At 53.8% G+C, this 138874-nt stretch overlaps 5 protein-coding genes and 1 long non-coding RNA gene across 12 annotated transcripts; 5 read left to right on the top strand and 1 right to left on the bottom strand.

Annotated features, from left to right (window-relative positions):
* Positions 1–535: 535 nt before the first annotated feature.
* GNA11 (G protein subunit alpha 11) lies at positions 536–18317 on the top strand. The gene is made up of 7 exons (XM_069591470.1): positions 536–950; positions 10124–10308; positions 12461–12615; positions 13171–13299; positions 14999–15128; positions 15209–15362; positions 16092–18317. The coding sequence occupies exons 1-7, from the start codon at positions 815–817 to the stop codon at positions 16280–16282; spliced, it is 1080 nt and encodes a 359-aa protein (XP_069447571.1). The 5' UTR covers positions 536–814; the 3' UTR covers positions 16283–18317.
* Positions 18318–21187: 2870 nt separating this feature from the next.
* Positions 21188–27724, bottom strand: LOC138441069 (uncharacterized). Its single transcript, XR_011257235.1, has 2 exons — positions 27090–27724; positions 21188–23695 (listed from the first exon to the last, which is right to left on the bottom strand). It is a non-coding gene; the product is annotated as an uncharacterized lncRNA (long non-coding RNA).
* Positions 26619–46801, top strand: GNA15 (G protein subunit alpha 15). Of its 3 annotated transcripts, XM_069591467.1 has the most exons (8): positions 26619–27217; positions 35671–35855; positions 37735–37889; positions 38606–38734; positions 41313–41442; positions 43107–43260; positions 45856–46118; positions 46657–46801. In XM_069591467.1, exons 1-7 carry the CDS (start codon positions 27073–27075, stop codon positions 46080–46082), a joined length of 1125 nt encoding a protein of 374 aa, XP_069447568.1. In that variant the 5' UTR covers positions 26619–27072; the 3' UTR covers positions 46083–46118; positions 46657–46801. The 3 variants fall into 3 exon arrangements, with proteins under 3 accessions (XP_069447568.1, XP_069447570.1, XP_069447569.1); XM_069591469.1 differs by lacking the exon at positions 43107–43260 and having other exon boundaries at positions 26678–27217; XM_069591468.1 differs by lacking the exon at positions 43107–43260 and having other exon boundaries at positions 26678–27217; positions 45856–46801.
* Positions 46802–56865: 10064 nt separating this feature from the next.
* On the top strand, positions 56866–64097 carry S1PR4 (sphingosine-1-phosphate receptor 4). Its single transcript, XM_069591466.1, has one exon. The coding sequence runs from the start codon at positions 58616–58618 to the stop codon at positions 59771–59773; it is 1158 nt and encodes a 385-aa protein (XP_069447567.1). The 5' UTR covers positions 56866–58615; the 3' UTR covers positions 59774–64097.
* Positions 64098–66033: 1936 nt separating this feature from the next.
* On the top strand, positions 66034–80241 carry NCLN (nicalin). 4 transcript variants are annotated; one of them, XM_069589477.1, is made up of 16 exons: positions 66034–66133; positions 66236–66669; positions 71934–72124; positions 72216–72360; positions 73186–73280; positions 74102–74182; positions 74475–74578; positions 75454–75542; positions 75627–75766; positions 75994–76172; positions 77070–77157; positions 77248–77286; positions 77374–77534; positions 78394–78447; positions 78539–78617; positions 78711–80241. In XM_069589477.1, the coding sequence occupies exons 2-16, from the start codon at positions 66486–66488 to the stop codon at positions 78765–78767; spliced, it is 1686 nt and encodes a 561-aa protein (XP_069445578.1). In that variant the 5' UTR covers positions 66034–66133; positions 66236–66485; the 3' UTR covers positions 78768–80241. The 4 variants fall into 4 exon arrangements, with proteins under 4 accessions (XP_069445578.1, XP_069445576.1, XP_069445577.1 ...); XM_069589475.1 differs by having other exon boundaries at positions 77371–77534; XM_069589476.1 differs by having other exon boundaries at positions 66039–66669.
* A 10395-nt stretch (positions 80242–90636) lies between these two features.
* CELF5 (CUGBP Elav-like family member 5) lies at positions 90637–138284 on the top strand. Of its 2 annotated transcripts, none has more exons than XM_069592819.1 (12): positions 90637–90975; positions 109170–109252; positions 119696–119747; positions 121531–121659; positions 123165–123244; positions 124909–125055; positions 125934–126075; positions 126179–126325; positions 128103–128165; positions 128924–129007; positions 131673–131775; positions 137566–138284. In XM_069592819.1, the coding sequence occupies exons 1-12, from the start codon at positions 90717–90719 to the stop codon at positions 137579–137581; spliced, it is 1305 nt and encodes a 434-aa protein (XP_069448920.1). In that variant the 5' UTR covers positions 90637–90716; the 3' UTR covers positions 137582–138284. The 2 variants fall into 2 exon arrangements, with proteins under 2 accessions (XP_069448920.1, XP_069448922.1); XM_069592821.1 differs by having other exon boundaries at positions 90717–90975; positions 131632–131775; positions 137566–137751.
* The last annotated feature ends 590 nt before the right edge of the window (positions 138285–138874 follow it).

Genomic DNA, 138874 nt, shown 5'->3' with positions numbered 1-138874 from the left:
CCATACCTGGCATATTAGCAGGTTCTGTATTAATACTAAGCCCAAGCCTGGTATACATGTGGCGTTCCATTAATGCTTGTTCCAAGAACGGATGAGAGGAAGTTTTGTTTCCGGTCAGGCAATGCCAGGGCGCCCCGGGAGGCCCTGAGGGTTAGTATCCGCGTGTCTCACGTGGGGCCTGGCTCGCTCAGCCCTGCGACCGCAGCGACCGGTCGAAGCCCCATGCTCCTGGGCCAAGCGGGCCGCCGGTCGGAGCGGAGCCGAGCGGAGCCGAGCGCAGCCGAGCCCGCCACCCGGGTCGGCCCAGCCGAGTCCGCCACATTCCCAGAATCCCGGGCGGCCCCGCCCAGCTCCCGGCTGCGCGTCCCCCTTCCCACGTCGGCGCAACCTAACCCGCGGGCGCACCCGCCTCGCCCCGCCCCTCCCCGCCCGCGCAACGCCCCGCCCAGCCCGACCGCTAGTCCCACCCCCGCGGCGGGCGCGCGGGCCACCGCCCACTCCCATTGGCCGCACTGGCCGCCCGTCGGCGCTGTCCGCTCGCGGGTTAGGTTGTGAGGCGCTGTCGCTCGGTCGCGGCGGCTGCGGTTGGCGGCGGCGGCGGCGGCGGTAGTGGCGGTGGCGGCGCGGGTGGAGGGCGCCCGGGCGGGACCAGCGGCCGAAGGGGATCGGCGCTCGGAGGCGGCCGAGGCGGACCGCCGGCCCGGGGGCCGAGCGCCGAGGGCCGGGCGGGCGCGGCCGGGGCGGCTCGGGACCAGGGCCGGGCCGGCCGGGGGGCGACGGCGGGGGCGGCCGGCGAGCGGCCGGGGCCGGGACGATGACTCTGGAGTCCATGATGGCGTGTTGCCTGAGCGATGAGGTGAAGGAGTCTAAGCGGATCAACGCCGAGATCGAGAAGCAGCTGCGGCGGGACAAGCGCGACGCCCGGCGCGAGCTCAAGCTGCTGCTGCTCGGTGAGTGGGGCCGGGGCCTGCGGGGTCCCGGCCGGCGATGCGCGTGCTGGCGGGCAGGCGGGCGGGCGGGGCGGCCCTGCGTGCTGTCTAGGGCGGGGTCGACCCCCGCGGGGTCAGCGCCTACCCACCTGTGCAGTCCTCTGCAGGGCCCGGGTCTGGGGTCAGCCCCTACCTACCTGTGCTGTCCGCTGCTATCCCGGATCTGGGGTCAGCGCCTACTCACCTGTGCTGTCTGCTATGGGCCGGGTCTGGGGTCAGCGCCTACCCACCTGTGCAGGGCCCGAGTCTGGGGTCAGACCCTCCTTACCTGTGCTGTCCGTCTCTGGGCCACCCCATCCCTTCCACATGTGTCTGGTTGAGCCCCTGACGTCAGAGGGGCCTGCTTCTGCCTCTCCTGTCCACATCAACGCCCTGGACCCTCGGGGTGTGCCTGTGCCAGTGCTGCCCATGGCAGGTCCCAGTCCCTGCAAGGCCAGCCCCTGCCTCAACTACCCAGCTGGGGTCCCTTGGACCCTTTGGGATCAGTTTTGTCTTGGCTGTCCACCCCCGATCCCTGCAGGGACAGCTTCTACTTCCAGGCCTGGCCCCCAGAACCCTCGAGGGTCTGCCCCTTCTCATGAGACCAGCCCCCTCCCTGCACTGGGCTGGCCCCTGTCTCTACCCCGCCAGGTGTGCCCCCTTGCTGACCCTAGCATCTGTTTGGGACCAGACCTTTGGGCTGTAATCCATCAGACGCACCCTTGCTTCCCGGGATCCCTTCTCGACTCTTCCCACCAGGTGGAGCCCTGTTCCCTGCACACAGGGCCTGTCCTCCTCCACACACACACACACACACACACACACACACACACACACACACACACACACACACACACACACACACACACACACACACACACACACACACACACACACACACACACACACACACACACACACACACACACACACACACACACACACACACACACACACACACACACACACACACACACACACACACACATATCACCATCCCCCCCGACCCCCCTTTCCCTCAGGTGGGTCTCCACCTCCCTTCCCTCCGCCAGGAAGACCTGTGTCCCTTCCTTTCCCAGTGGAGTATAGCCCGAAGGGGAAAAGACAGCCTTTCCTCTCTTCTTGGGGGTGGGGTGGGTGGAGCCCCTGAAGGAACCTGGGCAGCTTTTCAGAACTGGCTGACTCCTTGACCCTCTCCTTAGTCCTAGTGGGAGCCTTGGTCCTCCTCCCCGTCCTGAGGGAGACCCATCTCCCAGTCTCCGTCTCCCCATGGCACGCCTGTTGCAGGGACCTGGTCGGTCTGGTGGTTGACACAGTGTTGTCACCCCAAATAAGGGCTGTTGGAGGACTTACCTCTGCAGTCAAAAGTAAGAAGTGGCACCTGCGAGGACAGCATGGTGCAGGCTGGCTTTTGCCAGTAGAGCTAGACTTTATTCAGAGGTGTGTTTGGAAGTTATGGCACGTTACCATTACCAGGCCGAGGACCTTACTTGGGGGCTGCGTGAGCTTCCGCCTGCCCTGTGTGCACCCAGGCTCTGAACTGACTTGGGGTTCCAGGATGTGGGTTGGCGGCCTATACTCCTGCACCCTCGCTGGGCCTGGGCCGAGGAGCCTTGAAGCGGATCGGAGTGTGTCCAGGGTCAGGAAGGGGTATCTGCACCCGCCCAGGAAGCTGTTAAGTCCTAGGCACGGGGCAGATAGGAAGATGAGTGCCTGCAGGTCCAAGGTGAAGGTTAATGACCCCAGGAGGGTGGCTGTAAATGTGGGGCAGAAGTCCAGGGAACCTGCTGCGAGGGGTGGGGTGGGGGGTGGTGATGCTGAACAGCAGCCCCCGCCCACTCAACAGCAGAAGCACCCCAGGTCCTGACAACCACAGACGTCCGTGGACGTTGGCCCTGTGTCGCCTGAGAGCAGGGTCACCCCTGTTTGTGTTATGGAATCATCTCTGCGCTGTGTCAGTACACAGAGTACAGCGTGTGTGACAGAGCCGGTGGTGGTCGGTGGAGGTTGTTTTGTCATGTGTCTGGATGCTTAAAAAGTGACTGTTCTTGTTTGTATGGTCCAAAGCCACATATGTGCTTGCACTCAACACTCAGTATGTCTGCAAATGTGGGTGATGATTCAGTTTGGTTGGTCTTGTTACTCCTGGCTGTGTCCTTGTGGACAGTTGTCTGTGGTGGGGAACAGGCGACCCCCAGGTGTGGGGGGGCACTGCAGAGGGTAGACTGAGGTCCCCGTGGCTCAGCGTTGCTCTCCTGCTTTGCAAGAGAGACCCGAGGCCCAGGTAGAGGCTCCTGGCGGGGGTCCCAGGCAGGCTGGCCGGCTTTCACTTCCTGGGACCCCTCTTGGGGCAAATGCGGAGACCCATGGAGGAGACCCCTTAGGCCAGGTTTCTGCTCCTCAGAGCAGGTTTCCCTAGAGAGCTGAGGCCTGCTGCGGGAAGCGCTGCTCTGGGAGCTGAGCAACAGAGCGGCTCGGGGATTTCTAAATAAAGCAGGGCGGTCAGTTCCACAGGCTTCCTGTCCGGCCCGCGGCGGTGGAAAGGCCCGGAATCCGGCCTGGGGTGTGGTGGCCCCAGCGGGAAGGGTGTGCCTGCCCCGCTTTGAGGCACGAGTGGAACGTGGCCGTGGCTCTTGGTGGTGGCCTTGTGTGTCCTCCATGGACCCCGAGAGCTGGACGCCTCTGGGCCACTCCTTGCAGCCACCCCTCGCAACCCACCTGAGTGTGTCTTAGGGGCTTAAGAGCTAGGTAGGCGCCGTCCCTGGAGGTGCAGGAGCCTGGACCCACTTTCAGGACGCCTCTCTGTGCCCTGTGTGCTGCGTGGGAGGGCAGGACTCTCCCTTCCCAGGGCCCCCAAGCTGCCTCCAGGCTTGTCCCTGGGCCCCGACTCCTGTACACAGATGCGTCCCAGCCTCCAGAAGCCTCGGCTGAGCTTCTGAGAGCCCCAAGGAAGTGCTCCGCTCGGATGTTTAACCACAGGAGGTTTCACTTTCTGATTTTTGTGGTGGCCCCTGCTCCCTGCTGCTCCCCGTGGTCACTGCTGCTCCAGAGCTGGGGGCTGGACATTGGAAGTGGCTGCAATAGGGACCCTTGGCAGGAGGGAGGGGAGCCCACTTATCCCTCCTCTGCCCCACACTGTCTTGGGGGCAAAGTCCAGCCCTAGGTGGGCGGGTCTGGTCTGGGCTGAGCCTGGACACGTGTGGAGCCCAGGGCAGTCGCGTCTTTGGTCCCCGCAGGGCTCCTCTCCTATCAGGACAGGGAGCCATGGGCCTGTTGGCTCATGGGTGGTGGGACACCATGGTGTCCAGGGCGTCCCTTGGGCTTTGGGGGTGCCCACGTGCAGGGGTATTTTTTTGGTGGAACTCCAGCTTCTCTCAGCACTGGGACCCCGGCCTCAGGCTTGCCGGCTGCAGGAATTTGTGCTCCCATGCCCCAGCCCCTTGTCTCCCAGGTGGCCGCTGTCTCTCCTCTGCAGGGCACCTGGCCAGTTGCTGCCAAGGTGTCCCCATTGTTCCCCTCACGACGTGCCCCCTCTAGGAGCTGCTACCCCTCAGCCAGCACAGAGCCCTGCAGGCCTCTGAGACGTTTGCTGGGTGCTCTGCTCAACTGAACACAGTTCCTCCAGGCAGGTGGAATGGGGATGCCTGGGTGCCCCCGGCTTGGGCGTCCTCACATCTCTCCTGTATGTGAGGCTTCCTGCTCAGAGGCCCGTTGCCACTGCTGGTGGCGCTCTGCTCCAGGGCATGGACAGACGGTGACTCAGGACAGCTCACAGTTCCTACCTGCCTGAGGCCTCCTGCGAGCGGGCGTGGAGGGCCTCCTGCCACGCCCGTCTGTTGGGGGCTAAGGCTGTGATGCCTGCGAGGTGCTTGGTGCACAGTGGTGCTAAGCCAGTGCTAGGCGCTGTCTCCTCCTTACCTGATGCTTTGCCCAAGTGCCCCTGGGAGGGGGTTTGGTCCCCGGTGCCTCCTGAGCCTCGGTTTCTCTTCTGTGAAAGGCAGTGTCCCACTGACTGCAGGGCTATGGGGCATTCAGGTGGAGCGATACGTCGGATGGGAAGCACCCTCTGCGTGCATTTCCATCCACAGTGTTGCACTGGCCGGTGTCCCACTGCTGCTGTGCAGGCCTCGCTGCCCCTCAGGGAGGTCTCTGGAGCTTGGCCCTCAGAGCCAGGCCCTGTTCTGATCCCAGCCCCCACCATGGAGGTTTGCTTCATGGACCTTGATCAGGCCCAGAGCTGGAAGGTCAGAGCCCTCACAAGGCCCGAGGAGGGGGAAGTTTGAATGGGAGGTGGGTCGCCCCGTCGCTCCTGAGCCTCAGTGGGTATGCGGGGTGGGGGAACTCACAGCAGTTCTCCTGACTTCTGAGAGTCAGACTTCAGGGAGGGCTGTACTGGGAGCCAGCATGTGGGGACGAGTAGGGCTGGCCTGGAGGGGTCTGGTGTCCTGCATCTGGAGCCACCTGGGCAGGACAAGGCCCTGCCGGCTTAGCAGCCGCTGTGTGGAGGTCAGATTAAAGGGGTGAGTCCCAAGGCCCATCCCATGTCCTCCCTCTGGCCCTTGTCTGCCTCAGAACCACTGCTGTGGTGTCTTCAAGGCCCTTTGACTGTCCTCCTGGTGCTCCTGCATTCTCTCACTTCCCTGGGTGGCCAACACACCACGGGGAGACAGACTGACATGAAGCCGGAAGCTCTGAGCCTGTTGAGGTCTGACAGTTACCAGCTGTGTGACCTCAGTGAAGCTGCGTGACCTCTCTGTGCCTGGGAGGTGGGGTGATAGACCTACCAGTGAATGAATGAATGAATAGGCCAGTAGGGACAAGGGGAGCACGCAGGTGCTGTCCTTGAATACATATACGAGGAGTCTGCGCTTTTTTGTCCATGAGGTTGGAGTCCTTCTTTGATCTTAGACCTGTTGACACAGGATTTCTGGCTGTGTCTTCAGGAGCGCAGATATCCGGCAGTGTTCTCGCCAGGGCTCCTGGGCTTCCTGGCTTCACTGCCCATGTCCAGGGGTTAGGAACGGGCAGGCGGCAGCCCTGAACCCCAGCTTCTGACGCTGATGTTCTCTTGCTGGATAGTGGCCACCTGCTGCACACAAGAGGCCCCGGGGATGAGGTCAGCCCAGCGCCTCCCTTCTGCCCTCCAAGCCCTGGCCCAGCCCCCAGCTTTCCCATCTCAGAGTGGCGGCTGCGGGCTCAGACCCACTTCCTCCTAATCCGAGGTCTTAGATCTCGGCTGACCTGGCAGGCAGGCCGTAGCTTTCTCCCTCCCTCGTAGAACAGGCTGCTCTTCTTCCTCTTCTCCAGGCACTCTTGACTGGGCGGCTGATGATGCCGCTGAGCGCCCAGAGGGCGTCCTGCAGGCTCTGGGCCCGCTGCATCAGGCTGACCCTGCCAGGCCCCGCAGCCAGGACCTCCCTCGCCTGGGCTGACGTGTTCTTGGGGTAGCCATGGGGGATACAGAGGGCCCGGGGCGGGGGCGAGGGGGTGAGGGGTGTGTGACAGAGCCGAGACCGCGGGTGGGGCCAAGTTCTTTTGGTTCATTCAGGGAAAATTTGTGTGGTGCCTTCTGTGGGCCAGGCCTAGGCTGGGGCGTGGGGTGCGGGGCTACAGGCAGACCCCCGCCTTCAGGGAGCCGGCTCCAGCTGGTGGGATGTTGGGGGTGCTGGAGTGCTTCTTGGAAAACATGAATTGGAGTTTCTGTGCAGAGATTTGGGGCGGTGTTTGGGCGGGGGAGGGCCCAGTGGGTGGTCAAGTCCTCATGTAACGTTGGGCCTGTCCTGTTGGCGGGGCCAGGGATGCACAGATGCAAGCCTGGGGTCTGAGCATGGCCAGGAGGGGGGTGCTGTGGCTGTGGGTGCCCTGTGCGTCCCCTGTGCAGGTGTAGGGCTGGAACAAGGCCAGCACAGGTTCTCCACGGTCTTGCTGTGAGGCCTCGCTCTTCCCCCTGCAGGCAGCCGTTGAAGGGATTTTAGCTGAAGGGCACAAGTGACCAGATCTTCTGGAGGGACTGACAAAGAGCTGGGGTGAGCTGGAGCTGCCTGGGACACCTGGGCATCAGCCCCAGCAGACGGGTGCAGCTGTGAGGGCCAGGCGGGCCTTGTGCCCAGAGACTTCTCTGCGCAGATAGACGTTGGGTTGGGTGCACTGGGGCCTGGCTGTTGGCAGCACGTGGGCTGAGTTGGCCCAGGAGACGGGTGTCTGGAGGGGACGCCCAGACCCTTTCCTCCCTCCCCTTCCCGGGCACAGTTGTGGCCAAGCTCAGGCCTGTGGGCTCCTGCCCCTCACGCTGCTGCCCTGCTGCGGAGGCTCCCGCAGGGGCTGGCACTGAGCATGGCTGACACAACCATTAACTGGTGGGGCTGTCCCTGGGGGCCTCTGTGGCCACCACCGCCCCCCCCCCCCTTGCTTTTCTCTGTTCTTCCTGGCAAAGTGACGCTGCCACGTCCCACTCTGGTCCCGCGGTGTCCCTTTTGCTGTGTTCTACCTGGTTTAATTGAGATGCGCCCTGAGCTGTGTTGGACTCGGCACAGGCACTGTGACGTGATTGCCAGTCAAGGCCATCTCGCCCTGTCACCTCACCAGTGCCTTTTGCTCCTGGCCTGGATCACGGCTCTGTCTTCACAGCGGCTTCTCTGCGCTGGCAGGATTTGGGCCACATGCCCTATCCAGGCCCCCCGTGTCTCCAGGGTTGATCGTGTTTCCAGCTTCCTTGGGGTCCATCTTCCGTTTCTCGGTTGGGGCGTGTCCCACTGGCGGTGTCTGTGTCGGCCCCTTGGCCGTCCCTGCTGTCCTCGGCCGCTCTCTGGCCTGCATTCAGGGCTCCTTAGTGGTCACTCCCTGCCCGCGGTCCCTGGCTGTGGGTGCAGGCCATGTGCTGGTGTGTGTGAGCCTTGGTGCTTGGCACTGCCCTTGGGGGGCAGTGTGGGGCTGCTCACTCCTCTGGTGCCGGTTCTGAAGATGCTGGCTATGTCTGCCTCAGAGGCAGCGCGCTCTGGTCTCCTGGCACCCTCGCACTCACGTGGTTCACTTGCCTGTCCTGCAGTTGAGGGGCCTCAACACAAGAGGCTGCCCTCTCTACCTTGACTGACCTGCGGCCTGCAGGGGCTTGGGCTTGAGTGGCCACCGTCTGGTGTTTCCAGTGAGAAACCCGTCCAGACAACCAGCAGGGCATGTATCTTTTTACAGTAGAATTTTATCAAAACCAGTGATTCTTACCCTGGCGATCCTGCCCCCAGAGGACCTTGGGCCCTGTTGGGGAACATCCATGGTTGTTTCACTGAGGGTAGGGGCATCAAGAGGGTGGGGGCAAGGAGACTGCTCCACAGCTCATAGAACCTGTGATGAGCCCAATGGCAGCGGTGCTGGGAGGACCTTGGTCCAGAGGAGACCGCACTGGACATGGTACTCCTGTGTGCCACCACCTCCTGCCCACCCCCACCCTACCCCGTGCAATGATGGTTCGTGGATCTCTCGGGAAGGTGTGGGGTCATCCTCTCCTGCTCCAGAACTGGGGGGCCTTCGTGAGAGTGGGCAACTGGCCCTGGTTGGTATTGTGCAGAGATAGGAAGGCGAAGGGTGGCATAGGGGTAGTCACCACTTGGAGACAGAACCAGACAAGGACCGAGGGCCTTGATGGATATCCTAGAAGGGGCGGCTGCATGAGGCTCCCGCTTTGTCCAGCTTGAGTCTCGGGTCTCCCCAGGGGGCCTCCTGCAGTCAGTTATTCAGACGCAGGTGGAGGGCCTCCTGCTGCAGGACAATGTGGTCACTCAGACCACAATGTGGGGCACTCAGAACCTGTCTCTTCCCCAGGAACCCGCCTGAGCAAGGAGGCGGGCAACAGATACCTGAGAGAGACCCCCGCAAGCATGGTGATCAGTCCCAGCGCAGGGGGGCTCCTGTCCCCTGCCCATGGCACAGGTGGCTGTGAGCCCCACAGTATGTGGAGAGCATGCAGCCCAGGCCCCCGAGTCAGGGTGAGGGGCACAGGCCACTCAGGGTGAGGAGGATGAGCCTGGGCAGGTGGGCTGGGGTGAGTCTGGGGGATTCTGAGTCCCCAGAAGGGGGCCCTGGGCCTTCGGTCCATGGGTGAGTGGGACCTGCATTTGTCATCAAGTAGGGATTGAGGCAGTGCGTCCTTAGGGTGTAGCGTTCTCTCCTGCTGTGCAGTAAAATCACCCTGTAGCTTAGTAGCCGAAAACCATAGGCAGGTTCTGAGGAGAGGGTTCCGGCATGGCCCCTCACACGGCTCCTGTCTATGTGGGCCCCTGCGGAGCTACCCCCCAGCCCCTGAGAGAGTCCCAGAGAGACCAGGGAGCCCAGTGCCCTCTGGGACTGTCTCGCAGTGCCAGGCTGTCCTTGGTCTGGTTCTGTGGGTTGGAAAGGGGGATCAGGCTCCGGCTCTGCGAGGGAGGTGTCACAGAGATTCCTGGACACATTGAAATGTAAAATTGCTGTGGCTGTACTTGGGGGTGAATGAAAGTGGGGAGATGGGTTTGCTGCTTAGAGGTGACAGGGCAGTGAGGGGCTGAAGCAGGAGAGGCCTGGGGAGCGCTGGCGCCCGTGGGGCCGGGTGGGGCTGGCGCCCGCACGCTGTGCACTGAGTGAGAAAGGGGAGGACGAAGAGGCCCCCGGGGTCCCTCTCGGGGGGTTGCAGCTGACTCTGGTCCCCAGCTCTCAGGAGGTAGAGCCTCTGAGCGCCCCTCCCTGAGGTGCACAAGATGCCAAACTCATGCCCCGAAGGAAAGCTGTTCTGGTTGGAAGCTATGGAGGAGGAGCAGCTAGGGATTGGTGGGACGCTGCCATACAGGGGTGCTTGGGACCTGGGAGTGAACCTGCAGCCACCCGCAGTTAAGCAGGTGGCGTCCGGGAGAGGCCAACTTCACTGTTGCAGCCTTGGGTTCCTTGGCTGTGGCCGGAGTTGATTCAGACCCCAGTTGCTGCAGGTGCAGCTGCCGCTCCCCTCCTGTCCCTGCCCACATCATCGTCCTGACCTCCTAAGAGGCTCGGTTCCCTGGCTCCCCGTGTAGATGTGGGTGTGCAGGGGAGGACACCTGATTCTAGGGGCAGCAGCGGGCCAGGCCAGGCGTGTCCCCGCCTTGCCCCCTCATGGGTGGGGCTCCAGGGCTGGGGTCTCACTGGGCCGTTTGCAGGCACGGGCGAGAGCGGGAAGAGCACGTTCATCAAGCAGATGCGCATCATCCACGGGGCGGGCTACTCAGAGGAGGACAAGCGTGGCTTCACCAAACTGGTGTACCAGAACATCTTCACCGCCATGCAGGCCATGATCCGCGCCATGGAAACCCTGAAGATCCTCTACAAGTACGAGCAGAACAAGGTGAGGCCCAGTGCTGCTGTGCATCCTGCAGCCGTTCACAGCCTGTCCAGCAGGCCTTCCGCGTGCGGAATCGGACCTTTGGGACCCTTCCTCTTTCTTTTGTAATAGCTTTACTGAGAACATTTACATATGAAGTCATCCACTTACAGTGTGCATTTCACTCATTTTTAACATATGCATGGCATTGTGCAACCATTATCTCTAATTCCAGGACACTCTTATCATACCAGAAAGAAACCATGTTCCCATCAGCAGTCACCCCTCCGCACCAACCGCCCCCCCCCGCCACCCCTGTATCCTCCTGCCCCAGCCCCTGACAACCAGGAACCCACCTCCGTGTCTGTGTGGATCGTGTCTGTGTGGATCGGCCTGTTCTGGACATTTCCCGTCGGTGGAGTCACCCTGTGTGTTGTGTGTCTGCTTTTCTCGCTGAGCGTCATGTTCTCAGGGTCCGTCCACATGGTAGCGAGTGCCAAGGCTTCTCTTTGTGGCTGAGTCATGCTCTGTGTGTGCATGGACCACAGCTGTTTATTCATCATCCGTTGAGGGACACGAGGTTGTCTCTACTTTCTGGCTCTTTCGGACATGTCACTGGGATGTTCATGTGCAAGTTTCTGTTGTGTGCGCATCCTCGTTCTCCTGGGTGTGTCCCCAGCAGTGGAGTGTGGAGTCCAGGGTCCCTGTTGGTCTGCCCTCTGGAGCTGCTGCCCCCCAGCTGGCCGAGCGGTGTTCTCCTAGTTGGGCATCACAGTGGTCTCTTGCTGGCCGCCTCCCTTGGCTTTCCTTTTGTGGGTCTATTTTCAGGGACTCCTCATTCAACCCCAGGAGTTGCCCAGGCTGACAGTGGCACCAGCCTCCACATATGTCCCATAGGGTTTATTTACATTAATCCCTTCACTTTGAGGCTTCAGACAGCCAGTTCACTGGATGTTGGCATCTTCCTGCCTTGATGCCTGCTGTTGTCAGGGACCGTAGAAGCCCAGTGATGGGTTGGGGGCCTGGCCAGCCTGGCTGTGGGGCCCAGTGTGGGGGCCTGCTGGAGCCTCTCACCCTCTGATTTCTAAGATCACTTCCACTCGAGGCCCCTCCAGGTCTACCTTTGGTCATGAAGTCCAGCAGAGTCTGGAACAGGGATCAGCGGATAGAGGCCTGTCTCTAAATGGCAGCTTTCTCGGCACAGGCCATGCCTGCTCACTTACCTGTCATCCATGGCAGGGACAGTGTGGCTGCAGGAACAGACGTCTGGTCCCTGATCCCCGTGCATCCACAGTCAGGCAGGTTTTCTGGGGCTGGAGTTGCTTCTCCAGGCTTAGGCTGAGAAGTGGGAGGCGCTGAAGGACATGGCTGTAGGGGAAACTGGAGGCTGGGCACCGTGACTGGGAGGGCAAGGGTTTGGGTTCCAGAGCCCAGGCTGGGGCCCCTCACTCCCTGTCTGGGATCCATCCCACTGTGTCTCCTCCGCAGTCACTCAGCTGAGTGTGACTGGACCGCCCTGAGCACAGGGCTGAAGGGGAAGGGGGTCTCCTGAGAGCCTTCTGCCCCACGTTGTGTGTGTGCACACCAGTGTGTACATGTGTGTATGGTGCACACATGTGTGATTCTCTGGGCAGCAGTTCTTGAGGAGGGGGTCTCCAGGCCCTGTACTCCAGGGTCTGTGTGGAGGCTCCATCCTGGAGGGGTGAGTCAGCGGGCGCTTCGATGAACCCAGCCTCCGCTCCTTGGTAGGTGGCTCTGGCCCCCAGCCCCGTCCCAGCTGTGCACCGAGTACGGAGACCCTGAGGGTTTCCAGAGCCGTATGCCCGGAAACGGGGCAGATTCTTCCCGGGTCAGAGCAGCAGCTCTCCGCCTTGGTTTCCTCTCCTGTGACCAGGGAACCTGGGAGCTCTGCGGTGTTTGTTCTGCTCTGCGGTGTTTGTTCCTCCATCCTGTTCAGAGCCTACTGTCCCCTCCTTGGCATCTGGGCACTGAGGCATGTGGCATTCCTGCTCCTGGGAGCCGCTCCTGTCCTGAGTTTGGCTTTGGGGATCTGGCCCTGGGGAACGGTCACTGTCTGTCACTGTGCTCTGATTTGTGTTCATGGGAAATGGAAGTCGATGGTTCCGAGTCGGTCACTGGCACTGTGTGTCCCCCCTGCCTACCCCTCCCCCTGCAGGCCAACGCACTCCTGATCCGGGAGGTGGATGTGGAAAAGGTGACGACCTTCGAGCACCGGTACGTGAGCGCCATCAAGACCCTGTGGAACGACCCCGGCATCCAGGAGTGCTATGACCGCCGGCGCGAGTACCAGCTCTCGGACTCCGCCAAGTAGTGAGTGGGGCTGGGGTGTGCTGAAGGCTGGGAAAGGGGATGTGGGCGTGTGGACGGGGTGGGGAGTGTGAGCACCAGCTCTTGGACCTCACCAAGTAGTGAGTGGGGCTAGGGCAGTGCCTGGGGACAGCGGAGGGGAGTGGACAAGATGTTGGGTGATGCTGTCTGCATGCTGCTCTTCAGCTGAGACAGATGTGGACGATTCACCCAGGGAGGCGGCATCTGCGGGGGCTTCTGTTGTCTCTGCCCCTTTTCTGTGTAGCTAAAACTGTTCCAAAGGAGTAGGCCTGGTTTTGAAAAGCTACCCCTCCAGCCCACAGTCTCTCTTGGAACTCCTACTCCATCCCCAGCCCTGATAGCTGACTCCCAGAGCCGACGGGGCTCTATCCCACACCTTCCCTGCGGCCTCATTTCGTCCCTGTCCATTCTGTCCCAAGTACTTGGGCTGCTTCGGCCCCTCCCAGCCACTCAGGGGCCCAGGGCAGTGGAGGGAGACCACAGGGGTGGCGGGAGGCCCCTCCAGCCTGCCTGAGCCCACCCCCTGCTGTGTTGCAGCTACCTGACGGACGTGGACCGCATTGCCACCTCAGGCTACCTGCCCACCCAGCAGGACGTGCTGCGGGTGCGCGTGCCCACCACGGGCATCATCGAGTACCCCTTCGACCTGGAGAACATCATCTTCAGGTGCCCGGGTCCCGGGGGGGCCGCCAGCGAGGGGTTGTCATCTGGAGCTGTCCCCAGGTTTCCCAGGGAGCCAGGGCCTTATGGCGTTCAGGGGCTGAACGGAGGCGGCCTGGGGAGCATGGCTTCAGACGGAGGAGGATGCGGGTGCCTGCAGGTGGGTGGGGGGCTCTGGAGTCCGGGCCAGAGCAGGGGTGCTCTGGGCAGTGGAATGACCTGAAGGCCCCTCAGCAACCCTGTTCTGCAGGCTGTGTGGCCAGAGTGGACTCAGGGCTGTCGCCAAGGACAGGCCCTGCCACTCCATGAGATCATAGCTTGTCCATAGCTGCCAAGCGGCAAAGCCAAGCGTGTCTCGTGGGACAGCCATAACAGATGACCACAGATGGGCAACTTACACCATAGAAATGTGTCCTCTCCCAGCTCTGCAGACCAGCTGTCTGCGGTCAAGGTGGCAGCAGGGCTGGGACCCCCGAGGGCGTGGGAGTCACCTGCCCCACCCCTCCTGGCTCTGGCGGTGCTGGCTGCCTGCGGCATTCCCTGGCTCGTAGCCACATCGCCCTGTCTCCCTGCCGTTATCATGTGGCTCCTTCCCGTGTCTGCCCACATTTCCCTCTTACGGTGACACCACCAGTCCCTGGGTTCAGGGTCCTGCTCTGGGGTGACTGTGTCCTAACCGGTGATGCCTGCAGAGGACCCCACTCCCAGATGAGGCTGTACAACTGTAACCAGGGCCCAGGCTCCGGGGGGAGGCGGCGGGGGGAGTCTGCCGTGGCTGCGAGCCCTCCCTCCCTGCCACCACCTCACAGGGTCCCCTCTGCTGGGTGAGCCCACCCCAGGTCGGGGCCCAGAGACAACACTGCTGGCAGATGCTGCCCTGCACCTGGAAGTGCCAGCCAACTCTGTCAGGTTAACCTTGAGGTGCCCTCTGGCTGGAGACCCAGCTCTGCCCCCTGGGACCCTACTGTTCAGGCGAAGGCTCCTGGGACAGGGAGAGAACCTCGGGTCCCCCTGCCTGCCCCCTTCACCCTTTTTCACCATCAGAGCCCCTGATGGCCCTCAGAAGTTGTAGGCATCACCCTACCCATGCCTGAGGGTACATCTTCTGGTGAGAGTTCAGCATTTTGGTCTCTTTCAGATTCTTGATAGAGTCTGGGATGGCAGAGCCCCACAGGGCACAGATGGGGCCTGTGGCACGCCTCCTCCCAAACCCCACATCCCGGGTATTCATCACACTGCCTCATTTTGGCCCCCACCCTGCACCTGCTATGGCCTTTGTCTGGAGCTGCCCCCTGGCCCTTCCCCACCTTCTCAGGCCGCTGTCCTCACTGTCTGCTTTAAAAGTAGTGTTTCCTTGTCATAGAAAACTTAGGAAACTCACAAGTAGGAAGAGAGACCTGTCACCGGTCACAGCATGTCCCCAACCCCCTCACCCCACCCCAACCCTTGCCTTCAGCCTGCCGGTATCAGCATCAGTGTCCCTGAGCCTCTGCAGAGAAGCAGCGGGCTAGCTCTTGCTGTGGCTGGGAATTCCAGTGTTTGATGGTCTCTGCTGCCTGTGACAGATGACTGAGGGACGGGCTCCGATGCCATCAGGGGGTCCTCGTGGCTCTGGCCAATGCAGCCGTCCTGGGGGAGACAGGGTTTGCTGTGGGGGCAGTGTCTTCTGTAACCTAGTACTGAGCCTGTGTGCCCCGCTGTGCAGGATGGTGGATGTGGGGGGCCAGAGGTCTGAGCGGAGGAAGTGGATTCACTGCTTTGAGAACGTGACGTCCATCATGTTCCTTGTGGCCCTTAGTGAGTACGACCAAGTGCTGGTGGAGTCAGACAACGAGGTGAGGCCCGCGCTGAGCCTGGGGATGTGGGCCACAGGCCCTTTTGGGGGCCTGATGCCAACCTACCACCCTCCCCGCAGAACCGCATGGAGGAGAGCAAGGCGCTGTTCAGGACCATCGTCACCTACCCCTGGTTCCAGAACTCATCTGTCATCCTCTTCCTCAACAAGAAAGACCTGCTGGAGGACAAGATCCTCCACTCCCACCTGGTGGACTACTTCCCGGAGTTCGACGGTGAGGCGCCCCGCCAGCCATCCCTTACCCTCTCTGGGCCTTGGTGTCCTGGTCTGTGGTGCAGGGCGAGTGCTTCCAGAGGCCGTAGGGAGGCCACAGCACAGTTAGTGTGGCTAAGCTTCACGGGTGCCTCGTGGGACCCTGGAGGGTGGGAGACCTTGGTGTCCCCCAGGGGAGTGTCCGCGGGAGGGGGTGCCCTGTGGTCACCACTCACTGGTGTGTCCCCTGCCTCCCCAGGCTTGGGCACTGGGAGGTGGGGGGCACTGGAGATGCAGGTGAACCCAGGACCATCCCCACCTCCCACCTGGAGACCCCTGGAGGTCTGGGGAGTGGTCAGAGCTCCACCACTCCCACCTTGGCTGGTGGCAGGGAAGGAAGGAGTGTCACAGATGTTCCAGGACATGTCCCCCTGCCTGTGGAGCCAGGAGGCTGGGTGGGGCCGGAAGTGTGGGCTCCGGGCTGGGGTGGGCGGTGGGTGAGCACAGGAGGCTCTGGAGTGTGGGGGCCAGGGATGTAGTTGGAGGTGCGTTATTGACACGTGCCCTAGCGTGGGGTGTGCTGTGGGCCGAATCCACAGAGGTGAGGCAGGAGTGAGGGAGGTGGGAAGAGGAGGCGGGTGGAGATGAGTGAGGGGTTAGGTGAGGGGGGGCCGACCCCAGGCCAGGACGGGGACCTCTTCCCAGAGCCTCCCCCACCCGGGCTTACCCCACCCTGCCCCGCCCCTACCAGGCCCCCAGCGGGATGCACAGGCCGCCCGGGAGTTCATCCTGAAGATGTTCGTGGACCTGAACCCAGACAGTGACAAGATCATCTACTCGCACTTCACCTGCGCCACCGACACTGAGAATATCCGTTTCGTCTTCGCCGCTGTCAAGGACACCATCCTGCAGCTCAACCTGAAGGAGTACAACCTGGTGTGACCGGGACTCCTGCCAGCCGCCTGCCGGTCGCCAGCCGCCCCACGAGTCGGGGTTTCATATTTTTAAACAAATGGTTTTTATTTCACAGTTATCAGGGGACGTACACCTCTCTTCCTACACACCTCGTGCACCTTCTCGTCTTTGTCAGTGGCAGAGGCCGCCTTTTTCTGGCCTTGACTTGTGGCTTGCTTTTTTCTAAAAAAAAAAAAAAAAAAGGAAAAAAAAAAGAGAACCCACAGCAGACAGGCAGAGAGGAGACCCGGCACCAGCAGCGGCGCCGGGTCGCAGGACATGGCCGGTTTCCCCTTGATCTCGGAGCCGCGGAGACGCAGTGGCTGGGCTTCTCTTTCCTCCCGTGTTAAGTTATTGACACCCTCACCACAGTCGCCCTGTTTCTGCGCCGGACTCCAAGAAGTGGGGGTGGGTGGCGCCCCCCGCTGCCCGCCCTGGGAAGTGCCTAACCATTTTTTTTTCTTTTTTTTTTTGAGGAAACAAAACTGCAGCCCAGGGCCTCTGGCAGTCCTGCCTTTGGTGGGAGCCCCGGGGTGGGAGCCCAGGTGCGTCGGGTTCTCTGGTCAGGGTTGCAGGGAGGGGGGCTTACAGCCCCCCTTGGAGCGCTTCTGGGCTCCAGAGCCAACCCCAACACTGAGGGGCCCACAGGGACCCAGAGTCGCTCTTTATTTTGTTGTATTTTGTGGCCGTTTTGGAAGCAGTGGGGGTGCGGTGGGGACTTTTTCAGAATCTTCTCAGGTCTGTCCCCGGGAGGCAGAGAGAGAGGGAGGGTCGCCTGGCAGGTCCATGGCCGTCAGGGCTGTGCCCACTGCCCTGCACCTTGCCCAGAACCAAGACCTTGGGCTCGTGGCAGCCGGAGGTGGGTCCTCGGCCTGCTCACAGCCACGGCCATGGCCAGGCACAGAGGTACCTCCCAGAGGGCCTGAGGGTGGGTTTCTGGGAGAAGGCATGGACCAAAGGCTGCGGTGGTTGGTTTTGTGTGCTTGGCTTCTTGCACCAAGGTGCAGAGAGTGGCCCACTGGTGGGGCTCGCACCTGCCCAGCGCACCTGGGCCCTACACCTGAGCACTCGGGCGGCCCTAGATCCCTGCAGAGGAATGATGGGAGAAGGCAAACCAGCTCCGCCTAGCCGGGTCCCGGCTCCACCCCCACCGTGGCAGCCCACCCCACCCCTGCATTCCTGATAGGCGGGGCCTGGGGTGGGATGGGGGCACACTTCCTGGCCTGTTCTCCCCTGGTGTCATCGCCGGAAGGGCCCTCTTTTGTGCCATGTGCCCATGTGTGGGGTTTGTACTAGCCCTGATGTGTACTGGGGGGGACAGGTGGTGCCGCTGGCGGTGGGCTCCCGCAGTCCCACATCACACAGGGAACTGGATCGGGTTCTTGAGGGGAAGGCGGGGTGGGCGACGTGCACCCAGAGTATTAACTTCCCGAGAGGTCAGTGTGCCAATATCCCAGGGCAGGCCTGGCCCCGCAGTGCCAAACCTCCCCGTCTGGCCCACTGGGACCCCACCACCTTGGCCCCACCTCCGTGCCGGGAGAATGGGGTGGCAGGTTTTAGGCCCTCCTCGCCCCCAGTATGAACTTCACCTCTGCGGTGCATCCCTGAGTGCCAGCCCCTACCCCCATGTCACGTCACCCAGCAGAACTGCCCTCCGAGTGCCAACGCCCCAGTGGCGTGAGGAGCCCTGCGGCCGGCGGGGGCAACCTCGCCTGCTTGTATATTAAACAATACTGATTTCAGACAATTTAAACCTTAATCTATTTAAAAAAGAATATTATATAAAGATGCTGTTTTTAAACCTTTTGTCATTTGAGATGCATGTATCTTCCGTGCGGGCTGAGGGGCGGGTGGTCAGCTCAGTGCCGGCCTCCCGGGGCTGCTGGAGCCGACCATGTCCAGGCAGCGCGTCCGCATTGGGGCCCACACCCCTTAATCAAGAGAGAGCTGGTGGAAATTGACTTTTCATACCTTTCTCCTGAAATGAATTCTGTTTTAAATTGGAATAAATTTTGTTCCTAAACACGTGGCCCCCCTCTGGCTTATTTCCTGTTGGTGGCTGAGGAGGGGTGCGCAGCAGAGGAGCCCTGAGGCCCCCAGGGTGTCACCGGATTCCCATGCGGCTGGGAGGGGTCTTGTCACCTTTAGGTTGGGGTCTCAGCTCTGGAACCACAGCCTGGCTGTCTGAGGTGTGCCTCCTTCCCTGGGCCCAGCTGGCCATTCATGGATGCTCTTGGAAATACGTGCCCCTCCTCTAACCCAGTTGTGTAAACCAAGATGTTGGGCCAGTAATCTCCTTCCCATCTCTCAGTATTTTTTGGTTTAAAAATTTAAAAAATACATATATTGTGGTAAATACACATATAACTTACCATCTTTACAATTTTTAAAATCAGATTTTATCTGTGTTCCAATGGGTCATTAGCAATAGGTCTTGTTACACGATCAGGTCGTGCATGCATGCCTAGTGTGTTTGACTCTGCAACCCTATGGACCGTAGCCCACCAGGCTCCTCTGTCCATGGGATTTTCCAGGCAAGAATACTGGAGTGGGTTGCCATTTCCTCTAGGGGATCTTCCTGACACAGGGATTGAACCTGCATCTCCTGTTTTGGCTGGTAGATTCTTTACTACCAAGCTATCTGGGAAGCCCCTCTTCACCATTTTTAAATGTACAATTCACTGACATTAATTTCATTCGCAATGTTGTTCAACCAGCAGCACTAACGGTCTCCAAAACCTTTTCATCACTTCAAGCAGAAACTCCTTCCCTGTTAAGCAATAACTCCCCACCTCTTCCCCAGCCCCCAGCCCCCACCACCGTATTTTCTATGGAGTCTATCTGTAGGGATCTCCCCTGAGTGGAATCAGAGTTTGTCTTTCTGTGTGTAGCTTCTCTCCCTGCACATCATGTCCTCCAGTTTCATCCATGGTGTAGCAGGTGTCAGAACCTTCCTTTTTAAGGCTGAATCATTCCAGTGGTGTGGTTGGGCCACACCGTGTTATCCATTATCTGCCTGTCAGTGGACGCTAGGCATGTTCCGCCTCTGACTGCCGTGAATCATGCCTCTGAGAACACCGGTGTGCAGGTGCCTCTTCGAGACGGCTTTCCGTCTTACTGGGTGTAAAAAGAAGTGGAACTGCTGGGTCACACCGTGATGCGACAGTCAACCGTTTGAGGAACCACCAGACTGCTTCCACAGCAGCTACCTTATTTTCATGTTCCCACCAGCCGTTCACCCGATTCCCACTTCTCCACATCATCCTCCAGTTTTATTTACTCACTCATCAGTGGAATGGAAATGCCTTGAAGACTGTGTGCCAGGCACTGTCCTAGGCACTGCGTATACAGGGAGGAGAACAGCGTTTATCACTACAACTCAATCTGTGAACAAACAGCCAGGAAAAGAGGCATGGGAAGAAACAGTGGCCATTTCAGACAGGGTGTTCAGCAAAGGCCTTGCTGAGAAGGTGGCATGTGAATAATATGTTGGAAGATGTGAAGGGATCTGTGCTTGTGCTTAGCTGCTCAGTGTGTCCAACTCTTTGTGAGTCCATGGACTGTAACCCGCCAGTCTCCTCTGTCCATGGGAATTCTCCAGGCAAGAATACTGGAGTGGGATGCATGTTCTTCTCCAGGGGAACTTCCTGACCCAGGAATGGAACCGGGGTCTCCTGTATTGCAGGCGGGTTCTTTACCAGCGGAGCTACCTGGGAAGTCCCAGTGAAGGGCTTTCCAGGCAAAGAGCACAGCCCAGTACAAAGGCCCTGGGGCAGGACTGTGCCTGGCTGCTGGAAGAACAGCGAGGAGGCCTGCTTGCAGCAGAGTAAGGAGGGAAAGAGAAGGAGGAAGGGAAGGCAGGGAGGGCACGGGCAGGTCGTGCAGGGGCTCGTGGGCCAAGGGAGGAACTGGGCTCTTACCCCGAGGGAGGTGGGACCCTGGAGGGCTGCGGGCAGAGGAGGGGCGGAGCCTGACTCAGTGCTCAGGCGCGCCTTCTGGTCGCTATTGCACGGAGGAGAGACTGAGCGGATGAGGGCGGAACCCGGAACTTGGATGGAGGGGACCGCTCTAGACCAGGCAGGACTTGATGGAGGCAGAGGAAAGGAGAGGGATTTAGGAGGTGGGGGCGGGAAGGGGGCCCGCAGACGCTGCTGGAGCACCAGGCTGTCATGCCTTCCTCCGCCGGCAGGTGCCGCTCGCCGGCTTTCCGCGCCCAGCAGCCTGCCACCTGCGGGCTCCAACGCGCACCTGCCGGGAATGTCCTCTCCGCGTTCCGGTTCCAACAGGGAAACTGAGCAGCTGGGCCCTTGCCCTGACGGCAGGCGGTGCCCCCGGGCCAGGGCACTAGACACGACCCGGTGCAAAGTAAAAACGCAGGATCCTTACAAAACCAGGAGGCTTTCAAGACGGAAAACCTTTGGACAACCCACCAGGTGGCCAGGGAGGGGTTCCCGGTGCTTTCTTCTTTTGGCTGGGGTGGACTTGGGTAAGAAGGACCTGGTGCAGACCCTGCTTTGGGTATATCGCAGAAGTGGAATCAAATCTGTGATTCATCAGCTAATAAAGGGAGAAGGTGGGCCTTTGTAGCCCAGGCTTGGGATAACCCTGGTGGGGGGGGCGGGGTGTGTGGCCAACGCAATGGCCAGGGAGGGACCCCGCTGTGGTCTCCCATCATCTGAAGAGCGCCAGGTACTTTGAAGCTATGTAAACATCCTCATTAAACAGAAAGGACTTATTTTTAAGATTTTCTTAATAAAGAATCTTTATAGAATTTGTTACAATATTGCTTCTGTTTTCTGTTTTTTGGCCAGGAGGCATGTGGAATCTTAGCTCCCCTGCCAAGGATCAAACCCGCACTCTCTCCAGCGGAATGCAAAGTCTTGACCACTGGACTTCTAGAGAAGGACATTTTTAATATTGAATGAACAGCACTTGAAGGGAGTGGCTCATTTGTAAAGAAAGGAGAGACTATGCATTTATAGCATTCAGTTCAGTTCAGTTCAGTTCAGTCACTCAGTCATGTCCGACTCTTTGTGACCCCTCTCATTACAGCCCCAAATGCCCCAAATGCCCATCGACACTAGAATAGATGACTAGCCCAGCATGGTGATGACAGTTAATAATGCTGTATTGGGACTCCCCTGGGGGTGCAGTGGTTAAGACTCTGAGCTCCCAAAGCAGGGAGCATATGTTCAATCCCTAGCCTGGGAACTAGATCCCACGTGCCACACTGCAGGGTGGACAAAAACCCACACAAAACTGTATTGTACTTTGAAAGTGTCTGAGAGTCTGTCTTAAAGGTTCTCATCACAAGAAAAATAACTACTCCATGTGCCGATGGATGCTAACTAGAGTTACTGTGGTGACCATTTCACAGTATATACAAATGCAGAATAATTATGTTGTACAGCTGAAGCGCATATGTTATGTATCAATTATAGCTCACTTTAAAATATATATATAGAAAACGCTGACTAAAAGGATATATACATGGATGATGGGATGTTCACCCAACGGTATAGTCTATAGAAGTGAGAATTAATGAATTTCAACCACAGGTAATCATGATTCATGACACAAACAAAATGTTGAGTGATAGATAATTTGCAAAACGTTCAAAAATGAGAGAAAAAGAACACAATTTTTAGAGTCACTTAATACGATTGTAAATAAAGAAAGCAAAGAAGTATAGAGGGACATTACAAAAGGGAATCACAAGACAATCAGCTCAGCAAGAGGACATAATAATCCTAAATGTGTCTGCATGAAATAGATGAAGCAAAATATGATATGGCTGAAAGGAAAAGCAGAGAAAGTCACAATTACGCTTCAAAACTTCTACAGTCATCTCTTGGTGCTCGGCAAAATAAGCAGACAGGATATTAGCAAGAATAGAGATCTAAACAATAGCATCAACCAAACAGAAACAAAAAATATGGTGAAATGATTTGGAGCAAAGATACAAAGGCAGTTCAACAGAGAAAGGACTGTCTTTTCAGCAAATGGTGCTGGAAAAACAGGATATCCTATGCAGAAACAAACAAAACAAATAAACAAAAATAACCCTCTACCTAAACAAAAAGGAACACAAGATGGGATCATAGGTCTAAATGTGACATGTAAAACAATAAAACTCTTCAACAGAGAACTGCTTGGGACTCCCCTGGTGGTCCACTGGCTAAGACTGCGTTCCCAATGCAGGGTGCCCAGGTTCAAGCCCTAGTCAGGGAATTTGATTCCACATGCTACAACTAAGAGTTCACATACCACAACTGAAAACAGATTCAGTGTGTGCAACTAAGGCCCACCACAGCCAAATACATACATACATAAATAATAGGGCCTCCAAGTTTCGGACACGACTGAGCGACTGAACACACACACACGAAAGAGAACTTCTTTGTGGCCTTGGGTCTGGCAAAGGGTTCTTCATGACAGCAGTGAAAGCATGACCTATGAAGAGGGGAAAAGCTGATAAACTGAGCATCATCAAAATGAAGCCCCAAGGACACAGCTAAGCGAATGAAAAGCCAAACCACAAGCTGAAAAAAAATTTCAAACCCCAGACCCCATAAAATGACTTGTATCCAGAATATATAAAGAATTCTCAAGACATAATAATAGGAAAACAAGCCCACTAAAAGAAATGGCAAAATATTTGAACAGACGCTTCACCGAAAAAAATTCATGGATGGCACATAAATACATGCAAAGATGTTCAACACTGTTAGCTGATCAGGGAGACACAGATTAAAATCCACAGTGAGGTACCATTACATGCATCTTTGCTGTTGTTCAGTAGCTCAGTCGTGTCCGACTCTTTGTGACCCTATGGACTTCAGCGTGCCAGGCGTCCCTGTTCTTCACCATCTCCCGGAGCTTCCTCAAACTCATGTCCATTGAGTTGGTGATGCCATTCAACCATCTCATCCTCTGTCGTCCCCTTCTCCTCCTGCCTTCAATCTTTCCCAGCATCAAGGTCTTTTCTAATGAATCAGCTCTTTGCATCAGGTGGCCAAAATATTGGAGCTTCAGTTTCAGCATCAATACTTCTCATGAATATTCAGGATTGATTTCCTTTAGGATTGACTGGTTTGATCTCCTTGCAGTCCAAGGGAGTCTCAAGAGTCTTCTCCAACACCACACACAGCTCAAAAGCATAAATTCTTCGGTATTCAGCCTTCTTTATGGTCCAACTCTCACATCCATACGTGACTAGTGGAAAAACCATAGCTTTGACTATATGGACCTTTGTTGGCAAAGTAATGTCTCTGCTTTTTAATATGCTGTTGAGGTTGATCATAGCTTTTCTTCCAAGAAGGAAGGGTCTTTTAATTTTGTGGCTGCAGTCACTATCTGCAGTGATTTTGGAGTCCAAGAAAATAAAGCATCTTAGGATGCCTAAAATAAAAAATAAAAAAACAGGACAATACCCAGTGCTGATGAAGATGTGGAAAAATAGGAACTCTCAGGTATTGGCGGCGGGGATGAAAAACAGCACAGCCACATTGGAAAACCAGCCATTTCTTACAAAGTTACACCTACAATTACCTTATAACTCAAGCAGCCTGCTTCTAAGAATTTATCCTGGAGAAATGAACACTGGTGATATTTATATAATATGTTTATAGCAGCACTGTTCATGATCGCCCTAAACTGGGAGCAACTCAGATGGCCCTCTACAGGTGAACGGATAAAAGGTGATGAGCCACACAAAGGGAAAATACTGGACAGTCCAAAAGAAAGGGCTCCTGACACACCTAACTGCATGGACAGGTCTCAGATGCTAAGTGAGAGAAGCCAATCTCAAAAGCTACACAATGTATGCTTCTGTTTATATGATGTTCTCAAAAAGATTTTTACAAAAATGGGGACTTCCCTGGTGGTCCAGTGGCTAAGACGCGCTCCCAATGCAGGGGACCTGAGTTTGATCCCTGGTCAAGGAAATAGATCCTACATTCTGCAACTATGACCCTGGTACAGCCAAATAAATAAAAATAAATAAAAAGTTTCAAAAAACCATAGCAACAACAAAAAAAGCAGATCCACGGTGTCCAGGGGTGAGGGCTTGGGTGAGGATCTGCCTTCGAAGCAGTATCTGGAGGAGGTTCTTCAGGTAGCAGAACCATGTTCTGTCAACTGTACATTTGTTAAAACTTAGAACCCTGCACCAAAGAAAGTGCCTTCCAAGCCACATAAATTAAAAAAAATGAAAAACAAAATAAATCTTGTAACCAAAATGTACCCCCCAAACACAGAAGTACCATAGAAATCGCTGTAGTGCTGATTACCTGGCCAGAGGAGGAGGTGGGAGGTTGTTCATGTTTGAAAGATCATGTGGGGGACCTCAGGGGGCTGATGACACCCTGAATCTTGGCCAGGGTGGGGATCACGTGTGTGTTGGTTTCACAGGAAATAATTAAATTAATATATGTTGATGTTTTCTGTGTTTTCCATGTGTGTTTGCATTTAAAGAATTATTATTATTTATATTAGTATTATTTGGCAGCCCCGTGGTATCTTAGTTCCCTAACCAGGGACCAAAACCCGCCATCCTCTGCTTTGGAAATGTGTAGTCTTAACCACTGAACCGCCAGGGAAGCCCATGTTTGTGTGTATGCACAGAGCTCACCCTGTTTTTCCTGCATCAAGTAATAGGTGACAGGCGTCCCGCCTGGAAGGGAGGAAGCAACACTTTCCTGTTTGGGGAACTGAGAAGATATGCTGTGAGGCTAGAGAAATTCACAGAGTCTGGGCCCTGGAGGAAAAGGAACAAGGCACTGCTTGTTTTTTCTCAGGAGGTCAGCGGGAGCCAAGGAAAGTATTAGACCAGTGCCTACCTCCCTGGCCCCATGTCACATGCTAAAGGCCTGGTATCCTTTGGGAAATAGTCAGCAGGGTGGCCCCAGGGACTCCCCGCCTCACCCCACCATCTGCTCTCCATCCCGTGACTCAGCCTGGCTTCTCAATTTTGCCAAGCTGGTCATCTCTGTTCTCTTTGCCCAGCTTTGCACGGCCCAGACTTATTTCTGTTTTTCTTCACCTGCCTGGGAGCGGGAAGTTACCCAGACCTCGAGGCCCCAGGGAACATCCCCTCCCCACAGCCATCCGGTCAGGGGGCGGGGATGGGGGTGGGCAGGGCAGCGCCTGCCGGGCCCCAGTGACCCAAGGGGGCCCCTATCGAACTTCCCATCTGCCAGTCGTTATGAATCAACAGCAAGAAAACCACACCGGTCGTGGCTAGGGCGTGGTGGAGGGAGACGGTTGCGGCTGTGTGTCCCAAGTGCAACACGTACCCTATCTGGGCCTCACCAGCACCTTTGGGAGGGGCCCGGAGGCTGCAGGATTCTGTGTATCTCTGGGGAGAGGGGTGTTTGGGAACTTTCTAGAAGTTTCTAGAACCTCTCCAAGAGCGTTCTGCTCCCAAACACGGCAAAGTTCTTACCAGATTGGAGGCAGTCAGTGGGGGACCAGCCACAATTCACCCTCTGGTCCCCCTCTACTTCTGGAGACCTGGCATGGTGACTTCTTGGCTTTTTGGGGAGCAGCTTCCACTCCTGAGATTCTCACTATGTCCAGGCTCCCTGTCCAGCTTCTCGTCCTGGTCCCAAAGGTCCTCTTGTCAGAGTGACCTTCTTTGGCTCCCTCTGCCCCACGTTTCAGGACACAAATGAGCCCCACTACATCTCCCATCCTCTCCCTGGGCTTTATTTTCCTCTCACATACACTTTATCACCATCTGATAGGCTTGGATATACATATATTTAAGGTATTTCTTTGTCTGTCAAGGGTATCACACAGGGAGGTAGGGTGGCGTTTGACATTTCAGTCCCATCTTTGCGTAGACTGCCTGCCACATAGGAGGCGCCACATACAAGTTTGCAGGGACAATGAATGGCCCTGGCTCTAAAGCTGCCTGCTCTGCATTGAAACCCTGGGGCCCCACGGGTGGGAGAGCCTCCCCCGGGAGTCAGGCCTGGTTGTGTCTCCATGTGCCCATCTGTGCAGGGGGCTGAAATGAACTTGGGGCGCTGTCTGCGTGAAACCCGCTTCCCCTAATACACGAAAGTGCTTAAAGTAGTATGTGCCCCTGGGCCTTGGATGTTCTTTTAAAAAAATATCAGGATGGGGGACTTCCCTTGGCGGTCCAGTGGTTAAGACGCCAGGCTTCCAGTGCAGGGGGCGCTGGTTTGATCCTTGGTGGGGGAACTAAAATTCCACATGTTTCTCAGGATGGCCAAAAAGCTATTAAAAAAAATAAATAATAAAGATGGTGATAGGTATTCTGAGGATTGCGTCTAATTGGCCTAGAGGAAGGGAAGAGGGGCGTGGGCCAGGGCGGGCTTCAGAGGCCCAGGGAGGACGGAGAACCAGGTCCACCCCTTCTCCAGAATGAGGAAGGAGGCCCAGCGTACACCCAGACGGCTGGCCTTTCCTCCCTGGCCCGCCCTTCCCCGAGGCGCCCACCTCATCTCTGAGCTCTTCTGCCGTCAACCTGTCAGGCCGGGCCAGGCAGGTCTGGGGATGGGCGGGGAGCCCTGAGCCAGCATCTTTTCTCTTCCTCCACCACGGAGCTGGAGCTGGCGCACAGGCCTAGAGAAGCTGGGCCAGCCGGTAACCCAGGCCAGGAAGCCAGGGGGTCCCTGGGGGGGGGACCCCCACGACGAGGGAGGCCCTTCCTGCCCGCTGCCTGGAGCCCTCCCCAGAGTGGCCGGGCTGGGGTTCCTCCCTGGGCGAGGGCGGGGGCGATGCCGCCTCGTGGCCGCTGAGGCCCTGCCATGGCTCGCTCACTCACCTGGCGCTGCTGCCCCTGGTGTCTGACGGAGGATGAGAAGTCGGCAGCCCGGATCGACCAGGAAATCAACAAGATCCTCCTGGAGCAGAAGAAGCGCGACCGAGGGGAGCTGAAACTGCTGCTTCTGGGTGAGTCGGAGGCCACCCAGGGCGGGGCAGCCTGGGAGCCCACTTTCAGGATGAATTGACTGAGGCTCGATTCCTCCTCCCAGGGGGTGAGCTGTGGGCCCGTTCCCTTGGCCCAGCCACCTCCTGGGAATCTGCAGGGGTGGAGGTGGCTCAGTTGGGTGGCCCAATTCTGGCCTGGCTGGCCCAGCCCACCCTACGGGCTCCCGAGTCATGATAAGGGAATGAGCTGCCCAGTGCTGGGACCTCCAGCCTAGCCCTGCGACCGTGGAGAGTCCAGGACCCTTCCGTCCCTCTGAGGGCTTGACCTGGGTTTGTTCTGGTGGTTTATCAGGACAAGTCCCATGGGGAAAGCATGGCCAAGCACCTTTGATGGATTGATTAATTGATGGATCAGTTCATTCATTCAAGATGTACTGCATAATTCCTGGAGGTGGGGTACAATAGCAGGGGAGATGGAGCATTGTGTGTCCCTGACTTTAGGGACCTCAGCTTCTGGTGACGGAGCCAGACCATAAGCCTGTAAACTAACAAGTAGATAAAATAATTTCCGGCAGCAAGAAGAGGAGGTAAACAAAACCGTGTGGGAGGTGGGGTGATTCGGGTGTGACGGATTGGAAGGCTCTGAAGTTGTGACCTCTGAGACCTGACGTCTTATGGTCCACATGTGTCCACTCCGGAGAAGGCAATGGCACCCCACTCCAGTACTCTTGCCTGGAAAACCCCATGGACAGAGGAGCCTGGTAGGCTGCAGTCCATGGGGTCGCTAAGAGTCAGACACGACTGAACAGCTTCACTTTCACTTTTCACTTTTATGCATTGGAGAAGGAAATGGCAACCCACTCCAGTGTTCTTGCCTGGAGAATCCCAGGGATGGGGGAGCCTGGTGGACTGTCGTCTATGGGGTCACACAGAGTCAGACACAACTGAAGTGACTTAGCAGCAGCAGCAGCGTCCACTCCCCCAGCCACTTTGCCCTGTGTGTAGCCCCTCAGGCCTAAGCCCAGGGACCCCAACCTCGGAGGGTCTCCTGGGAATGCCTGAGCCCTGGATGAGGGCTGGGGAAGGCCCTGAGGTCCCCAAATCCCACCTGCCTGCCCTGGGACAAAGGGCAGGGCTTGGTCATCTGGATAGCCGCCCTGTCTCTTCTCTTGCTCAGTGGGAAGGGGCAGCCCTCAGGGGTGGAAAGAGAGGAGAAAGTGGGGCACAGCACCCCAGTGAAGCCGTCTGAGCCTGGAAGAGGTTTTTATTTTGTTTTGGTTTTTTGACCTCACCATATATGGCGTGTGGGCTCTTAGTTCTCTGGCCAGGGATCGAACCCATGGTCCCTGCTGTGAGTCTTCCTTTGGAAGTCGCAGGAAAGTTTTAATTAAGACTTTAATAACTATCTCTATTCACTTTCTAAAATAACTAGGCTTTTATACATGATATGGTATTTACTATTTTTTTTTACTTTCTTTTCTTCATTTTCATTTTTTAAGGTATTTATTATTTTTTAATAAATAGAGCTACGTAGGCTATTCTTTTGTGAGCTCTGGTTATTGGTAGCTTCCAAAGAATTTGTCTGTTTCCTTGAAGTTTTCAAGTACAGAGGCGTACTATTGTTTCTAACATTCCCTTGTCATCCTTTCATGTCTGTAGGATTTGTAGTGATGTCTCTTTTTTCGTTCTTTGTCTTCTCTTCCTTTTGGGGAAGCTAGGAGCTCAGCTGGGCTAGGGGTTTGTCAGTGTTACGATCCTTCCTTGAACGTCTCAGGTTTCTCTAACCATACCTCAGGACCTCTGCATTTGCCATTCTCCCTGCCAAGGGTTCTCAGTATCCCCACAAGCCTTTGCCTGGCCGGTGGGTCTCAGCTCAAGTGCTGCCTCCTCAGAGACATCTTCCCTGATTTCCCTGGCTTCAAGGTCAGACCCGTCCTTCTTCCTCTGCCCAGTTTTTCTTCATAGCACTCACTTCGTGACACACTGTCTGGTATTTTCCTGTTTCCTTGTTCACCGTCTGTCTCTCCAGTCACACAGCAAGCAACACAGAGGTAGAGACCATGTCCATCGTATTCACTCCTGCGTCCTCAGCATTTTTCAGGAGTACAGAGGCCTGGTCATGAAGGCATGCTTTATAAATGAGCGAATGAATGAATGAATCCAGTTTCTGGAGTGATTTTCCCCCGAGTTATACTGTATCTTCCTAGAGCTGGTAGAGTCCTTTGCTCCACTGACTCCTGGACAGCCAGCCCCAAATCAGGAAGCCGTTTCTGCTCGTGGTGGGTGGGGGGAGGGGAGAAGGGAGGTTGTTCACATGTCCAAGCACTGATGTGGCCCTGTGGACAGCCTGCTGAACTGTGGTTTCAACCACCCCCATTCAAGCCCCAAGGGCTGCCTCCACACCCGCCTTCCTTAAAAACAGGAATTGAATTTAAAAGTTTTTTTTTTTTTCCTGGGAGGTGGTTGATCCTTTTGAGGAAGAAGCCCAAGGGACCAGGGGTCTGTCCCTGGCAGGTAGTAGTCACCATGTTGAGAAGGGGGAAGAATCTGAAGCAAACAATTAAAGGAGCCATCTCTGGGACTTCCCTGGTTGTCCAGTGGTTAACACTCCAAGCTTCCACAGCAGGGGGTACAGGTTTGATCCCTTTTTGTGGAACTAAGATCTTGCATGCCATGCAGTGTGCCCCTCTCCAATAATAATAATAATAATAATAATAATAATAATAAAGAAGCCAGCTCTGTCTGTCCTATGTGAGGTGGGAACCATTTCTATCCCCAGATGGGGAAACCAAGGCCCAGAGAGGTGAAGCAACTTGCCCAAAGTCACAGAGCCAGGACTGGAGCCTAGAATTGCAGTTCCACACTGTTGACTGCCCTGCGAATGTGCCCCCACAGAACCCCAGTGACAGATGGGGAAACTGAGGCCCAGGGAGGTGGCAGGATTGGGTCTGGGGTCTGCAGCTGGTTTGGAGGCAGAGCTGGGCATGGAAGCTGGTCTGTATGGTCTCCAGCTGCCCGGGCCTGACCCCCTTGGCCCCAGGAGCCCCGTCTTCCAGGAGTGGACGGTGGCGTGGGGGCTGTGGTTCCCCATGGAAGGAGCTGCCTGGTGTCTTGTGATGCCTGGGACTTGGCGCAGCTCCTGGCCTCTGCATTTCCACTTCCTCTCCAGTGCCCAGGAGGAAGCGGCCACTTCCCGTCTGTGCTGCGAGGCTGTGCCAGGTGGAGACAGCTCTCCTACATCTTTCAGCGTCATTTGGGGAGCTTCCTGAACCATAACATGAGAGGCTCCTGAATCCTCAGTGGTTCTAGGAGTCATGGCTGGAAATGTGAATGTGTTTCAGACTTCAGGTTGGGACTCACACGTGTGTCATGAAACCCAAGTTGCAGGTGGCTACCAGGCTTTTTTTTTTTCTTTAATGAAACAGTGCATCCCAACAAAATTAACTGTTGCTTGATGAGATCTCTGTTTGTGCTCCCAGAGGAGCAGCTCACAGGAAGGTCAAAGAATGTAGTCCCCTGCTGTAGGTCTCACTGCCATTTTGGCAGCACCCAGAGGAGCCAATGAGCTTCCGAGTGTGTGGAGAAAAATCCTATTAACTGATATTTTGATGATGCCTGACTCAGCCTACCGGCCACATCCTATTTTGTTGGTGAAGGATCCACAAGGGTTTGTTTTTACTCCTCTGCTTCTCCATTAGCTGTGTGACCTTGGGAAAGTCACTGCACCTCTCTGAGCCCCCACATCTTCACTGTGAATGGGAACACAGCGGGAATGTTTGTGAGGATCCACCAAGGTCAGTCAGAGAGGACTTGGGCTCAGGGTCTGGCAGATACTAAGACTTAAATCATTGTCGCTGGGAAGACACGGGTGATGACAATGATTCAAAGCACCTGGGGAACTTCCCAGAACGATCATGAAAGAGCCCAAGAACTCTGGACTCAAAACTGGGTTTTAGTCCCAATCTGGCCACTCACCAACTGCAGGACCCAACCAATCTGGGACTCAGTTTTTCCACCTGAAAAGTGGAGCCAAGGGCCATTCCTCTTGTGGACTTGGGGGAGCTGGTGCATGGGCCCCCCACCACACTGGGAGAGGGAGGTAAGGGGGGCAGAACTCACAGCCATCTCTACCATCTCCAAATTGCAGAAGCATCAGAGACCAGCCTATCTCAAACTTTCCAGGAAGTATAGTGATTAGGACTCCTCGCTTCCATTGCAGGAGATGTAGGGTCAATCCCTGGTTGGAGAACTAAGATCCCACGTGCCATGTGATATGCCAAATAAATAAATAAATAGAGCTGTTAAAAAGCAGAGACCAGTCCATCTCCCTAGGTTTCCCAGTGGGAGGTGAGGTTGTGGGTTTATCTCACTGACTGTGATAGTCAGATGTCCCATTGCAGGAATATTTAGTGAGTTTGATGTATCTCTGTCCTGAAACCCAAGGAATTTCAGAATCTAAGCCAGATGGCTCCATATGGATGGTGTCTGTTATTAATTTGTTTATAGTACACATTTTATTTATTTAATTGTTGGCCATGCTGCATGGCATGCAGGATCTTAGTTCTTCATCCAGGGATCAAACCCATGCCGCCTGCATTGGAAGCATGGAATCTTAACCACTGGACCACCAGGAAAGTCCTGGAAACTTTTTATTTTGGAATCACTTTCAATGGACAAAAACATGGCAAAGACTGCACAAAGAATTCCCAACGTCTGAACAGCTTCCTCTATGATGGCTTCTTACATAAGTGCCGTGGGCTGTCATAGCTGAGATATTAACGTGGGAACTGTGCCCTTAAGTTTCTGTGAACTCATATCCAAAGTTTAGATTTCACTGGTTTTTCCACAAATACCCTTTTCTCATTTCAGCCTCCAACGCAGTATCTCACCTGGTATTTGAGGGGTTTTCCCCCCCACTTTTTTTTTTTTAAATTTTGGGCCCAGGGAGCTCAGGTCTCCACCTGCGAGAAGCCATCACCATGCCTCAGCAGCAGAATTCACCCCTCAACTTTCTTAACTTTACATTTTGAAATGCTTTCAGAGTTCTAGAAAAGTTATACTGGATTCTTCTGAAAATGTTAATATTTTATCTCATGCCTTTTATTCCCTCTCCATATGCATACACATATACACTATATATATCTGTGTGTATATATTTGTAATTTACGTAATGTATGTCTATAGCTTACTTGCTATATATTTATTTTTAAAAATGTAGTTGCATTTAAAAATATTTATTTATTTGGTTGCTCTGGGTCTTAGTTTCAGCATACAGAATCTTTAGTTGCAGCATCAGATCATTTAGTTTTGGCATGTGGGATCTAGTTCCCTGACCAGGGATTGAACCCAGGACCCCTGTATTGTGAGTGCAGAGTCTTAGCCACTGGACCTTTGCTATACATTTATGTATTTAGTGGCAATGGCAACCCACTCCAGTACTCTTGCCTGGAAAATCCCATGGATGGAGGAACCTGGGTGGCTGCAGTCCATGGGGTCGCACAGAGTCAGACACGACTGAAGCGACTTAGCAGCAGCAGTACATATTTTTTAAATTTTATTTATTTTTAATTGGAGGATAATTACTTTCACCTTTTTATCCCCCAAATACTTCTGTGGGTTTGGGTCCCACTAAAAAGGAAAGACCCCCAGGATGATGATGAGCGGCTGATGCACGTGCTGCAGTCTTGTCTCTGTCACGTCCCACCAGTGTTTCCAGTTTCCCCATGAATGTCTTTTCAGGTAACAGAAAAGTGATTATTTTTCTTGGATCTCAAGTGCAGTAGTGCCGCCAGCCTACCGCTCACTGCCCTCAAATGTGCTGGGAGTAGGGAGGGCCTGGAGCCCCGCCATGAGTGATACGAGAGAGCACGCTCTCTTCTGCCACTTCCCGCACTCCCTGCCTCCTCCCCACTATGTTCCCGTTGCTCCTGGTTCCTCTTTCTGGCTCCAGACAGGGTGCCCCTTCCCTTTCTGCGGCAGGTCTCAGTTCCTCCTGCATGAGTGCCCCCGCCCTTGGAGGGACCCCACGCCAGGGTCCCCCAGGGGCTGGCAGGGTGATGGAGGTGTGGGAAGAGGCCTCCTGGCCGTGTACCTCTCACCTGGCTGTCAAGCCCATTTCACAGATGAGAAAACAGAGGCTCCAAGAGGGAGATATTGGGGCTCAGACAGCAGCAAGCCAGGCCTTTCTCTTTGAGCTCCTGGTCCTGGGCTCTGGAAGATTCTAGTGTTAATATCACAGACTCACTCCTGGCTTTTGGGCCATGCAACCCTGCACTCAGAAGGGCCCTGAAGGTTCATCCTGCACTTGGCCCTGGAAATTCTGTAGGTGAGCCTGCAAGGAGCCTCATCCCACTCTGTTCCACTGTGAGGTTGTGTGGGTTCTGTCTCACTCCACTTGGCCACCTGGGTCAGCCTGAACCATCTGGCTAGTGGGAAGTCCTCCCTGCAGTAACCAGAGGGCACCTGTGAGCACCTGAGTCAGGTCCCGCCCCTCCTCTGCCCACAGCCTTCGAGGCTTCCACCTCCCTGAGGGTAAAAGCCCAAGTTCTCCTGTAGCCCACAAGCCTCTGCATGACCAGCCCCATCCCCTCCCTGCCCTTCCCTCCTCCCTCCCCCTTGCTCACTCTGCTCCAGTCACATGGGTCTCCCATCTGTTTGTCAAACACATCAGGTACAGTCCTGCCCCAGGGTCTTTGCACATGCTGTGTCCGCTGCCTGGTGCTCCCTTTCCCCACACCTTGACACGGGAGCAACCTTCTCAGCCTTCAGATCTCAACCCCAGTGTCACCTCCACTGAGAAGCGTTCCATGCACTTAGCAGTAGTCACTTACTTACTCTACTTGTCCTATTGTGTTTCCTTCATAAAACTTCCTCTACCTGAAATAATTAGAGCAAATAATGATAACAGTAATTATAACTATGGTAAAGACTACTACTGCTAATGGTAGTGAACACGAATGTAACTCTTACTATATCAAAGCACATTCTAAGCCAGGGGTCTACAGACTTTTTCTGTAAAGGGCCAGATATAAAATCGTTTTGAGCTTCCCAGGTGGCTCAGTGGTAAAGAATCTTCCTGCCATGTGGGAGACTTGAGGTCATTCCCTGGGTCTGGAGGATCCTCTAGAGAAGGAAATGGCAACCGACTCCAGTATTCTTGCCGGGAGAATCCCATGGACAGAGGAGCCTGGAAAGCCACAGTCCATGGGGTCTCTAAAGAGACAAGACTTAGCGACTAAAGAGCACGCACAGTAAATCTCAGCTTTGCAAGCTGGAGGGTCTCTGACTGCTCAACTGTGCTGCTATCCCCAGAAACCAGCTCTAGATAATTTATATACAACCAGGTGTGGCCGTGTGCCAATTAAAACTTTATTTGCTGTGCTGTGCTTAGTCATGTCCAACTTTTTGAGACCCCATGGACCGTAATGTGCCAGGCTTCTCTGTCCATGGGGATTCTCCAGGCAAGAATACTGGAGTGGGTTGCCATGCCCTTCTCCAGGGGAATCTTCCTGACCCAGGGATCAAACCCAGGTCTCCCGCATTGCAGGAGGATTCTTTACCATCTGAGCCACCAGGAAAGCTCATGAATACTGGAATGGGTAGCCTATCCCTTCTCCAGGGGATCTTCCCTACCCAGAAGTCAAACCGGGGTCTCTTGCATTTCAGGTGAATTCTTTACCAGCTGAGCTACCAGGGAAGCCCAGAACTTTATTTACTGACTCTGAAACCTGAATTTCATGTAATTTTCAGGTGTCATCAAACAGTGTCTAGATTCCTCTCAGCCATGTAAAAAATGCAAAAACTAACCATTTAAAAACTGTAAAAATTGTAATCGTGAAAATAATTAGAAATGTAAAAACCATGCACACTGTAAAAATTTGCTGGCATGCAAAAACAGGTGGCTGTCAGGAATTCCTTGGAGGTCCAGCGGTTAGGACTCCACACTTTGACTGCCGAGGGCCTGGTTCAGTCCTTGGTTGGGGAACTGAGATCCCACAAGCCATGCGGCTCAGCCAAAAACAAAATGCAAACAAAACAAAAAACAGGGGCTTCCCCAGGGAAGTCTAGTGGGTAAAACATCAAGCTCCCAATGTGGGGGACCTGGGTTTGACTCCTGGTCAGGGAACTAGATCCGTCATGCTGCCAAGAAGACCCAGTGTAGCCAAATAAGTGGTAATGATGAAACAGAAAATCAAATCAAACAAACAAAAATGAAACAAAAACAGGCACTGACAAGCTTTGTCCGAGGACCAGTGGTTTGTCAACCCTCCAGAACTACATTTTCATGAACCAGTTTAACCCTCATGCCCTCCAGCAAAACCATGTTTTACAGGTGGAGACATAAAGGCTCAGAGCCGTGAAGGCATGCCCAGGGTCACGGAGCCAGGATTGGAGCCCCATTGCCTGCGGGTGGCGGGTGCTAGGTGGCGGGAGCCCCCCGAGGGCTGAGCTGACCACAGTGGCCATCTCTCCAGGTCCCGGCGAGAGTGGAAAGAGCACGTTTATCAAGCAGATGCGTATCATCCATGGGGCGGGCTACTCGGAGGAGGACCGCAAGAACTTCCGGCCCCTAGTCTACCAGAACATCTTCATATCCATGAGGACCATGATCGAAGCTATGGAACGACTACAGATCCCCTTCAGCTGGCCCGAGAGCAAGGTGAGCCCCATGCGGAGTGGGCACCCTTAGGGCTTCCAGGTGGGAACGCATTCCCTCAGATCGCCTCAGTTCTTAAGAACCGCCCCCTCCAAGGTTTCTTGGGATCCTGGTGTGCACGTAAGGCAGCTTAGCACCAGCTGGTGGCTCAGTAGGTAAAGAATCCGCCTGCAATGCGGGAGACTTGGGTTCGATCCCTTGGTCATGAAGATTCCCTCAGAGAAGGGCATAGCAACCCATTCCAGTATTCTTGCCTGGGAAATCCCACAGACAGAGGAGTCTGGTGAGTTACAGTCCATGGGCTCGCAAAGAGCTGGACAGGGCTGTGAGACTGAGCAGTTTCACTTTCAGCACCAGCATGTGCCCCCACCTCAAGGGTTCCCCCGTGGACCCCCAAGGCTCAGTCATCTCTCCCTTGGACCTTATGATGCCTGGTAGGAGTCCTGAGTGGGCATGTGTTTTGTTCTAGAAGTATTATTATGGTGCACTGGTTCCTGAACCCTGCCCCACCCTGCTGAGGGAACAGTGCTATGCAGACCATGTGTCACCTCACCCTTCTTTTTATATTTCTTTATTTTATTTTTGGCTGCACCAGACCACATGCGGGATCCTAGTTCCCTGACCAGGGATCAAACTTGCACCTCCTCCACTGGAAGCAGGGAGTCTTAGCCACTGGAACACCAGGGAGTCACCACCCTTCTTTTTAAATATTTTATTGTATGAAGAACATTCCACATGAAATCTACTCTCTTAGCAAAGTTTAAATGCACAATACAGTATCAGTAACTGCAGATACAATGTCATAAAGAAAGAATTCTAGAAGGTGTTCCCCTTGACTAAGGGAAACTTTATTCATATCAACCCCCAACCAGTCCCCTCAGCTCATTCTATTCCCTGTATCCTTGCACTTGCTGCTTTCAGATTCTTTGTGTAAGTAGAATCATGCAGGATCTGTCCTATGACTGGCTTACCTCACTTAAAATTATGTACTCAAGGTTTATCTGCCTTGTCCCCTATTGCAGAATTTATTTCTTTTTAAAGGCTGCATAGTGGTCCCTATATCTACATCCTTATTCATTCATCCACTGATGGACATTTAGGTTCTTTCCACATCTTGGCTACTGTAAATAATGCTGGGATAAACCTGAAAGTTCAGATATCTTTTCGAGATCCTGATTTCATACTCAGGAGTGGAACTGCTGGATCATATGGTAGCTCCATGTTTAAAAAACAAATTATTTGCTTATTTATTTTTTTGGTCGTTGCACACAGCCTGTGAGATCTTAGTTCCCTGATCAGAAATTGAGTCTGGACCCTCAGCAGTAAAAGTGTGGAATACTAACCACTGGGCTGCCAGGGAATTCCTGGTGGCTCTATTTTTAATTTGAGGGGAACTTCCAAACTGTTTTCCACAGTGGCTGTACCAGTTTACATTCTCCCCAGCAGTGTATACGGGTTCTGACCCCTAAGACCTCAGGGTTGGTTCACTATGAGTCTTCTCTCCTTAGCCTGCAGACGGCTGTCCTCTCTGTATCCTCACACGGCCATCCTTCCGTTGCGTTTGTGCTCCAATCTCTTCTTATAGGGCACTCTGGACTAGGGCCACCTTCATGACCTCATGGTAGCTTAATTACTTCTATAAAAAGATAATTCAAACATAAACAAGAGCGCCTGCTTCCTGTGCAAAGCAAAGCGGACAGATGGAGCAGAGGTTGCTGCCCGGCGCAGGGTCACCCGAAGTGATGCTCCTCGCGCGCGCGCCCCTGCCGCCCCTGCGGCCTGCAGACACGCGCGCCAAGGGGGCGGAGACGGCAGGAGGGCAGCCCCGCCCCCCGCCCGCCCGGTCCTGCTGCTCTGACCCACCCCGTCCGTCCCTTCCCAGCACCACGCCAGCGTGATCATGAGCCAGGACCCCTACAAGGTGACCAAATTTGAGAAGCGCCACGCCGTGGCCATGAAGTGGCTGTGGGAGGACAGCGGCATCCGCGCCTGCTATGAGCGCCGGCGAGAGTTCCACCTGCTTGACTCGGCTGTGTAGTGAGTCTGGGGTCCGCGGGCCGGGTAAGGGACGGGGGTCTGGGGCGGGAGGCCGTGCCTGGACACAGTCCAAAGAGACCCATTCCCAGGGATCCAAGCGGGCAGAGGGGCCCCAAGGCTGGTCAGCTTCCACTGCGGGAGTGCTGTGGGTGGTCTTGACTCCCAGATGAGGGTGTTTCTGGGGTGACATTGCTCACAGGTGACTCAGTTTCTGGGGTGCACTGTTACCAGGGTTTCACAGCTCCTGGGATGACAGAGCTCCTGGGATGTCATAGCTCTTGGGGTGATGTTTCTGGGGTGACACAGCTCCTAGGATGACACCGTTTCTGGAGTGATGGCACCTCGAAGGTGACTATTCTAGGATGACATTGCCCTGGGGTCACACCGTTTCTGGCATGAGATCCTTCCTGGGGTGATGGTGTCCTGGGCTCAATGCTGGCTTCTAGTTCTCAAGAGTATCACTGCTCCTGTGGTAGTGACTCACCTGGGTGACACCTCCCCAGAGAGACACACTGCCCTGAGGATGAAGCTGCTTCTCCCTGAGGCTCCCGTGGCCTCAGGCTGTGCTCCTCAGCCACGTGGGACCCACAGAAATGCTGGCCCCTCTCTGGGGGCTCTCCTCCCCCAGCAGGGTTCTCATGGGGCCCTGGGTCAGGGGAAATCTGAGAAGCAAAGGGAGGTTGCAAGGCCAGCGCTCAGGGCTTCCGTCTCCACAGCTACTTGTCGAATCTGGACCGTATCACGGAAGAGGGCTACATCCCTACCGCACAGGACGTGCTCCGCAGCCGCATGCCCACCACCGGGATCAACGAGTACTGCTTCTCCGTGCAGAAAACCAACCTGAGGTGAACACAGAGCTTGGAAGATCTTGTAGGAGGGGCAAAGGAGCTGCAGCGGTGACGGCTGAGTAGGAGTTGTCTGTCCCAGCCCACAAAGGGCCTGTCAGGCTGGAGGAGGCAAAGCTGGGTATAGACATCTCCATCCCCCCATGGAGTCATGACTGGGACCTGGAAGGGCCCACCCATAGCCCCCAGAGTTCTGGGACGGGAAGTCTTTCTAGAGAAGGAGGCATTGGTCTTAGGGCATTGAAGAATGATTAGGAGTTCACTAGAGCTATGGGCTGATGGGAAGGAGGAGGCAGACTGTGGGGTCAGGGCTAGATCAGAGGGATTGATTTGGGGCTGGGAAAGCTCAGACGGTGATCTCTCTAGTGATCAATGAGGGGTTCAGGCTGGGCGTCAGGAGACCCAGGAGGAGATGGGAGTCATGATTCAGGCAGACAGGGTTGGGAAGGGTCTGGGCAGTGGCCATGAGGATGGAAATGATGGAATTGTGCAATAAATGTTTCTGGTATAGAATGGGTGAGTGTGGGAATTAGAGCAGGCAGTCAAAAATGACTTGCTGTGAGTTTCCCATCAAGATGATGGTATAGATGGTAAAAACCACTGTGGTGGTGGTAGAGAGGGAGGTGTTAGAAAAGCCGATGGAGTTATTTGGGGGCAGGTTGGGTCTGAGGAGTCTGGGACATCTGGGAGATGGCTGGGTGCAAACAGGCCTGAGCTGGAAAACAGAGAGGTGTGGGGATCCAGTGCAGCCAAGAATGGTCCATGCAGAGCCATGGCCAGTGTCAAAGACCGAGGAAAGTTCAGAGAGACAAGCAACTTCTGGGATCGGCCCTTAGAGAATCTTCAGTGGCAAGATGGTGGCAGAGAGCTGTGCAGGTGTGCCTGAAAACCTCGTGTTCAACCCACTCATGTTGATCTCTAGTTTCCTTGAATGGCCCTCCCTCTTGGCTCCATGCTTTTGAAACAAGAAGGTTCATAATTTACTGTTTGCATTTGGGTCTCCTCCACTAGATGGAGAGCCCCTTGAAGTTACAGCTTGAGACTGATTCTGCTGCTTCTCTGACTGATATATTTATTATGTGATATTGAGTGAGTTGTGTGTGATCAGTCGCTTCAGCTGTGTCCAGCTCTTTGCGACTCCCTGAACTGCAGCCCGGCAGGCTCCTCTGTCCATGGGATTTTTCTGGCAAGAATACAGGAGTGTGTTGCCATGCCCTCCTCTAGGTGATCTTTCCAATCCAGGGATTCAATCCACGTCTCCTTCGTCTCCTGCATTGCAGGTGTATTCTTGACTATTGAGCCATCGGGGAAGCATTGCTTCTCTAGTGATAATCAACTAAATGTCAGAGTGGAAGTTTGTAAATACGAGTGTATGGCTGAGAAGATAGAAGACTGGATGGACGGATGGGTGGGTAGATAGATGGGTGGATAGATGGATGGAAGGCTGGATGGATGAAGGGATGAGTGGATTGTTGGGTGGATGAATGGATAGATGGATAGGTAGGTGGATGGATGCATGAATGGTTGGGTGAGTATGTGGGCAGATGGGTGACTAGATGGGTGGGTGGAAAGGTGGATAAATGAGTGGGTGGGGGGATGGATGCACAGGTGGATGGGTGAGTTGGTGAAAGTTTAGGAGTAGAAGTAGTGGTTGGGGAAGTTCAGAGGAAAGACTAGGCGGAGGAGGGGAATTTTCAGAAGGGGAAACTTGAGTCCATTCTCAAGGGAAAGGTGAGAGCAAAGAGGACAGGGAGACTCTGAGCTGGGAGGCTGGAAAGTAAGTGAACCCCACAGCTGTCTCAGCCTCTGGAGCCCCACTCTAAGCCACTGCCTCCCCCATATGACTCTGGACACAGGGTCTGAGGGAATCTTGGGATCACCAGAAAGGCCGGTTTGGGGACTCAGGAGCCTCAGGCACCAGCCTGGATTTTCCTCCTGTACATCAGGGCAAGTCTTTTCTTGCTCTGAGGCTTCTGGCATTTCCTGCCTGCTGCCTGAGTAATGGTCGCATCCCCGGGTAAATGACGCAGGGTTTGTTATCAGCGACCCATATTTCTTAGAACAGACAACAGGAAGGCGGGAGGGCTCAGGTTTTTGTTGTGGTGTGTCTTGGGGTGGAGGTGAACACTCGTCCTGGGACGCAAACAAAGGGGATGGCTCTTGCCCATCTGTGTGGCTGCTGGACGCTCCTGTGGTCACCCAGAGCACAGCCAATGGAAAACTGAGTTCTGGAGACATTTTGCTACTTCCCCTGGGTCATCAATCAAAACAGGGCAAGCTGAGTGAGGATGTGTCCAATCAGCTGTCCTCTACTGTGGGGTAGAAGGCAGCCCAGTGCAACAGAAGTTCAGGATAGTCCCCTCTCCTCTCTGTACTTAGTTTTCTCATCTGTAAAATGGGTATAATAGTGATGCCTACCCCATGGGGTGAAAGGCAGTCACACACAGGTGGCTAGCATCTATTCTTGCTGCTATTAATGTTGATTGTGGCATGTCCCAGCCATGACTGGGGTCTGGGGTGCCGTGTCTCAGGGCCCCTGATTGGGCCTGAGCTCTGACAGGAGATGGTTTCCCCACAGGATCGTGGATGTCGGGGGCCAAAAGTCAGAACGGAAGAAGTGGATCCACTGCTTTGAGAACGTGATTGCCCTCATCTACCTGGCCTCGCTGAGTGAATATGACCAGTGTTTGGAGGAAAACAACCAAGAGGTGAGGTGCCACTGGGGATGTGGGGGTGCCGTCTCCCCTGCCCTTCTTACTCCTTGGCCCTCCACTGAGCAGGAAAGCCTACTGCCACTCTTGAGGGAGTCTTTGTGTGTCTGGCGTGGCTTTGAGCTTCACTGTCCACTCTTTTGTGGCCAGACCATTGAACCCCAACACACAGATCCACAAGTATTTGTGAGACAAGGACCCTGGGGGCACACACACACACAGTTGGATACTCAAGCTTCAAGACACACCACCCTATTCCCACACCCTGAAGCACAGTGTGTGCTGTCCTGGGAGTGTGTGCTGGGAGTGTGTGCTGGGAGTGTGTGCTGTCCTGGGAGTGTGTGTGCTGGGAGTGTGTGCTGGGAGTGTGTGCTGTCCTGGGAGTAGGGGTCAGGCTGTGGGAATGGGGCTGTGTCCTGTTTTTATTCAGGATTCTTCTCCTTTTCATGAATTCTTCTCCTAATTCAGCTTCCCTAGTGGCTCAGCGGCAAAGAATCCACCTGCAATGCTAGAGATGCAGGAGATGCAGGTTGAATTCCTGGGTGAGGAAGATCCCCTGGAGGAGGAAACGGCAACCCACTCCAGTATCCTTGCCTGGGAGATCCCATGGACAGAGGAGCCTGGCGGGCTACAGTCCATCGGGTCACAAAGAGTCAGACACGACCAAAGCACGGTGGAGGTTGGGCACACCACTATTATCTCTGACATGTGCACTTTTCAGGGTTAAAGTTTCACATAGACAGTTTCAGATCCAAGGGTCAGGTGTTATAATTTGTACTTTCGGGCTGAGTCAGACAGAATCAAACTGAGTCAGATAGAATCAATTTGAGGTCATTCTGACACAGATCTTGCTTGAATCGAGTCACACACAACGTCCCACTTTGCTGGGGCTGCAGTGATGAAGTCCCACAAACTGGGAGGTGGGGCTGGTCGTGGGGAGTGGGTGGTGGAGCTGAAACCACAGAAATTTATTGTCTCATGGTCCTGGAGGCCAGAAATCCAAGGTCAAGGTGTCAGTGGGGCTGTTTCTTTCTGACCCTGTGAGAGAGAATCTGTTCCAGGCTCTCCCAGCCTCTGGTGTGCTGACACTCTTTGGGGTCCCTTGACTGGAGAAGACACCACACCATTTATGCCTCCATCTTCACATGGCCATCTCCCTGTGTCCTATTTTAAAAAATAATTTTAAAACTTTTTTGGCCATGCTGCGTGGCATGTGAGATCTTAGTTCCCCAACCAGGGATCGAACCCTTGCCCCCTGCATTGTAAACACAGAGTCTTAACCACTGGGCCACCAAGGAAGTCCTTTGATTTCCCCTTTTTATAAGGACATTGGAGTCAGAACCCACCCTACTCCAGTGTGACTGATTCTTAACTAATTACATCTTCAAAGACCCTATTTCCAAATCAGGTCTCATTCTGAATTTCCAGGTGGACATGAATTTGGGGGTGGGGTACACTAGCCCAACCAGTTCAGGCACAAAACAATCTTGGGCACACACAGGCAGCTGGCCCCACTGCCCTGAGTCCCAGCCTGGCGGGAACTGGGGAGCCTCCAGGCTGCTGGATGGTGGGCTGCCACCCCATCTCCGCCTGCGGGGAGGGCTCCTGTTCAGGCCAAGCATCCATCTGGATCCATGACCAGCCTGTGCCTCCCAACCCAGAACCGAATGAAGGAGAGTCTGGCCCTGTTTGGGACCATCCTGGAACTGCCCTGGTTCAAAAGCACTTCCGTCATCCTCTTCCTCAACAAAACCGACATCCTGGAGGAGAAGATCCCCACCTCCCACCTGGCTACCTATTTCCCCAGTTTCCGGGGTGAGTGGTTCTAGAACTTTCTATATCCTTCACTTCCCAAAAGCAGCTCCCAAGAGAGACGCTGGTTCAGGCCACACCTCAGCCTGGAGTCACTGGGGTTCCAAGTGCAGTCGGACAGACCTGAGCTCCAGACCCATCTCTCATCTCTGCCAGAGACCTCTGAGTCTCAGCTTCCCCCTCCGTCGAATGGGGAGAAGGTAACAGAAGCCTTAATACTGGGTGCCGAAAGCAGCAGGAATCTCCCCCTCATAGTTTAGGAGGCCGGAAGCCTGAAGCAGGCCCCTCCTGGTTTCCGGTGGTCACCGTAATCCGCAGCATTCCTTCACTTGTAGCTGCGTGTCTGCAGTCTCTGCCTCTGTTGCCACATGACTCTGTCTGTCTCGTCTCTTCTTTCTTTCTTTGTTTTGGGCTGTGCTGGGTCTTGTTGCTGCATCTGGGCTTTCTCTAGTTGTGGGGAGTGCGGGATATTCTTCGTTGTGGTGCACAGGCTTCTTGTTGCGGTGGCTTCTCTTGTTGTGGATCACAGGCCATAGGTGCATGGGCTTCAGTAATTACGGCTTAGGGGCCCTAGAGCTCAGGCTTAGATGCCCTGTGGCACGGGGAATCTTCCCAGACCAGGGATGGAACCCGTATCCCTCTGCATTGGCAGGCAGATTCTTATCCACTGTGCCACCAAGGAAGTCCCACTTCTCTTCTTACAAGGACACCAGTCATTGGGTTTAGGACATGACCTAACCTAGTGTGATCTCATTTCAGCTTAACCAATTACACGTGCAAAACCCACTATTTGTAAATAAGGTCATATTCTGAGATTCTGAGTGAACATGGATTTGGTGTATTCACCAAATTGTGAGTTTTGTGTATTCATCCTAATACACAATCAGCCACAGTAAGTGAAACCCTTAGCATGAGCTTGGTGTGTAAGTCTTGATGATGTCACCACAGGTGTGCGGAGAAAGCAATGGCACCCCACTACAGTTCTCTTGCCTAGAAAATCCCATGGATGGAGGAGCCTGGTAGGCTGCAGTCCATGGGGTTGCTAAGAGTCGAACACGACTGAGCGACTTCACTTTCACTTTTCACTTTTATGCATTGGAGAAGGAAATGGCAACCCACTCCAGTGTTCTTGCCTGGAGAATCCCAGGGACGGGGGAGCCTGGTGGGCTGCCATCTATGGGGTCGCACAGAGTCAGACACAACTGAAGCGACTTAGCTGCAGCAGCAGTAGCAGCCACAGGTGTGACCGCTGGTCTGTCAGAGCCTGTGTGGCCAGTCTCACCCAATCTTACCCACAAGACTTGAGGTCTGGGTGACAGATGTCAGCTTGTTCCAGGAAGGTGGCCTGGACACTCTTCTCCCTCTTCCTCGAGCATCCCCTGGGCAGGTCTGGAAGTGGGACCATGGCTTGGAGAGTTTGGAAACAGGGATAAAGTAGATCGTTTTGAGGATGGTTTGTTTTCCTTCATGTCGCAGGGAACCCCCATAACTCATCCTTTTCTCCCAGCCACAGAGGCTGGAGCACCCTTTGCTAACTTCTGACTCATGGTCTTCTCTCCTCTCTACTATATAATATTCATGACAATAATAATAAGCCAATAACAGCTAATACATCTAACACTGATGGAAGCACCCTCGTGTACTGACTTGTTAAAAATGGTCATTAAAAAATCGCTGTTCAGTAGCACTCATGTTTCTCACCACTGTAGAGATGAGGAAACTGAAACACAGAGAGGTACAGTTATTTGCCAAAAGTCACACAGCAAGTGACTGGCAGAGGCAGGATTCCCACCCAGGTTTCCTGGATCCAAAGCTGGCAGGTGGTAACCACTATGGGAACCTGCCTTTCTGACAGAATGATGATAGTATAGACTCCTGAAAGCTTCTCTTATTGAACACGGAGCCCTCGACCTGATTGTATTGAGTCTTAACACTTCAGGGAGGCCTAGGACTGTTATGATCCCGTTTTAAACAAATGAGGAAACAGACTCTCAGAGGTTAGGTGGATTAATAGATAAGGTAATCCAACTTGTAAGTAGTGGAGGCGGGTCTTGGGGGGTTCCAGAAGCCCTTGACTCACTCTCTCTCTTTATATATATATTTCATATATATGTGTGTCCGTGTGTATATGTATATATGTATACATATGTACGTATATATGTATACACACACACACACACACACACATACGTATATGAATGAGAGATGGGTGGGCTGGAAATCCCATGTGTGCCTCACCAGGGCAGCCATCCCTTCCCTTCTCTTTCATCTCCCCAGGATTTCTTTCTCTGGACCTCCAGGCTCCAAGCCCAGCTAAGAGAGAGGGTCTTTAACACGGTTCTGTGCAGTCTCAGAGACCAGCCTCATTGGTCCATTCCAGGCCATGTGACCCAAATGAGCCTACCCCTGAGACTCCTACCGGCTGGGCCTCAGTCTTGTGAATGGCTAGAAACACAAAAGATGGAGGAGGCTGGCAGGCACCCTGCCGGATGGTTCCTGCAGCCCCGATGTTGTCCAGAGTCTACTTTGGTCCCAGGGGGGAGGGGCTCTCACCTGCCACACGAGCCGCGTGCTCTGACTGCCCACCCCTATCCCCAGGCCCCAAGCAGGACGCGGAGGCAGCCAAGAAGTTCATTCTGGACATGTACACCCGCATGTACGCCGGCTGCGTGGACAGTGCCGACGGGGGAAGGAAGGGCTCGCGCTCCCGCCGTCTCTTCAGCCACTACACGTGCGCCACGGACACACAGAACATCCGCAAGGTTTTCAAGGACGTACGGGACTCGGTCCTGGCCCGCTACCTGGACGAGATCAACCTGCTGTGACCCAGGCCTGCCGCTCCGAACTCGGACCCGCCAGGGGCAAGTGGAACCTGCGGGCAGTGGGCGCGGGGTGGGCCGGCTCTCAGCTAGTCCAGATGCCCCATGTTGCTCCAGCCCCAGAGCCAGATGGAGGAAGGACCACGAGTGAGCCGGCGTGGAAAGCCGGTCGCTAACCCCTTCCTTCTCCGCTCCTCGTTAGGACAGCCTCTGGATCCCCCTTCCCTCGACTCGGTTTACCTCCTCGGAGAGAAAATACAGTGGCCGTTTAGGAGGCCAAGGTGCAGGAAAGGGTGAAAAGAGTAAGGGATCCAGAACTTGGCTGGGTGGGGCTCTCTCAGGACCCCCACCTATAGGCATGTCCTCTCTTAGGCAGAGGCCCTTTGGGGCTTCTGTGCCAGCCCCGGGATAGGGGGAGTGGTCCTTCATGCCGGGGACGCGGGATCTGGCGCCCCCTAGCGGACAGGAGCCGACATCCCAGCCTGAGGTCTGAGGAGCTCAGGGACTTCCGTTTTCTTAGGAGAAAGAGATGCCCTTTCAGAGCCTCTTGGCTCAAAGCGTGTCTTACCTCGGTTTGCAGATGAAGGAAACCGAGGTCCACAGGCATCCGCCTTCATTCCCAGGCTGGAAGCCAGGAGCACTGCATCTTACAACCTTCTGTATTTATTCCCTCACCTTCTGCATGGCCCCTTGCAGGGTGGACATTAAAGAAATGACATTCTGGAGACCTTTGGTTTCTTAGGGGCGTCCTGTTTAACACCCCACCCCCTAGCCCTGGCCCCCGCTGTCCTGTCGCAAGTCTCCTGTCCCAGACAGGGTAGCAACATGGCAAAGGAAGGAAGAAGTTCTACTTGTCCATCCGCTGTGCAGGGCACGGAACACAGAGCTCTGCGGGACTGTGTGCACTTTAAGCCAGGAAGTGAAGTCCAGCCTCTCTCTGTGACCATGGGGTCGTATTAGCGGGCCCTCTGTTGCTGCTCACCCAAAATTCCAGCAGCAGCCACCAGCCATCTCTGATGGAGACAATGATGACTCTATTCACCATATCCTGGTCTCAGGCCAGTCCTATGTGGCACAAATCCCATTGCCCCCATTTTACAGATGAGGAAACTGAGGCACATGAGAAACTGAATAATTTGACTGAGGCTACACACCTGAAGATGGCTGAGCCAAGACTCTATTATTCATTCAACAGTTTTTTGGTTTCTTTTAAAAAAATTTTTTCCTGCATTGCGCAGTGTGGGTGATCTTAGGTCCCCAACCAGGGATTGAACCCGTGCTCCCTGCAGTGGATGCCCAGAATCTTAACCAATGGACCACCAAGGAAGTCTGTTGTTTTTAAATTTTTAAAAAATTAACTATTTTCAGAATAGTCTTAGGTTTATAGAAAAATTGTGAATACAGAGTTGCCTTATAAAACCATATCTGATTTCCCATATTATTAATATATTAATATGGTATGGTGGCTCAGACCGTAAAGATTCTACCTGCAATGCCAGAGACATGGGTTCAATCTCCCGATCAGGAAGATCCCCTGGAGAAGAGAATGGCAAGCCACTCCAGTATTCTTACCTGGAGAATCCCATGGACAGAGGAGCCTGGCGGGCTACAGTCCATGGGGTCACATGAGTGATTAACACACACAAACACTGAAACATTATTAACTGAAGTCTACTCTATATTCCGATTTCCTGTGTTCCCCTAATGCCCTTTCTCTGTCCTGGGACACCACCCAGGATCCCTCATGACATTTTGTCATCGCATCTCTTTAAGGTCCTCTGTGCTGGGATGGTTTCTCAGACTCTCCTTGTCTTTGATGACCTTGACCATTTTGAAGAGTGCTGGTCAGCTCTGTGGCTTGTCCAGAGCTCCAGTAATGAAGTACCCCAGACAGAGGGACTTAAAACCACAGAAATGAAATCTCTCAGAGTTCTGGAGGCAGCGTCTGAGACTAAAGTGTCAGCAGGGCTGAGCTCCCTCCAGAGGCTCCAGGGGAAGGTCCTTCCTGTCTCTTCCCGCTCCTGGTGGCTCTGTGTGTCCCTTGGCTTGTAGCGGCATCCCTCCAGTCTCTGCCTCTGTCCTCACATGGCCATTTCCTCTTGTGTGTGTCTGTGTCCAATTTTGCTCTTCTTACAGAGACACCTGGAGGAGGAAATGCTAACCCACTACAGTATTCTTACCTGGAGATTTCCATGGACAGAGCAGCCTGGTGGGCTACTGTCCATGGGGTCACAGTCAGACACAACTGAATGACTGACAACAACAGAGATACCAGTCATACTGAATTAGATGAACATGACCTCATTCTAACTTGATTGTATCTGCAATGATCCTGTTTCCAAAGGTCATATTCCCGGATACCATACCTGGGTTAGGACCTCAGCCATCTCCCAGCAGGTGTTTTGTCAGACGTCCTTTAGTTGTTTTGTCCAATGTTTTTTCTCGTGATTAGACTGAGGTTTAATTTTTTGATCAGGAGAGCAGAGAGGAGAAGATTTCGGCCCATTATAGCAAGAGTGCAGGCATGTGTGCTAAGTCACTTCTGTTGGGTCTGACTCTTTGTGTCTGACTCTTTGTGACCGCAGGCTTCTCTGTCCATGAGATTTTCCAGGCAAGAATACTGGAGTGGGCTGCCATGCCCTCCTCCAGGGGATCTTCCTGACCCAGGGACTGAACCCTCATCTCTTACATCTCCTGCATTGGCAGGCAGGTTCTTTACCACTAACGTCACCTGGGAAGCCGCTTTAGTGAAAGTACATGCTGTCAACATGACCTTGGTTCCCTGTCTGAGTCAGGCACGCAACTCTTTAGAACCTTTTTAAGATGGAGGGACTTCTCAGTGGTTGACTCTGCATTCCAGTGCATGGGGCCTGGGTTCAATCCCTGGTCAGGGAACTAAATCCCACATGCCACAACTTGGTCCAGCCAAATAAGTGAACAAGTAAGTAAATAAATTAAAAAAAAATAAAACCTTTGTAAGACAGAAACTATGAAACCTCCCAAAGCAGGGAGACTAGCCATTAAGACTCTCACGAGTCTGAAGCACTTTTGCTTTCATGGGCTTCTTCCTTGATAAAACTATATTTATAATTATTTTTTACAGCCCTGTTGGTAGAAAGAAGAATGAAATCCAGACTGGGTTTGTTGTTATGTATTCATGATTAGCTTATTCATTTTCCTCTTTGGATCTTAAAAGGGAATGAAAATTAACACATTTCATGGACCCCTGAAAGTGCTGTGAGCCCTAAGCCTGAAGACTAAGTTGACCTTGAACCTAGTACACAAACCCCGTCATCCCACGAGTGATGGTTCTTCACGCCTGTTCCATGCATATCTCTCCATCCTCCCTCCCTGCCCCTTCTGCCTCTTGGAAGTGAAAGTCAGGGTGGGTTGCCATTCCCTTCTCCAGGGGATCTTCCTGACCCAGGGATCGAACCCTCATGTCCTGCATCTCCTGCATTGCAGGCGAATTCTTTACTGTCTGAGTCACCAGAGAAATCTGCCTCTTGGTTACTTTGATTTTCCCTGATATAGTACCATTTCATTCACATCTTTCTAGAATATAAAGACTTTTCTAGGGACTCCGAGCTTCTGGTGCAGAAGACTCGGGTTCCACCCACTGCGGGGGAGGTAAGATGGCACATACCTCCCATGGCACTGCCAAAAACAAGCAAAAAGACAATACTAATAAAGCTTAAAAGCACATCAGAATTGTAAAAAGCAAAAGACAAAACTCACTTCTAAAAAGAAAAAGTATAATGCAACGTGAACACCTATAAAAAAAAAGTTAGAAATGATCCCCGTGTATTTAATATCCACGGCTGCTGCTAAGTCGCTTTAGTCGTGTCCGACTCTGTGCGGCCCCATAGACGGCAGCCCACCAGGCTCCCCCGTCCCTGGGATTCTCCAGGCAAGAACACTGGAGTGGGTTGCCATTTCCTTCTCCACCAGGTACTCACATTTCCCTATGTGTCTTGTAATGTCTTTTCTAAAGGTTTTTTTTTTTTTTTTTTTTTAAATCTTTTGGCCCCACTGTATGGCTTGTGGGATCTTAGTTTCCCCACCAGGGATTGAATGAGGGCCCTTGGTAGTGAAAGCTCGGAGTTCTAACCACCAGACCACCAAGGGATTCCCTGAAGCTTTTCATTTTGTAATCATTTTAGATTTACAGAAAAGTTGCAGCAATAGTGCAGAGTTCCAGAACACCCTTCACCCAGCTTCCTCTGATGTGAACCTCTTAGGTAACATGCTACAAACCAGGTTATAGAAGCCGAGGAATTCACATCAACCATCTAGACCTCTAGACTTGCTAGAATTTGGCCAGTTTTTCCCTCTTCTGCCCTCCGTCTGGGCCAGGATTCCGCACTGCACCTCCTGATCTTCGTTTCCTTCCTGGCTGATGGCTCCTTAGCCTTTGTCATGACCTGTTTAAAGAATGCTACCTGGTTATTTTGTAGAACAGTCCCACAATTTGGGTTTGTCTGAGGTTTGCTCACAATGTGATTAACGCCATGTATTTTGGGCAAGAGTCCCGCAGGGTCCCTCTCAGACGGGTGGGTCCCTGGTGGGGAAATGCCTCATCACAGATGAGGAAATGCTACCTGTGTTTTTTTTCACAGTTGGTTCATTTGAGTCACGACCCAAACAAAGCCCACATGTGGCATCTGGTTGCTGTTCAGTTAAGTCGCTCAGTCGTGTACGACTCATTGGGACCCCACGGACTGTAGCCTGCCAGGCTCCTCTGTCCTGGAAATTTTCTAGGCAAGAACACTGGAGTGGGTTGCCATTTCCTTCTTCAGGGGATCTTCCTGACTCAGGGATCGAGCCCATGTCTCTTGTATCTCCTGCCCTGGAAGGTGGATTCCCCACCTGGGAAGCCCTTGGTTTTTCTATCTCTTAAGAAGCTTTTCACCTATAACTATCACCCAGCCTTTTTTGTGTGCCATTTATTTGTTGAATAAATGAGATCATTTGTCTGGTAGAGTTTCTCAGCTTCCTAACTGGTGGATTGCTTTCCAGGTGTGGATCAATGGGCTCCTCTATGCCCCGTAATCCCTGTGAATGATCTGCCTAGATACCTGGACAGACTTTCTAGGTGGCGTGAGCTCCAGCAGATGACACATAACATCTAGTTGGTTCTCTCTCTGTGTTTCTGGGTGTCTCTCTCCATGAGACATGTAACAACACAACAGCCAGTTGCTTCTCTGTATGTGTGTGTTTCTCTCTCTTCTCATTAAAATTGACCAGTGGGTTCAGGGGGCATCGGTCTGACTCATGCATTGTGAACTTCCCGATGAGAAATTTCTCTCTCCTAACAATCTTAGTGGCCACTGATGATCATCACTTACATACATCATCTGGGGTTGCAAAAATGGTGACTTTGAATACTTGCATTTCTTCTGCATTTGTTGCCTGGAATTTTTCTATTCAACAACCCAGCTCACCCAAAAGAACTGAAAGCAGGGTCTTGAAGAGATATTTGTATACCCATGTTCACAGCAGCATTATTTCTAATAGCCAAGAGGAGGAAGCAATTCAAATGTCCCTTGAGAGATGGATGGTTAAACAAATATGGTCCATCCATACAATGAAATGTCATCCAGCCCCAATGAGGAAGGAGACCCTGACACACACTACAACATGCATGAACCGTGGGGACCTTATGCTCAGTGAAGTAATCCAGACACAGAAGGACACACATTGTCTGATTCCACTCACAGGAGGTCCCTGGAGGAGTCAGATCCACAGGGACAGGAAGGAGATGGTGGGGCCAGAGACTAGGGGAGGAGGAGGGGGAATCACTATTTCATGGGGACAGAGTTCTGTTTGGGAAGATGAGAAAGCTCTGGAGGTGATGGTGGTGGTGACTGCAATACAATGTGAAGGTGCTTAAAGCCACTTTGGGCACTTAAAGATGGTTAGTGATAATTAATGCCACATGTGTTTTACCACAATTAAAAAAATTTTTTTAATGTAGTATGATCAAAATGTCTTCCCCCTATCAAGTAATTGGTTACCCAGAAATAAAAACTGTGCAGGAGAGAAAAGCTTAATGCCTGATTCTTGATTTTCTTTAGCAGTTTTCATAATAATGAGTTAGTTCCTAAATAGCCACAAAAGATCACCAAAGGGTTTTATTTTCTCCTTCGTGTCCCTATGAACTCATGGATGTAACATTAGATGTGTTTCTACACACTGTACATCTTATTCTTCCCTTTGTTGTTCAGTTGCTCAGTCATGTCTGACTCTTTGCGACCCCATGGACTGCAGCACACCAGGCTTCCCTGTCCTTCACTATCTCCCAGAGTTTGCTCAAACTCATGTCCATTGAGTGAGTGATGCCATCCAACCATCTCATCCTCTGTTGCCCTCTTCTCCTCCTGCCCTCAATCTTTTCCAATATCAGGGTCTTTTCCAGTGAGTTGGCTCCTCGCATTGGGTGGCTAAAGGATTGTAGCTTTAGCTTCAGCATCAGTCCTTCCAAAGAATATTCAGGGTTGATTTCCCTTTAGGATTAACTGGTTTGATTTCCTTGCTGTCCAAGATGCTCAAGAATCTTCTCAAGCACCACAGTTCTAAAGCATCAATTCTTCGGTGCTCAGCCTTCTTTATGGTCCAGCTCTCAGATCCATACATGACTACTGGAAAATCTATAGCTTTGACAATATGGACATTTTTCTGCAAGGTGATGTCTCTGCTATTTTCCTTCTCTGGCCAATGGAAGCCTCTTCAAGTTGGCCCCTAAGTCCTTGTGATATGATGCAGTGGTCTTAAGAGCTCATAGTTCTGGCATTGTGAGACGCTTTCTGATCATCTCATACTTCACAGCCCCAGCCTTGGATCTGGGTGTTTCCCCAAGGAGCACTGTTTCCTCTTTTTTTTTTTCCCTAAATTAACGTATTAATTTTGTTCATTTGGCTACACTGGGTCTTAGTTCGTTGCAGCATGTGGGATCCAGTTCCCTGACCATGGATTGAGCCTGGGCTCCCTGAGATAAGCACGGAGTCTTATCCACTGGACCACCAGGGAAGTCCCCCTGCTTCCTCTTGATATTTAGAGACCATCACCTGACCACAAAGTTAGGAAATCCACATTTTCTTCACTTATCTTTTGACTTTGAAAATATTTCAGGCCTACAGAAGTTGCAACATGATGATAATGAACCCCCATAAAGGCTTCCTCTAGGTCAGCAGGGCTCACTACCTGCTCTAAGGCTGCTTTGTAAAGTTTTATTGGCACATGACCACACCTATTCATTTACACATCGCAGGGGGCAGCTTTCTCCATGACAGCAGAGGCACTGTGACAGAGACTGTCTGGCCCTCAACACCAAAGATAGTTACTGTTTGGCTCTTTGCAGAAAAAATCTGCCCACCCCTGAGCTAGAGCTTCCCACAGTTAACCTTTTGCTTTACATTTCTCTATAATCATAATTTAAAAGTATATAATCTATTCCCTAAAGAATATGCACAAAATAATTTTGTTCTTTTTCTTAATCTTTTCTAAATAATTTGACAGTGAGCTCGCAACATCATGCACTTTGACTCAAAAACAAAACAAATAAAAAACAAAAACCCATGTATTTCCTGCAAACAAAAAAAACACCTCTTGTTAAGTAACCAAGATGGTCAAATTCAGGAAATCTAGCACTGAGACAATAATAGTAGCTAATACACAGCCTGTTTGAAAGTGTCACAAGTTGTTTTAATATTGTCTTATATCGCAAGGCTCCCCTCCCCACCCCCTCATTCTCCGCCGGTGGTGTATTCAGGCAGGGATCACTCATTGCACACAATTTCATGTATCTGTGATCGCCTTTCTTCTGAGTCAGCTTCAGGCTTTTTGTTGTTGCTGTTGTTGTCTCTTAATACCTTTCAGGCTTCCCAGGTGGCTCAGTGGTAAAGAATCTACCTCCAATGCAGGAGATGCAGGAGATGTGAGTTTGATTCCTGGGTGGGGAAAATCCCCTGGAGGAGGAAATGGCAACCCACTCCAGTATTCTTGCCTGAGAAATCCCAGGGAGAGAGGAGCCTGGTGGGGTATGATCCGTGGGGTATGATCCATGGGGTCGCAAAAGAGTCAGACAGGACTGAAGTGACATAGCACGCCCGCACACACACACACATACACACTTAATAACTGTTATGACCTTGTCCCTCAGTGTGGGTTTGTCTGATGGCTCCCATGATCAAATGCAGGTGGCCTGTGTTTGGCAGGAATATCCCAGAAGCAATGTGTCCTCCTCGGTGCCTCCTATCAGGAGGCCCACAAAGACCATTTTGTCCTCACTCCCAGTGTGTTTCCCTGGATGGCTTGGTTAAGAAGCTATTCACTAGGGTTCTAAGTAAGGCATTTGTAATTGCTAAGTCATCTGTAGCAACACACTTTGAGATTACTCCTCCCCTTCAAACTTCCACCCAATCATCTTAACATCCACTGATGAATTTATTTTTGGCTGTGCTGGGTCTCTGTTGCTGAGCACAGGCTTTCTCTAGTTGCGGCGAGCGGGGGCTGCTCTCTCCTTGCAGTGCCTGGCTTCTCATTGCAGTGAATTCTCTTATCATGGAGCACAGCATCTGGGGCACTTGGGCTTCGACAGCTGTGGTTCCCTGGCTCTGGAGCCCAAATTCAGTAGTAGTGGCGCACGGGCTTAGCTGCTCCTCAGCACATGGGATCCTCCCGGACCAGGGATCAAACTGGAGTCTCCTGTGCTAGCAGGCAGAGTCTTCACCACTGAGCCACCAGGGAAGCCCTCCACTGATCAATCTTGTTTGGGTCCATTATTGCTGGGATAATTATCAAATGGTGATTTTTTTTCCTAACTCGTTCTGAGGAAATGCCTGGGAGTGGAATTACTGGATCATATGGAAAGTTCATTCATTTTTTTCTAATTTTTTAAAAAAGATTTATTTATTTGGCTGCACTGGGTCTTAGTTGTGGCATGTGGGAATCTAGTTCGGGCCCTCTGCATTGGGAGCGTGGGGTCCTAGCTACTAGACCACCAGGGAAGTCCCTTCAAAATTGCTTCTTATTGTGGTAAAATGAACGTAACATAAATGAACCTGAGCATCCATTTCAGAGATAGGGCTGAATGAATACATTCTTCATGTTTGCAAATGTCACCACCACATTCTATCTGCAGAACTCTTGCTTTTCACCTTATAAAACTGAAACTCTCTTCTCATTAAACACTAAATCTGAATTCTCCCTCCCCTGCCCCTGCATCTACCATCCTATGATTTTAAGATCATTCACTGATGCTTTCCAACTGTGATGCTGGAAAAGACTCTTGAATGTCCCTTGGACTGCACAGAGGACAAACCAGTCCATCTGAAAGGAAATCAACCCTGAATATTTGTGGGAAGGACTGATGCTGAAGCTGAAGCTCCAATATTTTGCCCACCTGATGCAAAGAGCTGGCTCATTGGCAAAAGCCCTAATGCTGGCAAAGATTGAAGGCAGGAGGAGAAGGGGGCAACAGAGGATAAGAATCGATAGCATCACTGACTCCATTGACATGAATTTGAGCAAATTCTGGGAGATAGCGAAGGACAGGGAAGATTGGTATGCTTCAGTTCATGGTGACACGATTTAGTGACTGAACTACATTTGTTCACAATCAAATTGTCCCAGATTTGTTCAGCCTGTATCTCTCTGATGGGTCCCATCCTTCTGGGAGCCCTTCGTTACTCTTTGATGCACCAGGACATTCCAGCCTCACCTTGTATACACCTTGTATCCTGGATTCTGCCATTTCTCCCAAGAGTCCTGCATTCCCCTCCCCACCTTTTGGGGGATGATATTTAGAAGCCAAGATCTAGGTGCTAGGTGCACTCATTCTTATTGGGTTGTCTCAGTGGACAGAGTTAGGAAGTAGATTTTTGTTTAACTATCAAGTCCACGCGGATACTTTAATTTCATTCTGTTCCCATGGGGTTCTTCCATTTCATCTTTGCACTTTCTTTGCCCCCCAGGAAAGACCTGATTCTTAATAATATCAACACACTTGCTAGTTTGTTCAGTCCCATAATACACATGAGAGTTTCAGAATCACTATACCTATGTCACTCCAGAACACACAAATGTACTAAACCAAGTTAAAAAATTTTTTTGCAGCTCCTGTCTTTAGAGTCAGTACCGTGTCCACAAGTTGCACAAGTTGGTTCTTTTCTATTTCTGGGGGCTTATGTTTTTCATTTGAAATATCATTCAGTTCATTTGTTTTCTACTTATATCCCACCTTTCTTTCCTTTTTTGGCTGCACTGCATGCATGTGGGATCTTTGTTCTCCAGCAAGGGATCAAACCCATGCTCCCTGCAGTGGAAGTGCAGAGTCTTAACCACTGGACCACCAGGGATGTCTCTGTATTCCATCTTAAAGCTTTTGTCCTCCACTGTTGTTGATTTAAATTTTTATTAAATATAGAAAGCAATAACAGTTTAAAAATTATGCAAAAAGGAAAATACAAAGGATGTTATCCCCTCCTTTCTTAAATTTAAATCCCAGCCACTCTTGTAGGTAACCAATTTGATTGCTCTTTGCTTTACCTTTCATTTTGCAAAAACAAGCAGATATGTGGATTTTTTATTCCCTCCTTCTTTATTATACAAAAGGTAACATATTACCTATACTCTTGTACTTCCCCCTCAACTTAACAATATGTCCTGGAAATTACCCCATTCTATCACAGAAATAGACCTTATTCTTTCTCATGGCTGTGTAGCACTCCACTCTGAAGTGCAGTGTAATACATTAGTCTCTCTCCTGTATACAGACATGTGGGTTGCTTCCAATATTTTGCATTTACAAATGACAATTAATAGCTTTCTCCATACTCACTTGGGTATTGTTAGAGCTGTGTCTTCAGGATTAATTTCTGAAGGGGGACTGCTCTTCTGTAACATGAGGATAATTGTAAGGTTAAATAAGTTACAATGCACATATGGCTTTTCACCTAAGCAGCGGGTAATCCATGGCATAAGGTCACCACAGTAGGACAGCTTGGCCTCAATCTAGTCAAACCCTGCTCTCTCATAACATTTCAGTCTAGTTCTCAATTTGCTCTTCTAGGCTGGCTCAGGTGCTCACCTGGGGATAGGGTTTAGTCAGGGTTGGGGTTCAATAGGATCAGGGCTTAGCTTGCAATCAGGGCTCAGTTCAGGGTCAAGTCTCAGCAAGGGTCAGGGTTGGAGTCAGCCTATGGTAGTGGGCTCAACCAAGGTCAGGATTCAGCCTGGGGTCAAGGTTCAGTCCAGGGTCCAGGCTCAGACTATGCATGTGTCTCTCTCTGAGTGTGCCTAGGTCAGGGGTCCCTTGTAAGGCTGGGACTGGGGCTCGGTGGCCCTACTGCTCGTGCCCTCCTCGCTCTCCCCACCCGCCTGCACAGCCCCTCCTCACACCCCCTTCCCACCTCAGATCTGTTTCTGCTTGGTCACCTCCAGTGAGTCTATGTGGCTGCCTCTCGTGCAGCCCCCTCCCCTCCCTGTAACTGTCCTGCTCCAGGCTGAACAATGAACTCAGGGGAGGGCTGCAGGGCTGCCCTCCAGCCCCACGTCCTGCCCATCCTCCACTTAGGGGGGCTAGGGAGCCACGCAGATACCGGTGCCACTCTCCTCAGACCCTGGCCAGGGCTGTGCCTCCCCCCTCAGACTCCCCCAGCATCACTCCAAGTGTCACCCCCCACTTCCTCTCCCTGCCACACACCTCGGTCCTCAACCTTCTCAGGCTGAGTCGGTCTGAGGGAGGTCGAGTGAGGCCCTCCTCCCTCCAGAGGTGAGGTGCCGCCCTGGGCGGAGGTCCCCTGCGGCTTTGCTGCTAGCAAGGTCAGCTCAGGGGCTGGAAAGCAACAGAAGACCCGGGTAAGGAGGGTCCCCCCATCCAGACCCGTGTGGGTGTGTGCGTGCCTGGGGTTCACCTCCCCACTGTGCTGTCTTCAGCAGGGTTCCCCAGGGACTGCCCCTCTCCACGCCTGTTTCCCCTCTGAGAACTGTTTGCTCCTGGCCCTGTTGTGAGGATAAGATGAGGGTACAACTGCACCATCGATGAGGGAGCTGGCAGTGCTTCTTTGTGTGCAGCCACTCGGCACACACTTATTAAGTACCTACTGTGTGCCAGGCGGGCCTAGAGAGGTTGAGGAGCAGGTGATGGAACAGTGGGGCCAGCCTGCAAGGAGTTGTTGGTGGGGGCGGGAGAGTCGTCCAGCCTGGGTGCCACAAAGAACCGGTTACCCACCCTTTAGAGGGAGTGAAGGGGTGGGGGTGGGGGCGGGGACCCCACCCTCAATGGGCTTTCGAGGACCCGCAGGGGGCGGCACGGAGTGACCGCAGCGCCCTGCCCTCTGGGAGTAAGGATGGGAGCCCACCGTTGGATGCCCCTCCCCGTTTCAGCCTCACCCCCACCCAGGGGGTACCTTGAAATAACAGGAAATTTCAAATAACAGGAAACCAAGGGCGGGCAAAACTCTCGGCTCCACCCTGCCTGGGGCAAACGAAACACCCCACCCCGGGGCCCCAGTCTGCCCTCGGGGAGGGGGACCGCAATGAACGCCACGGGGACCCCGACGGGGGACCCCGAGTCCTGCCAGCTGCTGGCAGCCGGCGGGCACAGCCGGCTCGTCCTCCTGCACTACAACCACTCGGGGCGGCTGGCGGGGCGCGCTGGGGCGGAGGAGGTCGGTCTGGGGGTGCTGCGAGGGCTGTTCGTGGCCATGAGCTGCCTGGTGGTGCTGGAGAACCTTCTGGTGCTGGTGGCCATCGCCAGCCGCATGCGCTCCCGGCGCTGGGTCTACTACTGCCTGGTGAACATCACGCTCAGCGACCTGCTCACCGGCGCCGCGTACCTGGCCAACGTGCTGCTGTCAGGGGCGCACACCTTCCGCCTGGCGCCGGCCCAGTGGTTCCTGCGCGAGGGCCTGCTCTTCATGGCGCTGGCCGCCTCCACTTTCAGCCTGCTCTTCACGGCCGGCGAGCGTTTCGTCACCATGGTGCGGCCGGTGGCCGAGAGTGGGGCCACCAAGCGGGGCCGCGTGTGCAGCTTCATCGGGCTGTGCTGGCTGCTGGCGGCGCTCCTCGGCCTGCTGCCCCTGCTCGGCTGGAACTGCGTGTGCGCCTTCCAACGCTGCTCCAGCCTCCTCCCGCTCTACTCCAAGGACTACATCCTCTTCTGCGTAGTGGTCTTCGCTTTCATCCTGGCCACCATCATGGTGCTCTACGGAGCCATCTTCCGAGTAGTGCGCGCCAACGGGCAGAAGGCGCCTAGCACCCCGGCGCGCCGCAAGGCCCGCCGGCTGCTCAAGACGGTACTCATGATCCTGGTGGCCTTCGTGGTGTGCTGGGGCCCGCTTTTCGGCCTGCTGCTGGCCGACATCTTCGGCTCCAACGTCTGGGCGCAGGAGTACCTGCGGGGCATGGACTGGATCCTGGCGCTGGCCGTGCTCAACTCGGCGGTCAACCCCATCATCTACTCCTTCCGCAGCCGGGAGGTGTGCCGGGCCGTGGTGGGCTTCCTGTGCGGCGCGTGTCTCCGGCTAGGGCTTCGAGGGCCTGGGGACTGCCTGGCTCAGGCCGTCGAGGCCCACTCTGCAGCCTCCAACACCGACAGCTCACTGAGGCCGAGGGACAGCTTTCGGGGTTCTCGATCGCACAGCTTCCGGATGCGGGAGCCCCTGACCAGTGTCTCCAGCGTGCGGAGTGTCTGAAGCCACGGTCGGGGTGGTGGTTCAGCAGCCTTGATCCCCGTGCAGGGATGCTGCAGTCGGGCCTGAAGAAGAGGAAGGAACCGGTTAGCCACCAGGGGCCTGCATCCCAAGGCCCCGCGGTGCTGGGGGGCATCCCGGAAGCCTCAAGGGGCTGCTGGCACCAAGTGGGTTTCCTATGGTTGTTGTGGAGCAGGAGGCAACGGCTGGTTGCAACCGAGAGCGCGCTGGACTGGAGATCAATGGGTTTGCTGTGTGCGCCCCCCTCCTGTGTGACTCGGAGGAAGTCCCAGCCCCTCTCTGGGCCTCGGTGGGGGTGGACTGGCGGGGAGTGGGTGGATGCCCTGGGAACACAGAAGTTCAGTGGTGGGATGAGATGGTGTCAGGGTGAAAGCATGAGGGTTGTGGGTCTGCTGGAGCTGGGCCAGTGGCCAGGGAGCAACATGGGTCTGTGTGCTGGGGGGTGTGGCTGTGACAGCAAGGGCTTTGGTGTGGATGAGACTGTATGTGTCTGTTAGAGAGGGATAGAGAGGTTGAGGGCAGAGCAAGTTGTGTCGGTGAGCAGCGTGTGCTGGTGTGCAGATATCCTTGCGTGTAGCAGGCCTCTTGTCTGAGGGCGTGTGCTTGTGCACACATGTGTGTGACCGATCCACTCTGTTGAACGTGTGTGTAAACTTAGGGAGGCTACCAGAAGGGGGTGGGGGCGGGGGCGGTGACGCTGACACCCACCCCTTCCCGGTCACTTCCCCTTTGCCTGCCCTATCTCTCATCTTGGGTTCTGGGCAGCCTCCTCCCCCCACCTCTGGCTTCTGCATCTTTTGAGACTCAGTCTGGAGTCCAACAGAGAGGGAGATGCTTTAGCACTAACTGCCTCTCCCTTTCCCATCTGTAAAATGGGCTGATGGCAGATGGAACTCACCGCAGGAGGCTGTTGGTGCTCGGAACTCACCGCAGGAGGCTGTTGGTGCTCGCTCAGTGCTTTTGCTGTGGCGAGCAGGCATCAGTGTGTCAAAGAAACATCCGGCGATAGTGGAAATGTTCTGTATCTGTGTTTCCCAGTGTGGGACCCCTCCCCCACACATGGCTACTGAGCCCTCAATAAGAGGTCAATGGGACTGAAGAAATCAACTTAGAATGCGTGCGAATTTAAGCACTCCACAGGACTTGCAGCAATGGTACCAGACAGTGCTACAGGGGGACACCTTCTGAATGTAGCCACTTTTGGCTAGTGGGAAGTTCTCTGTCTCCATCCGCCCAGCCGAGACAGTGCCCACAGGTCTTTTTGCCTCTATATTGCCAAGTCGTTGGGGCAGCGTCCTGTCTGCCACTCCAGAAGGGACAGCTCTGTTCTGAGCCTCCATTTCTCCCCTGCAGGATAGGGGATGGCATGATGGATGTGTTGACTGTGCAGTCCAATAAAGCAGCCATTAGCCACATGTGGCTACTTAAAATTAAAATGAATTTTAAAAATTCAGTTTCTCGGTGCATTTCTCAGAGCTTCAGTGGCCAAGTATCACAGACTGGGGAGGGGGTGCTTGAATAACATAAATGTATTTGCTCACAACTCTGGAGGCTGCAAGTCTGAGGTCAAGGTGCCAGCAGGCTTGGTTCCCCTGAGTCCTCTCTCCTGGATCCTGGGGGTTTGCTGGCAGTCTTGCATCCCTTGGCTTGTAGACACATCAGCCGCATCTCTGCCTCCATCTTCACATGGGTTGTGTTTGCCTGCACGTCTGTGTCCAAATTCTCAAGTCTTTTTTTTTTTCTCCCTTGGCTGCTCTGGGTCTTCATTGTGGCATGAGGGCTGTCTCTAGTTTTGGTGTTCTGACTTAGTTGTCCTGCAACATGTGAGATCTTAGTTCTCTGACCAGGGATCACATACAGGTCCCCTGCATTGGATGGTGTATTCTTTCAACTTTTTATTTTGTATTGGGGTACAACCAAATAACAAGCAACTTTGCAATAGTTTCAGGTGAACAGGGAGGAGACTCAGCCATACATATATGTATCCATCCATTACATGTATCCATTCTCTCCCAAACTCCCCTCCCATCCAGCCTGCCACATAACATTGAACAGGATTCCATGTGCTATACAGTAGGTCCTTGTTGGTTATCCATTTTAAGTGTAGCGGTGAGTACATGTCAATCCCAGACTCCCTAACTATCCCTCCCCCCTATTCTTCTCAACCAGCAGCCATAAGTTTGTCCTTTATGAGTCTCTTTCTGTTTTGTAAGTTCATTTGTATCATTTCTCTTTAAGGTCCACATGTAAGGGATGACATACAATATCTCTCTGGAAGGAGGATTCTTAACCACTGGGCCATCAGGGCAGTCCCTCCCTGTTTCATAAGGACACCAGTCCTATTGGCTTAGGGCCACCCTATACAGTGTGACTCAGATTAACTAATTATACCTATAAAAATCCTATTTCCAAATAAGGGCCTCTTCTGAGGTGTTGGGAATTAGGATTTCGAGTCGTCAATTTTGGAGGAGACACAATTCGGCCCATGGCATTTGGTCACACTAACCCCATTTTGAGTGCTTGATGGGACATGTGGCTCGTGGCTACTGTTCTGGAAAATGCAGACACAGAATCTATCCATCATCACAGAAGGTGCTATGAGACAGGGAGGGGAAAGTTCTAAGCATGTATAAGCTAGGATTGCGTGCTCAGTCACGCAGTCATGTCCGACTCTTTGTGACCCCATGGACTGTAGCTCACCAGGTTCCTCTGTCCAGGGCATTCTCCAGCCAAAAATACTGGAGCGGGTTGCCGTTCCCTTCTCCAGGGAAACTTCCTGACCCAGGGAATGAACCCGTGTCTCCTGTGTCTCCTGCATTGGGCATTGGCAGGTGGGTTCTCCCTTCCCAGAGCACCCCCTGGATAACTCATAACCTGAGGTACTTACGTTTTCCAGATTGCTGACCACGTGTGTTGATCTGGAACAGTGACAGGGTGGGTGGGGTCTTGGCAGAATTTGGGGCGAGTGAAGCCCGGGCTGCCTTAAAGCTCTTGACTTGCAACCCTGGGCCTGTGTGAGTTGGGCCACCCTGTGAGTGTCACGCTTTGCTTTGACTGAACTGGACTATTTGCTGCCCCTTCCTACCTGGGACCTTTGCATGTCTTTGTTGACCCCACTAGCGTGGCCTGTGCATCCTTCAAGTCTCAGCTTCAGCATCACCTCCTCCAGGAAGTCTCCCTGATTTCTCTTCTTCCTTAGCCCTCTTCCAGGCTCACACATCTGTGTGTACATCACTATCACAGCTTCAATCACACCTGGCCGCACATCCACCTGCTCCCCTGGACTTTGAGCTCCATGAGAATGGAGTTAGTGACAGTGTTTGGGTCATTGCTGTGTCCCAAACACAGCACAGGGCCCAGCAGATAGGAGGTGCTCCATGAACTAGAGCTCTGGTATAACTGGTCCCAGCAGCATGCCTTCCACTGAAACCTCTTCACCTCCTTGTTCCCCACCTCCCTGACTGAGGTGGAGCCGTCCTCAAGAATGCGGTCCTCTGCTCTTAGGTGGCTCAGGTGTCTGTAACATTGCTGTTCCCCAGCTCTGCCATGCACCACGGGCTTCAGTTTCCTCATCTGTAAACTGGAGATATCGATGTCTCCTGCCCTCCTGGGATGTTGATAAGGCAAGGAATATAAAGGCTCTCCAACTACTTATGTTTGTGTAATGTGCTGTGCTCAGTTGCTCAGTCCTGTTGGACTCCTTGTGATCCCATGGACTGCAGCCCGTCAGGCTCCTCTATCCATGGAATTTTCCAGGGAAGAATACTAGAGTGGGTTGTCATTTCCTCCTCCAGGGGATCTTCCAGACCCCAGGATTGAACCCGTGTCTTCTATGTCTCTTGCATTTGGCAGGCAGATTCTTTACCACTGCACCACTTGGGAAGCGTGTTTTTGTAACAGGGAAGAACAAATCTGACTCCCTATTAGATCTGTTCCTTTTGCTTTCACTTTTGTGCCCTGTTGCCTGTCATACTGATTCTGCACCTTTTGTACAAGAATGTTGCATTATAGCCTGAAATATACAGGAGAGCCTGTCCTCAGGGCTCTGACACTTGAATCTATTCATACAGAGGTAAAAAGTTGCAGAACAGAGAATAACATTTGTCTCATTGGAGGTTTACAGGAACATCCTGTCCTTTGTGGCCAGCTGCAAGAACAAAGGATTCCAACACTAAGAAGTCTGCAACAATCAACCACGTCCCTCTCTTACCTTGCTTTGCTGAAACCCTTTGGGGAGTATGAGTTTATGAGACATGAGCCACTGGTTTACTTGCATGGCCCTGCAATAAACCTTTCTCTGCTCCAACTCCCATAGTTTTGGTTTGTTTGTCCTTGCTTTTAGTAACGTAGTTAAATGAATAATAACAACGAAGGCCACTCTGTGCTGTTCTAACCACCTGTGTGTTAATTTATTAAATCCTTGCAAAACCTCCAGGAGGCAGATACTGTCATTAACGTCATGTTACAGATGGAGAAACTGAGACCCAGAGAGTTTAGGTAACACACAAGTTCACACAGCTGGGAAGAGGCAGGATTGGGATTCAAACTTGACAGGTGACTTCTTGATCCTTGTTCCTTACTGCCTCTTTAATGAATGAATGAATGAATGAATACCAGTTCCTTCCCTCTTTGGAAAACTAAGAATGAATGCTCCAAGTTATTCTTTGGGCTGCCCCAAGGTTTCACCTCCACAAAGCAGGATTAGTTGAAGCCCCCCATTTTACAGACAGAAAAACTAAGGCTCAGGGGAGGAGGTGGCACGGGCAGCCCTAAGATCCAAGCCTTGTTATCTGAGCCAGGTTCAGGCCCCTTTCTTGCTCTATCTCTGGATGAGTGTAAGTGTGTATGTGTATGTGTGTTGCCTGTTCATAACCTGGCTGGAAGGAGCAAGGGTAGATGGAGAAGCAGATAATAAATATTTGCTGATCAAGATCACATTGGCCAGAATGAGTTCTTACCCCTCTCCCTGCCCTGCCAAGCCACCCCTGACTCCTCCAGCCTGGGACCCCCCACCCTCTGAGAGACCTGGGGATGGCCAGAAGCAGGTGACATAGCTGGGAGGGATGGGGTGGTGTCTTAGGGTTTCCATGACTCATTTATTCACTCACTCATTCACTTAACCACTGTGTGTCAGGCTCTATTCTGGGCACTGGGGTGGCAGCTATGAACAATCTGGCACCTGCTTGCACAAAGGTCACAGTTTGGCGCAGGTGACAAACACCAAACTAAGAGTCCAGCGTCATTTTCAGTAAGGAACTACCCATGCAGAAAGCAGGAGGGGTCCGTGAGGGTTCTACAGGAAGAGCAGGTGCAGCAGCTCCAAGGCTGCATGAGCTTGGCACATTCTCGTAATACCCGCATTTATTGAGTGCTTCATGTATGCCTCATCCTTTCAAAGTGCATTCACGTGAATTATCTTACTGAATCCTCACACAACCCTGAGGACCCTGGGAAGAGTGTTTGATTATTTATCATCGTATTCGGCAGGCAGTTGAGGAAATAGAGGCTCAGAGAGGTGAAAGGACTTGCCCAAGGTCACACAGCTGGGAATTGGAGGAGCTGGGACTTGAACTCATGTTATTAATCAACACAACTGCCTCCTCTCACTTGGGGCAGGAGGGAGGCTCAACTCCTTAGGCAACAGTACCGGAGCCTAGGGGCCAGGGCCATTGTGTTCTGCACACTGTGGCCTCAGCCTTCTCATCCGTACAGAGGATATGAGTTACTGATGACCCTTAAGGCCTCTGACCCAGGGACAGTTGGGTTCTTAGGGTGGGCAGATTAGAAAATATTAATTTAAGACACTCAGTAGAATTTGAATTTCTGGTTATCAACGAGTAACTCTTTTACTATGAGTATGCCCCAAATATAATTAAGCCTAAGTATAAATAATATATCATCAACCGCAGCACAACACCAGGTTGCAGACTACAAGTCCCATAATCCATTGCGACACTCCCTTTTAGGAACCTGTCATGATTTTTTGATTCTTCTTTCATTCATTTATCCAAAAATTATATAACCCACCCGTTGTGTGCCCGGCCTTGGGTCAAGTTCTGAGGAATACATCAGTGCACAAAGAAAACACAAGTCTTTGCCCTCAGGCAATTTAACATCTATATTCTTTGGGACTTTTAAGTGATTTTTTTCAGACGAGGGAAGACTTCAGCTCCCATGATCCCTTATGCTTGCTCGAGACCACAATTCCCAGGAGCCCTAGCGCAACAGGTCCGCCCCTCTCTTCCTTATTTCTAACTTTCTTCCGGGTCGCAAGGTCACCTCCTGTACAACCTCTCTTCCTCCCGTCCTTCGCCTTTCTCCCACAGCAAAGGCATGGTTTCAGTAAGTTACACTTCTAATAGTATGTTTTAAAGTCTCCGTATTTTCTGACTTGGAGTTTAAGTGAAACTTTAGCCAGACAGCCACCACAGCTTTCTCTATTAGGGGGAGTAACAGAATGGGCCCACAACTCCCATGTGGCTCCACGCGCCGGGAAGACTACAACTCCCAGTAGCCAGCGCGGCGGACAGGTGGCCCTCGGCGGTGCCGGCAGGACCCCGGGGCGGGCGCGGGCTGCCCCGAGCGTCGCCCGCAGGACCCCGGCGCCTACCCATGCCGAGGTGAGTCCGCGGGAGCCACCGCCACCGCCGTCCCGACCCCGCCGCCGCCCCGCGCGGCCCCGCTGCTGGCCAGGATGCTGGAGGAAGCGGGCGAGGTGCTGGAGAATATGCTGAAGGCGTCGTGTCTGCCTCTCGGCTTCATCGTCTTCCTGCCCGCGGTGCTGCTGCTCGTCGCACCGCCGCTGCCCGCCGCCGATGCGGCGCACGAGTTCACCGTGTACCGCATGCAGCAGTACGACCTACAGGGGCAACCCTACGGTGCGTGGACCCGGGCCCCTGGCCTCCCCCGTGGGCCCAGCTCTTCTCCTGGGCTCTTGGTCTCCCCCAGCACAGCCTCCGCGCTGGGGCCCTGACCTCCCGCCCAGCCTCCCGCCTCCCTAGGGCCCCGGCCTATGCCGGCCGGGGTGCACCTTCCTGCGGTTCGGTCTCTGCTCCCTGGGCCTCAGGACCTGCCTCTCCCACACGTCCAGCAGGAGTCCAGCTTGCAGACTTCACTTGGGCTGCCAGACCCTTTACCGGAGCTCCAGGCAAGTCCGAGCCTGGATACCTGGACCGCTGCTGGGCCCCTAGCTCTCTGTCCAGTGTCCCAGGGACCCACCGCACTGGCTCCCACAGCCCTCTGGCCCCGTCCCCAACAAGGGGTACCTGCTCCAGAACGCAGAACTCCCTCCCAGCCTCAGGCCACACTGTCGCTGCTCCTGACCTCCTGGGTCCCCTCTCTCTCCCCAGTCCCCAGCTGGAACAGAACGCCCGCCTTGGGCCTCCTTGATTTGGAGTGGAGCCTCTCAGCGCCGTTCTTCCAGGCTAAGCTGGCCAACTCTACACAGCCGTTCAGCACCCGGGTGCGCTCTATCTAGTGCTCACATTCTGCTCTGCTTTAGGGCTCAGAGCTCTGATCGCTCACCCCAGCCTATCTATGTCGAGGAGGCCCTCCCTACTCCCTGGACCCAGCTCATGGATTCGGTTCCTCAGAAATTCTCCTGCCTTTGGGCTCCTGAAATCCGTTGGACCCCATGTCCTGCTCCCTGCTCCTTGGGAGCGCACCCACCCCTCAGCTTCCTGGAAGCCCCCTTGCTGCTCCTTCTCCCCAGGGTTGCAGGCCTCCAGGCCTGGATCCTGCCTAGCTTCTGTTCCTCAGCCCTGCCCCCTCATCTGTTAAAGTCTTTCGAAAGTGTCCTCTCTTTTCCGGGCCTTGCTGTATCTGGTGTTCCAGAACCTTCTGGCCTCTGGTTTCTCTCCCAACTTGGTGTCTTAGGCCCCCGGCAAGCAAGGCCTGTCCACGCCATGAGGGCTTCCCCTCCCCAGTGCCCCTGTCCCCTCATCTCTGAGTCCTGGTTCTCTTGGACTGGCCTCTCTCGTTGGAACATCAGGCCCAACCTGAGTCCCCTGGACCCCTCGCCACTGCCAGGTCCTTGGGGAGCCCCGGTGTCTGGAGACATCCCCCTCAGACCCCTTCTCACCCCAGTTACATCGTTTCTGTTTAGTGCAGTGGTTGTCTATCCACGGGTCCCTGAGTGATGACTTTGGGCCGTCATGATTGACAGGCTCCTGGAATTTAGTGGAGCCGGGCCAGGGGTGCTGCCCCACACCTCACCGTGCCCAGGACAACCTCACTTAGAAAATTATCTTGGCCAGATTGTCAGCAGTGCCAAGGGGGAGAACTCAGGGTTACAGTGTTGGCTGCAGACCCCAGGCTCCTCTCCAGTGGGGTGGTAGGCCAGGAGCCGCTAAGGAGTGGGAAGTTTATATGTGTTGTTGGCATCCCCCTGGGAAGAGGGTCTATGCCAGTGGTGTCACAGGTGGCCCTTTGGGATGACTTTTGGCGTTTCACCATCATAATTTTGAATAGCCACGTGTGACTGGCGGCTCTGTCCTGGTCTGGAGAATTCCGCCATCCCATTGGCAGGATCCTAGCTCTCTCCAGATCAGCTCGCAGGTCCTTCCCTCACCGTGTCACTCCCCTGTCCTGTCTCACACTGGGAGCCTTGCTGCGAGCTCTCCTAGCACACCCAGCTCTGCCCCGGCCCCTTGGGCAGCTGTAATCTGCCGCCTGGATGCCCCGTGTCTCCTGCTGCCTGCCCAGTGCTGGCCTGCTTGCTGATATGGCCTCCTGTCCTTGCCCAGACGGGCGCTTCCTGACACTCCAACCCTGATCACAGAGCCATGTCTGCCTCGTCCTCCACGTGGGCCCTCAGAACCTTCAATACTCTCTCCCTTTCCTCCTCCCCTCCTCTCTCTGAGTCCTTTGCCCCCAGTCCTTCCTTCCTATTCTTTTTTCTGACCCCGTGACTCCCTCACCCCACATGCCCTCCTTCCTGGCCCCCATCTTTGCCAGACACTGAGTGGGCTCAGGGATGAGCAGAGGGGCCTGGCAGGGCACCCACCCATCTTGGCTCACACATCTATACCCTCACCCTGGTCCCACCTGGCAGTGTCCCCATTGGTAGGGATGTAGGGTGCCTGCCACTGCCTGGGGAGATGCTGTGGGATAGTCCGGTGGAGCAGGGAACCCCACCTCCCTCCCAGTGGTGGAGCATTTAAGAGCTGCTCTGCTGGGTCATTGCTGATTGCAGTAACCCCAGCATCGCACATGCCCTTGCTCTGAGCCTCGTTTCCCAACTTCCTGTCCTCCACACCTCTTGAGAAACCGGCAGGAGAGGCTATGTGCTCTTTGAGCTGGGGTGTGAGCTGGGCCCTGGGTGTGGCCTGCCTCCCCACCCTCCCACAACGGACTATAGCCTCCCTGGTCTGGGCCGCTCATGCCCATCCCACTTGGCCCTAGGGGGCTCTGGTAGGCGGGGACATGGGCACTCACGCCGGGCACCAGGATGGGCTCTCCGCCCCTGTTTGTAAATAAAGTTTTATTGGCACTCCGCCATGCCTATAGTCAGTGGCTTTGCACAGCGTAAGACTAGTGCCACTGCAGGGAGAGAGGATTGGCCTTCGATTGAAGTCTGCGACCTCCGTTCAGATCTGGTCCCATCGTGGGGACCTGCAACTTCCCATCCAGGTGTCCAGAGCCCGTCGTGACGCAGGGGCAACAGGCCTCGCAGACTCCAGCCTCGCGCCAACCAAGGCGGTCTCTGCTCTTGGGGTGCTTGGCCTCTGAGGGGGCACTTGGGCATCTGGCGTCAGCCTGACTCTGCTCTCACCCCCTCCTTCCCCTCTCTGGCCGTCGTCCTCCTTCTGGAAAGCGGGTCACAGTAGGCTCCACAAGCGGCCGTGTGTGTCCCCACCCGAGGTGACATCTGAGCCACCCCCGGGAGGCTGCGGCTGGGACAGGTGGGGCAAGTTTCAAGGGCTCCTGAAGGTCTCTACTGCCCTCCCCTACTAGGCCCTTGGGGGCTCCCCTGTCACCCTAAAGCAGAAGCGGGGCCCCGGAGGGGTGGGGAGAGGCATGGAGGCCCCTGGCTGGTCCCCTTGGTCACTGGCCCCTGCCCAGAGACGGCCCTGCCCTTTCCCACCTGGGACACCGTCCCTTCTGTGTCCTGCTGGTCCCCTCCCCTGGACGGGCCCTTAGGATGGGCTGTAAGAAGCGACCCTTCTCCTGCTGGCCAGTGCATTCCTGCAGAGCAGCGGGCGAGGGGGGGGACTCTGAGCCTGAGGCTCCGTGGGGCTTGGTATGTCCCCAAGGATGCCAGTGTCCCGTCACCTGGCACCTCGTCCTCCAGGCAGCGCGGTCCAGCTCCCGTGGGGAAACAGACCTGTTTGTCTGCATTGTTTTCTTGACACTTGCTGTGAGGGGCTCAGGGTGGAGGCCCTGAGGCCACACCTGCCCCCAGTGTAGGAGGATTAGCGTGCTCGCTTTGTGCATCCCAGCTCAGCCAGGGCCTGTGAGACATTTTGGGCACTGTGTGTCTTTGTCATCTGGGAGGTCTGACCGAAGAATCTGGAGTTTCAGCAGCATCCTGCTGAGTGCTAGTGGCCCCAGCAGTTGAGGGGGCTGCCTGAGCCCCCCCCACCCGCCCCCGTCCAGGGAGGACAGGGGGCCCCGAGGGCCGGCCGCCGGGGCCTGTGCACCTAGGCAGTGCAACCATGGGAGTCCATGTGCTGCATCAAACATCTGCACTGCTTCTTGCCCCTTCAGCTCTCAGGGCAGCGGTGCTCTGTGTGGGAGGGGCCGCACCAGCCTTAGAACAGTGGGCTTCCCTGGTGGCTCAGACAGTAAAGAGTCTGCCTGTGATGCAGGAGACCTGGGTTCCATCCCTGGTTTGGGAAGATCCCCTGGAAGAGAAAATGGCAACCCACTCCAGTATTCTTGCCTGGGAAATCCCATCAACAGAGGAGCCTGGTGGGCTACAGTCCATGGGGTCACAAAGAGTCAAATACAACTGAGCGACTTTCACTTTGGCCACACAATCCTGGTTACAACCTGCCCCTTCCACTCGGGTGGGAAGGAGTCAATTGCCTGGAATAAGCTTGTGAGCAAGGCAGGGTCCACTCCAGGAGGCAGCTTCTCACTTCCTACCTGATTCTCTGGATCTTTCTTGAGAAAAATCCGGGTGGCCCTGCTTCCAGGGGACATGGGGCCATGTCTGGGGTCGTCTGTGGTTACCACATCTAAGGGGGTCCTGGCAACAAGGGTCTGGGGGCCAGGGAGGCTGCCCTGTGCCCTACAGCGTCCAGGATGGCCCACAGGCTACAGAGTGGCCCTGACTGTGGAAGAAGGTGGACAAGCCCCGGCGCTTGCCCTCCTGAGGGGCCTTGGGGAGACCAAGCGTTTGTTCATTCCGTGTTCTGAGGGCACTAGGCTGGTAGTTGCTAGGTGATGCTGGGTTTGCACTGCAATGAACAAGGTTTGTGCCCCTGGAACCCCAGGCTAGTTGCCTGGGGGCTGGGGGCGGGTTGGCCTGGAGAGGGCAGGGTTTGGGTTTTCCCTAGGACATTGGGAACCTGGGGTGGGGAGGTGCAGCCTCTTAGCTTGGGGGCTCCCTCTGCTGGTGTCTGGACCCTGGAGTGGCGTGGGTGCTGGGAAGACTCCTGGGCATCTCAGGACAGTCTGGGCAGGGCAGGAGGCTGGGGATTGGGTTTGCTCAGCAGGCACCTGTCAGCCCTGCGGGTCCTGGAACCATGGCGAAGCCACTGGTGAAGGACTGGGGGAGCAACACCAGCTGAGTTCCAGTCCGAGTGCTCTTGCTGAGGGGCTGGCCTGGGGGTGGGGGCGGGTGGATGCCTCTGTCGGGTGGGTTGAGGCCACCAGCCCCCTGAGCTGCTTCAGGGACATGGGGTGGAGACTCGTTGCCCGGCCCAGCGGGCAACCTGCACGTGGTTGCAGGGTGGCTGAGTGGACAGGGACATCACTTTCTGGGGGATGACTGCAGCAGGGGTGTAGTGCGGAGAAGCGAGAGCGAGAGCAGGGACGGGCTGTAGGGCCGTGGTCTAGGAATGTGGGTGTGGAGGGGAGGTTGGCCCAGGGAGAAGGTTCTCGGAAGGCCCCGCGAGTCCCCGGGGTTGGGGTGGGTGTGCGGCGGGCTGGCGGCCGGCGGGGGTCCAGCACCCCTCTCAGGGTCCCGTCCCCACAGGCACGCGGAACGCGGTGCTCAACACAGAGGCGCGCACCATCGACGCGGATGTGCTGAGCCGGCGCTGCGTGCTCGTGCGGCTGCTGGACTTCTCGTACGAGCGCTACCAGCGCGCCCTGCACCAGTCTGCCGGCGCTGTGGTCATCATCCTACCGCGGACCATGGCCGCTGTGCCGCAGGACGTCGTCCGGGTGAGCCCTGCCTCGCCCTGGGGTCCCCTCTCTCCCTCTGGGCCCCCTTCCCCCACACACACCGCAGAGCGAACGCGTGCCTCTCTCTCAGCAATTCATGGAGATTGAGCCTGAGATGCTGGCCATGGAGACCATCGTCCCCGTGTACTTTGCCGTGGAGGACGATGCCTTGCTGTCCATCTATGAGCAGACGCAGGCTGCCTCCGCCTCCCAGGGCTCCGCCTCCGCCGCCGAAGGTGGGCTGGTGGGGGGTTGCTGCAGGGCGGAGGGTGCGTGGATGGGCTGCGCTGTGCTGTTTCTGGGGCTCCCCTTTTCAAGCCAACACACGCTTAACCGAGGGGGCACCGGGCATCACGGATCGCATCTTGCAGCCGCCACCCGCAGGGAGGAATCTTCCCGGACCAGGGATTGAATTCTCGTCCTTTGCACTGGCGGGTGTGATCATTATCAGTGAGCCACCAGGGAATCCCTACAGTTGTGTTTTTAAATGTTTAAATGTGTAAAGAACAGAAGGACTCGAGGCAGGGTGAGCTCCTGGGCATTTTAAGGGAGCCCCTGCCCCCAGGTGAAGTGGACCATTAGCTCACACCGTGGAAGGTGGGCACACTCTCTCCCGATTCTGGAGAGAACAAAACTTTATGAATCTCTGGGTTCTCACACCATCTCCACTTTTGGGGCTGGGCTGGAGGGTCGTGAGCTGTCTGATGGGAAACATGTTTTGGCATCCCTGCTCAAGTGACCCTTAGGAAGCTGGGTCAGAGGCAGTGTGCACCCCTCTGTGATTTAGGAAGGGGCCCTGCAGAGCAGAGCAAGGGCACACATGGGCTGCCATGTGGGAAGCAGGAGATTGTTTCACCAGCCCTTGTCCTGGATGCCCAGATTCGCTCCCATGTCCAGTTATCACATTGTGTTCTGTCCATGTGATCAGTCCCGCTTTTGCTCAGACCAAACGCCTAGAGTCTGGGGTGACGAGGACCCAGATTCTGGTCTGGGACCTCCCCCCCCAGCTGCTGCAGGGCAGTCACGGGGCTCAGGCTGACCCTCCCTGGCCCTGTATCCAGTGCTGCTCCACACCGCCACCGCCAACGGCTTCCAGATGGTCACCAGTGGGGTCCAGAGCAAGGCCGTGAGTGACTGGCTCATCACCAGCGTGGAGGTAAGTACCTCGCGCCTAACTTCCTGTCCCCACTGGAGGGGCTGCTGCTTGGGTGACGGGATCAAGTCACCGCCTCTGGGTAGGCGGGGCTCCTCCACCTCCTCCTGTTTCCCTGACCCCTGCCTGCTGGAGTGGCCACCCCCTTCCCTTCATGGAACATTCTCTAAGCTGGTAGAGAGGAGAGCTCAGGGCAGCAATTAAAGCAGAATGCAGAAAAATCCAGACGCCCGTCTCCCATCAGGAGGGGTCCAGGCCAGAGCAAGCTCCCAAGTCCTCCCCCACTTCCATTCTCTCCACGGGCAAATGTGGGGTTTTATCACTGCTCCCCCCAGCAAAAAGCTCCGAGCAGTTTTGTTCCCACTCCCCGCACCAGGAGGCCTCTGCTGTCTCCTTGCAGGGCAGCCCTCCATCCAGAGAGTAAAGGCCGCAGGGCCTTAGCACCTGATGCCCGTAGGCAGTGCTCTGGACAGGCCGTCTCCCCAGCCGCTCCTCGTTGTGTTTGACGGAGGGCCGGTTACACAAGAGGGCTCTTCCCGTGCTGTCCTTACGGCCAGGGTCTTGCGGACGGGCAGGGTCTCCATCAGTGGAGCTCAGCCTATGAAGGGTAGGCCTGGTTTCCAGGTGGAGAAACAGCTGGCACCTTGGCCCCCAGCAGAGCCTGGCCCGCCTGTTTCTGTAAATAACGTTTTACTGGAAAGTGACCGTGCCCACTGGTCCACTGGTACCCGCAGTGTAGCCGGCAGAGCCTAGAACGCTGCCCCCCAAGGTGAGGGTGGCTGTTGCTTCCTATGGGCAGGCCCTTCACACCCGTGTCTCTACAGGGGCGGCTGACTGGGCTGGGTGGAGAGGACCTGCCCACCATCGTCATCGTGGCCCACTACGATGCCTTTGGGGTGGCCCCGGTATGTCCGTGCCCTTCCTGCCCAGCTGGGGAGTCTAGCTTCAGGCTGCAGGGTAGCAGGGTTGGGGGAGTTTCCCACGTGTGCAGGGGTTGGGCCACACCAAGGGTGCATCAGTCAGGTTTGGGCAGAGCTGGGGGTTAGTGGGGAGAGGAAGCAATCCCAGCTGGACTGGAAAAGAGGACTGAAGGTAAGATTGTGGGGGTGGGGTTCAGAGCGGGCCACAGGCCGGGGTGGAGGTGGGTGGTGGTGCACGTGGAGGTGGGGTGAGTGTGCCCTTTGTCCTTGCCTGCAGTGGCTGTCTCACGGCGCGGACTCCAACGGGAGTGGTATCTCGGTGCTGCTGGAGCTTGCCCGCCTCTTCTCCAGGCTGTACACCTACAAGCGCACCCACGCGGCGTGAGTGACAGGGCCCAGGGCTGGGGGCGGGTTGACCCGGGATCTCAGAGTTGGTTCAGTCAGGCCCCGCCCCTCCAGGTCCATCCACCTACCCTCTTCCTGGGGATCCCACCAGGGGCTGGGCTGCTTCCAGATGCAAGAGTCAGAAACCCCTGCAAAATTGTCATTATCACTTAGAAAAGCGTCTCCCCATCTTGGTGCCGGACACTGCGGTCCTTCACAGGGGCACTTGTCCACACAGCACGGTGCCCTGGGAGAGCAGGGCCCTAGTAGCCAGCGGGTCTCCCCAAACTTCACGCTCCAGGCCCCACGCCTGCTCTCAGGCAGCTGGCTTGAGAAGCACTGTGCTCACAGTCCATTGGGGGTGGGGGGGCGGGGTGGGTGTTGAGATCAAGGTGTTGTCAGGGTCACACTTGTGTGTTTCTTTTATAAGGACTGCCGTGGTTGTGGTGAGGTGGGTGCAGCTGGGGTGGGGGCCCGGTTATATGGTCCTTCACCACCCCACTGGCTTCACTCCTGCTCAGGGAGGTGGTGCTGAGTTCCCATCACTTCCTGTTTCCTGATTGGTCCGCCCAGTCTGAGTGTGTGGACCACTCTGAGTGGTCCACCTCTCCACTCAGAGGTCTCTGGAGCCTCCCTTCTCACCCTGGAGACACTGGGTGAAGTTGGGATGTCTGTGATTGTCTGGACTAGGGGGCTCCTGGCGCTCATTTGTGGGGGCCAGGGATGTGTCCAGCGCCCGCAGCGCTCAGGATGCCCCGATGTCAGCAGTGCCAGGACAGGGTGGGACTGGGTACTCAGCAAGGAGACCACCCCCTCCTCATTGGGAGCCTGGACTCCCACCTGTCAACTCTGGCCCCACTCCTCCCTGCCAGGTACAACCTCCTGTTCTTTGCTTCCGGAGGAGGAAAGTTTAACTACCAGGGCACCAAGCGCTGGCTGGAAGACAACCTGGACCACACAGGTGAGCAGCCCCCACTGCCAGGGTGAGCTCTGGGCCGCCGGTGCTCCCCCACACCCCCAGCCCACCAGCCCTCACTGTCTGCAGATTCCAGCCTGCTCCAGGACAACGTGGCCTTCGTCCTCTGCCTGGACACCGTGGGCCGGGGGGACAGCCTCCACCTGCACGTGTCCAAGCCGCCCAGGGAGGGGACGCTGCAGCACGCCTTCCTGCGGGAACTCGAGACGGTGGGCGCCCCGTGGGGGCTGGGCGGGGACATGGGAGCTGCCCGTGTGAACCCTGGGGCCTCGGTTGGGTTTCCGGTGGGCAGGTGGGCTTCTCCTCAGGCTCCAGAAGCAGGAGGTTGGGGAGGGACTGGGGATCCATCGGGCGGCACGGACCACCTCTACAGAGGCCGGTGAAGCCAGGGCGTGGTGCATGGGCACAGGGCAGAGGCTTATGGCTCTGCTCGCAGGTGGCCGCCCACCAGTTCCCCGAGGTGCGGTTCTCCATGGTGCACAAGAAGATCAACCTGGCCGAGGACATGCTGGCCTGGGAACACGAGCGCTTCGCCGTCCGCCGGCTGCCCGCCTTCACCCTGTCCCACCTGCAAAGCCACCGCGACGGCCAGCGCAGCAGCATCATGGACGTGAGGTGAGAGCCCCCCTGCCCCCATCAGACCGAGCAGCGGGGCCCATCAGGCTTCCTGGAGGAGGGGGCACCAGAACCGAGGGCATGAGCCAGGAGAAGAGAGGGAAGAATTTTGATTGGGTAGGGCACTGGGAGAGCCAGCGGCCGCCACCTCACCCTGCCCCCGGGCCGCCTGCACCCCACGCCCACTCGGGTCAGGATGTGTTTGTCGTCTCTGAAGCTCCCCGCTTCTGGTCCTGTGTGGCCTCAGCCCTCGCTGCCCTGGGCTCGCGGCTGTGCCGCCGCCCTTGGCTCCGTTGTTGTGGCTCCCCTCCTTATGAGGACAGAGCCATGGACTGCGGGACCTCCTGCTCCACTGTGACCGCATATTAACCAGTCACATCTGCAGACACCCTGCTGCCAGCTTAGGTCCCATCCCGGGGTTTGGGCGGCCGTGGGTGTGGGGGGCACTGTAGCCCCTCCACAGGGCGTTTCCTCAGCTCTGCCCTCAGCAGCCGGCCGAGGCAGGTGTCCTGACCGCCCCCCATACCCCCAGGTTCTGGAGGAGCACACGGGCCCAGAGCCATCTGGTCACTGAGGCCCATGGCATCCTCAGGGCTCAGCTGGGCACCCGGGCAGCCCTGTGGGGGGTGGGGGACCATCCGCTGGGAAGGCTGTTGTTTTTCTTGTCTTTTCATCATCAGATACATATGTGATCATTCTTGGTTTTGGGTGATTGATGCCACTTCCAAATAAGTACGTTTGTAAAATCTGCCCTCTAAAGCAGATGGGAGGGGAGTTCAGGATGAGGTGGGGGACACATGTACAGCTGTGGCTGATTCATGTCATTGTATTGTAAAGTAATTAGCCTTGAATTAAATAAATAAAGTAAAAATAAATAAATAAAATCCGTCCTTGAAGGTCCCGGGTTGACTCGAAAACCCTAACCCGAAACACGAGGCTCATCGCTGAGGCCCTGACCCGCGTCATCTACAACCTGACAGAGAAGGTGAGCCCCGGCCACCCACGAGCCGCCCTCTCTGCCCCCCCAAGCGCTGAAGGGGGTCTGGACTCAGCCCCGCCCCGCCTCTCTCTGCAGGGAACGCCCCCGGACATGCCGGTCTTCACAGAGCAGATGGTAATGGCCTGGCCGGCGGGTGGGTGGGCTCGGGGGCGTGGTGGGAGTGTGGGGGGTCCTTTGACCACCGCCGCGTCCCCGCAGCAGATCCAGCAGGAGCAGCTGGACTCGGTGATGGACTGGCTGACCACCCAGCCACGGGCCGCCCAGCTAGTGGACAAGGACGGCACGTTTCTCAGCACGCTGGAGCACTACCTCAGTCGCTACCTGAAGGAGGTCAAGCCGCACCACGTCAAGGCCGACAAGCGGTGAGACCAGGCGCAGCCCCTGCCCCCAGCTGGCAGAGGGCCCTTCCAGAGTCTCCCTGCCACACCCTGGAACCAGATGGAGCAAATGGAAACTCAGGGCGAAATGTCACAGGATGAGTGAGCAGTGTAGGCGCCCTATTAAATCTGAGCTCCAGGTGGACGAACTATTCCAGCATAAGTACCCCTCACGCGGTGTCTGGGACACACACTGAAAGCCTGTGTAGTCTTTATCTTCAGTTGTCACAGAACTGAAGCCCCATGTTTTATCTGGCAGCTCTGTACCCCTGCCGACCCTCTGTGATCCTTCTGTGCCCTGGCCCCCTCCTGCCCTCGGAATGCTCCTGCCCACTGCAGGCCTCCTGGGTTTTGTCTTCTTTCTGTTTGATGCTCCCACGTCCCCTGGTTGGGATGAATTAGGACTGAGGAAGGGTGTGGGTGACCCTCAGGCAGGAGACACCCCTCTTCCTCCACAGACAGCTCAGTGCCACTCACTGGCTCTCCATCTTCCCCCCAATTTGTGGCACTCCAGGGAGACAGAGCTCTTGAACTGAAGAAGAAACTGAGGGACCCACAGCCGTGCAGCTGGGGCTTCAGAGTCCTCAGCTGTGATCATTCTCCCTCTATAGAAACGAGACCAGAGAATTTCCACAGTCACCACACTGTTAAGAGAGTTGTTGGCCCAGAAAGCCATAGAAAAGATGTTAGTTCAGAATAAAGGACACCCTCCCCTAGGACAGACAGTGGCAACCCCCATAGACACATACCCAGCATCCTCCACCGTGCTGTGTTCCTGGGCTAGTGGGGCTTCAGGTGGCTCCGAGGTCAGGGTGAGCCTGCTGAGCAAGTGCTCTCTTGCCAGGGACCCCGAGTTTGTCTTCTACGACCAGCTGAAGCAGGTGATGAACGCCTACAGGTGAGCGCCCTGTCACTGCCCAGGGGCCTGGGTCCTCGGGACAGCTGGGAGCAGCTGGCTGACCGCCTCCACCGCCCCCTCCCATCCCCAGGGTCAAGCCAGCCATCTTCGACCTGCTTCTAGCCGTCTGCATTGGTGCCTACCTCGGGATGGCTTACACAGCAGTCCAGGTAAGCAGGGGGCGGCGGGAGGCGGGTCCTTGTGGGAGCCCAACAGGTGGCCCTTTTCCCCTGGTCTCACTGGAGTCCTCCCACTGCCCCCAGCACTTCGACCTCTTATACAAAACAGTTCAGAGACTGCTGAAGGCCAAGACGCAGTGACCGGGCTGCCATCCCCGCCTCACCTGGAGGGCAGGGCCTCCCCCTCGGTGGCCGAAACCCTTCATTACAGAGCTTTTCTGTGTTGCTCTTGAGGACTTGGGGGCTTCTTTCTCTTTTTTGTCCTTTGCGCTCCCCTGGAGGAGCGTCGGTGGAGGTCTGGGGCCAGGCCACAGACTCGGGGACAAATGTGTGGATGAGCCCCCCACCCTGGAGTTGGCCCCATGGCCCTGGGGCATAAGCCATGGCCAGGAAAGAGGAAAGGCGCCCAGCGTGGCCTTGGGCATCACCCCCGCCTAAGACGCTGACCCTGGACCTGGCAGTCGCAGGCCAAGGAAGTCGGGCCAGGCCACCCCCCAAACCTCCAGCCCTCCACCACGCTGGCTCTGTTCTGACCTCGAGGCTGCCCTCCGCATTCCCCGACCACCCCCCCCCCCAACCCCCACCCCCGCGTGCTCCAGTAACCCGGGCTCTCCCTTCTTTCCTGTCTGGAGAGTGCGCCACAGGGCCTCTGAGTCTCTGGGTTCCGGCCCCTCCCTCGTAGCCTTGTGCACCGCCTCCACACCCCCCAGCCCGGCTGAGGGGAGCCAGCTCAGGGGGTGGCCTCCAGACTCTCTGAAGCCCCTGGGCAGCTGGCGCCCTGGACACCCGGCACCCTCCCTGTCGGCCCTCTCACCCTGCCTCTGGGTTCCTCTGCCCCTCCCCCTGCCCGGGAGCCCCGCCCACCGCTCCTAGTCCTTGGGGCTCCTGCTCAGCCTGTTCTCCTGAGGAGCCCTGGGGGTGGAGGCAGCCCCTCTGCCCCTGTCCCAGGGCCTCGGTTTCCTCATCTGCAAGGAGGAGGTCACCTTCAGGGGGAGCGTGTTCCCCCATATCGCCAGAGGGGACGTGACCACAGGGGAGCTCATCCTGGGACCTGGAGGGGCAGGTCCAGGCCTGAGCCCCTGGGAAGGGGTGAGGCGGGGGAGGCAAGCAGGGCTGGGAGTGACCTCAGGGAGACCCAGGTGTACCCATTCATTAGCAATATAATCAGTGACTTGTTGAGTGCTGGGGACTCAGAGTCCAGGAGGAGGGACTCCAGGGGCCTACTGGCCACCAGGGAACGCTCGCCAGCCTTCCGATTCGGAGGGACTGGAGACTGGCTCCCTCCTGAAGCTACCTACCGCCCACTGGAGGGAACAGGTGACTATCTGGCAAGCCTGGGAGGGGCAGGCATGGGGGCTGCAGGTTCCTTGCCCCTCCCTGTCTAGTGGCCCATCTGCCCCAGACGTTTACCCAGAGCCCGGCCCCCTCTAGGGCGATGCGGTGCTGGTGGCCCGCCCTTCCCCGGGTGTGAATGTGTGAGCCAGGGGCCGGCTGGGGATGCCGAGTGAGTGTCCTTCCTCCCCGGGGGGCGTGGTCAGGGCCACTGATTGGGTGGAGCTCAGGCTGCTTGTGGGATGCGGCCAGACGATGAGAAATAAAGCCATAACAAACCACAGCATCGCGTGTCCTGTTGGGGCTGGGGCCTCAGGGTCTGGACAGAACCCCTGAGGGTCGTATGCATTTCTTGGGGGGTGGGGGGGGAGCATCATGTCTGTATAAAGAGCAGAGTCGGTGTCCTTCCTGCCCCTGGCTGGGACCATCACTCGCCCCATGGCAACACGAAGGTGACAGCCAGCTCAGGGCTGATAGATCATGGTGAGGGGTGGGGGTGGCGTACCACAATACAGCTGGAGTCCGTTACCCCCCAGCCCTGGAGGCAGTGTGTGTCCCGTGTGTCCCCCGGCTCCCGGCCTCAGGGTCGCGTGGCCATCTCTTCTGACGTCTCATAAGCACGCATCCGTCTTTGGGCTTAGGGCGCATCCTGCTTCAGCCAGCATGCCGTTTCCACGTGAGGACACATTCCGAAGTTCTGCATGGCTGTGAATTTGGAAGGACACCATTCAACCTGATATGGGGGGAAGGGTGATGGCTGTATGAAGGTCAAGACCACTGGCCAGCCCCAGCCCAGGCTTTGGGGAGGCCCTGGCCAGTCATTGGGGTGCCTGGTGCAGCTCCACACTGGGGTTCCAGCAGTGGGCTCCCTGCTCTGGGCCTGGGAGCTCCCGAGGGGTCCGCCTGCTTCCTGGGCTCCACTGGAGGAGACTCCTGATCCGGGGCCTGTCCCTGTTGGCTTCTGCCTGTCCACACTGTTCTCAGTGCCTTTGTGTCAGGGTCCCTGCATTGGGGGCTTTGGTTTTGGGGAGCAGAGAACAAAGTACAGAGACGTGTGCAGCTGGGAGAGGAAGCCTGGGGGAGGCAGGCAGTACAGGGGGTGTGGCTTGAACTCCACGGCTTCAGCCAAAAAAGAGGGCTGTGAGATCCTTGACCCCAGGGAGGTGGGAGCCTCTGGGGAGCTGTGGGCAGAGGAGGGGTTGGACTCAGGTGCTCACAGGCGCCCTCTGGTGGCAGCTTTGGGGAAGGCAGACTGGGAGTGGGTACACCCAGCAGGTCAGGGGGGGCTATGCTTGTCCAGGTGGGGGACACATGAGGGGAGAAGGAGGCTGGGTTCCCTGGACCCAGAGGAGAGGCTCAAAGGCTGTTTCTGGACCATGTGTGGGCCTGACCACAGAGCTGCTCAAGTCTCCATAGTGACTCCCATCTTCAAGGTCAATGTCACTACCGCCTCTTCTCAGACCCTCATATCCCCCACACTGCCCTGAGGCTGGAGGGTGGCTCTGGCCCCAGCTCGGACTCAGGTAAAAAGGGGGAAAAGCCAGCCCCTCTCCTTATTTCAACACAGGCTGTTAACTTCCTCTTCCTTTTCTACGAAACTGTGCCCATTATAACCAAAAACATGAAAACCACAACACCGGCAGGCAGACACAGCTGCCCTTATGTATGTGCCGGTGTCTCTCCGTCATGTCCACCCTGGGTATGTGGCGTGTGTACATGGGTGTACACCAGGTCACATTCTGGAAATGAGATCCACGTGTGAAAAACAGTATTTCTGTCCATAGGCATGTTAGGCGGTGAGAGGTGCCGTGTTCCACCCACGGAACCATTGCCACATGGAAGGCGTGGTGTATGTTTTGTCCTCAGAGCTCCTCCTGGCTTCCATCCGTGACCCCTCCCTGTGGCCTCCTTGTTCCCAGGTGCCCTCTGGTCCCGCCACTGCAGATCAGTCTCATTCAACTGTGGAGTCAGCCAGTATTTTCCCACATGTGCCAGGTGCCCTGCTGGGCATACAGACGCGGCTGCCAAGCAGAGACCCTGGGCCCTGTGGTCCACTGGAGTAAAAATAAACCTCCCAGGTGGACATGAGTGGGCTTTTGAGTGAAATCAGGATGACAGGAGGGACTGAGCCATATGGAAATCCAGGACAGTGGTCCAAGCAGCGTGCACAGCCTGTGCAAAGGCCCTGGGGCAGGACCAGGCCTGGCGAGTTGCAGGAGCAGTGAGGAGGGGGCCTGTGTGGGTGGGGCAGTGATGGAGGGGGAGAGAGGAAGGAGGTGAGGCACAAGAGGCCCCTGGGGAATTGGTGGGCGTTTGCTTCCTGCTGTCAAGAGTGATGGGAAGCTGTGGGGAGGGAAGGGCAGAGGAGAGGAGGGCTGCAGCAAGGCCACTGACTCCCAGGAGACAGTTGTGCAGATGACCCTGTTCTGTGGGCTCCCTCAGAACCAGTGAGCATGATCCCAGGTCTCCATCAACCCTGGGCAGCAGCAAACAATTTGGGCAAAGGTGCAATCCCATATTAGGACCCCAGTAGCATCGATCTCTTTCCAGGGTCTGTGTTTTAAGGCTATAAAACAGGAAGAGCATCTGATGAGACCACCTTGGTCTCTCCTCTTTCTGCACAGAGCCGTCTCCCGCTGTCTGTAATTCTCACTCTTAAAAACGTCTGTGTGTGTTTATGGTTATGTTGTTGTTCAGTTGCTCAGTCACGTCCAAGTCTGCAACCCCATGGACTGCAGCACACCAGCCTCCTCTGTCTTCCACTATCTCCCAGAGTTTCCTCAAATTCATGTCCATTGAATTGAATCAATGATGCTATCAAACCATCTCATCCTCTGTTGTCCCCTTCTCCTTCTGCCTTTAACCTTTCCCAGTATCAGAGGCTTTTCCAATGAGTTGGCCCTTCGTATCAGGTGGCTAAACTATTGGAGCTTCAGCATCAATCCTTCCAATGAATATTCAGGGTTGATTTCCTTTTGGATTGGCTGGTTTGATCTCCTTGCAGTCCAAATAACTCTCAAAAGTCTTCTCTAGCACCACAGTTCGAAGCATCAATTCTTCAGCATTCAGCCTTCTTTATGGTCCAGCTCTCACACCTGTACATGACTACTGGAAAAACCATAGCTTTGACCAGATAGACCTTTATTGGCAAAGTGATGCCTCTGCTTTTTAATACGCTGTCTAGGTTTGTCATAGCTTTCCTTACAAGGAGCAAGGGTCTTGTTTATGGATATATACACAATATTCAGCTTCGCTTGCGTGTGGCCTACACATCTGTGGGTCCCATTGTACTGTCCTCTTGCATTAACTCTTGCTTTGGTATCTCTCACACTCCATGCTCTTTTCCCCTGCTGTGTAGTATTCTGAACTCAGAAGGTACAACGGCTTATCTACTGGCGCCCTGCTGATGTTCATACCGTCACAAGCCTTCATAGGTGCCTCTCAGGAGGGAGTGTATTTAACCAAATGCCAGAGAACTGTGGCCCTTGACTGTGTATGGCCCACTGCCTGTCTTTGTAAATAAAGCTTTGTTGGCACACGGCCACAACCAGACGCACCTGGCTGTGAATCACCCTCAGCTGTTTTCTCGCTGCACGGGCCACAAACCCTCAAGTGCTTACCGTTCCGGCTCTTTCTGGGAAAAGTCCGCAGCCTCCCAAAGTCTGCCCTCTGGTTTCTCCCCTTTCTTACCATGGGACTCATTTGGCAGCTACCAGAGCAGGCTGGCAGTGCAGTCCTTTTGCAAGGGACACACGTCGTGGGCTTCTTTGGACATTTCAGCCTCAGTTCAGGAGCTTCCCGAGTGGCTCAGACAATAAAGAGTCTGACTGCAATGTAGGAGACCCGGGTTCGATCCCTGGTTCGGGAAGATCCCCTGTAGAATGGAATGGCTACCCACTCCAGTAGTCTTGCTTGGAGAATTCCATGGATAGAGAAGCCTGGCGGGCTGCAGTCCATGGGGCTGCAAAGAGCTGGACACGACTGAGTGACTAACACACACACACCCTTGGCTTCTTTTGACATTTCAGCCCCAGTTCTAAGAGTTATTGATAATTTTAATCAGTATTTGACCTATAGAAGGTCCAGAAAAAAATTAAGGGAGAGGGGGAGCGGGGGTGTAGGGGGGGCTGGTACAGGAACCAGGAATGAAGTGGGGGGTGTCATTGCCGAGCTCAGGGCGATGTGTCTGCTGGGTGTCTCACAAGAGAGTCGCTGTTCCCCCTTTGTGATTGATTAATGAGCAAGTTGTGGGTTGATCCTTTAGTCCCATGGTCAGCGACCACTGACAGTTCCTGCTTGAAACCACTGGGACCTGGTGCCCAGCGGGGACCCTCCTGCCATTCCTCTCCTAAAGGCACGGGTCAGGATCACATACCTGCTTCTATGTCCAGTTTGCAGGGGACAAAAGGGTATCTGGGCAGGAGAAGTATCTTGCCTTAAGGTCCCTTGGCAACAGGACGCTGCTGGCAGTCTCTTTTAAATATATATATATTTTTATTATTTGGCCGCGTCCTGCAGCATGTGGGGTCCTAGTTCCCCAGCTGGGGATTGAACCCATGCCCCCACAGTGGGAATGCAGAATCTTAACCCCTGGACCACCAGGGAAGTCTCCCACCTTTTTTATTTTTATTTTTTTAAGTCTTATTGATATACATTCACACACCATAACATTTGCCATTTCAATGTGTATAGTTCAGTGGGTTTTAGTCCATTCACAGAGCTGTGTATCTGTCAGCTCTATCTAATTCCAGAACGTCCTATCCCACTCCCGAAGGGAAACCCTGCTCTCGTGAGCAGTCACCCCCCTCAGCCTCTATCCCAGCCCCTGGCAACCACAAACCCACTGTATGTCTCTGTGGATTCTGCCTGTTCTGAACATTTCACAGAAATGGAATCCTGCAATATAGACTCTCATGCCGTTTCGATGGCGAGTTACAGAAACACAGTGAGTCTAGCTCAGTTCAGAAAAGAGCATTTATTCATCTCTTTCTCATTCTAACTTGGGGAGGGGGAAGATCCTCTGACAAACTCTCTAGTTCAACACCCAGGCCCTCTTGTTCCCAGGCTCAGACTCCCACAGGAAGAAGCCCTGAGGGGCAGGTGTCCACTCCTAGGGTCAAAGGGGCGGGGCCACAGCAGAGGAGGGATGGGGGATGGGACCGTGACCACTGAGGGGTGCGTGGCCGGGTCCCCACTCCTATCTCCAGCCCCTCCTTTCCTCCCCCCACCTCCCCACGGGGGAGAGATTTGCTCAGGGGGTGACGGAGTTCTTTCAGATTCCCCTCCCCCTGGCTGTGTCCAGGGAGTGCGGTTTGCTGAGAGAGGGGGCAGCGAGGTGTTGGCTCAGTGAAAAATCTTTTCCCATCCCTGAAGCCAAATGGCGAGGGTCAGGGAGGATCCGGGGGTCCCTGCAGGAAGGCGGATGGGCAGTTCCCTCCCAGCAGAGGGAGGGCAGTGGGGCTGGGGGCTCTGAGTGCTGGACAGCCCCAGGTGCCTTGTGTCCTTAGGTGCATGAAGGCAGGAGGCATCTGGGGCAGGTGGGGACTGCGGTACAGTGTTTCTGGGGGACACATCCTGAGCCCCTAAGCCCTGTCGGATGGGGACATTTCAATCTCTGGTGATGTGCCAGAGGAGGTGTACACATCCCTGAAGGGATGAGGCTGAAGGACACAGGGTCCAAGGGGACGGGGCACAGCTGACCTTCACCCAGGAGGACACTTGGGCTGGCAGTGCAGAGACCACCGGCACTGGTGCTCCAGGCTGGGCCCCCAGTCCCACTGGCTGACCCTCCCACCACCACCGGAGGAACCCCCAAACTAAGGACTGCAAGACCAGGCCCCAGAAGGGACGTTTCCCTTCATGGGCCCAGTCCTCGTCACACCCACGCCCTGCAAAATGAACCCACGCCCTATGAGAATGAGAATCTTGCCTGTGGACGTCAAGACGGGGACACAACGGATGTCTCCTCACACCTTTGCTGCCCCTCACTTGGAGACTGGTTTGAAATAGAGTCCCATGCCCCTTATCAGACCCAGGGGTTGAGGGTGGTTCTGGGGGTGGTTTTCAAGAGAATGCCCGCCCAGGTGGTCTGCACACCTGAGGGGCGGTGCAGCCTGGACATTGCCCCCCTGATCCCAGTCTGGCCCCTCTGCCGAGGTAAGCCAAGGTAAGCACCTTACCTGTTCACATCAGCAGTTCTCACCTTGGACCCTGGGCCACGTCTAGGGACAACTGTCACAACTGGGGGGTGCTCTTGGCACCAAGAGGGTGGGGCAGGGAAGCTGCTCAACACCCCACCCCCGCCCCTGCACAGAGAATGACCTGATCCCAATTGTAGGGAGTTTTCCTTTAAGATAAATTAAGTCTGTGTAATTATTTTGAGAAACTCTATTGTGGGAGACTGTGCAAAGGTCCTGGGGCAGATTTTTGACAGAAGATCCTGAGAGCCAGTCAACCGGCTGGGAAGTATCTCAGCCCCAGATTCCCCATCAGGCTCTGTTCCCATCCTCACTATCTTTTAAGTCACAGCCCAGACCAAGGACCTCCTGCCACGAAGCTGATGTGACCAGCTTTCCTCTGCTGATGATAAAATCAAAGTCAGCCTCAAGTGTCCCAGGTGCCCTCAGGCACACAGTCTTGGTTTTCTCTGCCATGACCTGTTCCCTGATATGGCTGATGTGTGTCAGGGAATAAACGCCAGGGGTGAAGATTGCTTAGGAGGTGGGAGGCTAGTGGTAAAGAATTCTGCCAGTGCGGGAGATGCAATAGATGAGGGTTTGATCCCTGGATCAGGAAGATTCCCCTGGAGAAGGAAATGGCAACCTACTCCACTAGTCTTGCCTGGAGAATTCCATGGACAGAGGAACATGGTGGGCTACAGTCCATGGGGGTCACTAAGAGTTGGACACGACTGATCACACACACGGTTACTGAATTTTAGGTCGTGGAGGTCAGACTCAAGTTAGACTGGGCTCTTCCCCACTCTGTCTCCAGTGGGAGAAAGAGGCTGAGGAAAATGCCTCTTTGACTCGCAAGAGAGCTGGTGGGGTTTTATTTTTATTCTTTTAAATGACTCTCCCAGCACATCAGAGGGCCACAGGGCTTCAGCATCCTGTCTCCATGGAGACAGAGCCTGTCTCCAGCCCAGCTCCACCAGCTCAGCCTGGGGCTGAGCCAAGAACCAGGGGCTGTGCAGGGCCAAGGGGTGGGATGTTCTAGGAGGACACTGGATCCGTGACCCGGGTTCTGCTCCTCCTTCAATCCTATCTTGGGGTGGCTGCTGTTATCAGGCAGGGTTACAGCCATTTATTGAATGCTAAAGGTGCTCCCGGTTTTATGCTGAGCCTCACCTATTAGCATCACTGAATCCATGCCAGGGGCTTCCCCCCTCTTTAGTCCTAACTTGGCAAATAAGGAAACTGGAGCTTGACTGTCTAAAGTGTGAGGAAGACGCTGTGGGATTGTGGGAAGCATGTGGGTTCATATCCCAGCAGTCTCAGTGAGTGACCTTGCCCAAGTGACTCGACCTCTCTGGGCCTCAGTTTCCTCCTCTGTAAAGTGGGTATAGTAACAGTACCCACCTCTAATGCTTGCTATGAGGGTGACCTTTCCTGAGGAGCAAACTTTAAGGATAGAGAAAAATAGAGAATATTTTAATACACTAGTTTTCAAAAACTAAAAATAATGCTGAAAAAAATCCATGATGAACAAAAAGGTCAACATTTTAAATACAATCAGAATTACTGATTTTTCCTTTGGCTCATCACAGCACTATGACTGGTCCTTTTTGTTTCAAAATAAAGAAAAAGAAATAGGGACTTCGCTGGTGGTCCAGTGGTTAAGACTCCATGCTTCCACTGCAGGGGCATGAGTTTGATCCTGGATCAGGGGACTAAGATCCCGCATGCTATGTGACCAAAAAATAAATTGTTAAAAAAAGAGAGAGAGAGAGAAAAGAATGCTTCTGTATTAAGAAAAAACAAAACAACAACAACAACAACAAAAAAAAAACACAAAGGAAATACATTTAAAATAAAGTCAGGGTCAGTAGACTGACCCCTAGTGGCTGTGTGGTGCTTTTTATCTTACAACCTCTGACCCCAGTTCCTCCAACCCTGCCTCAGGGCCTTTGCACCTGCCTTTTCTTTCTTAAAGGCCATCCTCTCTAAGCCTTCCGTGAATTTGCCTCCTAAAGCCATCTCTCCACTTCTGTTGCCTTCATTGCATTGAACACAGTCTAAAGTATCTGGTTTAGGGGCTTCCCTGGTGGTCCAGTGGTTAAGACTCTGCAGAGGGCTATCCCTGGTTGGGAAACTAAGAGCCCACATGCCTTGTAGCATGGCTAATAATAATAAAGTATCTGGTTTATTTGTCTGTACTCATCCCAGGCATTGTGCTGTGGATTGAGTCAAGCACTTAGCACAGAGCCTGGTGTTGGAGAGAGAGCAAAGTGACTTATCAATCAATCAATAAATATGTAATGATATGAAGAACTGACTCATTTGAAAAGACCCTGATGCTGGGAAAGATTGAAGGCAGGAGGAGAAGCGGATGACAGAGGATGAGATGGTTGGATGGCATCCCCAACTCAATGGACGTGAGTCTGAGCAAGCTCCAGGAGTTGGTGATGGACAGGGAAGCCTGGCGTGCTGCAGTCCATGTTGTCACAAAGAGTCAGACATGAGTGAGTGACTGAACTGAACCGAACATAACATATTAGAATTAATTAAATTATCATGAGTATAAATGCTATGGAAGAAAAAGGAAGCCTGAGAAATGAAGTAATGGTGGCTAAATGATCTTAGATCAGGTAGACACAGAAAGTGATGGGAGGTTGAAGGAGCGGACCATGTACCATTTGGGTGAAGGGCATTCCAGGCACAGTTGTGCAAAGGCCCTGAGGCAGCACCACACCTCATGTGTTGGAGGAACAGTGAAGTGGTACGTGTGTCTGGAGCAGACTGAGGAAGGGAGAGAGAAGGTGGAGGGGAGGGCAGGGAGGTGGTGCAGGAAAGACTCAGGCTTTAATTTGGAGACATCTTTGGATATTTTAAAAAACTGAATTGTAGTTGATTTACAATGCTGTGTTAGTTCCAGGTGTACAGCAAGGTGGCTGTGTACATATGTATATGTATATATTCTTTTTCACATTCTCTTCCATTATAAATTATTACAAAATATTGAATATATATAGTTCCCTGTACTATAGAGTAGGTTCTTGTTATCTATTTTATATATCTACTAATTATATATAAATACATTATATATCTATATAGATATAATATAGATATATAGCTACGAATATAAATAATATAATACTAATATCTACTAATATAGATAATATAATTTATTGTATCTACTAATCCCAAACTCCTAACTTATACCCTCCTTCCCATTTGGTAACCATAAATTTGTTTCCTATATCTGTGAGTCTATTTGTTTTGTAAATAAGTTCATTTGCCTCATTTTGTTTTTGATTCCACATTTAAGTGATATCATATGATATTTATCTTTCTCTGCCTGACTTACTTCACTTAGTATGATAATCTCTACATCCATCCATGTTGCTGCAAATGTCATTATTTCATTCTTTTTTTATGGCTGAGTAGTATTCTGGGGTGTGTGTGTGTGTGTGTGTGTGTATACACAGACATGCATACCACATCTTTATCCATTCATCTGTTGATGGACATCTAGCTTGCTTCCATTTCTTGGCTATTGTAAATAGTGCTGCTATGTATCTTTGGAATGCGTGTATCTTTTCAAATTCAAGTTTTCTCCAAATATATGCCCAAGAATGGGATTGCTGGATCATATGATAGATCTATTTTCAGTTTCTTGAGGAACCTCCATACTGTTCTCCATAGTGACTGCTCCAATTTACATTCCCACCAACAGTGTAGGAGGGGTCCCTTCTTTCCACACCCTCTCTAGCATTTATTACTTGTAGGCTCTTTGATGGCCAGTGTGAGGTGACAACCTCCTTGTGGTTTTGATGGAGAGTTTTAGCAGGGGTGGCGTGATGCCCATAGAGAACTTGGCCCAAATACATCATTTCTTTCTAAATATTTTGAACAGTATGTGCCCGTGGCAAGTGTGACCAAAAGTGTTGCTGAGGATAGAACACAAAGATCGCTGTTTCTGTTCCGTAAGTTACAAGCTTAAAAGTGCTGAGCACAGTATTATAAAAATGCTCTTCCTTGTTGCTGTTATTTTTGTTATTATTAATGTTATTATTCTGTCTGCTTAAACATTCCATGGACAGTCCTGTAAAAGCCAAGTGAGCGCCCTATAGAACTGTGTGCTACTTTTTGTGTTTTTCTGGTGTTATCAATGGGAAGACTTCGAGCCACCTCGAAGCCCGGTCGGTCCTGCCTAAAGATTTGCCGTCACGCACCCAGAAGGCAAGGGTTACGAGCCCGCTGGCCTCAGTTTACCGGCCCGGACTGGGCGGCCAGGCAGGATGCCGGTTGTCTGGGATGCAGGATGTTCCAAGTGCGATTCGGGATAGACGATGCGCGCGGGGGCGCCGCCGCGGCGAGGCGCGCTCTGGCCGCCAGGGGCCGCTGCGGAGCCGCCCTTTTGTGGTCCTGATGCTGGCGCGAGCGGGCGCGCGGAGGAGGGAGGAGGGCGCGGGGACCGGGCGGGAGGGAGGCGGGAGGCGGTGTCCGTCGCTCCAGCTGCGAGTCCGTCCGCCGCCCGCCGCCGCCGCCGCCGCCGCCGGCTCGGTCCCGCGCCCGCCGCCCGCCTTCGCCCGCCATGGCCCGCCTGACGGAGAGCGAGGCGCGCCGGCAGCAGCAGCAGCTCCTGCAGCCGCGGCCCTCGCCCGTGGGCAGCAGCGGGCCCGAGCCCCCCGGGGGGCAGCCCGACGGCACGAAGGACCTGGACGCCATCAAGCTGTTCGTGGGCCAGATCCCGCGCAACCTGGACGAGAAGGATCTCAAGCCGCTCTTCGAGCAGTTCGGCCGCATCTATGAGCTCACGGTGCTCAAAGACCCCTACACGGGCATGCACAAAGGTGGGCGCCCGGCTCGCTCCCCTCCCCTCTCCTCTCCTCCCTCGGCCTCCCCACCCCACCTTCCGGCATCTTCTCCCCGCCACCAACCTCTCCTCATCTCCTCCCTCCGCTTGCCACTGCCACGGCATCATTTCTTCCCCCCCATCCCCGTTCTACCCACCCCCTCCTCCCCCCTCTGGGGGTGCAGCTGACAGATCCGAGCTGGCCCCCTCCCCTCCTCCGCCTCCACTCCCTCCCTCCCCACCTTCCGGCATTCTCTCTCTCTCTGTCTCTCTCTCCCTCTCCCTCTCTCTCTCTTCTCTTCCCTTTTCTCTCCTCTCTCATCTCCCCCTACCTCCCATCCTCCCCCACCCCCAGCATCCTTCCCTCTCTCCCTCTCCCTCTTATTCCCTCTAGACCCCCACCCCTTCCTCCCTCCCTCACCCACTCTTTCTTGCCCCTTTGCTGGGAAGCTGCCTGAACACTGCCACCCCTCCCTGTGCCCCCCCCCCATTCATTTGGCCTCCCCAGGCCCCGTCGGGGAAGTTTGCACCACTGGATTTCATTGCTTTGGTCATTTTCACAAAGCCAGGCCGGCGGGGCAGGTCCAGCCGGCCGCGGGGGACACGGATGCTCAGGATCTCGGGCTAATCGGTAACTACAAAGAAAGCGGGTGGGGGGTGGGGGTGCAGGCAGCTAAGCCAGTCAGGGGGGAGCGCCGGCCTCTTGGGTGGTTCAAAGGCTACCGTGTGCCCTCCCCGCCATGCCCACCCTCTCTGTTTGGATCAGCATTCCCCCTCCATTTCTCTGTGCCCCCCACTGGCCCCTCCGCACCCAGACTGCCGCCTCCACCTTTGGCTTGAGTTAAAACTGGCCAAGCCTGTTAGCAGTGTGTTGAGGGCTGAGGCCAAACACGATGAGCTTGGGCTGTCCATCTGGCAGAGCCCAGATCCTGGGGTGGACGGGGAGGTGTGGGCGACCTGTGAGCCCAGCAGAGGAGGCAGGTCGGGTGGGAAGGCCTGCCTGCCTCCCTGCCACCTGATTCTCTGTTGGCATGCTGAGAGGGGGTGCTGGGGACTGTGGCCCCAGCCCTGGGCTCAGATCATGGCACAGTGTCTGAATTGGGGTGGCCCTGGCAGTTCTCCTGACAGGGGATGGGGACTGGGGGGTGGGGACGGTGAAGACTGTGCTGACACCCTCGGTGGGACCCTGGAGGGGCCTTGGGGTTGGATCAGGGCCCATGACCTATTTCAGACTGCATTCATCCCCGTCTTCCTCTCTGTGTGGCAAGCATGGTAAGCATGAATACGTGTTTGTTGAATGAATGAATGAATGAATGAATAATGAACGAATGGATGAGTCAATGAATGATAGGCTGGGACAGGCCATTGGGAGGATCTGGTGGGTTGAAGTCCAGGCCTGCCACTTCAGGTAGCCCCTCCAGCTGGTACCCAAGGGGAGGAAAGCAGCTCCTCCCATCCCCCATCTCTTTCAAATCCAACCATCACCAAAAAAAAAAAACAAAACAAAACTGGGCCTGGAAAATCTAACCGCTCCCTGTGGCCTAGGAGGGCAAAGGGCTTGTGCTCACCCATGAGTCAGGCTGAGGGGTCCACGGCTGTGTGAGGGGTCTTTCCACAACCCGTACCCCCGGTATGTCCGAAGGGCTCATTTCTAGAAAGATTCTGATGGAGGTGGTGTCCATGTGCCCCCCCAAACGTTGAATGAAAGGCTGCTGGCGAGCTCTGGGTCTCGGAGACAGATGGGGCGTGGGGAGATGGAGCCACCCGGTGGTCCTCCCTTCTTTTCTCATTTTTAAATCTCTCCTGGAGAACCCTACCACCCCCACAGCATGGAAGGGTAAGGGAGAGATTGGCTGGATTTTCACTGACCTGAGAGCCTTAGTTTACCTATTGTCGACAGAACAGGGTCTCATGAATGCGGGTTTTTTTTTTTTCCTGGCTGGAGAATGTTGGGACTGGGGGTGCCTCAGTGTGTTTCCCATTTGCAGTCTTTCCTTGGAGGGTGAAAATTAAGAAGCTGGGTGTCCATGACATCCACTTTGCAGGAGCCCTAGGCAGGTTGGAGCCCCAGATAGAGGGCCTGGGGGTAATGGGGTGGAGGGCCTTCTCCCCAGCCCAGTACCCTCAGGACACCAATGGAGGCTCCTCCTTGTCCCACCTGTGCTGGGCCTGGTAGGACCTTATCTGTGGGAAGGAGTTGAGGGGGTGTTGAAGGTGGGAGTTGTCTCAAGGGCCAGAAGCTGGGCCGGAGGCCTGTTGTGGGGGCGCTTAGCTGTGTGACTTCTGGCAAGTGGCTGTCCCTCTCTGGGCCTCAGCCAAAGGGAAGTGGAATGATGCGTGGGGAGTTGTGGTGTGGTGGGGAGGTCCAGGCACCTCCTGCTAACACTCATCTGGTTTTGTTTCTGGGGAACCTGCAGGGTGCAGGGTGCCTACTGAGGGTGCTGGCTGAGAGCCCAGGGGTGGGAGTGTGGACCTCAGGTTGTGGAGAGAAATCCCCAGAGAGCCTTGGGGGCCCCTGGAGGCTGGGCACCAGGGGAGCTGAGAACACCGACTGTGCCCCGTGGCCCCTGCAGCCAGCAGGGGAATGGACATCCAGTATTCCCACGATCACTGTCTCACCCTTAATTTTCACACTGGGGGGCCTGGTTGATCACTGCTGATGGGATCGGGACTCCCACCGGCTTGTAAGCATCTGTGCATTTCATGTGGAAGGGAAACTTAGGCCGGAGGGGCAAATACTGGCTCCCAAGGACTGACCATAGCTGCCCCTCACCCAGCTGTCACACACCTGTCTCCCACCCAGGCCAAAGAAGCAGAAATATATCTGTGGGATGGAGTGACAAGCCGAGGCAGGACCCCCACCTTCCCCAGGGGTGGTCTTGGGGAGGGCATGGGAAGGGGGCGGGGCTATGACATCGTTGGCCGCGGCCAGGGGTGAGGTGGGGGCTCCCCCATTCCTAAGGGTCTGTGCAGGGGGCCTCCCTGCTGGGACCAAGAGAAAGGCAGGGAAGAAGTGGAGGTTTCTCTGGAAGAGGGCAGACCCATGAGTGCTGGCTGTTGTTTTTCAGATAGATGGAGACAGAGTCAGAGGTGGAGAGGCTTGCAAGAGCAGAGGAGAGAGACACACAGAGACAGGGGAGGGGGGACTGAGAAGCCTCCCCCCACCCCCACCCGCAGGGGGAGGCAGAGAGAGGGCGGGAGAGGGGAGAGAGCTGGGGGGCAGGGAGGCCGCGAGACCGAGACCGCTTCCCCCTCACTCAGATTTGCGCCTCATCTAGAGAAAGGCCTTGCCTGGTGCCCCCAGCCCAGCCAGGGGCTCAGGCCAGGAATTAGGGGGGCTCCCACTGCTCAGGGTCCCGTCATCGCCCCCTCCAGCCACCTGCTGGGGGGACGGCCCTCCTCTGGGACCCTCCCTCGGAGAGGGCTGGGTGCACGTGCCCTCCCTTCCTCCCAGGTGCCTGGTGTGGCTCGGGCCCTCTGTCGCGCGATCGGCTTGAATATTAATACCCGCCCTGCCCGGGGCAGGCGCCCGCGATCGCTTCGTCCGCCGCCGCCGCGCGGCCTCCTTTATGGTAATCGTATATGCATTTGCATGTTAATGACAATATTTGTCTTAAAGCGGAGGTTGTGAAGGGGGCCGGTGCGGGTGGGGGGGGGGGCGCTGGTGGGGGCCTGCAGTTTCCATGGGAGCACCAGCTGCTCTGCTGGCGGTTGGGGGTGACAGAGGGTGGGGGGAGAGGCTGGAGCACGCCGAGCTCCAGGCATGAAATTCCGTGTGTGACGTGCCAGCCCCAGGGAGCCAGCGGGCTGGGCGGCCGGCAGGCGCTGCCCGGTGGGGAGGGACGGAGGGATGGGACAGCGGCGGGTGGGCAGGGAGGGGGTGGGGGGCAAGCCATCAGGGCTGGCTGTGTGGCTTCGAGCTGGGCACGCCTCCCTCCATGCCTCAGTTTCCCCAACCACTCCATCCTCAGGGGGTTAACAGGCTTTTATGAGGCGCTGGGGGCCTTATGGGTGACCATCACATCGTTTCTGCCTTCCGTTAGGCGGAGTACATTGGTTGAGCGCCTGTTGTGTGCGGGTCTGAGAGTCCAGGCAAACAGGAATTCCTGGGGGGCATGATGGAGTCAACAGGCTGTGAAGCCACCTGCTAATAGAACCACTATTTCTTCCAGACCCAGGATACTGTGTCGGGCGAAATAGAGAAAAATCCTCTCCCAGACTCCTCCCACCCCCAGATCCCATTTGGTGGTGATGTGTGTGTTTGGGGTGGGGGGAGGGCACACAATGAGGAACCGGAAGTTCCAAGGCATTGATGTCAGGGCTGAGATGGTCGACGCACATCCGCAGGGACAATCCAGAGGAGGCCCCAGCTGCTGCAGGTGTGGCGACCAGGAGGGCTTCCTGGAGGAGGCAGTTGAAAAGGGAGAGCAGTTAGGATGTCTGATTTCTCTGCGTCTTCTTGGCTGTGGAAACTTGGGCAGCTGCTTCAACTTTTCAAGGCTCAGTGTTGTCATCTGTAAGAGTCATGAGACCAGTGGGGACTCCCAACTTGAGGAGAGTTAAGGGAGATGAGGGCCAGAACAGTGTTTTAAGCTCTTAACACAGGGCTGGGTGCAGAGCCTATGCTTGTTATGCTACTAGGCTGTGGCCCGAAGGATCTGTTGATGGGGAAAAGTGATCCTGGCAGAGCATGTGCAAAGACCCTCCAGGTTAGGAGTGGATGGAGTTTTGCCTTGGTGGGGAAACAGCAGAGGGTCCCTGGAGCCCCATGGTTCCCTTTTGATGATATTTGGTCTCTCTTTAAACCCTGATATTGGCTGATGAGACCCTGGCCATTAGGAGCACTCAGTAGGACCACACTCATTCATTTAGCCAACACTTCCTGAAAGCCTTCTGGGGCCTTGCACCAGGCAAGAGAGATCTGAGACCCCCCTAATGAGCAGAGCTACACATTGGCACCTACAGCTGGAATGGTCAGGGTGTTTCAAAGGGAAGGGATGCAGTGTTGAGAGAACTGGATAGGGAGTTGAAGGCTCTGCCTGGGGAATCCAGCTGGGTGGAGGAAGGGGATTAGAACTGGGGCTTTGAAGGGTGAATAGGAACTTGCCAGGTGGAGAAAGCATTTCATGTATTTATTCACAGAAGCGCTTTCTATGTTCTGAGCCCTATGGTGGATGTGAAACACAGCAGTGAGCCAGCCAGGTGAATGTCTCTGTCCTCGTGGATGTGGGCAGAGGGAACTGGGTTTGCAAAGGCCTGGAGGTGTGAAGGAGCACAGCTGGAGTCAAGGAGGAATTAGGTGAGGCATGGTAGCTGAAGGGCTTCCCTGGTGGCTCAGAGGTTAAAGCATCTGCCTGCAATGCAGGAGACCTGAGTTCAATCCCTGGGTTCGATCCCTGGGTCAGGGAAGATCCCCTGGAGAAGGAAATGGCAACCCACTCCAGTATTCTTGCCTGGAGAATCCCATGGACGGAGGAGCCTGGTGGGCTACAGTCCACGGGGTTGCAAAGAGTCAAACACGACTGAGCAACTTCACTTTCACATGGTAGTTGAGGCCAGGGAGTCAGCCTTGAAGTCAGGGACTCAGCCCTGAAGGGCCTCTTATGCTGCACTGAGCTTGGATCTTTACTGAGGACACTGGGGAGCCGTGGAAGAATTTAGAGCAGAGGAAGATCTCAGACCTGTGTGGAAAGAGAGCTTCATGTCCTGTTAACTGTCATTGCTACCATCAGCCTCTTTCCAGCCTCCCAGCCTTATTTGTAATATACACACTTCTCACACACCTGGGCAGATACATCAGAAGCTTCCCCTTGGGGTGAGGCTCACAGTGTGGGATGAAAGGGACACAAATAAACAGACACATGCTTAGGTCACAGTGATTCTTAGAGAGCCAGGTTCCCCGCCCCCCACATGGATAGACAAGGAATTGGGGCTCAGAGACAGGCGACACCCACACTCAAGTCACACAGCAATATAGTTAGGTGTCACACCTCCCAGCCTGAGACTTGACCCACCTTGGAAGATAAATAAGGGAAGCAGGGAAAGAGATGTGATCGTGGAGATGTAGACTCAAGGTGAAAGCCATCCAGGGTTCCTTGTTCTCCTTGGATTGAAGGTGACCAGGGCCAGAGGGAGGGGCTGCTAAGTTTGGAAGACATTGACCTGGCAGTAGTCCTGTTGATCTGGGGTCATGGTGATCATCACTGACATGTAAGTTCTGTGAGGATAGGGACCATGTCCTGTTCACCATTTTGAAGTGGAGCATGTGGATGTACAAAGGCCTAGGGGAGGGAGAGGGTGAGGGGGTGCTTGGGTGTGGTGGGCGGTGGCCTGGCCAACAGATGATATGTAGATGGCTGCAGGCATGAATGGATAGATGGTGATGACTTGGCGGTGGATAAGTGGATTGCTGGATGCAAGAGTGGGTAGGTGGATGAAAGGCTGAATGGATTGACAGATATCTAGGTGGCTGAATGGGTGGATGGATAGAGGGATGGATGGATGGAGGAATCAATGGATGGACAGATAGATGGAAAGATGGTTGGGTAGACAGATGATGGAGAATGGAGGAATAGAGGCATAGAGGAATGGACTAGGTGAGTGGATGGATGGATGGGAGGATGGAGAAATGGATGCATGGAAGATGGGTGAATGGATGGAGGAATGCAGGGTCGATGGGTGGATGGATGTGTGAGTGGATGGATTGGTGGATACCTTCTCAACATTTACCACCTTCCTCCCCACCAGGTGAATGGGAATGACCATCAGCTTTGCAGCCCAAGAGGCTTTGTTTCTATTCCTAACTCTACTTTTCATTTCTGTGTGATCTTGGACAAACTGCCTTATCTTTCCTGAGTCTTAGCATCCTCACTTGTAAAAGAGGAGGAGTATTGAGCGTTCTCTTACAGAGTAGTTGTAAGAATTACCATTAATTTGTAGAATGCAAATAATGACAGGGTTAATGCAATCCCTGTCAATAGCATCTTGCACATCATTGGTGTTAATAAATGGTCAGGTAGCCAGACAGTTAACAACTGTCTGTCCAGTCTCTGGGGTGTGCCAGGCATTGTGCCTGGTTTGGGAGGACACAAATCACTCTGGGAGAGAAGAGGGATTGACACCAGATGAGCAAACAGGTAAGACTTGGGTAGGAGCAAGTTGCTAAGGAGGAAGTAAACAGGGATGTGTGTTGAAGGGTGACAACTGACTGCGGGTGACCAGAGATGTCAGGAGGTGACATCTGGGATGAGCCCTGCATGGCAGATGAAAAAGCTGTTGTTCTAAAGCCAAGAGAAAGGCATTCCAGGAAGTGGACACAGCATGTGCAAAGGTCCTGAGGTCAGAATAAGTTTGCAGCGTTGGGAGAATGGAGTTGGAGCAGAGTGAGCCAGCAGGAGAGAGGGAGGAGGGAAGGGCAGGGAGGGGACTTTGAGCTTTTACAGGTAGGTTGGTGGGAGCCCTGGAGGGCTGTGGGTAGGGGTAGGTCAGGGTCCCTTAGGGAGCTCTGAATCTGGGGAAAGTGAACTCTGGGTCCTCCGTTTTTGAGGTGGGGAAACTAAGGCACAAAGAGTCCCAGAATGTGGCTGGATATTTCTGCCGCCACAGTTGAGCTCAGCTCCTCTGAGGGGCTTCTGAAAGGTGGCAAGTTGCCTGGAGGTGCCATGAGGGTAGTTGTGTGAGCTCCCTCACCAGTCCACTCGCTTCCCCCAGCAGCCTTCGGGGGTGGAGTTCCCCACATCCAAGAGGTGAGAAGGGGGCGCTCATCACATCCTTGTCCCTGACCCTCTGCTAGAAGGAGGGACCTAAGGTGTCATTCCCGCCCCAGCTAGGGGTCTCCAGAGCAACATGATATATGTGGGAAGTTCAGGCTCAGAGAGGGGAGAGCACCTTCCCAAGGAAACACAAGTTCATCACAGCAGTGTCTGTGCTGGAAGGGGTTTGTCATCATCTAGAGCTACCCCATGTGGTTAGGCAGGGCTGCAAGGTTGTTTACTCACCTACTTACCCACCCCTTCTCTCAACTGGTTTTGATTTTTTTTTTTTTGAGTCCCTGCTATGTGCCACCTTTGAGTGAACCAGACCTACTGTGTGACCAAGAGGAGCGTGATGCGCTGTGAGAAAGTGGACAGAACGCTGAGCAGTCCTAAGAGTGGTGATGTGTAGTGATTTAAAAAGTCAAACCATCTCCTGGTGGGATCCAATAGGGAGGGATCTGGTGAAGTGGGCCTCACCCAGGGCAATCCTTACCCAGGGAACAGTGGGCAATGTCTGGGGATATCTGTGGTGGTCATGACTGAGGGGCTCCTGGCTTTGGGTGGGGCCAAGGGTGCGGCTCCATCCCCACAGTGCCCAGGACAGCAACTCCCCCCACACACGGAGGATGACCCAGCCTGGATGTCAGCAGTGCCGAGGGGGATCCTGACCTAGGATCACACTAACACTCTGGCCTGAGCAGTTGGTGGTCAGCGTGGTGTCTTGGAGATAAGCCGTCGGTGTGTCAGAACAGGACCATAGAGTCACTCTGACTCTCCCTGTCTCACACCTCTGCTCCCCTATCCCTCCCTCCTGATGGCTCTGCCTTCTAAACCTCTCCAGCCCACTCATGTCTCCCCACTCCTCTGTCCACCCCATCATCACTCCCTGAACTAGCCCAGTCTCCTCTCCCCTGATCTCCTAGCTCCCACCCTCACCCACCACAGTCTGAACTTCTCCCAGCAAGCGGAAGGTCCCTGTGAGCACCTGAGTCAGGCCCCACCCCTCCTCTGCTTACAGTCCTCCAGGGCTCACACCTGCCTGAGGGTAAAACCCCAAGTCCTCCCCATAGCCCATAAGGCCCTTTATGACCTCTCCCCCCCTTTACAACTTCTGCCCTCCTTCCTCTCTTTCCCTCTCTCACTCTGCTCAAGACACACAAGCTCCTTGCTGTTCCTTCAGTACACCAGGAGTGGTCCTGCCCCAGGGCCTTTGCACAGGCTGTGCCCACTGTCTGGACCATACTTCCTCCCTTATCCTCTGTAAACCACACCTTCTCAGTGAAGTCACCCTGCGGACCTGATTTACAATCTCAGCCACTCTCCAGCACTCCACATCCCTTTTTTCTGCTTCCTTTTTTTTCCCCTCTGTGAAAATGAAAACTTCTGATGTACTGTAAAGTGTATTTATTTTATTTGTGTTTCTCTCCTCCCAGTAGACTAGAAGCCCTATTAAGATGAGGTATTTTTGCCTTTTGTGTTCACTGCTATGTCTCCAGTGCCCAGAACAGTGAGTGCCTGAAACTTAGCAGGTGGATGGGTGGATGCATGGATGTATGGGTGGATGGAGAGATAGCTTGACGTGTGGGTGGATGGATGAATGGGTACATGAGTGAATGATGGATGGATACATGAATGGATGATAAATGAATGGATAGAAGGATGGTTGGATGTATGGAGAGATATAAGGATGGACAGATGGATGGATGGATGGGCGGGTGAATGGGTGGATGGATGGGCGGGTGAATGGGTGGATGGATGGGCGGGCGCCCTGATGGAGTGACCACTGGTGCAGCGGTGATGACTAAACCAGATCCATGGAGGAGTCGACATGGGTGCAGGCAGAAAGTCACAGGTCCAGATGAACCCTGAGAAGCCCTGTTTGTAACGTGGAGACAGAGGAGGAGGCAGCAACAGAGGCTAAGGAGCAGCAGCCAGGGAGATAGGAGGTCAGGCTAGAACAGTGTGCCTGATGAGGCATGAGCCCAGGGTCCTAGGTCTTGCCCTCCTGGACAGGAGCCAATGAGTTCATAAGTGGAGGGAGGGACAGTGAGTAGAGGGGTGGGGTCCATCAGCCCCTCAGTTCCCAGTTAAGTGGGGGACAGCTTCAGGATGAGAGGATGGAGGAGGAGGTGGAGAGGGCTGCCAGGGGCAGGGGTGATGGAGAGGTGGCCCCACGGCGGAAGGGAGTGTCGCCTATAGTGCTGAATGGATGATGTTGTGATTTTATGGATGAGAAAGTGGAGGCTCAGAGAGGTTAAGTGGCTGGCCCTAGAGCACACAGAAGGAAGGCTTTGGGCAGGGTTAGATCCCATCTTTAGTCACCAGTTTTGAGCTGAATTTAAAGAATTAGAATTAGGGGTGTCAGTGTGTGGTAAGGGGGTGGGCTCAAAAGGGTTTGAGATGAGGGGTTCACACAGTTGGTTATAGCTGGGGAGGGGATGTTGGTGATCAGAGAGAAATGAAACAGGTTGTCTTTCCTGCCTCTGTTTTCCCAGCACACCTGGCGCATGATCGGTACTTGGGAAATACCGACTGACCCCATGCTGGGCATGGTGAGGGAGGGGAGGCAGGAAAACAAACGGAGTCGTTGCCCACAAGGTGGTCTTGATATTAGCAGGTCATCTTGGAAGCAAAATTGTTCATTTTGCAGTCAGTATTTACTGAGCACCTACTGTGTGCCTGACACTATTTAGGTACTAGGGACCCAAAACTAAACAACCTCCCCCCTGCCCCCATCCTCTTGGAGTGACATTTCAGTAGGGGAGAAACAAGGAAAAAAAAAAGTGACATTTGAGATGGTTCTAAGGGCACTGGAAAATATAGAATAGGGAGGGGGCATGTTTGAGGACTGTCATTTGAAACGGAGTGCTCCAAGGAGGTTTCACTGGGGAAGGTGACATTTGAGCCAAGACCTTAAGTAAGTAAGAGAGTAAACTGTGCAGAGATCAGAGGGAGAATACATCCCAGAACAGCTCATGCAAAGACCCTGGGGCAGGACCATTCCTGGTGTGTGGAGGAACAGTCAAGAGGCCTGTGTGTCTGGAGCAGGGCGAGTGAGGGGGAGAGAGGAAGGAGGGGAGGGCAGGGAGAGGAAGGACTTAGTTGTGCAGGGCCTTGTGGAAGGACCTGGGCTTTTCCCCCAGGGAGGTGGGAACCCTGGAGGGCTGTGGGCAGAGGAGGGGCGAGGCATGACTCAGGAGCTCACAGGCGCCCTCTCGTGGCTTCTCTGGGGAGGACAGAATGTGGGGACGGGCGGAGCCGGGGACCAGTAGGGAGGAGAAATGAGCAGTCCAGGTGGGGCTGGACAATGATGGAGACCATGTACAGTGGCCAAATTCTTCCTGGGCACGGACTGTGTATTGGGCCCAACGCTGAGCACTGGGGACACATCAGTGACATGGACGCTACCTGTCGCCAATCCTCCTGCCCCAGCATCAGTCGGGGATGGGGAGATTTCCTGGAGGAAGAGTGACTTAGCTGGGACCTGCAGGTTGAGGAGAAATGAGCCAGGTAAAGATGAGGGTGAGGATGTATGGACCAAGGAAATGGCAAATTCAAAGGCAGGTCAGCGAGAGGCCAGGTGTATCTGGGATCAGGGTGCAGACAGGGACACCACCGGTGTCCATCGGGATCAGTTCCTAGACCTGTCAAGCTCCCTGGGAAGTGACAAAAATCCCAGACTTATGCCTGAACGTGAGAGCTATGAATAGTAAAAAGGAAAATAACTGTTTTCCCTTTTATTTATGTTTTGAGTTTAGTTTGTGTTTTCTTGGTGGGGTTTTGTTTGTTTTGTGTGTTTCTTGGTCACACTGCATTGCTTGTGGAATCTTAGTCCCCTGACTAGGGATGGAACCCAGGCCCTCCACAGTGAGAGCACAGAGTCTTAACCACTGGACTTCCAGGGAATTCCCTGTTTTCATCTTTAAAACATTTTTTTTAAGTTCATTAGATCAGCATATTAAGCTCCCAAGACCTAAGTCATCCCCAGTGCTGTGGAATTTTCTGGGACTCAGAAGCCCTTTAGCCACCCCCAGTTTGCCTTTAGTAGCAGGGGTTGTTTCCGACTTGCTGTGTGACACCAAGAAAGCAGCTCAGCATCTCTGGACAGGGGTTTGCTCACCTGTAACATGAGGATAAAAGTAGTGTGAAGCTCCAGGGATGATGGGGGAGGGGGTTCAGCAGAGCTTGGCTCCATGTACACAGCTGGTACATCTTCCTGGGCCTCTTGGGGGGTTTTTCAGTCAGTCCTGGATGGTCCTTTCCATGAAGACCTGCAAACCCTCAGATTCAGCAGGGCCCAAATTGGGTTCCACATCTTCCTTCCAAACTGCTTCTCCTACTGGGTTCCCATCTGTACTGGTTTGTTGGGGTGGCCCTTACAAATGACCACAGATTCTCAGCCCTGAAGGGCAGAAGTCTGAGATCAAAGCTCTGCTCCCTCTGGAGGCTCAGGGAGGGTCCCTCTGGCCTCTTCCAGCTTCTGGAGGCTCCACGCATCCCCTGGTTTGTGTCTGCATCCGTCCAATCTCTGCTTTCATCTTCCCCTGTCCTTCCATCTGTCTCTCCTCTTTTGTCTCAAATAAGGATGCTTGGCACTGGATTGGGGTCCACCTGGTTGTCCAAAATGACCTCATGTCAAGATCCTTGATTACATCTGCAAAGACCCTTTTTCCAGATCAGGTCCCATTCAGAGATTCCTGGAGTGGATGTGTCTTTTCTAGGGGGATCACTATTGAGTGCCTGAAGATGCTCCTCATCTTCTGGGCTTCCCCCAGCTCTGTATCCCTCACTGTGTCTTCCAGGCTGATGACACACAAGGAGGTGTGTCCATCTCTGTCTCTACCCAGCCTGGGAGCCTTAGCATCACCCATCAGTCAAAGTGTTGTCCCCAGAGCCCCAGCTGAACAGAGACCTGCTGCTGTGGAGGGACCATGGCCACTTCTGCTCCCTTTCTCAGAGAAGAACATCTCCAGTGCTGGAGAGAGGAGCATCCTTGTGGGCTGGGGGAGAGCCCTTTGTCATGGGTCATGCAGATATGGGCTTAAGTCCCAGCTCTGTCATTTCTGTGGATGACCTGGGCCACTGGGAACCTCAGCCTCCTCGTCTATAAGGTGGACACTGTTCTCCCCCCACCCCCCATTGAAAGCTCTGTGGGGTCACCCTGGGGCTCCACTTTTGGGAAGCCTGTATCATTAATGATTCAGTTTATTCATGCATCAAACAATTGGTGTCTAGATTGTCCATGGCCCACAAGGGTGTTTTCATGGAAACACTTAAGGCCACCTTTGTCTTGGAGTATGAAAGGTTTGAAGTGAGTTTTATGGAAGATGGTAGAATTGGGTGCCTCTGCCACTCTGTACTCCAGGGACCAAAACCCTAGAGGTGCAGTGGATGGGAGGGAAGCCCACGGCATCAGATATTCCTGGCTTCAAATTCCATCCCCACCCCTTACCTGCTGTGCAGTTATAGGCAAGTCACTTCACCTCTCTGAACCTCATTTCTTCCATGCTGTGCATCACATCCACCCCCAACAGGATTCCTGCCCAGAAAAGAGGGATGTGAAGTAAAGTACCCAGGACAGCGACTGGCCTAAAGGCTCAGTGAATTGCTGTTTACTGGTACTATTATCATTATCTTATAATAATGGGGGATATTGTGGTGCAGAAGGGTTAGGACTGGGGTTAAATTTCAAGGGTTCAAATCCTACTTCTGTGTGACTTTGGGCAGACAACTCAATGTCTGTCTGGTGTTTCAGTTTCCTCATCTTAAAATGAGGAGAAAGATAGATACAACGGTATCAATTCTTTCTTTTGGGCTAGGCTGAGGGTTCAAAGGGTTCATATGAGTGATGTCCCTGTAAGATGCTTGGCACTCACTGGACTTCAATTATTACTATCATTGTTACAACTTTGATTCGTGAAATCCCAAAAGCTCTGATCTTGGAGCAGAGAACAGAGGATCTTGGTGAGAGGAGGGATCCTCAGGATTTCCCAGCAAAGAAATTTCCTCTCTAGGGGATCTGCTGCTTGCTTAAGCAGCAGTGACAGGGGGCTCCCTCCCTACAAAGAGCACCATGATGGGATAGATCAATTGGTAGACCGCTTTCATACATTGAGGAAATCTCTTGTTTCCCAAAGACTGCCCCCCTCATTAGTCCCTGCTCCACCTTGGGTGTCAAGAGGTCAACCTTTGACCAGAGTTTGAAGATAAGGGTGGGTGTGAAGGAAATCGTAAGGTTGAGCCTTTTGGGCAATTGGTTCTTGGAGGTAGGGCTGCCTTCTTGACTCATCCCACCTCTACAGAACCCCAGGGCTTGGCCAGCATGGGGCTTGGGGTGTGTTTTGCTGAATACCTGGCCCTACTCTTGTCATGGGGCTTCCCTAGTGGTTCAGATGGTAAAGAATCTGTCTACAATGCAGGAGACCCCGGTTCTATCCTTGGGTGAGGAAGATCCCCTGGAAAAGGAAATGGCAACCCACTCCAGTATTCTTGTCTGGGAAATCTCATGGACAGGGGAGCCTGGTGGGCTACAGTCCATGGGGTCACAAAAGAGTCGGACATGACTGAGAGACTAACATACACACTCTTATTGTGGACAAGTCTGGTGTGTGGGGTGAGGGTAACCAGGGTTAGAATCTCTGAGAAGAGGCTCACTCAGTGTGGGCATTGGCTGGGCTGAGAGTTTCCTGGGAGGATCACTGTAGGACTAGGACACAGCAAACCAGACCCCCAATCCCCAACTGAAATGTGCTCCACGGCCTCTTCACCCTGGATCCAGTCCCAGATTATCTCAGAAAGGTGAGACTATTTTAAAGTTCCTTTCAGGGCAAGGTAAGGCAAGGGCCTGTGGTCCTCCCCATAGGCCCTAGGAGAAATTTTTAGAAAAGATACAAATTCCAGGTAGTTGCATCCAAGTGGTTAGCACACATTTCACAGTGCCTCTGATGCTCCACTGTGTGACCCTGGGCAAGTCACTTCCCCTCTGGGTACCACAACCCCTCATCTGCAGAACGAGGACGATGCTAACAGCTCCTTTGTGGGGTTGTTGTGAGGATTAAATGAATCAATATTGAGTATAAACTTATTAGCATTAAAAACTAGGGAGCTTTAGGAACTTTTCTGGTGGTCCAGTGGTTAAGACCCCACGCTTCCAATTCAAGGGGCCTGAGTTTGATCTCTGGTCAGGGAACTAAGATCCCACATGCTGTGCAGTGTAGCAAATAATAACAATAAAGAAAAAATCTAGGGAGCTTTATTAACATCATTAGATGTCTGTATTCATTGGGAACTGTATTTGTTTGTTAGGGCTGCCAAAATAATGTGCTTAAAAAACAGAAATGTATTTTCTCACAGTCCTAGAGGCCAGAAGTCTGAGATCAAGGTGTTGTTGGCAGGGCTGGCTCCTTCTGAGGCTGTGACTGGGAATCTGATCCAAATCTCCCAGCTTCCGGTGGTGCTGGAAATCCTTGCTGTTCCTTGGCTTGTCAATATATCATCCAGATTTCTGCCTTCATTCTCACATGCCATTCTCCCTGTGTGCCTGTCTCTGGATCAAAGTTTCCCTCCTTTATAAGGGTACCAGTCGTATTGGATTAGGGTCCACCCTAAGTGTGATTAGGGTCACACTTCCAGTATGACCTCACCTTAACTGTTATATCTGCAACGATATAAGATCATGTTCTGAGGTCCTGGAGATTAGGAGAATGAGTTGAGTTGATGGAGAAGGGAAACAATTCAGCCCTAATAGAAACTGAAATTCAAGGCTCTGTTTAATCAAGAAATGGGTAAATATGACACATTTTTACCAGTTAGAAAAAGAAGCTAAGAGGCTGGGAAGATAGGGCCAAGAAAACAAGGAGACATTTCAGTACCAGGGACAGCAGCTCGCGTGGGGTTTTTGTTTTTGTTTTTGTTTTGGTGGTTTTTTCCGTCTATCTGGCCGCAAGCCTTCCCGACAGACCCACAGGCTGGCAGAAGGTTGTTCAGGGGTTATACCTACCCTCCTAGAGACGACACTCTGTCTTCTGCATAAAGGGCTCCATGGGAAAGAAAAGACTCAAGCAGAAAGGGCTTTGCCCCTCTTTTATACCTCCCCGTTTCTTTCCAGCTATGCCTAATGTCTCTCAGGCTTTATGGCTATTTTCTTAGTACCTCTGCATTCCTTGAAGACCCTGGAGATTCAACTCAGAAAATAGAAACTCAAAAAAAAAAAAAAAGGCAGGAAGACGTGTATTGGGAGAAGATATGGGCATTAAATATAACCAAAAAAGGATAAGCACACACAATATATAAAGAGGGTGTGTTTGTAGTATCTCCCATTACAAATTTTTATTCTGGTAAAATATGCATAGCGAAACCTGCCATCTTGACCATTTCTAAGTCCACAGCTCAGTGGCGCTGAGCACATTCATATTGTTGTGCAACCATCCCCACCATCCAGAACTTTCTCATCTCCCCAAACTGAAACTCTGTCCCCATGAAACACTGACTCCCCATCCCCTCCCCCAGCCCCTGGGCCCACCATCTACTTCCTTCTCCCTGTGGATCTGACTCCTCTAGGACCTCTTTTGAGTGGAATCATACTGTAAACGTCCCTCTGTGTCTGGCTTATTTCACTGAGCATCATGTCTGCAGGGTTCATTCATGTCGTAGCAGGTGTCAGAATCTCCTTTCTTTGTGGTCCTTGTATAGATGGACAGCGTTTTGTTGTCCATTCATCTGTTGATGGGTGTTTGGGTTGTTTCCACCTTCTTGCTGTCCCGAATAACGCTGCTATGAGCACCAGTGTGCAAATATCTTTTTGAGTCCCTGCTTTCAATTCTTTGGGGATATATACCCAGAAGTGGAATTGCTGGATCATATGGTAATTCTATGTTTAACTTTTTTGAGGAACTGCCAAACTGTTCTCTACAGCCGCCGCACCATTTTACATTCCCAACACAATTAAAAAAAAATGAATGTTAGAAGCTGTCCTCAGCTCTGCCTGGTGCCCCTTCCCCAGGGCCCCAAGGCACCTCTCAGGCCTGGGTCAGAGACTCCTCCCCACCACCAGGCCCAGCTGGTGGGAGCAGCCGGCGAAGTGAGTGCAGCCCAGCAGGACGCAGCTTTAATTAACTCCAGCCTGGGGCGAAAGTGGTGCCCCCAGAGCTGTTCCCAGGGGCTCTGCACAGGGGGTCCCCGTCGGGGGAAGCTGAGAGACCATGGAAAGGGAGCTGGGGGTGGAGGACCCATGACTCGACAGCATCAGAGCAGCCGACGATGGTCTCATTTCAGTCAGTGAAACTGAGGTCCCCTGGGGTTAGAGAGGCAAACCCAGCTCTGAGGCCCGGATCCCTGTGTCCATCCCAAAGAACTTGCCTGCATCGCCCACCCCACAGAATCTTTTAAAATATCTTTAATCTCATTGGCCTTTCTCTGGGCGCCTCCCTCTGCTCGGTTCTCTTCGGTCTCTGTCTTTCAACCTTTCTTGTCTCTATGGCTCTCTTGCCTCGCACCCCCTGCCCCCACTCAGGACGTCTTCCAATCACACCCCGGCTCTGGACCACTTTAGAGCCGGCCCCGCCCCTTGCCTCTCCGGATTGGCCCTTCCGTTTGACGCCACGCCGCACCTCTCTAGCTCCGTCCCTGCATCTAGGTTGGTCCATTCCACTGCACCCTCCGAGCATCTGTTCTGATGGGGAAAACTGAGGCGCTCTCACAGGTGCAGCGGGCCATCCGAGGCCACAGAGTTGGTTAGTGGCAGAGTCACTGTGCTCCTCACTCCAGTACTAAGGCCTCTTCTGGTTCCTTGGGGCTGCTGGTGCCCCTCACTATCCTGCTCCCTGGGGCGGCAGCTCTGCCATTTCCCCCTTCCCCCACCCCCCATCTCACCCCAGTTTTTAGCATCAGCCACAGATTTGATTAACAGCTGGTTCGTCTCTCTGCCTTTCCTGTCTCACCCTTTGGGAAGTATGAGTATGGGAGGGGACAGCTGAGCTACTCCTAACTGCCCCACCCCAAAGGGGGCTCCAGCCTCCTTTTTTCTATTTTTAAAATTATAGTGAAATACACATAATTTAAATTTACCACCTTAATCACTTTTCCTTTTTTAATTTCCTAAGTTTTAAAAATTGTGGTTAAATACACATAACAGAAAGTTTGCCATTTTAATCATTTTTAAGTGCAGAAATTAGTGGCTTTAAGTACACTCCCATTGTTGTGCAACCATCTCCACCATCCATCTGCAGAACTTTCTCATCTTCCCAAACTGAAGCTCTGTCCCCATTAAACACTGACTCCCCATCCCCTTCCCCAGACCCTGGCCCCCACCATCAACTTTCTGTCTCTGTGGATCTGACTCCTCTATGGATCTCCTGTGAGTGGTTCACAGTGGAACTTCCTGTGAACGTGGGTGCACGGCCTCCTTTTCTCCTAACACCTCTATTTCTCTCCCCTCCAGGCTGTGCCTTTCTCACCTACTGTGCCAGGGACTCCGCCATCAAAGCTCAGACTGCCCTGCACGAACAGAAGACCTTGCCCGGGGTGAGTGCTGGATGCTGCTGGGAAGTGAAGGGGCAGATGGAGGGGATGCTGTCAGTTAGGGAAGGCTAAGGTCCTTCCTGGGATCAGCTGTGAAGCTCATCTGCCTCTGAACTCAGAAAGAGACGAATGGAGCAGACACAGACATCATCACCCGGATGGGCATGTCTTGTGTGTTAACTGCATCCCAGGCTGTGCACTTCATGTCAGGGTGGTTGTGTGTGGTTGTGGAGGCTGCACACTGCCCGAGGGCACCTGACTTCACATGAGAGTGTCATTGGAGGATGAGGAAGCATTAGCAGGCAGAGGGTCAGCAGGGCCAAAGGTCCAGGGGCAGGATGGTGCCTGGTGTGTTGGAGGAACAGCCAGGAGGGCCGTGTTCCTGGAGCAGAGAGAGTGAGGAGGAGAGGGCAAGGAGAGAATGGAGGCAGATGTTCAGGGCCTTGTGGGCCTCAGGGAGGAGACTGGACCCTACCTACCTCTCACCATCAGAAGGGAGGGGATTTTCTTTCCTCTTGTCCTTATGGAGCAAGTAAAGCTGTGGCTTTTTATGAGATATTTCGTCCCTAGTGGAGGCTGGCCCAGGCTCTGGGCTTACTGGTTCTCTCCTGTCATCCCTGTCCTCTTTGGGTGGGCAGGAGGTCCCTGCCCCCGGGAAAGGATGGAAGGTCCACCTCAGCCTGCCAAGCCAGGTCTTCAGTGAGATCTGTAGCACCCCACCCCATGAGTTTGGGGGCAGGGGGTGCCGCCCTTCCCTCTAGAAATCTCAGGGACCCTTCAGGATCAAGGGGCTTCAGAGGATGCTAGGGTGGCATCTTGCCATTCCTGCTGGGAGCATGGGTGCTACATAGCTGACAGTGGACAATCTGGGGTTCACCTGCCAGAAACAAGAAGCTGTGGCATGAGTTTGACTCAACTCTGAGCAAGCATCCGAAGTTTTTTTGGGGGGTGGCCTCAACCTTCCCTTGCAGAGCAAAGAGCCCCTCTTTGAAAGATGAAGCGGCAGAAGCGAGAGCATATGCTGTGGTGGCCGCATCAGCGGGCTCCTTGCTTAGTTTCCACCTGATGTTGCCATGTGGCCATGAACCAGTAACTCAACCTCGCTGATCTTCAGCAGCAGAAGAGTATAATGCGGTGGGGCAGAGGGAAGTAACTGCTGAGGAGGTCATTGAGGGCTTCACTGAGGAGGTGGCATTTGAGAAGAGACTTGAAAGATGAGGAGGAAGGACATGCTAGGAGAGGGGACAGGATATGCAAAGGTGAGCAAACACCATCTGGAATTCACTCTTCTCCCTCATTTGGACCTTCTGCCAACACCTCCCCAAACCAACAGGAAACTGGAGGGCAGGTCCAACATAGCGCCCAGGGGCACAGTGGAGTTCTGTGGCTTCTATTGGTTATCTCCCGATGTGTCACAAATTACTCTTCAGGGACTCCCCTGGCGGTGCAGTGGTTAAGACTCCACACTTCCACTTCAGAGGGCACAGGTTCGGTCCCTGGTTGGGGGAACTAGGATCCTGTATGCCTCACTGTGTGGCCACTTAGTGGCTTCAAACAATCAGCATGCATTGTGTTACAGCTGCCAAGGGTCAGGAACTGGGACATGAGTTGGCTGCATGGTTCTGGCTTCTGGTTTCTCCTGAGGTTGCAGTGGAGTCATCAGCCAGAGCTTACTGTGGCTGGCAAATCTGGCCCAGTGCATGGCTATTGGCTGGAGGCCTGTGTTCCTCTCCATGGGCATCTCCCCAGTGCTTGCTACTTGAGTGACCTCACAGCATGGCGACTGGCTTCCCCCAGGGCATGTGATCTAAGAGTGAGCCAGGAGCAAGCCACAGCATCTTTTAAAAAAAAAAAAAATGTATTTATCTATTTATCTGACTGCACTGGGTCCTAGTTGCAACATGCAGGATCTTTAGTTGCAACATGTGGGATCTAGTTCTCTGACCAGGATAGAACCTAGACCCCTGCATTGGAAGCATGGAGTCTTAGTAACTGGACCATCAGGGAAGTCCCAGTCTCAGGGCTCTTTGTCCTCCTCTCTCTGCTCACTCTCCTAGCACAATCCAATTCTTTCATCCATATCCATCCTGCCAGCCAGCCGACAACCTTTTATTAAGCACCTACTTAATAGGCCTGATGCTGCACTTCTCTCACCAGTTCTGTGTACAGAAGACGCCCCTTGGTGACTCCTTCAGGCACCCCATACCCAGCAGAGCTCAAACTGCCCACAGCATCCCCTTTGAACCAGTTTTTCCTCCCTTCCCCTTGCCCCGCCCCAGCTTCTTGTGGTCGCTGGCAATCCTTGGCCTGTAATCCTTCCAATTCCTGCCTCTGTTGTCAGGTGGCCTTCTCCTCCATGTCTACATCTCTGCCATCTCCACCGCCTTTCTCTTATGAGGACACTAGTCCAGTCCTGGACACCTAAATCCAGGATGACCTTGTGCACAGATCTGTCACTAATTACATCTATAAAGATACCATTTCCAAATAAGGTCTCACTCATAGATTGCAGGGGTTAGGTATCAGACACGTTTTTGGGGAGGACAGCCATTCACTTCACTGCAGGGGGTGACCACAAAATGAACAGCTGGATGGAAGGGTGACCGGGGAACTGCAACTCAAGGGAGAACCAGGTGACCTGTGATGATGACCTCATGGAGGGCAAACAGGGCAGCTTTCTGGAGGGGGAAGCATTGGAGCCTAGTCTTGAGTGATGGGGAGGGTGGTGGCAGATGGGGGCGGTGTGAGCACGGAGCGTACTGAGACGTGGAGGCAGGAGTGCGTGTGGCAAGCTGAGTGTGGGAATGCACGAGAACCTAATGGAAGTTTACTGCCCCCAGAGACACTGGGCAGTGTCTGAGGACATTTGTGACCATCTTGACCATGGCATCTCACGGGCAGAGGCCAGGGCTGCTGTTCCACACCCTACAGTGCACAAGACAGCCCCCCACAACAGAAAATGATCCAGGCCAAAATCAGCAGTGCTGAGGTTGAGGAACCCTGTTTAGGAGAATAAGGAGCTGGTGAATGTTCTAGAACACTGCTAAGATAAATATATAGAATGCATACCACACACAGCATTTAGATTTTTCTAGGAGCAGCATTTAAAGAGTAGAAAGAAACAGGTGAAATGAATTTTAATGCTTTCTTTTATTCTAACCCTCTGTCTCCAAAATCCTATCAAGAGGCTGTCAGTAGGGCCCATGTAAAACTTACTAATGAGATAGTTCACATTCTTTTTATTTCATCCTAAGTGTTTGAAAATCTGGTGTATGCCTTGCACACCCTCAATCCCTTTCAACCAGAACACTTAGTGGTTATCAGAGATGCTCAATGTGGAGTTGCATTTTATAAAATTGACAATTGAAAAAGTAGATTCCTTTGCTCAAGTTGTTGTGAACCTACTCAGAGCTTTTCCAAGAATGGAGTCAGTTTTTAGACTTTTCTATAAAGGATCAGAGGACAAATGTTTTCAGCTTTGCCAGCCATATAGCCTTTGTTGCATCTGTTGAAAGCACAAAACAATCACAGTGAGTGTGGCTAAGTGCCAATAAAACTTTATTGACAAAAACTGTCTGGGGCGGGGTGCAGAAAAGGGCTGTAGTTTGCCTATCCCCATATTGGGCTATCACCACCCAATAGAATTTACTGGATGTTCCATCTCTGCTGTCCAGTAAGGTGGACACTTGCTCCGTTTGGCTATGGAGCCTTTGTAAAGGGGTGAGTGTGCTCAGGGACTGAATTTTTAATGTTATTTAATTTTAACAGATGTAAATTTAAACTTCCACTGGCTGCATGTGGCTAGAGGCTACCGTCCTAAACACTGCAAAGTCTAGAATGTTCTAGCTCAGGGATCAGCCACCACATTAGACAGTGCAGATCTAGAATGTTCTAGACTGTTCGACAGTGTAGACCTAGAATGTTCTAGACCCAGGAGCATGGTGCAGCGTCATTATACATCCAGGTTAGGGAGTTGTCTGTCTCTCTTTGATACCAGATCACAGCGGAGGAGGGGTCAGGGGCCTCAAGCCACCTCTTTTCCTCTCAGGGCTCAGTTTCCCCAGTATTATCATTGTCCCCCAGCACTTTGGGGGCACTTCCTCCAGCTGCCATGTCAGCAGGGCCCTGAGTCTGCTCTGGCCCCATGTGACAGGCAAGGGGACTGTGGTGAGCGAGGAGGGGCTTGTCCCAGGTCACCCAGGAGGGTGAACACTATGGCTCCACCTACCCTGCTTCACAGACCTTGAACCTGTGGCTTCTCTGGTTGAGTTTCCTGTAAGCTTCACCCTGCGCCCTGGAGGTGAGGGCAGATGTTTGATAAATAAAGAGGAGGCTCAGAGCTAGATCCTGGGGACAGAGGTGCTTGGCTTACATTTTTTTCTTAAAATTTGAAAAATACTGCACATTTAGTGAAAAGTACATGCAACCCAACTGACTATAAAGCAAGCACCCCATTACCACTGTGCACCCAGAAACCACCCCGACCCATGTCCCCAAGCCCAAGCCCTTCTCTTCTCTTCACGTTGGAGGAACCACTGTTCTGACTTGTATGGCAATCAGCAGTTCCTTTTCTTCTGTTACCATGAGGATGAGATTCAATATGATGCCTTGTAGCTTTGTGCTTTGTCATTGCTGTGTGGTATTCCACAGCCTGGATGCACCATTTATTCATCCATCCTCCTGCTGGTGGTCATATGAGTTGTCTCTAGTTTTGCTGTTAAGGCACAGAGATCCTTGCCAGTGTTTTGCTCTGGGTGGACACATGCCACGTTTGGGTCAGTCTCATACACAGGAGTTCAGGATCCCTGAATATGTGTGTCTTCCAATTCTGATGAGAGAAGGGGTTGACTTTGAGGGTGAGCCTCCCTTCACAAGAACACCCACAGAAATGGAACCATTCTTACAGTAGGAGAGCTGGAGGCTTGCTCACTAATCGCACACAGAGACGTGGGGTCTATTGGACAGGAGGACCCTTTGCCTGTCAGCATGTCTGAGCACAGGAGTCTAAGCCTCCTCCCAGGTGTCAGTGGCAGAGGATGGAGTCTTGGCTGCAGGAGAAAGCCTGCCCTGCAGGGTCACATGCTGCACGTGCCTGCGCACTGCCCGGGAGACAGGGGCCCTGGGCTGGGCCATGTTAGAGACAAAGACAGCCAGCACCTTTCCTATCCCTGTGTGTGTGTGTGGGTGCGGGTGTGTGTGTGGGTGGGTGGGTGGGTGCGCGTGCGTGTGCCTTGGGGGACACAGTACAGATCGACACCTCTGTCTCTTCATCTTTCGATGAATGAGGGAGTGGGCCCAGTGGTTTGCCAGCTCAGTGCATCTTCCGCCATCTTGGCACAGCCGACGGCCCCTCCCCCGCCAGTGCTGTTTTCTGCAGCAAGTGACACACACCCCTTCCAATTCCCACTTCGAATGTGACAGCAGAGTCCATGGGGGATGCAGTTTAATCAGATCTCAGCATTCTGGAATAAGATCCTACAATGAATAACAGAATCCCAGAATAGAACCCAGAATGGACCACAGGACCCTGGAATCCTCACGGGGCCGATGCCTCCAATTGTCACAGGGATTCTCTGCTGGCCTGTCAAACCCAGGGTGGGGATCCTGGGAATGGAAGAAAGTCCCACTCCGGCGACAAAAGGCAACAGGTCCAGTTCCCACCTTGAGGATAGCAAGGGGCTGGGTGGCCATTTGAGGCAACACTATCTCTTTCTTTGTGAAGCTCTTGGGAGTGAGGGATGAGCCAGATCGAGGAGCAGCCATGCAGCTCATCTGAGCATTCTGGAAAGGGATGGGTTTGAGTTTGTCAGACTGTGAGCCCCCCACCACAGGCCCCTCCCTGAACCCCTGAACCCCCTTCTGTGTACACAGGGGTATCTGAGGTAGTCCCTTTGCAGAACCCTCCCCTACATCTCATGACTTGGCTCAGAGTCAAGCCAGTCCTGGGAGAGAGCAGGAGGCCCCTGAGGTGCCAAGTGTCTCAGGATATGGTTTTCGAGGCTTCAGTGTCCTCATCTGTAAAATGGGTTTGTGGTGTGTTTTGAGGGTCCTGTGAGCTGGGACACACCAGAGGCTGAGCATACACTTGGCAAATACACAGCCGAATGAATGAACTCATGGTCCCAGGAGTCGAGCTGTGGGACTCTGGCCAGTCACGTCTCTTCCTGAGCTCGTGTTCTCCCGTGAAACGGGGACAGCTCAGACACGCCTGGCACAAGCTCTTGGGTTACTTCCCGTGCCGGGCACTCTGCCCAGCACGCCTGCCCCACTCTTGCCTGTGGGACAGGAGTCTGGAAACCATAGGTCTTGTCTTGTCTCATCTCGTTTGCCACTTGTGGACCCTATGCTGGGTCTTTCTCGGGAGGAGGTCTTAGAGCCCCTCACCCCAGCCCTGACCCTGGGAACCCCTCCAAAAGAGGAACAGAATGTGTACTAAGATGGGGGGAGATGCTATCATCAATGCAACGACTGGGCAAAGCAACGGAAGCAGGGAGGATGGAGGGGAAGGCTTTGGGGGCAGGTCACATTCCAAGGGGCTTGTTGGGCAAGGGTGGGGTGCACATGGGTGTGTTCCAGTCCACTGTCCTCAGGGCTGGGGAGGAGAAAGGGGCAGGAACGCTTGGGACAGAGCAACAAAGTTGCCTCGGATGTCAGGGTGAGGAGTTGGCACTCCACCCCAAGGGCAGTAGGGACCCATGGCAGAATCTAGAACAGGAGAGGGGCTTGCATGGGAGAGGAAGAGCATGGAATGCTACCCCCGACAGCCCAGATACGGTTCCACCTGCTTCATCCTCCTCCACACCATCCGGAAACAACCCAGTCAGGGCTTTCTCTGGGCCCCCACACCTTCAAAAGGCACAGCTCTGCAAACCCAGGAGAATATTTGGGGCCCCAGCCTGTCTACTAAAGGGTCTTCCTGCAGTCCTTCCCCCAAGCGGCATCAGTTTCCCCATCTCTCATATACATAAGTCAGACATAAAGGACCCTATTTTCCCAACGGTGTATGGCTTGGTTGTAGTCATTTAGCAAGAGCTGGGTGGCAGAGCCAGGACTGGATTCCAGTCACTTAACGTATGCCTGCCCAGAGCCCTAGTCCACCTGATCCTTGGCTGGAGGGATGGCTGGGTTCTCAGAGATCCCCACTCACCCTGAGAAAACTGGCAGGAGATCTGGTCTCTGCTTCTGATTTTCTCCTCTCCTTTTTTGATTTGCCCATCTGTAAAAGGGGCATGTTTCCATTTCATAAAGTTGTTTGGAGATTAAATAAATCAATGGACATAGGTGTTGCTCCAATTTGTATCTCACCCCCCCTCCCCCGCCATGAACTCCTGTTCATACTTTAAAACCCACTGCAAATTTTCCATCTTCAGTGCATCTCCAGGAAAGTCTTTGGGTCTTCACCATTCTCTGCTCTAGGCTCTCCCAGCACTCGGCCCCGTGAGTCTGGAAGTGTCTGTATGCCCTTCTGTTTCCCCCACCCTGACTAGTGGAATGCTCCCTGAGGTTGCAGAATTACTCAGCTTGAAGCACCTGAGAATGTCGTTGAACAAGTGCAAAGAGGGAGGGAAAGGGCAGGGAAAGGATACAACAATGGGGAGCCAGGGAAGGTAGAGGAGCGAGGAAGGGCATTCGGCAGAGACCTTGGTGGGACAGATGGAGAGAGGGAGCCGGAAGGAGGTGGGCAGAGCCAGATGGGTGGGCAGGGGCGACAGGAGGGGTGGGGTGAGGGGAAACCCAGCTCTCCTCGGCACGCCTCCTCCCGGCTTGGGCGGGCAGCGCGGGCAGGGCCCGGCCTCTGGCGTGCGGATTGCCTGGGCGTTGGGCGCGGAGAGCGAGGCGCGGAGCCCGATCGTGTGCGCGTGTGCGCGCCTGTGCTCTCAGGGCCAGCCGGGCGGGCGGCGGCACATGGATGCCAGCCTGGCGCGCATCTCTAGGCCGGTGGGTAAGGCGAGGCGCGGGTCTGCGGGATGTGGATGGCCGGGCCTCAGAACCTCGACTTTCGAGTGGGGGACTGGAGAGGAAGGGGATGCCCACCAGGCTTCTTAGAACCAGGCCAGGACCCCTTCCCTCCCGCTGAGCTGACCCAGGAGGGGGAAGGGGCCTCCTAGTAGGAGGCAGAAGGTCCCAGGCTCTGCAGCAGGTGGGGGAGATGGGAAGCAGGTATCCAGGCCGAGAGAAGGATAAGGGTGGAGGGTGCCCTGATGGGGGCAGATTCCCTCCCTGTGGTCCTCCTCCCTCGCTCCCTCCCTTGGCTCATCCGTCTCCAGAAGATTATATTTAAATATCTCTTTTGTGCAAGGCAGGAGCTGGGCTCGCCCCTAAGAGGCGGTTTCCATGGCAACAACAATTGCCAGCTTCCGTGTGGTGAATCAGCGTTGCCATGGCAACCCCATCCTCATCTGCCCAAGGTGCTGGGAGGGGGGGAGGAGGTGAGGGCCAGCGGAGGCGGGTGGGAGAGGTAGGGGAGAGGGAAAGTGGAGCCCAGGTGCCCCCTCCCTCCCATCTCCCTTCACTACTTCAGTCTGCCCTCAGCCCAGAAACTGGTCCCATCTGGTTGAAATAATCTCTCCTCAGGCCTCCAGCTAGTGGGGTGTGGTACCCAGGTGAAGAGGGTCTAAGATGTGTGTGCGCGCGCACACACGCGTGCATATGTGCGTTTGTGTGTATGTGTGTGTGGTGGGGGAAGGGAGGTGTGGTTGGGCCTTTCCCAGGTGGTCAGGGTCCCTCTGAGGGTGTGGTTGGGTGGCAGGAGGATTGCTCTGGGGGAAATGGGGGCCAAGATGGGGGAAATAGAAACCCCCTGAGTTCTGGGGCTCCCAAGGCTGAGTTCACATTGAGGAGGCCCATATATGCTTCAGACACACACTTGAAATGGGGGAGCATATCAGATGAGGGGGCCCACCAGGGGAGGGGGAGCAGAAAAATACCTCTCCAGGCCTTGATTTTGACATCCGTAAAAAATGGTAAAAATTGTGCCTCTCTCTCTGAAAACTTGCTGGGCAGCTGTGTTGTGATTAGAAAACACTTATCAAGTATCATCAAGTGCCTCCGAATGGCTGTGGGGATCTACTCCAAGACTGACTTGGGAGGGGGCTGGGTCCAGCACTCGTTCCGACCCCAGGCCTGGTGGAGAGGGACCAGGTGCCTTTCTGTGATGGCAGGTGTTGACCACTTCCTTCTGGTCACTTCAGTGCAGCAAACTCCTTTGATTCTCTCCTGTACCCTGCCCTGAAGGGTGGGGAGTAACATGATGGTCTCAGTCTGGAGCAAAACAGAAACATGGAGACACCTCCTGCCCTGAGGCAGAGAGAGGAAGGGCCCCAAAAGGTGGAAGGATTGCCTGCATGGGGGCTTTTGAACTGGGATGAACAGCTTACCAGAGACACCAGGTTGGGAAGAAGATTCTGTCCTAGAGCCAAGAGAGAAGTAAATGCCACCCAACCCCACATCCCTCAAGTCTGTTCTGAAATACTTGCGTTAGCTCATACCCAGGGCTGGGTAAGTTGCAGGAGCGGGAATTAGGGAAGAATTTCTTCCACTGAATAGTTCATTGGTTTCTTCCAGTTTCAGTGCTGGAGGGTGGTGGACAGACATGTCCAGAACAATGAGGCCAGATTGAAGGCTGGTCCATTCAAGTATGACAGTTCTCCTGACTTGTGGCTCAGGGAGCTGGCTAAAACTAGCTGCCTTGGTGTACCAGTCAGCTGGTGCTGAGTAATAAGCTGCCTCAATCATTTTATTTATTCATGATTCCGTGGGTTGGCAAGCCCAGGATGGGGTTAACTGGACAATTTGGCTGATTCGTTCCGAGTCATTCATGCAGCTGTAGTCAATTGGGGCTTGACTGGGGTTAGCTGCCTGGCACCCCCATGAGTTGTCAGCAGGGCATCTCTGTGCATGAGGTATATCCTCCAGTGAGTCACCTGGAATTGTCCACCCTGAAGTCTCCAGGGTTCCAAGATGGCCAAGTCTCTTGAGGCCAAGAGACTTGGAACTCCCACTACTTCACTTCCACTATATTCTATTGGTCAAAACAAGTTGCATGGCCAAGTCCAGATAGAGGAGGTAAAGAAACAGACTCCGGTTCTCAATGAGAGGAGCCACAATGTCCCATTACATACAGGGACCACAGGAGTTGTGCCATCTTGGCAAGCAATCTATCATACTTCGGGGAGGGGTGGGTGGGTGCAGCAGGGAGACTTCCTGGATGAAGGGGTATTGTTCCTGGGTTTTGAAGGCAAAGTAGGAGTTTTTCAGGTAGCAAGAGTAAAGCCCTGGAGGTAGGACCATGTGTCATTGGGTGTGACTGAGGTGCTGGTTGCTGCCAGAAGCTGGTGGGATGCTGAGGCTGGGGAAGTGGGCAGGAGTGCCTGGCAGGGCTCAGATGAAGCTCCCACCACACTACCCCCACTGTCCACTTTGACCTCCCTCCCCTTCTCTTCACAGATGGCGCGGCCAATCCAGGTGAAGCCTGCGGACAGCGAAAGCCGTGGAGGTAGTTGTCATCTCTCCACGGCTGCCAGGCTGTGGGTTGATGGAGGAATGGGAGGAGGGAAATCCTTGCACAAAAGGTGATGGGAAAGGCAGAGGCCCCCGCGAGGGTGGGGCAAGGTGGTAGAGAAGGAAGGCATGGGTCCCTCCTCCTAACCATAGGGACACAGGCCCAGCTGTGGAGGGTATGGCCAGGCCCTGCTGCTTTGCCCTAGAACTTGAAATACCTGCTTCATTTCAGGTTGCAGTGATGGATATCTTCAGATGCAGAGGCACTGGGGGACCCCAAAGGACTATGGATGGCTTTCTGGGTTGTGTGTGTGCACAACTGGACATATGAGCCAGTGCATATGTGTGTATGTGAGCATGCATTCCTGGGTATGCCTGTGTGCGGATGTGTATGGGTGTGTGCACATGGGCATGTGTTTTCTGGCTGGTTCAGTGCCTGTCTGTGTGCACATCTGTGTGCCTGGGCAGTGCATAGATGCATAGGTGTATATGTGCAAGCATGTGTGCTTGACTGTTCTAGGCTGGGAGTATGGGTGTGCAGGCTCGGTCTTGTTGTCTACGTGAGGTTGGACCTCAGGATGGGTGTGTGCCATCAGGAGATGCTTGACTGTCCCCCATGGGATCCAAGACTAGCCATTCTTAGATCCTTTGACCACTCCTCCCCATCTCAGATGGATTGCGGGCCTGAAGAAGAGCACTCAGCCTTGGAGATGGTGTGGTGGGCAGGGCTGTTAGGACCTCTGTGTATGCATAGGAGTGTGGTAAAGCCCATCTGGGCTGGGAGCCCATTTTCACACTCTCAACCTGGCTTCCAGTGGGGGTCAGGGATTGGAGAAGGGGCTCTGCATGTTTTCATCTCTGTCTGTCTCTCTTTGTCTCTCTCATTCTCTCTCTCCCTCTCCCTCCATCTGTTTCTCTCTCATCTTTTTCTCTCCTCCTATCTCTCTGGTTCTCTCAGAGCCTCTCTGTGTGTCTCTTTGTCTCTTCCTGTTCCTCTCTTTGCCTATCTCTGTCTCTTGGTCTCTCCCTGTCCCTCTCTCTCCCTCCCACCCCCATGAATGACAGCTGCCAGAGAACGGGTTTCCATAGCAACCCAACTCACCATTCCTCTCAGAGGAAGCTGCCTGGTCCCTGATTACAGGGGAGCAGTGCAACCCCCCCCGGGAGGCGGGAGAGGGCTCTACTCCCTCACATGGGAGAGGCTGGGCCAGACTGGCCCTTGGCCTTAGGCTTGGGCAGGTCCCAGCCAGGCTTCCAGCCAATCCCGGGATCCCCAGACACCTGGTCTCTTGCACACACATGCTTTTATTCATTCATCAGACATTGATTTTGTGGCTTCTCCGGAGCCCTGGGAAAGTCCGATGGGGAGCTCTGCTGGGTACTGTGAGAATGCAGGCGCCCTCAGTGATCATCGCTGCCTAGAAAATTTAGATGGCAGACAGACATAGACCCTAGTACTGTGTGTGGGCTTTCTGAAGAACTCAGAGAGGTGGAGGAGCCCAGAGGCGGGAGTAGCCGTTTTGCCCAGAATGGGGAGCAGTTGAGCAGAGAGAGCATTCTAGGCAGAGGGCACTGAATGAGGTGGGAAGCCTCAGGCACGTGGGCGGGTGAGAAACACAGGCAGGGAAAGCGCGAGGCTGCGTCCTCCTTCACACGCGCAGAAGAGGGCCCGGGGAGGTCCAGGGGCCCCGCTCCACGCCCGGGTGCCTCCGCTTTCTGCTAGAGGGGTGCAGAAGTTCCCGGAGGTTAGGACTTGGCTGAGGTGGTGTCTCCGCCCACAGGGGACCGGAAGCTGTTTGTGGGGATGCTGAACAAGCAGCAGTCAGAGGAGGACGTGCTGCGGCTGTTCCAGCCCTTCGGGGTCATCGACGAGTGCACCGTGCTCCGGGGACCTGACGGCAGCAGCAAAGGTGACCGGCTGGGGGCGGGGCTAGCTCCGGGGGCGGGACTATAGGAGGGCGCGGCTGGTGGGATGGGGCGGTGCGGGCCCAGGAGAGGGAGGCTGGATCCGGGGGGCGGGGCTGGGCTTGTGGGAAGGGACTGGCCCACAGTGGGCGTGGCCTGGCACGTGGTTAGCAGGCCAGCCGGATGGGGTTCCTCTAGGCACACAAAAGGGCGGGGCTGGCCCAGGGGGCGGGGCGAGCAGAGGCTGTCTAGTCTCACCTGGTCCCACCTGGCGGCCCAGGACGTCTGGGCCTGCCTCCTGTGTCTGTATCCATCAGACTGTTTCTGTCTGGATTTGCGTGTGTCTTCTGGACTATCGGTCTACCTGATCCTACTTACTCCACCGTTCCTATAAGGTTGTACCGTCCAGGAATGATTGTTTTATGATCTCCAACAACTTGTTTTCTGGTTTGCTCTGTTTGGGTCTTCAGGTGTCTGGTGATCTCTGTCTACCCGATTCTATTTGTTCAGGTTTATCTGTCCAGAACTGGCCTGTCTCTGCCCTTGTGACTTTGTCTTACTAGGACTGAATATATTTGACGGTCCTTGTCTATTTATTTGCCTGGCTCTTTTCTAAAAATTGAGATATGATCACACACTGTAATCACATACTGCCAAGGCAGGAGGCGCAAGAGATGTGGGTTTGATCCATGAGTCAGGAAGATCCCCTGGGGGGGGGGGGGGATGACAATCCACTCCAGTATTCTTGCCTGGGAAATCCCATGGACAGAGGAGCCAGGGAGTCACAAAGAGTTGGACAAGACTGAGCACACACACACATACTGTAAAATTCACCTTTTAAAAGTGGACAGTGGGAAAAAAAAAAGTGGACAGTGAAATGCTTCACAAAATTCACAGAACTATGCACCTGTCATCATTATCGAATTCCAGAACGTCTTTACTCCTCTCCCTCAAATTCGTGTGACCCTTCCATAGCCCTCTGTCTGGAACTGTATCCTATGACCATCTGTCTGGATCTGCCTGTGTCTAGTGGTCTCTGGTTGTCTGTCTGCCTGATTCTGCCCTTGCCCGATGACTCTTCACCCCCATCTATCCAACTCTGGTCACATGGGTGTATCCATCTGGGTCTGAGTGTACCTCTGCCCGAGTGTGTCCATGTCTCTCTCTGTGTCTGATGGTTTGTCACTTTAATTCTGCCTATCTAATTACAACTCTGGACCTTGTGGTATTGGTGGCTGGTGGGTGTTCTCTAATCGTGTCCCCTTCACTTGTTCTAATGGGCAGTTCCTGCCTCCCTACCCTGGGCACCACCTCACACCCTCTGATGATGTGTTGGACAAACAGTTGTCTTACTGTCTGATTCTTTGTTGTCCCACTGTCTGTCTGAACATGTGGCTGCCTGTCTCTCTGTTGTCCGACCTGTGGGCTGCCCATGTCCATCCTGACCTGCTGTGCAGGGCTGCCAGCCCCTCTCCTGTGTCCCCTCACCCCTCCCCTTCTCTCGGAGCAGGCTGTGCCTTCGTGAAGTTCTCCTCCCACACCGAGGCTCAGGCGGCCATACACGCCCTGCACGGCAGCCAGACCATGCCGGTGAGTCAGAGCTGCCCTGGGCAATTTGGGTCAGGGTAGGCAAGGGGGAGGGGCCTGGCCTGACCATCCCAGCCATCTGGCAACCCCTGGCCCTTCTTCAGTGAGGGGACAGGGTGGGGAGAAAGAAGTGCATCTCTGATGGTGATATGACTGGGTATATGTATGTACTTGTGTGTGTGTGTGTAAGCGTGCAAGTGTAGACTATGCAGAATGTTCTGCCAGTGTTTGGCTGCCCATGTGTGAGTATGTGTGGGCCAGTGTGTGTGTTGGTGTGCACACGTGTGCATGTGCCTGAAAGTGTGCTTCCATGTCTGTATGTGAGTGTGTTGTTGTGAGTAGATGGGTGTCAGTGTGCACATGAAGTGTGTGGAAATGGATATATGTTCACATGTATGCTGATGCATATGCACATGTATACACTGTGACTGCATGCATGCAAGTGTGTTGAGAGGGTGTGCTCATGTGAGTGCACATCTGTAAGTTATATAGGTAAGTGCACATATGTGTTTGTGTGTGAGTGTGCCCCAGTGATACGGGGGGAATGAATGCATGTGTGTGCATCTGTAAGAGTATGTGAGTGTGTGTGGAGGGGTGAGCACATGTGTGTGAATGTAGACAAATATGTGTGTACATGTGTGTGTGAGTATATGTGCATGTATTGTTGAGTGTATGCATGTGAGTGTGGATGGTGAGTGTGAGTCACTGTGGGTGGAATGCATGTGTGTGTGCAGATATGTGTGAGCCCCAGAGGAACAGGAAGGGATGGGGCTGGAGGGGCCTGCAGTTCAAGGCCAAGAAGCTTGGGATTCCTCCCAGGGCAATGGGGAGCCCTCCAGGGTTTCCTCAGGAGAAGGAAGGGGCAGGCCATTGGGAAATGTTTCCGTGGGGCCAGTGTGGGAGATAGGCAGGTGGCAAGTCTAGAACTGGGAGCTGGTGGGCCTGCAGCCATGAGAGGCTGGAGGAGACCACTCGGGTCTTGGAGGTGGCCCTGCCACCCAGAAAAGTGGCCCTGGGAGCCTCCATCACTGTACAAAAATGTCCTAATCTGCCACAAGACAGGCCTCGGGGAACCCACTCTCTTTTCTCTTGTTCTGCAACATGGAATGAAGAGCAGGGAAGTCTCAGATCCTCCCTTCTCTTGCTCTCTGGGTCACTGGGCATCAGTTCTAGTCCGTGGATAGGGAGGAATCAACTCAATCCAAGGTCAAGCTTTCTCCTGCTCAGAGCCATCCACTGATGGAGCTAGTGAGTGGAGAGGTAGTGAGCTCCCCATCAAAGGAGGTATTCAATTTCTCAAATGATTGGAACCTCACCTGTTTTCAGGTGTGGGCAGCTATAGAATCCTCTGTATGGGCCTTCATTGTTCCTCTCCAGCACTTGGGTTCTCCACCTTTTTTGAAATTATGGCTGACAGTCAGGTCCTCCTCTGCTTCCCAGAGGCAGCCCCCACTGGGCCTGGGTGCCCCACTTGTGTGCATGGCAGCCTACAAGGTCAAGTGCGAGACCCAGGATGCTGGTCTCCAGACTAGCCTCACTGTGGCCCCTGGGACCTTGAGGGAGGGGCTGATAGTTGCTGCCACCCACACCCCTACACTCCCCCCAAGGTACCTCAGAGTCCTGGCAATGTCCCCCTTCTTTCCCTCTGCTTGTGGCTGCCCTTGCAGGGTGCCTCCTCCAGCCTGGTGGTCAAGTTTGCCGACACAGACAAGGAGCGGACGCTGAGGCGCATGCAGCAGATGGTGGGCCAGCTGGGCATCCTGACTCCGTCCCTCACCCTGCCCTTCAGCCCCTACAGTGCCTACGCCCAGGCTGTGAGTGACCAGCATACACACCCCTGTCTCCAGTGGGGCTCCTGACACCGCTGTTTTGAGGGCCCAGCTCAGTGTCTCTCTCTTTCTTTCTCCATCTAGTCTCTGTCGAGTGCCTCTGCCTCTCTGTCTATCTTTCTGTTTCTCTTGCCCAGTCTCTGACTCATGGCCTTATTCTGGCTATGGCTAAGTCCCCAGATCCAGTCCACCTCCTGACCTTAACCCCAGCTTAGCCCCCCACCATGAACTATGCTCTGAGCCCAACCTGAACCCCAACTGACAGGACCCCAGGCTCAGCCACCAAATCCAGCCCGAGCCACAACCCTGGGCGAATGTCAAATCAAGACCCAGTCTTGGGTTGACCCCCAAATCTGGCTGTTCCCCAAATCTAGATAATCCCCAATTCTAGCTAAACCTCCAGGCTGACTCCAAACAGACCCAGCCCTGAGTAAGTTCAACACTGGCTGAGCTTGGGACTTCCCTGGCAGTTGTCATGCCTCCATGCCTCCAATGCACGGTGCGCAGGTTCAATCCCTGGCTGCGGTAATAAGATCCTACATGCTGTATGCATGGCACAACCCAAACAAACAGAACACATAAAAAAAAATTGGCTGAGCCCTGGTCCCAGACTAAGTTCTGATCATAGACTGAGCTCCAGTCCCTGGCTGAGCTCTGATTCCTAAATGATCCTTGAACAGAGTCTGAGCCTTGATCCTGGGCTGAGCCCCAATTCCTAACTGAGCTCTAACCTGACCTGAGCCAAGATACCTGGCCTGACCTCCTGCCCCTGTTTCTGGAGGACTGGCCCCTCAACCCCATGAGCCATGCTCTAAGGCCAGGTGCCACTTGGACTGTGTACCTGACTCCCTCTCCACCCCCAGCTCATGCAACAGCAGACGACGGTCCTGTCCACATCAGGCAGCTACCTGAGCCCCGGCGTGGCCTTCTCACCCTGCCACATCCAGCAGATTGGCGCTGTCAGCCTTAACGGGCTGCCTGCCACACCCATCGCCCCTGCCTCTGGTGAGAGTCTGCCAGGGGCCCACAGATGGGGGGCAGAGCCGGGGCTATGACTCTTAGCCTTAGCTGGGGCTAAGGCTCCCCATGATGCTCTTCCGCTCCCCAGGACTGCATTCGCCCCCGCTGCTCGGCACTGCCACCGTGCCCGGCCTCGTGGCCCCCATCACCAACGGCTTTGCAGGTGTCGTGCCCTTCCCTGGCGGGCACCCTGCCCTAGAAACCGTATATGCCAATGGCCTTGTGCCCTACCCAGGTAACTTGGGTGGTCCCCTGGGGCTGAGGAGAGTGGTAGGGTGCAGGGAGGGTGTCCCTGGGACAAGCATGAATCCCTTTGCCTTGGTGTCTAGGGAACAAAAGTACAGGAAGCAGGGACTCTTAGGTTAATAGATACTAGCTATGGGTGCAGAGGGGCTTCCCTGGTAGTTCAGCTGGTAAAGAATCCACCTGCAATGCAGGAGACCCCGGTTTGATTCCTGGATCAGGAAGATCCCCTGGAGAAGGGATAGGCTACTCACTCCAGTATTCATGGGTTTCCCTGGTGGCTTAGACAGTAAACAATCTGCCTGCAATGCAGGAGACCTGGGTTCAATCCCTGGGTTGGGAAGATCCCCTGGAGGAGGGCATGGCAACCCACTCCACTATTCTTGCCTGGAGAATCCCCATGGACAAAGGAGCCTAAAGGGCTACAGTCCATGGGGTCACAAAGAGTCAGACACGACTGAGCAACTAAGCACACACACACACATGGGCACAGAGAAGGGGGTTAAACATAGGAAGTTTGCAGTCAGAACTTCCTGGCTTCAAATTCCAATTCAGTGCCCCTTGTGGGGAGCTTCTTTACATCTCTGAGCCTCAGTTCGCTCATCTGGAAAATGGGACAGATAGTATCATTCATCTCATGATGTTGCTCTGATGAAGCAATCAGTCTGTAAGATGCTAACCCTTCTCCTGGTACCAAGAAGGGTACCATCAATCTTTACTATTAATCATTACCATTTGGGATCAGTGCCCATATTCATTCATTCATTCATTCATCCAGGATTGACCATGAACTGATTTGTTGCACTGGACTCTGCCCTACTAAAGCAGAGGTCTCACCTTTCTCTACCCTATATCCTGATTTCAAGGCAAATGTCTTCCCACACCTTGCTTAGGTGAAGTTTGTCATCTGGGTTTCCACCACTGAGAATCTGTTTATTTTTATTTTGTAATAATTGGTGCTCACAGGGAGTTTCAAACATAGTACAGAGAGGTCCTGGTTACCCCTCTCCCAGTGTCTCCGGATGCTAACATCTTACATAACAACAGTATGTTGTCAAAACTAGGAAACTGGCTTCAGTACAGTACAATGAACAGACCCTGTTCAGACTTCACTATTTACAGGCACTTGTGTGTGTGTGTGGCTCGTTAATTTAAGTCATTTCATCACAGGTATAGTTTTGTATAATCACCACCACATTCAACATACAGCACTGTTCCATTACTATGAAGTAATTCATTCATGTGACCCCTTTACTGGCTTATCTTTCTGCCCTCACTACCCTATCTTCTAACAACCTTTCTCCATTCAAGGAGATTTTTAGTTGCCTCGACAAGCCCTCTCCTCCCCCTGTGTCCTCCACTAGGGACTGTTGGAAGGTCACAGTCACATAGGGGATCCATAGGCTGTCTGATGATCAAGGGAAAAGAGGGAAGAGATGTGAATGGGTGGTGATCAGGAGCAGAGACCTGGAGCCCTAGAATATCCAGAGAAAAAAGGGGGAGGAGCAAGGGGGTCTGGATGGGGACAAAGAGTTGGGAGTTAAACCTCTCTGGAGTCAGAGAAAACTGGATTCGAGTTGAGTGGCCCTGTGCCAGCTGCTGTTTTCCCACCTGTAAGAGGTTCCCTGAGCTTCAGTTTTCCTCACCTGTGGAATGAGGGTCATACCTATAAAGTGTTTATGCAGAAATGAAGCCAGGGTGGATGCTGTGGGGTGGATGGAAGACTTCTGCTGCCCCCACCCCACTGAGCCCCTCCGTCTGCCCCGCAGCTCAGAGTCCGACGGTAGCCGAGACCCTCCATCCTGCCTTCTCTGGAGTCCAGCAGTACACAGGTAGGGAGGCAGTGCGGTGCCCCAACGTGGGCACCCCCCTACCCCTGCCCTCAGTTTCCTCCCTGGGCTAGCCACTCCACACCCCTAGCTGCACTTAGATCTGGTTCCACCCCTCAGGGCCGCCCTCTCATTCTACCTTCCCTCTTCTGTCTAGCCATACCTCCTACTTTGTGGCTTGGCCCCCGTCTCACCCTCCTTCGACATTTGGCCCTGCCCCTCATAACCTGCGTTTGGTCCCTCTTGTCGAGTCCTGCTCGGACCCGCTGTCCAATGTGACCACGCCCCTTCATTCTTCCCAGGACCAGGCATTGGCTCCGCCCTCAGCCATGGTACCCGACCCCTCAAATATGGCCCCGCCCATTAAACGCTTCCCTGCCCCCTGCCTTCCCGAGACCTGTCGTGGCCCCACCCTCAGCCACAACCACGCCCACTCGGCTCTTTCCTGTGGCCTTGGCCCCTCCCTCAGACTGCCTCTCCCATGTGACCACGCCCCCTCCCTCTTCCTAAAATCTGGCCTTGGCTCTGCCCTCAGTCATGGCCCCACCATTCGATTATGACCCCTTTCCCTTCTACTCTTCCCTGTTGTCTTAGTACTTCTCTCAGACCAACTCTCCCCTGTGACCACGCCCATCCACCGTCCCAAGACCCATCTTGGCCCCACCCTAGGCTGTGACCTCGCCCCTCAGTCTTAGCCCCGCCCCACGCGCCCCCCGGCCTCACCCCAGTTCCGCCCTGTGTCTCGCTCCCGGTCTCTGCAGCCATGTACCCCACCGCGGCCATCACGCCCATCGCGCACAGCGTCCCCCAGCCGCCGCCCCTCCTGCAGCAGCAGCAGCGAGAAGGTGAGGGGGCCGCGACCTCCCCTGGGCGCCAGCCCCGCCCTTTGACCGCCCCCCTCCACCTCCAGGACCGCCTGGCCTCGGGGAACTGCTCGGCCTGAGGGCCGGAGAGACGTGCATTCAGTTCCCGGCATCACCTGGGTGTTTGGGAGGCAATTGACTCTTGGTCTCTGAGCCTCCGTCTTCTCCTTCGGAAAGTGGGAACCGGGCTAGTCCCGACCCCATAGGGATAGCAGTGACCCTGTCCCCACGAGGAGCTCTCTCCAAGTGGAATGACTTTTTTTGAGTTTGAGGTCAGGGGGTGGGGTGATGAGGTTCTCTGGTGAGATGAGGATTCCTCAGTAAAGTCAAGTGGGAGAGGAGTTAGATTCTGGGTCGGACCGCGGGGATGAAGCATCGTCGGGAAGGCACCTCCCTGCTCCGTGCCTATTTCCTCATCGCCACACAGCGACCACCCTACCACGAGGCCTTGCTGAGGAGTGAGCAGCATGGTTCCTGACACATAGTAGGCACTCAGTCTGGGAGGCATTTCCTCGCCTTAATCCATCTAGCGGGGGTGCTGGTGGGGGAGTTGGGGCCAGGCGACCAGCCAGAAAAGTCCTCCAACCGCCCCAGGACATGAGAAGTTTATGGATGGCCTGGCCTGTGGACTGAGTTCTGTGAGGTTCTGTTCAATTCCTTGCCCAGCGGGGTGCTGTGGGTAAAAGCTGGTTCCAATGCCGTCGGTGCTGCTGTAACAGGACAGGATATCTGCTTTCTGGAAAGCCACCCGAGTTCTAGAGCCTCACAATACCAACTGCAAGGCTCGTGGGGGAAGTTAGGTCAGGGTACACCACTCAAAATGTTGCCTGTGGGAGTTCTCTGGTGGCCCAGTGGTTAAGACTCTGTGCTTCCACTACAGGGGGCACAACTTCAATCCCTGGTTGAGAAACTAAGATACCTCATGCAGCCCTGGTGTGGCCAAAAATTTTTTTTACAAGTTGGCTGTTACATGGCATGAAAAAAAAAAAAATAAGACCCTAATAAAAATGGTAGCACAGTTTTATGCATGTTAGATGATTAAGAAATCCATGAATAGTACAATAAATTGGGCATTCGAAGTTTGCACAGAAAATTGTCCTCAGATGGGTTGTAGCACGTGAGTTACCGTGAAGTGATGGAAAGCTTGTCCAAAATCAGACGGGAACAGGTCTTCCTCCTGATACACTTGGAGAACTGAGAAAGGTGGTGGATGTTGCAGCTGCGTTTGCATATGTGTGTGCATTTTGCTTTCTTATGAGGCTCAGTTCAGCTAGGTGTGGTTTTCTGCCTTCACCTAGTGTTTCTTGGAGTTGAGCTAGCACACAAGCAAATACAAAATTCATGTTTGCTCACAATTGTTCTGTAACTTATCAGTTGTGTGGAAACACACCTGTATTTTAAAAACAAGCACATTAGGGAATTCCCTAGCGGTCCACTGATTAGGACTCAGCGCTTTCACTGCCGTGATCCCGAGTTCAATCCCTGGGCGGGTAACTAAATGCAGGCAGACCTTGTGACACGGCCAGACAAACAAATAACCAAACAACAACAGCAAACAAGCACATTAGCAGAACTGTGGTCCCCATCAGGAAGGTAAGGGTGGATGTGAATGTGTAATCTTGAATTTTGTTTTTTCTGGGGTGGGGAATGTTCATCATGAGTGTTGGGATTTCTTGGTGGTTTGAGGGTTACCTTTGTTTGGGGAGACCTAGGAGAAGATCGTCTGTACGTTCAGGATTAGCAGCAGGTTTGAGGACTAAACTGGGTAATCAAGGTTTTAAAATGCTCTTATTATTTATAATTCTTATATGAGCCATGCACTGGGGATTCTTCAGGAAGGAATGATTCTGACGGTTAGCTGTGCTTTAAAAAATTATTTCTGGTTGGTATAGCATATCATTTAAACATGACCAGTGGTTTCAGGATATCTGAGATTCGGGACTGGAAAATGATCTTTTTATTTCCCTACATTTTATTTTTGCATCAGTTCTGAAATTATCCAAGCTTTTAAAAATTGGCCAAGGTTTGGAGGGTTACCCAAGGTTTTGAAAATTATCTGGATGTTTGGGGTTTGGGACCAAGGTGTTACTTGTCTTATTCTAATCTGTGATCATTAGACTTTCAAAAATGAACCTTGCCATTTAAACCAGTTTTAGAGATATGGAGTGATAGCCAAGACAGTATAGAGTTTCTGTTATACCCTACAACCAGTTCATCTAATTTCTGCCAATGACCAGGAGTTTGAGGTTTAGGGGTTTTCTGGGGGGTGTTGAGGTTGTCTGGGAGTTTTGGATTATCTGCAGCCTAGGATGAAAGGCTTTATTTCAGTTTGGGGGGCTAGGGATCATCTAAAGTTTGTCAGTTCTCTGGAGCCTGAGGATCAGTAGCGGTATGGAGCGTCTGAATGTGGGATTTTATAGACAAGGGCTCAGGGCACCTTGCCTCCCCTCCCCACTGTTTCCACGCCCCTTCTTTCTGGGTGTCAGGGTGCACCCCTCCCCCAATCGCTGGAGACACCAGCTGTGGGCTCCGGACCCATGCCCCTTCCCCGGGGGTCGGCCTCCTCTCCTTGGGGGCTTTATGTCTTTCTCTCCCCCCACCTGCAGGTCCCGAAGGCTGTAACCTGTTTATCTACCACCTCCCCCAGGAGTTTGGAGACACGGAGCTGACCCAGATGTTCCTGCCTTTCGGCAATATCATCTCCTCCAAGGTGTTTATGGATCGGGCCACCAACCAGAGCAAATGTTTTGGTGAGTCCTTGCTGTGGGCGCCCCTTCCTTCTTGCTGCACCCTGAACCGCAGGCCCCTTGCCCTGGGGGGGCTGGTGTGGTCAGCCATGAGACAGGTCTGGTCTGAGAGAACCGCATTCGGGGGCTTCCCTGAAGGTCCAGTGGTTAGGACTCTGCGCTTTCACTGCTCAGGGCCCGGGTTTATCCCTGGTTGGGGAAGTAAGATCCCACAAGCTGTGCAGCAGGGTCAAGGGGAAAAAAGAAAGAATCACATTTATGACCAGAACAAGCACTTATTAAGCACCTACTGTGTACCCAGCACTTAGCATGAGTCATTTCTAAGATTCCCTTGTTCATTCATTCATTCATTCAACAAATAGACACATAGGGGCTTCCCTGGTGGTCTAGTGGTTAAGACTTCAAGCTTTCACTGTGTGTGTGTGGGGAGCACAGGTTTGATCCTTGGTGGGGGAACTAGGATTCCGCATGCCACAGAGTGCAGCCAACAAATAAATCAATAACACAAGCCCTGTATAGGATTAAACAAAAAAAACCCAAGTAGACACACAGTGCACCTACTGTGTGCCAGTGCCCAGCACAGTGCCAGGCACAGATCAGTGAAGGAAGCCAACAAAAATCACAGTCCTGCCACCCTGCTTGTAGGACTTTCTCTGAGGATAGAAATAGTCTATATCGCCACTGTCTGAGCCGTCCATCCCATGTAACTGCTGAGCATTTGAAGTGTAGCTAGTGTGGCCAAAGCACTGAATTTTTTATTTTACTTAACTTTAATGAATTTCAATTTCAATAACAACTCATGGCCAGTGGCTGCCAACTGAATTGGAAAGCACAGGTCCAGGGGGAGGAGGAAATAAATAGGCAAGAATGCTGGAGTGGGGTGCCATTCTCTCCTCCAGGAGATCTTCTCGACCCAGGGATGGAACCTGAGTCTTCTGCATTGCAGGCAGATTGTTTACTGTCTGAGCCACCAGGAAAGCCCAGGATATAGGCCAGGGTGTTATAAATGGTATAGAGAAAAAACTGGTAAGAAAATATAGACTGATAGGAGGAGGCAGTGCTTCAACTGAGGCCTGAATGATGAGGAGCCAATCATAGCAGTGTCTAGGGGAAGAGTGTTCTAGGCAGAGAGAACCACATGTGCAAAGGCCCTGGGGCAGGACAGGCCCTGAGGCAGGACAGGGCCTGGTGCATCAAAGGAACAGTGAGGAGGCCCGAGTGTCTGAAGCAAAGTGAGCCAGGAGGAGAGAGGGAAGAGAGGAAGGCAGGGAGGGGAAGGGCAGGTCGTGAAGGGCCTTGTGGGCTATGGGGAGGACTTCTTTGACCCCAGACACAGAGGATATTAAGGCTCAGAGATGTGTAACTTGCCCAAAGTCACAGGCAAGAACAACAATCTGTTTGACTCCAAAATCTGGACTCTGAACCTCACCCTGTCCTCTGGGAAGGGCTGATTCTTGACTGTTTATTAAGCTCCTGCTGTTTAGTCACTAAGTTGTGTCCAATTCTTTGCAGCCCTATGGGCTGTATACCGCTAGGCTCCTCTGTCCATGGGTTTTCCAGGCAAGAATACTAAAGTGGGTTACCATTCCCTTTTCCAGGGGATCTTCCAGACCCAGGGATCAAACCCAGGTTTCCTGCATTCGCAGGCAGATTCTTTACCACTGAGCCACCTGGGAAGCCCTGCTATATATACTCATTATCCAACCATAAAAGGGAAGAATTGTCCCCATTTACTTGGGGAGGAAGGAGAGGTACAGAATGGTCAAACAACATGCTTGAGGTCACACAGAAAGTTAGGAACAACACCCCGCCCCCGACCCAGTACCCAGCCCCCCTGCTCCCACATCCTGCTTCTCAGTTCAGTTCAGTTGCTCAGTCATGTCCGACTCTTTGCGACCCCATGGACTGCAGCATACCAGGCTTCCCTGTCCATCACCAGCTCCCAGAGCTTGCTTAAACTCATGTCCATGAAGTCGGTGATGCCATCCAACCATCTCATCCTCTGTTGTCCCCTTCTCCTCCTGCCTTCAATCTTTCCCAACATCAGGGTTTTTCCAATGAGTCATTTCACATCAGGTGGCCAAAGTATTGGAGTTTCAGCATCAGTCCTTCCAATGAATATTCAGGACTGATTTCCTTTAGGATTGACTGGTTTGATCTTCTTACAGTCCAAGGGACTCTCAAGAGTCTTCTCCAACACCACAGTTCAAAAGCATCAATTCTTCAGCATTCAGCTTTCTATTATAGTCCAACTCTCACATCCATATATGACTATTGGAAAAACCATAGCTTTTGACTAGACAGACCTTTGATGGCAAAGTAATGTCTTTGCTTTTTAATATGCTATCTGTGCTGGTCATAACTTTTCTTCCAAGGAGCAAATGCCTTTTAATTTCATGGCTGCAGTCACCATCTGCAGTGATTTTGGAGCCCCCAAAAAGAAAGTCTCTCGTGGTTTCCATTGTTTCCCCATCTATTTGCCATGAAGTGATGGGACCAGATGCCATGATCTTAGTTTTCTGAATGTTGAGTTTTAAGCCAACTTTTTCACTCTCCTCTTTCACTTTCATCAAGAGACTCTAGTTCTTCTTCGCTTTCTGCCATAAGGGTGGTGTCATCTGCATATCTGAAGTTATTGATATTTCTCCCGGCAATCTTGATTCCAGTTTGTGCTTTATCCAGCCCGGCATTTCGCATGATGTACTCTGCATATAAGTTAAATAAACACAGTGACAATATACAGCCTTGATGTACTCCTTTCCCAATTTGGAACCAGTATGTTGTTTCATGTCCAGTTCTAACTGTTGCTTCCTGACCTGCATACAGATTTCTCAGAAGGCAGGTAAGGTAGTCTGGTATTCCCATTTCTTTAAGAATTTTCCAGTTTGTTGTGATCTGCACAGTCAGAGGCTTTGGCATAGTCAATAAAGCAGAAGTAGGTGTTTTTCTGGAACTTTCTTGCTTTTTCTATGATCCAACAGATGCTGGCAATTTGATTTCTGGTTCCTCTGCCTTTTCTAAATCCAGCTTGAAGATCTGGAAGTTCACGGTTCATGTACTATTGAAGCCTGGCTTGGAGAATTTTGAGCATTACTTTGCCAGCGTGTGAGATGAGTGCAATTGTGTGGTAGTTTGAACATCCTTTGGCATTGCCTTTCTTTGGGATTGGAATGAAAACTGACTTTTCCAGTCCTGTGGCCACTGCTGAGTTTTCCAAATTTGTTGGCATATTGAGTGCAGCACTTTCACAGCATCATCATTTAGGATTTGAAAGCTCAACTGGAATTCCATTACCTCCACTAGCTTTGTTCATAGTGATGCTTCCTGAGGCCCACCTGACTTTGCATTCCTGGATGGCTGGCTCTAGGTGGGTGATCACACCATCGTGGTTATCTGGGTCATGAAGATCTTTTTTGCACAGTTCTTCTGTGTATTCTTGCCACCTCTTCTTAATATCTTCTGCTGCTATTAGGTCCATACCATGTCTGTCCTTTATTGTCCCCATCTTTGCATGAAATGTTCCCTTGGTATCTCTATTTTCTTGAAGAAATCTCTAGTCTTTCCCATTCTATTGTTTTCCTCTATTTCTTTGCATTAACTAAGGAAGGCTTTCTTATCTCTCCTTGCTATTCTTTGGAACTCTGCATTCAAATGGGTATATCTTTCCTTTTCTCCTTTGCCTTTAGTTTCTCTTCTTTTCTCAGCTATTTGTAAGGCCTCCTCAGACAACCATTTTGCCTTTTTGCATTTCTTTTCCATGGGGATGGTCTTGATCACTGCCTCCTGTACCAGAGTCATGAACCTCCGTCCATAGCTCTTCAGGCACTCTGTCTATCAGATCTAGTCCCTTGAATCTATTTGTCACTTCCACTATATAATCATAAGAGATTTGATTTAGGTAATACCTGAATGGTCTAGTGGTTTTCCTTACTTTCTTCAATTTAAGTCTGAATTTGGCAATAAGGAGTTCATGATCTGAGCCATAGTCAGTTCCCAGTCTTGTTTGTGCTGACTTTATAGAGCTTCTCCATCTTTGGCTGCAGAGAATGTAATCAGTCTGATTTTGGTTTTGATCATCTGGTGATGTCCATGTGTAGGGTCTTCTCTTGTGTTGTTGGAAGAGGGTGTTTGCTATGACCAGTACGTTCTCTTGGCAAAACTCTTAGCCTTTGCCCTGCTTCATTTTGTACTCCAAGGCCAAATTTACCTTGCCACATATCTCTTGCCTTCTTACTTTTGCATTCCAGTCCCCTGTGATGAAAAGGACATCTTCTTTGGGTGTTAGTTCTAGAAGGTCTTGTAGGTCTTCATAGAACAATTCAACTTCAGCTTTTTCAGCTCTACTGGTTGGTGTATAGACTTGGATTACTGTGATGTTGAATGGTTTATCTTGGAAACGAACAGAGATCATTCTATCGTTTTTGAGATTTGCATCCAAGTACTGCATTTCAGACACTTTTGTTGACTGTAAGGCTACCCCATTTCTTCTAAGGGATTCTTGCCCACAGTAGTAGATATAATGATCATCTGAGTTAAATTCACCCATTCCCGTTCATTTTAGTTCACTGATTGCTAAAATGCCAGTGTTCACTCTTGCCATCTCCTGTTTGACCACTTCCAGTTTACCTTGATTCATGGACCTAACATTCCAGGTTCCTATGCAGTATTGTTATTTACAGCATCAAACTTTACTTCCATCACCAGTCACATCCACAACTGGGTGTTGTTTTTGCTTCTGGAAGCATCCTGCTTCTAGGAAGAAGAAAAAAATTTCTGGAAGAAAACCTCCATAACATTCAGCAGTCAGGGGGTCACATGCCTTCTCTGAGCCTCAGTTTTCTTGTCTGTATAATGGGAGGTGTGTGTGATATGAAGACACCCCCCTACCTCGTTTCCACATTCCCCTATGGCCCCCTGTGGGCCTCAGCCAGACCCCTCAGCCCTGATCCCACCATCTCTCTGCCTGACCTGTCTGCCTCTCCCACAGATCTCAGGTACCCTGCCCCCAAATGCTCACACATGTGGTTCCCCTCCCCCTGGGGTGGCCCCCAGCCCCTGTGGCCTCTGCAGAGCGCCCCAGGAAGTCTATGAGAATGAACAGGTAAGGGGTAAGAGTAGGGCTGGGTGGAGGGAATTATGTGGTGGAAGCTTAAGGTGTGTGTGTCAGGAGGTGGTGCTCTGGAGTGTTTCTGGTGGTCCAGGTTGGGGGATATCTGGGGCTGGAATGACTGATGGTGGCAAAGAGAGAGACAGACATGAAAAGAGAAAAGAGATGGAGGGAGAGACATAGAGAAGAAACACGAAGACAGACACACAAGGAGAGAAGAAAGGAGACAAGGACAGATAGACACAGAGACAGACAGGAAGAGTCAGATGGACAGACAAGACCCCAGATGGATGGAGGGCTTAGAGGAGGCAAAAGGTAGGGATCCAGAGCCTAGAAGGAGGTAGGCCTTGGGTGGAGGAGGGAGACCGTGGCGCTCCCTGGACCCCCAGAAGCCCCACCTGTTCCCTTCTCCCCTCATCAGTTGGGAAGCCTCATCAGAGCAGAGCCCAGGTAAGGAGTGAGTGCCCTATCCCCAGAGGCATGCAAGCCCCCAGAGTGTCAGAACCAGATCAGGACTGCTGTGCGTGTTCTGGGAAGCCCCCCTACCTCCCCTGGGTCGTCTGCTCCTGCGAGCGCACACCCCCGCCCCCAGGACCCCACAAGCCGGGCAGCCAGGGCTGCAGCACTGGAGCGAGCCGAGGACGCCCGCATTGCCCACCATCGTCGGTCCACCCCGGTCTCCGCAGGCTTCGTGAGCTTTGACAACCCGGCCAGCGCGCAGACTGCCATCCAGGCCATGAATGGCTTTCAGATCGGCATGAAGAGGCTCAAAGTGCAGCTGAAGCGGCCCAAAGACCCGGGACACCCCTACTGACCGGGCCCACAGCCACTCAGAGGCTGCGGGCTTGGCCCAGGTGAGCCGCTAGGCGGCCCTGCCCCTACCCTACCCCCACCCCGTCTTGTCCGCACACTTTCCTCCTTCTCCAAACCCTCTCCAGGCTGGGGGGATGCTGCAAGAGGCTTCAAGGAGCCCCCAGGTTTGGTTGACGGGGACAGAGCTGGACAAAGACACACACCCCCCAGTCCCCTCAACCCCCTACCCCCACCCCATGGTCAGGGCTGGAACCGGAGCAGTAAGATGGGGGTGGGAAGGGCAGTTAGGGAATCTTTCCTGGAAAAGGCTTTGAAGGATGAATAGAAGTTCACCTGAGAGGCGGGCATGGTCTGGGGTGAGGCGGGCCGTGGGGAGGGGCTTTTGTCCTGTCCTAAGAATCAGTTCTCCCGGCTAGGCCCCTTTGGGAGCCCTTCCTTTGGCACAATTCACACCCAGTGGGTTGATGAAAGAGTGGAATGTTTGTCCCACCCAAGGGCATGCCAGGGATGAGGGTGGGGGCGGAAATCCCCTGAACAAACGAACAAATCCCCTAATGTCTGCACCATCAGAGTAAACGACCCTGTCAACTCATCACTTCTTTGGAGGCATGAACCGTGAGCCCCCAGGGCCAGTGGGGACACTTATAACTGTGCTCCAGCCTCGACAAACCTCATGTGTGAAATGGGCTCATGCACGTCGCCTCCCCCAGGGGCTGCGGGGTGGATTCACACGGGGCACTCGGTGTTTTTCCAGCTGAGCCCAGGACCTGCCACCTGGAAAGCTCTTGATAACTTATTTCGATTTTTCTCCACTAAACCCTCCATTGCCGCGGTCATCACAGAGGCTCCCCACCTTGGGGTCTGGTGTGAAGTAGGTGTTCAGTGAGGGTCTGCTTCCAGACCCTCTGCCAGGGCAGCACCCACAGATTCGAGGGTGTTCAGCACCCACAGATTCGAGGGTTGTGGGTCTTTGGGGGCATGCTTGGAGACTCGCCACCTGAAGCCAACATCTGTGATCCGCGCGCTTTGAACACTCTGACAGCAAGTCTTTACTAAGCACCTATTGTGCACCAGGCGAAATGGGGGCGGGGCGCTGCTTCGTGGAGCCACAGGGAGCAGGGGAGAGGAGACGGAAAGAAACAAATATTTGTGCCCGGTGGCCAGACGAGGACATGGGGCTTA

Source organism: Ovis canadensis, chromosome 5 (assembly GCF_042477335.2).
Source record: "Ovis canadensis isolate MfBH-ARS-UI-01 breed Bighorn chromosome 5, ARS-UI_OviCan_v2, whole genome shotgun sequence".
NCBI classification, from domain to species: Eukaryota; Metazoa; Chordata; class Mammalia; order Artiodactyla; family Bovidae; genus Ovis; species Ovis canadensis.
This window is presented reverse-complemented; position numbering and strand designations above follow the sequence as displayed.

Excerpts from the sequence above, each read along its gene's own strand:
- GNA11 (XM_069591470.1), top strand. The coding sequence starts at position 815 with ATGACTCTGGAGTCCATGATGGCGTGTTGCCTGAGCGATGAGGTGAAG. Across the intron at positions 13,300-14,998 it reads CTGGAGAACATCATCTTCAG|GATGGTGGATGTGGGGGGCC; the intron begins GTGCCCGGGTCC and ends CCCGCTGTGCAG. Across the intron at positions 15,363-16,091 it reads CTACTTCCCGGAGTTCGACG|GCCCCCAGCGGGATGCACAG; the intron begins GTGAGGCGCCCC and ends CGCCCCTACCAG.
- S1PR4 (XM_069591466.1), top strand. The coding sequence starts at position 58,616 with ATGAACGCCACGGGGACCCCGACGGGGGACCCCGAGTCCTGCCAGCTG.
- CELF5 (XM_069592821.1), top strand. The coding sequence starts at position 90,717 with ATGGCCCGCCTGACGGAGAGCGAGGCGCGCCGGCAGCAGCAGCAGCTC. Across the intron at positions 90,976-109,169 it reads CTACACGGGCATGCACAAAG|GCTGTGCCTTTCTCACCTAC; the intron begins GTGGGCGCCCGG and ends TCTCCCCTCCAG. Across the intron at positions 126,326-128,102 it reads TGGCCTTGTGCCCTACCCAG|CTCAGAGTCCGACGGTAGCC; the intron begins GTAACTTGGGTG and ends TCTGCCCCGCAG.
- GNA15 (XM_069591467.1), top strand. The coding sequence starts at position 27,073 with ATGGCTCGCTCACTCACCTGGCGCTGCTGCCCCTGGTGTCTGACGGAG. Across the intron at positions 27,218-35,670 it reads GCTGAAACTGCTGCTTCTGG|GTCCCGGCGAGAGTGGAAAG; the intron begins GTGAGTCGGAGG and ends CCATCTCTCCAG. Across the intron at positions 43,261-45,855 it reads CTATTTCCCCAGTTTCCGGG|GCCCCAAGCAGGACGCGGAG; the intron begins GTGAGTGGTTCT and ends CCCTATCCCCAG.
- NCLN (XM_069589475.1), top strand. The coding sequence starts at position 66,486 with ATGCTGGAGGAAGCGGGCGAGGTGCTGGAGAATATGCTGAAGGCGTCG. Across the intron at positions 75,543-75,626 it reads AGACAACCTGGACCACACAG|ATTCCAGCCTGCTCCAGGAC; the intron begins GTGAGCAGCCCC and ends CACTGTCTGCAG. Across the intron at positions 77,287-77,370 it reads CGGTCTTCACAGAGCAGATG|CAGATCCAGCAGGAGCAGCT; the intron begins GTAATGGCCTGG and ends GCGTCCCCGCAG.